Source organism: Schistocerca nitens, chromosome 8 (genome assembly GCF_023898315.1).
Source record: "Schistocerca nitens isolate TAMUIC-IGC-003100 chromosome 8, iqSchNite1.1, whole genome shotgun sequence".
Taxonomy (NCBI): Eukaryota; Metazoa; Arthropoda; class Insecta; order Orthoptera; family Acrididae; genus Schistocerca; species Schistocerca nitens.
The window spans coordinates 385,376,087-385,520,265 of record NC_064621.1 but is presented as its reverse complement, the minus strand read 5'-3'; the positions used below and the strand labels follow the sequence as shown (position 1 = coordinate 385,520,265).

The following is a 144,179-nucleotide window of genomic DNA, read 5'->3' as shown; positions in this document are numbered from 1 at the left end:
AGGTGGTTTTTCAAATTCATCTAATAGTTCCTTTTGGATTCGTCTCCAACTAAAGTGATCAACATCTGTCTTCATTACATTTAGGTCACAGTGTGTAGGGGTTTCCTGAATTACATTTTCCGCTGCCTTTTCCAGTCGGTCTATTAATTTTAAATCGAAACACCGCACGACTTCATTACATTTAGTTTGCTGAACATAACCCAAATTACTGTAGTCTGAGCGATTCTGCGCCTCCAGACCGGGCATAACAGTAGTTACAGCTAAACCATTTTCACCATTATCGTCGGTTTCCTTCTCAAGTGACAACTGGTCACAGCTACTGGGTTCATCGACCCTCAACAGCCTACCCTCTACATTCTCACTTATCTCCTGTCCTAAATCTATTAGTACATTATCAACATCCTGCACAGGCACTTTAGATAAGAGCACATCATTTTCATCGTAAATATAAGCATGAATTTCTTCTGCTTCTTCACCTGTCAATTCAGTATTTTGTAGCTCCTCCCTATCATTACACTGCTGCGCCTTCTCTTTCTCTTCCCACTTAGAAAGCGTCTCTAACACGGTATCTATCAAATACTGTGAGTGATCTAATATTTCTGTTGTATCCTTAGGTGCTACCGACTCTTCATCCACATGTTCGGTTTGAGTATTCTGATCTGTCTTACCAATTCCCTTAACTACTGGCTTAGGAAAAGTAGCCGCCTGGTGAGCGCCAGTGTCCTCATAGACGGGAACTAGTTTTCCTGCCTCGGCCTACTGCTGTTTCCTTTAGTTTCATTATAGTTAGCTGGCATAGCATTGCTTTCCGTACTGTTGTTTACCTGCATATTTCTGTTTGGGACAACATTACTGTCATTTAGATGCCATTGTTGGTTCTGATAATTAGTTCCCCAATTCCTACCTCTCTTAGGATGGCGAACACCTACTGTTCTGATGTTTACATTGCCATTTTGTTCGTTCCTATAATTACTATTATTGTTATTGGCATTTCTGTTATTACGTGCTTGCTCCTCATTGGCAGCAACACGTTCTACACGTTCCAGATACTCAATGAAACGATCCAGATTGTCTCTAGGGGCTGATATAATTCTAGTTTGCCAGTACCATGGCAGTTTGGCTTCAAGACCTAGTATAATCATTTCAGGTTTCAGCTTTTCGTCCAAATGTGACAAACGTGAAATCCATGACCTAGCAAACTCTTTAATGGATTCCTTGCCTGCATTGAAGCGTTTTCCACTCCAAAATTCTCTCAACACTTCATTTTGCTTATTGCTAGACCAATACTCATTAATAAAAGCTGTTTTAAACTCCGCTAATGTTTTACACTTTAACATAACATCAGCTGACCAACGCATGGCGTCACCTGCTAAATGGCTTCTAATAAATGAGATTTTCTCTCGTTCAGACCAAGTTGATGGAATCACATCTTCAAAATCGTTCCAGAAATCTAGCGGGTGGATATTTTTATCTGGATCGAACCGCAAGAACTGCCGACACCCGATAAAAGCGGCGTTTGCAGCTACAACTTGTTGTATACTATCATTACCAGAAGCTACTGAAGCTACTCTCAACCTGAAGCTACTCTCAAGGTTAGCTATGTTAGTACTGATATTTTCTACTTTCATTTCCACATTATCTACTCTTTGTACAATATGAGTAGTATCAGTTTTGATTGCATCTATGTCAGCTTGACATATGTTTACCTTTATATTAACATCTTTAAATCTATCTGAGCACAGTTCAGATTCCACCTCGATCTTTTCTGTTAACTTGCGCTCCAGCTTCGCATCTTCCATTTGGAAGTCTTTGCGAACCTCAGCAACTTCGGATTTAACTGTTTTATACATTTCAGAAAACTGTTGAGCAACCTTTTTCTTAATATCCTCATGATTGTAATCAATTTTATAATTGAAACTATCTAGATCCTCTTTCAACTTATTGCAACCAACCTTGAAGGTATCGTCCATTACCTCCAATCGTTTATTAAAATTTATTTGGCTGGCCACAATTTCATTCTTTAATTCAGCATTACTACTTTTGACCTCAGATATTTCAGACTTTAATTCAGCTGTCAATTTTGCATTACTGGCTGACATTTCTGCATTACTGCTTTTGACCTGTTCACTTATTTCAGACTTTAATTCAGCTGTCATTTTAGCATTACTGGCAGCTATTGCTTGTAATATAACATTTAAATCAACAGCCCCAGCATCTTTGGGTTGCTCACTAGCTGGCTTTTTATCACACTCAGGTGACGAAAAACTAGCTCCAATACCAGAATCATCAAAACTAAATGACACTTCTGATTGATTAGTCATATCTAACTTTTCCTGTTTAAACTCTACTATCTCTGATGACTGTTTCATTTTTAATTCATCAGAGAAGCTATCATCAAATAAATTTACAATTTCTACTTTCTTCTTTATTACAGGGGTCTCTATTATTGAATCATTGCCCCTCCGCACACTACTGTCAGGAGACAATACTTCACATTTCACTTTAACATTACTACTTTCATGCATGTTTGTACTTGAAACGTAGTCTGAATTTACAGTTCCCTCAACAGACATAGGTTCCAATTTAAGTTTAAACTCAGTTTCTTGTGGCGGTTCCATCGCCGACAGTCTTTTAGTGCAGGTTAGTAAAATTTTTAACAGCTTTTCACTTAACTTAGTTCCTTCTGCACGACGTTGTCGGCGCGGCGTACCAGGATTACTGATGCGACGTGGCACGTTGAACTGCAGACGGCACTCCGACGGCTGTTGTGTGTTAGAGTGGCCCGTAACTACAGGCTCGGCTCCGGCTGCTGCGGCTGACGACTGCGGTGCGGCGAAACTGGCTACTCGCGATGCTGGCAGCACCGCTAGACTCAGTGCCAGCTCCGTCAATCCAGAAGCGTTGTTAATCCAATTGCGTCGTCCACATGCACACGTAACACTTCCACTGTTCTATTACTCAGCTGCGTGTCGCATTCCACTCGCGAATCCGAATAGTTACAAATCACTTTCACTTAGTTGTTTCCCGGCCGATGCACCATATGTGGGGCGGCGAGTAGTAAGAAGGGAAATATATATGCTTGCTGTACTAATGTTTGTTTGTTTTGAGTCAGCTTCTGGCTATTAGAATATTGTTAAAGCTGTCTTTCGCCGTTCTCAACACTGGCTCTCTATTTACGTGTTAGCCCCCAGAAAGCGATTTAACAAAACGTGAAGCTTGTAAAAAGAGTCCCTAGTGCCCACTTCACCTGAGAAGAATTTTATAGCTGCAGCTTATAACTCTGAGGAATTAGGAGATTGTCCGGGATTTCTAATCAAAAAACGATTTTCCAAAATAGTTGAGTATATTCTCAAATTCACAAATTAAAAAAAACACAAGTATCCCTGCAACCTAACTAACAGAGCAGTTCAGAGTCTAATGCGCTGATGCAACTATAAATGTCCGAATTAGATGTTAATAAGAATGCTCGCCATAATTTGATGAGAGTATTTCATCAAACGCCATGCTAAATAATTGGTAGAATGTCTGTCCCGCGACGGCACGTGAAAATACGACAATACGCAAACTGAAGCTAGAAAATGAAAATCACTTGAAATGATTTCATGGTTACGCGCATCTCGAGTAACTGAATACGGCACCCGAGGCTGTTAGTAGCAGTGATACCGACGCGGCGCGACTGCCGACACAGATGGCGTGTCATTCAGCGTCTGGAGAGAACTGGGGCCTTGCTTCCTTGCGCAGCGCTCTTATATATAAATCCGCGGTGCGGACGGCTAAGGGAACGCCTGATCAAATCGGCTGTCCCGACTAGCCGCTGTGCTAGTAATGCACCACTTCAAGTCACATAATAAATCATAGCTTCTCTTGCTGATGGCCGATGAAGCTCTTAATTTAACTGTGCATTCAGCACGCAGGTAAGTATTGATAATAAAATTTTGACGTGGCTAACTTAAATATTTTGGGCGAGAGAATTAATTTAATTGCACTGCACGCAGCAGATGAGCTCTGAACTGTCCCTTTTGAGATCCGCTATCGCTATAATTTTATAGGTATTCAAAAGAAACTTCACACATCTTCCTAGTCATAGCGGACCTCCAACCTATTTAAATCTAAACATCCTAACCTTATTCATTAGCCTACTTAATCTATCTTGCTTCCTTCAGTTTTGAGACGAAAACCACAAAATCATGAATTTCCACTAAAATCTTAATCTGTGAAATCCAAAGTACAGTTTTTATTAAATCATTATGAAAGATGAATCTAAATATAAATTTTGAAGCCTCTAGCTCTTTTCTGTTGCGCCAATTTTTTTTACAGAAAAACGTCCAAATTTCGGAAATGGCTTAAGTTATCGAATTGATATTTAACACACATTAATTTATCATTATTCCTGACATGCTATAAAAGTTTTAGGTTATTTGCTTGATTTTTAAGGTATTGCGCAACATTTATGACGTCAGAGCTAGTTACAGCAGACTGACTGGCACACAATGGAAACTGATGTGAATTTACTACAGCGTGAGTAGGCTGCTTCCCTACATCCCCCAACGATTTTTACCCTCCACGCTGCCCTACGATACTAAATTGGTGATCCCTTGATGCCTCAGAACATGTCCTACCAACCGATCCCTTCTTCAGGTCAAGTTGTGCCACAAACTCCTCTTCTCCCCAATCCTATTCAGTACCTCCTCATTAGTTATGTGATCTACCCATCTAATCTTCAGCATTCTTCTGTAGCACCACATTTCGAAAGCTTCTATTCTCTTCTTGTCCAAACTATTTACCGTCCATGTTTCACTTCCATACATGGCTACACTCCATACAAATACTTTCAGAAATGACTTCCTGACTCTTAAATCTATACTCGATGTTAACAAATTTCTCTTCTTCAGAAACGCTTTCCTTGCCATTGCCAGTCTACATTTTATATCCTCTCTACTTCGACCATCATCAGTTATTTTGCTCCCCAAATAGCAAAACTCCTTTACTACTTTAAGTGTCTCATTTCCTAATCTAATACCCTCAACATCACCCGACTTAATTCGACTACATTCCATTATCCTCGTTTTGCTTTTGTTGATGTTCATCTTATATCCTCCCTTCAAGACACCATCCATTCCGTTCAACTGCTCTTCTAAGTCCTTTGCTGTCTCTGACAGAATTACAATGTCATCGGCAAACCTCAAACTTTTTATTTCTTCTCCATGGATTTTAATACCTACACCGAATTTTTCTTTTGTTTCCTTTACTGCTTGCTCAATATACAGATTGAATAACATCAGGGAGAGGCTACAACCCTGTCTTACTCCCTTCCCAACCACTGCTTCCCTTTCATGTCCCTCGACTCTTACTTATAACTGCCATCTGGTTTCTGTACAAATTGTAAATAGCCTTTCGCTCCCTGTATTTTACCACTGCCACCTTTAGAATTTGAAAGAGAGTATTCCAGTCAACATTGTCAAAAGCTTTCTCTAAGTCTACAAATGCTAGAAACGTAGGTTTGCCTTTCCTTAATCTTTCTTCTAAGATAAGTCGTAAGGTCAGTATTGCCTCACGTGTTTCAACATTTCTACGGAATCCAAACTGATCTTCCCTGAGGTCGGCTTCTACTAGTTTTTCCATTCGTCTGTAAAGAATTCGTGTTAGTATTTTGCAGCTGTGGCTTATTAAACTGATAGTTCGGTAATTCTCACATCTGTCAACACCTGCTTTCTTTGGGACTGGAATTATGATATTCTTCTTGAAGTCTGAGGGTATTTCGCCTGTTTCATACATCTTGCTCACCAGATGATAGAGTTTTGTCAGGACTGGCTCTCCCAAGGCCGCCAGTAGTTCCAATGGAATGTTGTCTACTCCGGGGGCCTTGTTTCGACTCAGGTCTTTCAGTGCTCTGTCAAACTCTTCACGCAGTATCGTATCTCCCATTTCATCTTCATCTACATCCTCTTCCATTTCCATAATATTGTCCTCAAGTACATCGCCCTTGTATAGACCCTCTATATACTCCTTCCACCTTTCTGCTTTCCCTTCTTTGCTTATAACTGTGTTTCCATCTGAGCTCTTGATGTTCATACAAGTGGTTCTCTTCTCTCCAAAGGTCTCTTTAATTTTCCTGTAGGCAGTATCTATCTTACCCCTAGTAAGATAAGCCTCTACATCCTTACATTTGTCCTCTAGCCATCCCTGCTTAGCCATTTTGCACTTCCTGTCGATCTCATTTTTGAGACGTTTGTATTCCTTTTTGCCTGCTTCATTTACTGCATTTTTATATTTTCTCCTTTCATCAATTAAATTCAATATTTCTTCTGTTACCCAAGGATTTCTACTAGCCCTCGTCTTTTTATCTACTTGATCCTCTGCTGCCTTCACTACTTCATCCCTCAAAGCTACCCATTCTTCTTCTACTGTATTTCTTTCCCCCATTCCTGTCAATTGTTCCCTCATGCTCTCCCTGAAACTCTGTACAACCTCTGGTTCTTTCAGTTTATCCAGGTCCCATCTCCTTAAATTCCCACCTTTTTGCAGTTTTTTCAGTTTTAATCTACAGGTCATAACCAATAGATTGTGGTCAGAGTCCAAATCTGCCCCTGGAAATGTCTTACAATTTAAAACCTGGTTCCTAAATTTCTGTCTTACGATTATATAATCTATCTGATACCTTTTAGTATCTCCAGGGTTCTTCCATGTATACAACCTTCTATCATGATTCTTAAACCAAGTGTTAAGGTACTATATGGAGTGAATAAAATAAAAATTTATTAAAAAAGACACAGGTTGTTCTTGAATTTTCTATTACTTTTCCCTCATGCAATATGCTTATTTCTTCTGTATTCACATGTGATGGTGCTCTCTTGTATTGAATAATATTTTACTTACATTGTCAGATTTAATGATGCAATCACTGTGAATTCTTTTCATGAAATTCGAAAGCTGTGTCTTAAACATTTTTATGGCTTTGGAACACATTTCCTTGAGAATGATAGTCTCTTTTGGTTTATTAAGTAAGAAGAGGTCATGAACATTCTGTCTGAGCTTAATCAGACTATTGATAGTTTCTGATTTGGATTCTATGTATAATAGCCCTTTAAACATCTTTAACTGGGAGACAATGATCACAATATCTCAAAATTGTTTCATAGAATTCAGCCTATTTATCGTTTCAGTGCTTTACCTTATAAACATGGTTCCAATCCTCCTGGGCTAGTTTATGTTTGAGATGGTTTGTATTATGGCCATTCAGGATTCGTTTCTGTACTGCTGTGTTTATACCTATGTATTCAACAGATTGACAATAGTGGTTCAAGTAGTGAAAATCTATATTGCTGTGCTTAACATTGTTTTATAGCACGTTCACTGATTATGGCGTAATGTATCCTGCTGTAGATGTAACCTGTTACCTTTTACTCTTGTATCAGTGTCCACTATGTGTTCAAGATTGTATGAATTCAATATATCTGTCAATCTTAAGTTAGTCATGTTGTTGGAGTATGCATTAATATTGAGATCCCCAAGCATAGTAAAATTCCTGGGACCACTTACACTGACTATTGAGCTGAGGCTATTTAAAAGAGTGTGATACATCTGTATTTCTTGGGTGATAAATTGCTGTTACTTTGTGCTTTGTATAATTACATCCCTCTCCCTTCAGTTCAAGAGCGATTCCAGTAATTTCTAGATTTTTCACTCCTGTATTTATGCAGATATGACATATCCATAGTGATTAGTGTCTCCTGTACAAAAATAGCCACCGCACCACATTTATTTTACTGCCTACAGTAGCTGATAGCTAATAAATAAACTGCTAATTGACAAAATTTTAATTCCTCAGTTCTAAGACCATGTTTGGTAACCACAATGACATGGGAGGCTTGTTCAGTCCCAAGTACTTGTAGAAAGTGTAGTTTATTGCTGAAGTACTAAATAGTATTGTGCATCTGTTTCAGTAATTGCTTCCTGCCTGATACATTACTGAATTGTTCAGACAAACCCGGCTCTTGCAAAAAACCTTGTTTACTGTAATAGGCATATTAATACTTTTGTTATGCCCTAGTTCTTTGGCTGATGTGTGAGATGCATGATAGTTTAGATCTTCCCTTTTTGTTCATGTGAATACAATGGTAGTAATATTTATAGCCAGTTCTGTTTCCACTCTATTCAAAAATTTAACCAAAAAATGAATCTGAGTAGTGCAAAATGTTATAGGGATTACAAAAAGAATAACCGATTAAAAATCAATATTTTAAAAATCTAATTCTTTGAAGATGTACCAATACTGTTGTATAACATCTATTGCAGTGCATTGAAGTAAGCATGAAGAAGTTCTCGAAAGTGAGGGAATGACTGTTGACAGACAACATGTACTTGTAGGTAAAGAAATCTTTACATATGGAGTGTTAAATTTGATGTTTCCATTCAACTTAAAAAATACTTATCTAAAAATTAGGCATACACATTTCAGTGCATGGTATGTAGTTCCATACTGTACAAATACATCCATAAAAACTCTTGAAAAATTGTTCTTCAGGGTTTCAGAGGGAGTAGGCGCGTAAAAATTAGTTGCACTGTACCTACCAAATGCCACCATGTCAATGTCCAAGTCCCTTTACTTAATTAAAAATGTTTTGCACTCTGAAGATAACATTAATTTATCTCTGAGATATACTTCCCACTGTTACAAAGAAACATAATATCAGTCGATGAAATTAAACTCTTTTTTGTACATCAGTGGCATCTAGACTGTCGAATGTTTAAAATAATACCCAGAGGTTCGAATCAAGACTGCGACAGTATATTGACTTATTTATAAAACAAATCGACAGTACTTTTATATGAAAACCAAATTACATGTACGAAACTTCACTGCACCAGTAAGAAACAGAATATTATTGTGGTATCATTCACATGCACACACATTTGCAATAACTGTTCACACACATTGTGTGCAAAAATATACTACACACTTTTTGTATTGTTAGAAACAACGTTTTTTTATCTTTGTATTGTCCAGCTAGGATCCTTATTGTTGAAACTTTTTAAGTTTCACCATCTTACACAAGATGAAGTTAAGTCTACTTCAGACATTCCTTCAAAAACAACACTGCCTTCACGTTTGTGTTACCTGAATGTTGTACATGTTTATACCTCTCTGCATACAAAACCTCGTCACCTACACCTCATTGTACTGTCGCAGTATGGTAATATCTTCAATACTAGTAGTGCTTTCCAAAAAAGATAACTGTTTGTTGGCGAAGTAGATACATCCTCAGTTGTCCATTTCTCAGACTAACATAAACGTGAAGCTGTATACAATACATCCCACCAACGAAACAACAGCTACAAAAATTTTTTGCTAAGGGAATTTTTACATTACATGTAAAACTTTTAAAAATCTAATGCCTTTTGAACGTGCACTCTTCTTATTGGTATTTACATGCGCTACTCGTTGCCCCACGGAGTTTGTGTTTCCAGTCAGACCTCTGATGAGTATCTTTTATAGCGGAAATCAGCACTAAGATTTGCCAAGAATAACTTTTTTTGTTTGCTTGACTGACAATCTAGATAACATATACAGACCCGTTTGCAAAAGTTCCACAATTCCTTAGGTTTTAGTGGGAGCAGGGAAAAGAATGTCTGTCCTTGCACTCATTGCCGCTATAAATGAGTAGAGCAGAAACACTTCAATTTTCATAAGGTTTCCACTATTCCTTTCCATTGTTACTTAAAAATTGTAAATGCGTTTTCAATTACTAAACAGCTAAATTATATGCAGAAAAAGTACGTAAAAAGCTAGTAACATTGACTGACACTCCTGTAACACACATATGGTTTGTCTTACTCCTAGACTGTGACGTCACCAGAGTGTCAGCGAATAACGGAGCACTTACGAACACGTGACCAAATGCGAATATTTAAGGTTTAATTACATAAAATAAGAGATACTTTGTGAGAATATTGACTGTAAATGCGATTAGAATCTTAATCACTCCAAATCATATTTTTGTATAGGGAAATAGACTATTAGTGATAAAAAGGTGGTAAAAGCTACTTCGTGGTGTTCCGTTCCTAACAGATATGGACATGCACTCTCAATGGTTAAAAGCCATTCCAAAAAAAGACTGTTTACTTTCCAAGAGATTCGTGTTCTGTGCTAAACGTTTCGAAGAGGGATTGTAACAAATTTTGATACATTTAAAAAATGATAGGAAACGAGAAGAAATACCAATAGCTCGACCACATTAAGAGAGGGCCCTATATCAAGCATTTTTGCTGATCTACCGCATTATTTAAGTAAATGTCTAAATCGGATTCTAGAAAAGATCCAGATGACAGAACCCGAAAGTAAGAGGAATATGCTCGTAAGATTAAACGTTTTACAGACTCGTGTGGAAACTAGATAGAATTGTGCGAAGTCAGATAGTGGTGCCACGCTGTGATCAATGATTCTATGTGTTTCTTCAGGATGTCAGTGGAACTTACCGCAAAAATTAAATTCTCTGTAAAGAATAAAAGTTTATATGTGTGTTCAAGTGTGTGTTGGCAACAATATTGTAAATGCAGGCAATCTGAAATGCATAGTGCCTCTAAACTTGAAAATAACTCAGTCGTCAGAGCTAGTGAACTGTTAAAATAAATAAATAGGAACTGTGTGTTTCCTGTCCTCTCCTACAGTGGTGTTTGGTTTCGTGTGGTATGAATTTCTTTGCTCCTAAAAGTTTCTTTTTTTCATGCTTTTACTATATGAAGTTTGTTATTGTTATGTGTCATCTCTTTAGATATTAAAGGAAGAAGATCACTGTTGCCAAGAGTGTTGTGTTCTTGCTATAAAATTATATCCTAAGTTCACCACAACAGGTTATGGACCCAGGTTTGAGCGTTTCAGGTTGTGAGAACTACAGTTCACCAGGGTATTTTTCCATTTACTAGGATACTCGTGAGACTGCAAGATTTGTGGAATGGCAGACACAATGCTTCAGTTGAATGACGACAATAATCATACAAACATTCGCTAGTTGTCAAGTGAATATCAATGGGAAACATGGAAATTACTTTGTGTAAAGCAACAATCTCTTTATTCGATTATGGATGGAACATGTCAGTGTCCGTCATAAGCGGAAGGAGATGAACCGTCCAACGCATATCGGCGCTGGTACCGGGACAATGCTCGGGCAGGTCGTATCATTGGAACGGCGCTTGATAAGGAACATGTTTTTCATGTCAGAACGGAAACTGATAAAAAGAAATTTGGGACACCCTTTCATCAGTATATGAACAATCTTCATAGCAGCGACTCTAAACGTTGTTCGATTGTTTCTTTGAAAGTTCAAAATATGACATCACGTGTATAACAAAACACATGTCTCTACTTGTGAACATTTTCCACGAGTTATTGCAGTGAACTGAACAAAATTAATCCGAATGCAGCTTTGCCCCTTTTGCATCTCCATCAACGTATTTTGAAAACATTAGGACCCCGATATCAGTTTTACAGTTCTACCTGGTATCGTGTTCCTGAAGCTGAGCAGAATACAAAGCTTCTTATTGAAAATTTGCATTCGATTGAGAATGCGCTAGATACACAGGCAGTGGGTGCTTTCTATGCAAAATCACAATCGGATGTGAAACATAAAAACAGAAGCAATTTGCAAAAGAGAGGAGTAAGTGAAAGACTAAGGAAAGTCATACATGTCTTTATTGCAAGAAAGCTGGACATATTATTACAAACTACAGAAAGCACAAGGACGCAGAATAAGCAAAAAAAGACAGCTAACTACAATAATAATTCGAGTTCTAGTTTAAAAGTGAGCAGCAAACCAAGTGTATTTCTAGCCACTAGCTTGTTGTTTCATGTTAGTTTTGATAGTACAGATTCTTGTATTTCGTATACTCTGGCACGGCACATCATATTTCACCAAATGAATGGCATTTCGCTATATTCGAAAAGTTTCCGATTCCACGATGTGTACAGACAGCAGGCAAAGAAGTTATTTTTTCACATGGGACTGGCAGTATTCACACTGAAATATTCATAAACAAAAGGTGGACACCTACTTTGCTTGAAAATGTCTGTCGGACACCAACATATCTCTTTCCGTCAAAATGCACAATGTAGATATAATGTGAGTTATGATAACAAAGGTGTTATCATTTGGTGACGTAGTGATATAGGCACAACAGGAAGACTAGTTGTTTCAGTACACATCATAAACATGCGAGTTTGTCCACCGGGTTCACAAGTAATTATTAACTTTAGCAACTTCAGAAGAACTACTATGTAGGCATGAGAGATTCAGTCATCAAGATAAACGTCATGTGCAAGATGTCCTCTCTCATTTCAGTATATCAATTAAGTGGCCTGATACCACTTCGTTTTGTGATAGGTGTGTTCTTGGCAAATCGCATCGCAAACCATTTAGCCATAGCAGATATTATCCAAAATCGTCGACAAGTTGATCAATGCTGACGTTAATGGAACCATGTCTGTTGACTCCATAAATGTTTCTTTTTTTTTTACTATGTGATTTTCAAAGATGATTATTCTCGTTTAGTTTGGATATATTTCATGCGAAATAAATCTGGAGAGGCTAACAAAATGATAACATTTTTGAAGGAGTGTGATGCTGTTTGTTATCAGCTAAAAGTATTTCGGTCTGACAGTGGAGGAGAGTTTAATAGTAACATGGTAGCTGCAGTGCTACGAGACAGTGGTTGTTGCTGAACAGGCAAATCAGTACATAGTTGAATTAGCTCGCTCAGTGTTATCATCTAGCACGTTAACTAGATCATTTTGGGCTCATGCATGTGACACAACCGATTTTCTACTCAATCGTACTGGGAAGTCAAGTGTTAAAGGTAAAACACCTTTAGAATTGTGGACTGGCAAAATGTTTAACAGTTTTAGCTATCTACACATTTTTGGATCAAAATGCTATGTTTATTTGTCAAAGAAATTTCGTTCTACGTTCGATGGCAAGGCTATACCTGGCATTTTCCTTCGTTATGTCAATGACAAAAATGATTATAAACTGTGGATTCCATCAGAACATCGCATGATGAAATCACACAATGTTGATTTTAAACCAGAAAAGCTACTTACAACTGGAAATTCGATTGATTTGGAATTTAATTGCCTACCTTAAGAAACAGGAGAGAAAAGTTAACCTCCTGTTAATCCGATTAGAACTAGTGTAAAAGAATATTCGAATGAGGTACCGAATCGACATCCAGTTTGTGAAATATGTTCCCCAGTAAAGTATAGTGACTAGGAATTGGGATACCAGCCCCACCACTCTCAAGAAGCAAATGCATTGGTCTGCCCGAGAAAAGCTCTCCATAAAGAGCCTGCACCAACAAACTACAATGAAGCTATGGAAAATAGTAGTTACAATAAATGGTTTAACGCAATGAAAGAAGAAATGGAGGTATTTGAAGAAGATGATTTATGGGATTTGGTAGAACTGCCTAAAGAGAAACGTGTTATCCACAATCGACAGTTACTTTGTATTACATATAATATGGATCGATACTGTGCTCACTTCCTTGTGCGCAATATGTTTCAACCTGGCGGACTTGATTATGATGAGCCTTTCAGTCCAGTTGGACGTTATGACATTATTCGTGCCTTAAGAGCGATTGCAACAGAAGAAAACTTGAAACTTGGTCAATTTGACGTTGGAACTGGATTTTATATGTTGACTTGGTTACAGAAATGTACATGACTCAGTCAGAAGGTTTCGATGACAGGTCAGGTCATATTTGTCGCTTCAAGAAAACATTGCATGGACTTAAGCAATCACCTTGTTGCTGGAATAATAAGTTTCATTCATTCATGAGAAAAATAGCTTTATTAGTTTGACAGGAGATCCTTGCATTTAGTTTCGACAAAGCGAAACAGAACAATTGGTGACTGTTACTTATGTCAATGATGGAATTATCGCAGGGACAACTAAAAGTACAGTGAATTCATTTTTAGATATATTAAAATCAGAATTCAAATTAACAGTGGGATCTTTAGACTCATTTTTAGGCATGCAAAAAGAGCAACGAAAGTCAGGCTTGTTTATTTCACAGTGAGCATACACAGAGAAGATTCTACATCGTTTTAACATAGCTGATTCGAAACCATTAAAAACTCCCTGTGATAATTAACAATTAGACAATGAATATAGCAATATTCTTGACAACAACGTTTCTTATTGTTTGGCTGTGGGGTCATTAATGTACCTGGCATGCCATTTCAAAAGTTGATTGATCTATGGCTAAACCTACTTCTTCTGAATGGAACACTTTAAAACGCATTTTCAGGTATCGTTGTGGTACTTAAGACTTAGGTCTCTTCTGTACTTCATCTAGCAGTAAACTTCGTGCTTATGCTAACGCTGACTTTGCTGGCAACACTAAAACAAGACGATCAAGAAATGGTTCTGTTTCAATTATAGCGATACAGCTGTATCATTGACATGTCAACTGCAGAAATCCACTGCTGAAGCTAAGTTCGTTGTTGCAAGTGAAGGAGGCAAGGAATTAATATCGCTTAATAAGCTGCTGTTGGAGATCAGAGGAAAAAGAAACATGGTTGTATTGTTCATTGAGAATGCGAGTGCCATTAAATTATTGAAAACTGCAAAGTTTGACAAATGCGCTAAGCACATCGAAGTACAACATTATTTTGTGTGAGTACTCTGTCAAATTAGGGAATCAATATGGAATATGTTTGTTCTTAAAATCAACTTGATGATATATTTACAAAGCCCTTAAAATCATACAAAATTAAAAGAATATGTATCAAGATACAACTTTGTAACTAATGTGTTTTGACTTCTTATTGTCATATATTTAGTTTGTACAAATAATTACAGGTTGTAGGAAGGCAGTCGACATGAGAAACCTAGTTCACAGTTTTGTTAATAATGATTCTAGGCTACAGTTTTTGGAATCTTTTAAATGTTGGTTAAGCAGGTGGCAGCCATTAAATATAAAGGGTTCATCACTTTCAAGAGAAACACACCAATAAAGTTCTTCTGAGAATTATTCAGTTACGTTTTAATAATTTTAAAATACAGTATTTTCTGACTGGAAAGTTTCAGACTGATAATTTAGAAGCAAGATTTGGATTGTACAGACAACTGTACACAGCAAATTATCACGTATCATACACTCCAATTTCACAATCTGAAAAAGAAGAGAAAAATTTCATGTCAAGGGTTTATTTGGGCTATGGTCTTCATGATAAGAAAGTATTTCTTTCAACAACCAGATTTTGAATGGTGATTTTGGAATGGTCCAGTCTGATTGTGGTGATGTGGATGACTGCATTTTTCTAGCAAACCCAAAATATGAAGATTCATTTCTCAAAGTAATGAATAAAAATGATAGAACCAATAATAATCCTCCTTTGTTTGTTTGTTTGTGTTTGTGGGTATGCAGCACAGAAGGCTTTACAAAAAAAGGTCTTGTGAAAGTTTTGCTGTAGTCAAATGAATGCTGTAGCCTGTGTTTTCACATTTTCAACAAGGGCAGCTTACTTTGCCATCCTTTGCAGTTTGCAGTTATGAAAGTACGCCACCTGGATTGAAGTATTGTTTGTATAATGATATTAGATTCCTACAAATCACATTTTTAAAAAATGGGTAACGAAAAGCAAGATCTAAAGTTAGTTTTCAAAAAAGTACTTTTGTCAGACACCAATGTAAACTTCGTTCTTCATGATACATGTTTGTGTGGTGGTGCTCTAAGTGACATATTAACATATAGCCAATATATTGTGCAATATTTTGCTGAATAATCATACCATACAAAAAAGACAACATACAGTCAAAAAATAGCAAACAAAAATTCGATGAAGCTTGATGTATTTAAAGAAAATAAAGATTTAGTTACGTAGTGATATCGTTTTATTTGTGCTGCAACCCTTTATCCAAGTAATTTCACGTTTTGCTCTTACATATTGGAGTCTGGTTTTTGCTTGTTGAGTATCCTGATTTACAAAGTGTTGTATAAGGAGAGCAGAAAGGTTATATAAATATTAAGCTATATTATATGAAATTTTTCCTAGCAAAAGTTTACAGGCAGTTACTTAAAGGATAGTTATTTTCACATTGCAACTTTTCCTTGAATTCCCAAATTTGTGAACTTTAGTTGTGAGTAATTGAAAATTGATTTATAGACATGGAGAAATCTGTCAAAATAGCTCATGGAAAATATGCCACTTTCTATCAACAAAATAAAAATGTTAAATACTTCCTACAGTGAACACTGTGGGAAATTTCATTAAAATTCTAATGAATTAAGTGACTGTGTAGTAATGTTACAAACCAATTGATGCACATTTAATTTAATACACAATAGCAAGTTAATATCTTCTTTTATGTGGGAAACTTGTTTTTTTAATATGTAAGTACATATTAATCATGCTGCTCTATAAAGCTGCACAGTATTTTGTTTTCGGAAATCTAATAAGCTCTCTCACATTAAAATTGGACTCCTGGATATTTAAATGGGAAGAGTTATAGTAATTTCTTTGTGCACACTTCTGCCAATCGTAGAATTGCGGTGGTTAATGTGCATACTACACATCATATAGTAGAATTTATTTATGTACTAGTTTCTGTTTTTGTGTATTACATTTTACGACACTTGTTGAAACTGCATTTGTCGTTATTTAAATATGAAGAACATAAGTGATTTGTTGTTGTCTGTTTCCTTTAATAATATAATAATGTGCGACAAGATGTCTGGTTTGGAAAGCCAGCTATCTATTTGACAGCTGTGTGATGTTTCACATTGCAGGTTCCAACTTGTGTAAAGTCCAAAGTGACCTTGCTTATTTTCTCGACCAAAAATACATTGCATTCTAAAGATAAGTCTCAACAGTGCACTCAACCAATTAAAATGTTCGGCACGAATCGACTGGAAATTAAAATCTGATGTTTAAAAAATGTTTATGTGCCAATAAGTGATCAAGGAATAAAATAAATATTCGTTACTAAATGGCTGTGAGTTTCAAAAGCCACAACTCGTGGCAGTTCAGCAAACCATGAAACTGTTTGCGCTGCCTCCTTTTATCCACACAAAATCATCACATTGCAAGACATTAAATGTTTTGTGTTTGCTTGTTGATGTTGTAAGGTGAAATTCATTAAATCTGTGAATATGAAGAAGATGACAGGTGAAAATTAACGGCTGGGGCATCATAAACATTGTGCATCAATGAGAAACGGTACGAGTATTCACACCCTCACAAATCCAACAAAAAATTCCACCTATGTTGACCTAATTTGATTTGGATTCTGGAAGTCAATAAAACCTTGAATAAAGAGTGGCTGCATTACAGAGCATGATTTTTTTGTTTAACTGCTGCAACAGCTATTGGTGGAATTGGTGAATATTCTAAAAAGCTAATGACAAAAAAATCTTGGATTGATACTTCAATTACAAAAACACATCATTCTTGCAATGATTTATTACAATTAATGCTGTAAAAACTTTACCAACTGTTAATGCCTTTATATTAGAGCGCTCTCATAGGAGTCAGTATCGTCAATAATTTACAATTTAAGCAGGAAGGCCAATTCACACTGGCCATCGTGGCACCATCACGTCAATGTGTACTCCTGTCAAGTCACAGATCGTGAAGTAAGTTCAAGTCACATGATCTCAGCTCGCAAGGTTGTTCTCAAATGTATTTTTCGCCGAAATTGTGATCTTTGTAAGATGATTTTCAACTGTTTTTACACGTGGAAGTGTACATACGTAATGCAGTAACTTATTTATGTGTATGCAGGAGTGCACATTTGTACGAAAATGACATTTATTGGACACGTGTTTTTTACCGAGCAGGGATAGCTTGTATACTACACAAGGAAGACAGAAGTGCAAAGCAACACAAAAGTGTGGGTCCAAGGAATGTCATTACATGGTACAGAAGGGGAATTTCACACAGTATGCAAGGAGCTTTAGGAAGAGGACTCTGCATTTTATGTTTTAGAAAGTCGAAGCGTCAGGTTTATTTTCATTTTTTACATCAACTTCCACCCATAATTACTAAAAGAAACACGGTTTTACGAGCTGCCATCACATCTCTTGAAAATTTGGTTTGCTTAAGGTTAGTCACATGTCCCTCGATACCTGTCCTACAGGATTTATAGATTTTCTTTGAAGCTTTCGAAATGTGGTGCTACAGAAGACTGCTGAAGATTAGATGGCTAGATCACATAACCCATGAGGAGGTATTGAATAGAATTGGGGAGAAGAGGAGTTTGTGGCACAACTTGACTAGAAGAAGCGATCGTTTGGTGGGACATTTTCTGAGGCATGAAGGGATAACCAATTTAGAATTGGAGAGCAGTGTGGAGGGTACAAATCGTAGAGGGAGACCAAGAGATGAGTACACTAAGCAGATTCAGTAGGATGTAGGCTGCAGTACGTACTGGGAGATGAAGCAGCTTGCACAGGATGGAGTATCATGGAGAGCTGCATCAAACCAGTCTCAGAACTGAAGACCATGACAACAATATATCTTGTATTTGGCTTTTAATAGTTCGAGTGCCTTTTTTGGGCTGGGTTTACCTAGTGAAACGACATAAATATTGAGCATTAACGCTCCAGAGAACTGCTTAACAGTAAATAAGCCTGCCAGAAAGATATATGTAAATAAGCAACTTGCAGTGTTTGAAGGTTCCACTCCACTTCTTTATGAAAGACTACAAACCTGACATTAAAATAAATTTAGTCTACTAATCAATCTGATTCTACCCACAGTCCTTTTCTCACTTCAAGCTACAACCATATTGCAATCCATTTCACTGTAAAATTTTAAATACGGCACCGGCATGTATAAAAATCCACTTTATGAGGTCTGTTCAAAAAATTCTGGAACTTCGTGCACAAAATTTTTCTGCATTTACCTTTCACTTACTGTGCTAGGTCTCGTTCGAAGTACTCTCTTCCATCATTGTTACACCGTTCCAAACGCCATTTACACTTCCAGAAGCAGCCTTGGTACACCTCTTGCTGGACCACTCAAAACGCCATATGCAAAATTTCTTTTATTTCGTCTATAGTTGCAAATTTTCGACCTTTCAATAGGGTTCTCAACTTTGGAAATTAAAAATAAGTAACATGGGCCAATCTGGAGAGTATGGAGGTTGAGGCAGCATAGTGATTTTTTTTTGTACAACAGTGAAGCACCAACTGGGATGAATATGTGGGTGCATTATCGTGATGCAAGAGCTAAGAATTGCCTCACCACATTTCAGGACATTTCCTTCTCATATTTTACTAGCAGGCTTTGACCGATAGTAGTATTGATTAACAATTTGTCCCTGTGTCACGAATTCATGATGAACTAATCCGTCACACAGCCAAAGAAAACTGTCAACATGGTTTTGACCTTTGACCTGACGAGATTTCTTTTTAGTCTTGGACAACATTTTCTGACCCACTGTGAAGATTGAACCTTGGTCTCAACATCTTAAGTGTAGACCAACATCTCATCACCAGTTGTGATTCTCTTTAGGAACATCTCGTTCTCATTTGTGAGATCCAAAAGCTCTTCACAGATCGTGAGGCGAAGGGCTTCCTGGTCTTGACTCATGAGCTGTGGGACGATCTTGGCTGCAACACGATGCACTCTAAGATGCTGTGTCAGGATTTCATGAGATGATCCAACTGAAATGTTACATTCTTCTGCAATCTCTCTGACAGTCAATCTTCGATTGGCACGCATAATTTCGTTCACGTTCCTGACATAAGCGTGGTCAAAAGATGTCGAAGTGCGTCCTGAACGACGGCCATCTTTAACTTCCATCTGGTCAGTTTTAAATCATGTGAACCATTCGTAGCAAGGAGTACAGCTTAAGCACTCATCGCTGTAGGTTTCCTGCACCATTTTGTGTGTCTCTGTAAAGATTTTCTTGAGTTTCATGCAAAATTTTATTCACACGCGTTGTTTCTCTATCTCTGCCATCTCGAAATTCGCAAACTATGCGACACAATGTTCCACTCAGTGCAGCACTGGCACAATAACTAACAGACATACAACGACACTTCTGGCAGTTACACATTAATCACAGGCGTCTGCAGGGATGCCAACCGCATTTCACTGCAACACACCACTGGCGCAAAATTACAAATGTTCTGGAAACTTAGAGCAGACTTCATATAAATTTTTCAGAGTGCAAGTAATTTAGTACATTCATGTCGTACAATTCAGACTGTAACCTCACTGCTTCAATCAATCTTTCATCATTTATTATAAATTTTAACAAAAGAAATAACGAAATAAAACAATTTATAACAAATAGCTAACAACTAATAACTGATATCACCCACGAAAAGCACGACGATTGTGCTTGGCTATGTATCAGGTGGAAATGAGCTTGATCAATAATGGACAGATGACGTCGACTATCAGAACTTTCTTCCTCGGAAACCTTGACAAATGCCATGAAGTGACACAATGGGGTGGTAGGGCTGGTGTGGATGCTGGCATTTGAAATGTATTTCAGAATGTTTTGACGGCATAGGATGTGACGTGACTGCAAGTGTGAATTGGCCTGGAAAGACGCTTGTTTCACAATTTGCAGTATGCTGTTTCAAGGTAATGGAGCACTAAGAATTTATCACAAACACATCGCCATTATCATTAAATGTCACTTAATAACACAGCAACGATATAAGCCTTGAAGAGGGAGTATGGTAACTAAACCAGGAGCAAATAGCATGCGATTTATTGCTGCTGTAATTAATAAAGTGGTGGTTTCTGCAGTCGAAAGTTGTGGGCTCACACCCTGTTACATGTAATTTTTTTTCATGTTAGCGTTGTTAACAAATTCTGAGACTTTATTATGAAAGTGATGCAAGTATGTTCAGCAATATTCGATGTTCTTTACAACCAGTCTGATTTACAAGAAAAGCTGTAATACATATTTAACGCCTCCTGAGCATGTGGCTACGCAGGAACCTAAGAGGACTGCTTAAATAGCTGAGACTGAATCACGGAGCAATAAAAGGCATTTCACACTGGCCGTCATGGCACCATCACGTCATGGCACCATCACGTCATGGCACCTTCATATCGAGGTGTATCCACACTGTCCGTCACGTCATAGAATGTCAAGCCAATTCAAGTCACGTGATCTCAACTCGTGTTGCTGTCTCAACTGTTTTGTCGCGGGAATTGCTATGTTCACATGATCATTTCCAGCTGTTCTTGTGTGTGAAGTGCAGCTTACAGGAACAGCTAGTATATTAGAGAAGGAACACCGAAGTGCAAAACAACACAAAAAATGTGGATCAAAAATGTCATTATGTGGTACAGTATGGGAATTTTACATACTATACAAGGATTTCAAAGGAAAAGGAATCAGTATTTTGTAAGTATTTTAGGAACTCGAAGCACTAGCTGTTTCTTTTTTTACATTAAATAATACCCAGAATTGTGTTACAAGCTGCGAGCGATTACATCCTGTGGAAAGTTGGGTTGTGTAAGTTGAAGTTTAGTTGCCAGTTTAGTGCAAATTTTTGTGCAGTAATCGTATTCCAAAATATCTTTCCCTTTAAGATTTATAGGTTTTTTGGGTCAATTATAGTGTCCAACACCACTCGTCAACTTTGAGCAATGATGTCATACCTAAGGTAGAGACACTACATAGACTCAGTCTTTGAAAGCAACTTATCATATTCATAAACAAACGAATATAGCATATGATAAAATTACAAATACAGTTCACTTGATTAATTACTTAGCCACAAATTATACTGAAAAGAATTACAGGCAACGAAAATAAATAAGAACAGAAAGAGAGAAGTATACATGTCTGAAATAGATTATCATTGTAATTTATGTAAGAAAAGCACAGAGAACCTTTAAATCCAGGCGAAGTCATAATATTATGAATCAGCATTAACTTTTAATAGTAATTGTGAAATATAATGGGATGAGTCCACAAATAACGAAATTTGACAAAAACTAGGGTCTAACAAATACTGTATCAGTAACTGGAACTTACCTGTAAAGGTTAATTCTAATTACCGGTTCCAACCATTCCACATTTCACTATTTAGATCCTTTTAACAACAAGTATGTGCACGAAAGTGTTAAGGATTTCTACATATTGTATTACTATCTTCATTACCATTAACAAAAAAAAGAAAAAAATGGAAGCTATACCAAAAATATTTATTAGTTTTTTGTAGTAGTTCTGAGATTAATAAGAAATCCAGAAATTCTACAAAAACGTAATCCACAGATTTACTGCAGAAATGTGCAAAATTATGGACCATCGAAAAGCTGGAATCGGTAACTAGAATTGACTTCCTATATATGTCAATTCTAGTTACTGATGCCAGCCATTCGGTGATTCATTAATTAGATTGTATTTTTAGCATGTGTGTGTACTAAAATGTAGGCTAATATGAGTTCTGCATTTCTAATTGCTCCTGAACTACTGCAAAAAAGGTACTAATATTGGAATCGGTAACTAGAATTGATCTATATAGAACGTCAGTCCTAGTTACTGATTCCAATTTTTGCGATGCGCCACAGTGGTTTTACAGAGTCGTTACAAATGTAGAAATTGCATTACTTTTCAGTGCATAAAACTGCAAAAATAATTTACATATAACTCATGGAGCGGTTAGAATCTGTAACTAGAATTTACCTATATAGTTTAATTCTAGTTATCAATTCCAATATTCTTTATTTTTTTGCAGATATTTGTCTGTCGTGTACTGGCTTTTCTTTTATAATTCAGTGCATTGGTTTCTCCACATTTTATGCTATTATTTCGTATTTGTTGTCATTCATTTAATTTTCCCATTTTTCTCACACATTTTAGTTTCTCCCTGCACAGAATGCCCAATTTCCTGTGCTTCTCCAGTATATTCAGTAATTAATATAAAATTAACACCATTTTATAATAGCATGCCTTCACAATGTGCTTTACTGTAATGCAATTTAAAGATTCTCTGTGCTTTTATAGTCGCATAAATTGCGAGACTACTTCTTACCAGACATGAAAATTTGTTTTTAATTCTTCTTCTTAATCATTTTCGTTATCTTAGTTCATTTCGATGTAATTCATGAATAAGTAACTGTGTGAAAGTGATTGTAATTTTATCGTATGCTAAATTCGTTTGTTTACGAGTATGAACCTTTGCTTTCATCGATTGCCAATACATAGCGTCTTTGCCTTTGGTATGACATCATTGCTCAAAGTTGACGAGTGGAATCGGACACTAGAATTTATCCGGTTTTATACATTTTGTATTTGACTTTTAGTAGTTAAAATGTATTATATTTGCTGGGATTAGTTAGTTAAACCACATAAATATTGACCACAGATGCTTGCAAAACTGTTTTGCACACAGTCCAGTGAGCTACTTAACAATAAAGAAGCCTGCATCAAATATATATTTAAACAAGCAACTCTATCCATTACTTGATGCACATTTCACAAGAAAACCATTATTTAACAGTCGCAGTGCCTGAAGGTTTCAGTCCATTCCTTTATGAAATATCACCAATACCTGACACTATACAAGTAAATTCCACTTACTAATAAATCTGATTCTACCCACAGTACTTTTTTCACTTCAAGTTGCAGCCATAATGGAATCCATCTCATTGTGAAATATAAAATACAGTACGAGTGCATACAAAAATGAACTTTATAAATGTAGTAGAGGGCAAGTAATTTATATGTTCATGTTGTAAAGTCACACTGCTGCCTCATGGCTTCAATTAATCTTTCATCATTTATTATAAAATTATATCTTTTAACAAAAGAAATAAAGAAACGAAACAATTTATAACAAACGACTTATATCAACCACGGAAACCATAACGAAACGAAATATGGAGACGTGCGCATGGCTGTGTATTGTGTGGAAATAAACTTCGGGGTCATATGATCAACAACGAGCATATGACATCAGCTGTCAAAACTTTCTTCCCAAGAAACCTGGACAGTGCCATGACGTGACAGGACGGAACAGCCAGTGTGGATGTTGCCATTTGAAATGCATTTCTGGGTGTTTTGCCGGGATGGGTCGTGACGTGACAGACAGTGGGAATTTGACTTAACATTCATATTCATCCTTGTCATAAACTCAACAGCCGATCATGTGGTCGTCGACATTGCGAGCGTCGTCAAAATGATGTCACCTTAGCTGGTAGTTTGCGGGAAGTGTGAAACGAGCGTTACCCCTATCGACTTTCTGACAAGGAAGAATATGAAGACTACTGTTCCTTGATTCACCTGCAGCAATTTCAACTGACTTCCTAGGTTCCCGCCTGACCACACACTCGGCAGTCGCTACATATTCGGAAATAAAGAGCCAAATATCGGTGAAAGGCATAATATGAATTTTATTGCTGCGCGTTTCAGTCGTATAAATTTAAGTTGTCCTCTTAGGTTCCTGCCGAACCACATGCTCGGAAATCACTACACATTTATTTCATGCTCCGTTCTTAGATAAAAGTGAATGTAAATAGCAGCCAATATTGCAGGGCGTACTTGTTTTAAATTCATAAGAAAGCAACAGAACAACTGAACAATGCTAACATGAAGAAAATTACATGCAAGGGGATGCGAACTAAAAGCTTTTGACTTCAAAAAATACGACGTTATCCAATACGCTAGCTATTAACCAGGTGATGTTTAACTCCAGCTTTGGTTATCGTATTCTCTCTTGAAGGCTTGCATCGTTGATGCATTATTATGTGACATTTAATGATAATGGTGATGTATTTGTGACAAATTTTCAACGCTCTGTTACATTGAAGCAGCATATTGCCAATTATAAAACAAAGCTATTTCATCCTTAACTTGTATATTGTTGACGATAACATCTCGCCCCTAACAGAGCATTCTAATATGAAGGCACTAACCGTCGAATAACCATTACGTGACCTTTTATTATAGTAATAATCCTAATAAGTTATTCCAAGATATTTTGGCTATTTCCAGTCCATTGCATCCTATGGGATAGTATTCTGGGGAAAAACAAATTGTCGTCTAAATGAGATTTTCAAATTGCAAAAACGTCCTATTCGGATAATGACCCACAGCCCACCTCAAACACATTGTAGACCCCTTTTTAAAGCATTGAAAATGTTAACAATTCCATCATTATACATACTGAAATGTCTGTTGGTGATCAAAAGAAATCAGGACAAAATGAAAACCAATACAGCCTTCCATAATTACGACACACGGCAATGTAAAGATCTCCACATACAAGCTGTAACAGGGACCCGAAGCCAGAAACATGTATGTAATCAAGGCATCAAACTTTTTAATGCACTACCAAAACATATCAAAGAGCTGGAAAATGAAGATAAATTTAAAACTGTTCTAAGGAACCACATGCTTGACAAATGCTATTACAGCATAAGTGAATATCTCTGCGTAACTGTATAAAATATATGTTTAAGTTAATGTGACAAATGAAATTACATCAGTGCATAATAAATTATGTTATAAAACACTTATTAGTTGTATATTGTATTAAACATAAGATAGATTAATATGAATTCAGCACAGATACAAATTTTGTAAAGATATTAAATAGTTGTTAAAATGTACCCTGACAAATCCTATATCACAAATGTGATCATTGGGATGATAAGAAATAAATAAAAGAATGATCGAATGCTAACCAAAGTCGATCGTGCGGTCGTCGATGACGTCACGTTTGCGGGAATTGTTGGGGGGGGGGGGGGGGAGCAAACCTTACACGTGTATTGATTCCAAGAAATAATTTTTGTTCTCAAAGCTCTCGCCTTCAAAATTTTAATTTACCTTCATCTTAATACGAGTAATTTTCCTTTCATGATTGCATTCGCAATTGTATACTGAAAGTCTAGTCTAAGCTACCCATTAACAAACATGTCATCATTTGAAAGCAAAAGCAGCCCATTCATTGTCGGCAGTGACTGAACGAATATTAAAGCCATGGGAAACCCAATTTCTATTTTTTATCGATGTCACGATAAATCGTGTACATAAAGCCAAAGCTAAATTTGGCAGTATTTATTTCTGAAAAACTCAGCAACCCATTTTACAAACTATATTTTTTGTTTCCTTGAATAGTCGCTCCGTTTATTTAATAAATTCAGTCTGGAATTTCAAAGCGAGAAAGTAGTTATTCACTATCTACAAGAGAAAATACGTGAACTCTAACAGGAAATTCTGTAGCGTTATTTACAACGCGAATATGTCATCAGGTCAAACCTAGGTGAAATAGACCCTGAAAGTCAGCGACATCAATTCAATAACAGTGAACTGTAATTTGGTGTCAAAGTGTACAAGCTCTTAAAACATGCACAAGTGGTCAGACATCCTGCAGATATTGAACAATTCTTCTCATGTTGCAAAAATTCCTACAAAGTTGCAGCTACAGAAGTAAAAAAACGATACAACATGGAGGACCCCGTCTCGTCAAAGTTACCTGTTTTCAAACCAGAATCAGCGCGCTCTCACAATTTCAGGAGCCATTTCCTCAACACCACTGCCTCGGCTGCCAAACGCTCAAGTTCAATATCCTGAAGGATTGAATGAAATTAGTGAGCCAGATAAGTTTTGGGTTCCTTTACTGAAAACTGAAGATTTTTCTGAGCTGGCTCTTTTTGCTCTAACTGCACTTTCCCTACCTCATACAAATGCTGACTGTGAGCGAGTTGTAAGGTTAATTTGATAAAAACATACACAAGAAACTGGCTAACTATGGAAAATGCGAATGGGCCACTTCTTGCAGTAGAGAGCGTAAAAGGACCAACACATACTGGAAATTGTGTCAATTCTGAACCAACAAAAGACATGTATAGCCTTACGACTAGGTAAAAATTATACGGCAACATGAATAGAAATGATGTCATTGAGGCTGAGGACGTACCTGATATTATATTTGGAGACAAAAACTAAGACTAGAAAATAAAACAAAAAAATTCACAGTTGTATGCAAATGTAGGTTAGATGTTGCCACAGTTGAGTGGTCTGTGACTGTGTGTTGAGACCTAAGTAGTACCTCTAATGGCAGACCAGGAACGAAAAATGCTTCAACGTCACCAAACATTTGCCATAGCAACGAAGAGGTTTTTTCCCATCAATGAGAGGGAAACATATTCCAGTCAGCTAACAACACAGTTAACTTAAGTGACTTAAAGATAGTCTAAATAATAATAATAATAATATATCATGTACCAGTGTAACTTTATTAATGAATAAATTATCACCTGATTGTTTATCTCATGGTTAATTTATTTATTGAACTGCATTCTCATTTAACCTCAATGTATAATGTGCTTTTGCGAATCCTCCTTACTTCCGAGAGTGAAATAAAAATATCTCTTAGTCGTTAATCGATATTAAGCATTCACACAATGCAGTACGTCTCATCTTGTTGACTCTTCCCCTTGTTTAATTCAGAATTTTTAAATTAACAAATGCCTGCTAAATTCAAACCCATTTAATATGTCTTATTTTTGGTTTTATAACATTTTAAATGCTTGATAAATGTAAAGATGTAGAGGCTCTTCTCACTAGGGGTAAGATAGACACTGCCTACAGGAAAATTAAAGAGACCTTTGGAGAAAAGAGAACCACTTCTATGAATATCAAGAGCTCAGATGGAAACCCAGTTCTAAGCAAAGAAGGGAAAGCAGAAAGGTGGAAGGAGTATATAGAGGGTCTATACAAGGGCGATGTACTTGAGGACAATATTATGGAAATGGAAGAAGATGTAGATGAAATGGGAGATATGATACTGCGTGAAGAGTTTGACAGAGCAATGAAAGACCTGAGTCGAAACAAGGCCCAGGGAGAAGACAATATTCCATTGGAACTACTGACAGCCTTGGGAGAGCCAGTCCTGACAAAACTTTACCATCTGGTGAGCAAGATGTATGAGACAGGCGAAATACCCTCAGACTTCAAGAAGAATATAATAATTCCAATCCCAAAGAAAGCAGGTGTTGACAGATGTGAAAATTACTGAGCTATCAGTTTAATAAGTCACAGCTGCAAAATACTAACGCGAATTCTTTACAGACGAATTGAAAAAACTGGTAGAAGTCGATCTCAGGTAAGATCAGTTTGGATTTCATAGAAATGTTGGAACACGTGAGGCAATACTGACCCTATGACTTATCTTAGAAGAAAGGCAAACCTATGTTTCAAGCATTTGTAGACTTAGAGAAAGCTTTTGACAATGTTGACTGAAATATTCCCTTTCAAATTCTGATGGTGTCAGGGATAAAATACAGGAAGCGAAAGGCTATCTACAATTTGTACAGAAACCAGGTGGCAGTTACAAGAGCAATGGGCATGAAAGGGAAGCAGTGGTTGGGAAGGGAGTGAGACAGGGTTGTAGCCTCTCCCCGATGCTATTCAATCTGTATATTGAGCAAGCAGTAAAGGAAACAAAAGAAAAGTTTGGAGTAGGTATTAAAATCCATGGGGAAGAAATAAAAACGTTGAGGTTCGCCAATGACCTAATAATTCTGTCAGAGACAGCAAAGGACTTGGAAGAGCAGTTGAACAGAATGGACAGTGTCTTGAAAGGAGAATATAAGATGAACATCAACAAAAGCAAAACGAGGATAATGGAATGTAGTCGAATTAAGTCGGATGATGCTGAGGGAATTAGATTAGGAAATGAGACACTTAAAGTAGTAAAGGAGTTTTGCTATTTGGGGAGCAAAATAACTGATGATGGTCGAAGTAGAGAGGATATAAAATATAGACTGGCAATGGCGAGGAAAGCGTTTCTGAAGAAAAGAAATTTGTTAACATCGAGTATAGATTTAAATGTCAGGAAGTCGTTTCTGAAACTATTTGTTTGGAGTGTAGCCATGTATGGAAGTGAAACATGGACAATGAATAATCTGGACAAGAAGAGAATAGAAGCTTTCGAAATGTGCTATAGAAGAATGCTGGAGATTAGATGGGTAGATCACATAACTAATGAGGAGGTATTGAATAGAATTGGGGAGAAGAGGAGTTTGTGGCACAACTTGACGAGAAGAAGGGATCGGTTGGTAGGACATGTTCTGAGGAATCAAGGGATCACCAATTTAGTATTGGAGGGCAGCGTGGAGGGTAAAAATCGTAGAGGGAGACCAAGAGATGAATACACCAAGCAGATTTAGAAGGATGTAGGCTGCAGTAGGTACTGGGAGATGAAGAACTTGCACAGGATAGAGTAGCATGGAGAGTTGCATCAAACCAGTCTCAGGACTGAAGACCAAAACAACGACAAATATACGAGGCTTGAAAGCCAAAGTACAAGATTTTTAGTTGTTTATGTGCAAGGAAAAAGTTCTATGGCTGATGACCCTGTTCAGTGTAGAGAACTCTATTAACTTTGGATTATGAAAATCTGATTTTTTTCATAAAATTGTCAAATGTAAAGTTCCAAGTTCTTCGTGCCTGGTTCAGTCCGTATAAAGCTCTATTGAGTTTTGTATACAAAACCTTCCTTAATCTTTACACATTGAGGATGGTTCAAATGGCTCTGAGCACTATGGGACTCAACTGCTGTGGTCATCAGTCCCCTAGAACTTAGAACTACTTAAACCTAACTAACCTAAGGACATCACACACATCCATGCCCGAGGCAGGATTCGAACTTGCGACTGTAGCAGTCGCACGGTTCCGGACTGCGCGCCTAGAACCGCGAGACCACCGCGGCCGGCACACATTGAGGAACTAACATTTTAATTTCTCCTGTCATATGTCCATCCAGGAGCTTATTTTGTACATCCATTTGTTCTGTAAGCAAATCATGTTCATTCACCTCACCAAAAAAGTTCTGTGTTGTGAGTTTAGCAGCTGGAGCATGTGTCTGCTCATAGCCGTATCCTTTTTCCTGAACATGACTTTTAATAAGTGAAAGTGCCTCATACCGTTTAGTATTTCCAGATCCATCTCTTTTTACTTCGAACATTCTCTTACTGTCAATGGCGCATCTATTTGTTGGAAGTGGTGTGAAAGTCTAAGTTCCATTAGATGACAGAGTCAGATTTTTCTTTAATTGTTTTTGTACAGCCTTCTTTATCATGTTGACTCTTCACATCTTCAAAATTCTGGGATACATTTTCCACAAACACATCTTCATTCAAGGCGAACACTGCATAATCGTCAAAGAATCTAGGTTTTCTTGTTATTCCATTGCTTTTTCACAGAGGTTCTGCTTTCTCCACTTCTCCCTGAGTTATCTTCAATATTTTGTTCAGTTTCCTCAACATTAGTTTCAGTAAGGTTTCTTTGTCTTATGCTATGTTTTGTGCTGTGTTGTCCATTTGAACAATCTCCTTCAAGATCCTATCATCACTACTTCCACCTTCAACCAGAAACTCTTCTTCTTCAAAAATTACATATCTTACAAATACAATCTTATGTTGTTTGGGAGATCAGTAATTATTTTGACTATATCCAGTAATGAGACATTTTGATGACATGGTGTCAAACTTACCTGCCAGTAGTTCCTTTGGAAGGTATAAGTATGCATCACACCCAAACAAGAACAGCTTCTTCAAATTTGTCTACTTTATATACCATAGTGTTGCTGGAATTTCTTCTAAAGGTGAAGTAGTACTACAATTAATGATAAAAACAACTGCCAGTGCCATTTCTGACCAAAATAGCTTTCCAGGTTTGCTTACAAGAATCATACAATGAACTTTTTCAGTGATAGTACAATTTAATTGTTTTGCCACTCCATCTAGCTGAGATATGTGCCTTATAGTAAACTAGAACTGCACTCCCATTCTTCAGAGAATTTTGTCATTTCATTTTAAATGTATTAACAACCACCATCACCTCTAAATTTGCTGTTTTCATGTTAAAATGAGCAGTAGCCATTCCATAGCATACTTTAAAATAATCAAATACTTTAGACTTTGACTGAAGAGTATAAGCTGCTGTAAAGTGAGTATAATCATCATTGAAAGTCACCATATATTTTTTTCCTCCAAAAGAAAGAGGCATTATAGGGCTGAGCACATTACTATGTGTAAGTTCAAGTGATAATTTGGCTCGAACACTAGACTGAAATATGTGGTACTTGTTTTTGTTTACCCTCTGTGGAGGTCAAACATTTATTTAGAGGTTTAGAAAACTTTACTTTGTCCATTACCTCTGCTAGATAATGAAGTTTCATACTCAAGGTTCAAATGTCCTAAAGTGTTTAGGCCACAACTCTACACCACTGTCTGAAGCACAAGTACTGCACCCAAAACCCTTCATACATTTGAACAAAAGGGGATATGTTTTAACACAAGAACACCGTAATTTATTGTTCAAACAGTACACACACACACACACACACACACAAGACAAGGTACAATACGATTTTCATTTTACAAGTGGCCAGCAGAGAATGCAAAGAACGAAGTGGTACACTCACAAAATTGGTAGTTACGGGGGTACAAATGCCCAAATCTTTTCTGTGAGTTACAGCTTTAACTTTACCACCATTTCAAACTGAACCCACTAGATTTTCAAAAACAATGTAGTATCCTATCATCTCTAGTTATTATTTAGTAAATGTGACACTATACTAACATCTTTTATTTTTATTTGAAATTTCTTTCCAGACACAATGCTTTCAACATGAACTGCTCCAGTTGCTTCTAAGCTCTCTGTTACCTTTTCAATTTTCATTCAGTGACTTTATTCTTGAAACCAGCGTTGTCTACAATTTTTACATCCAGCTTCAAATCTTTCACAGAATCTTTTTGCTGCAGATTTCTCTTATTTATTTATTTTTTAAAAAGTTTCAGAATAGAATATTTATCATTAACATCATTGATCTGGAATACAAAACAAAATTAATATCTTTTCAACAACGAAGGAACCCAGCACGAGACCCCAAATCTAACCAGCCCCATCCCCACCATTCGTACAATACAAAGGTGATAAACTGATGAAATTTAAGTTTTAAAGTAACATTTCTTCTCTGAACAATCAAGACATGTAAATGTTATTCAGTACACGTGTATGATTGTGAAATTGCATAGTAGAATACATTCTGAAGCTGATTGATGAATAGCTTAAAAAACAGTGAAAATATTCATCTGGAATATTCAATGAAATTCATGACCCAGCTCATTGCCCAATACATTTTGCTATATGATTCTTGATGAGACCCAGGCTTGTCATGCTTCTAAAAAGATATTATTGTGTACAAAATAAATTATTCTAGAATATTATCAGAGTCCTAAGATTTCACTTTTTTACATAAAAGCATGTCCCAGTTCTTCCTTCCCACAACTGTTCATAACTAATACTCTACAAAGACTCATACTACCAATTCAACAAATATATCAGAGTTCAACGATGAAAAGAATCAGCAATCTGTTGTTTTACAATAATTCTACATTAACATTGATCAAAAATGTGATATTCAAGATATTAACAATTTTTACAGACATAAAACAGTTTTATATCCTTAAACATAATTTTGTAATGAAGATTTGGTGATGGAATAATGGTAAATGCATAACTAACTGCCAGTTACTGAAATATTTGGAATATTATAAGATAAATTAATATTCTTAAAAGTTAAAAAATTACAGGAATGGATTTCCAAAATATTATAGAAAAAATATAAAAAGTGGAAAGAGATTTCAAACAAAGGTTTCCAAATAACATATTGATCCCGAAAGCACCCTTTAAGAACATAACATGCAATTTTCAAAAAAGATTAAAAATGAATGGAATCAGAGAATGCATTAAATGGAAAATTTACTATGTTGATGCATAAGTTTATAGTGTTTTTGTTTCGTATGCTGGTATTTTGGTTGCTAGAAAATGGAATGCCAAGTCGAGAAATCTGAATACATCCGACAATCTTCTGCTCGAGTTTGGTGGCGGGGCGACAGCAGCAGAGGCAGCCAAAGACATCCCTGCTGTTTATGAGGTTAATGCCATTGACCAGAACACGCCAAGAAAATGGTTTTCTTATAAGGAGGATCGTTTTAACATTAGCACCCCTCCACATTCAGCAAGACCATCGGGATTTGATGAAGATTGTTTAAAGGATCCACATCAGTGTACTTAAAAACCGGCAAATGTGATGAACATTGATTGTTAAACAATGGAAATGCCAGGTAAGAACATCAACAATGTAGTAAAAGATGGAATGCTTCTTACTGTAAAGAAGACACATTAAGTTGCAGACAGGTGTAATTAAAAGATACTTACATAAACTTTTCAGCCATAGTCTTCGTCAGCAAAAGAGAAACACGTAATATTCACTCCACCATCTTGCGAAATTTGCAAGCAGTGGAGAAAGTTAAAAAATCAGGTGTATGGGTACCGCATGCTCTAAGCCAAAATCACAAAAATCAGCTGATGGCCATATGTGCATCTCTGCTTGCTCATCATCAGTTGGCCTTGAAAAGCACCAACCATTCCTATCTAGTATCATTACTCGTGACGAAAGATTGTGCCTTTATGCTAACAAAATGAAAATATAGGAATGGTTGGCTGAAAACAAAGCAACTCCCTATACGAAGACTTGTCTGGATCCACAGAAGATAATGTTATGTATCTGGTGGAACAACGAAGGTGTGGTGTTCTACAAATTGCTTCCTCAGTGCTGACTTTTATTGTAAGCAACTAAGATGTCTTTTCATACACGGTCCAAGTACAATGACCAGGAAGACTGCATGAAGTGATGCTACTCCATGATAATGCCCTCCTGCTTTCCGATAGACTGAGAAGAAACACTATACAGGAGATGAGCTGCAAAGTCATTCCGCACCCACCTTCTTCACCTGATCCTGCACCCTTAGATTTTCACCCTTTCCTCTCTAATTTACAACCTGCAAGAAACTCCCCTTCTGGATGAAAATAAGCTCCGAACATGGCTCGGCGAGTTCATCGCCCTTAAACCACACGATTTCTATAGTCCCAGAATTGAAAAGTTACCCCAGCATCGGTAGACTGTTGTAAAAAGTGAAGAAGAATATATTGTTGATAACTAATATTTCTGTTATGGGTATCTGTTGTGTATATTGAACTTATGGAAAAATGCTACAAACTCATGCACCAACCCAACAATACGAACAGAGATCCCTCTGGCACAGACTCAGTATTTGATACATGTTCTGTGTTGACAGGAGACCAAGTTTCAAAACCTAGATGTCAATGCAGTGTTTGTTGATCTTGCTGACAATGGCATGGAATAGCATGCTGTTGTTGTCCATTGTGTCAGTACGGATTTATCCATTTGTCAAGAATACTGGTCACAGCAAGGCAAAAAATTCTTGATTGGGGTAACCAATGATCCAGGTTACAAAGGTAAGCCAAATAAGTTACGGCATGCATCTTCTAAACATACAAAATTGACTTTTATCTGCCAATGAGAGACGTAATTCACAACACACACACACAAAATACATTACTACCTCAGAATATTTAATGACTTGCTTTGTAATACCCTAATATATTCTGCATTCTGAAGAACCTCCATCCAATATTCTACCATTTATGCTGAAATCGAACATAATAAGTCTATAATTTATATGAGGTATGGTAAGCAGAACAATAACGTGTGTGCCTATTTATAACTTAAACAAAATGAAGTACTTCCAGCTTCAGGAACCATGTGCATGTTTATAATTTAAATAAAATGAACTATGTCCAGCTGGAGGAACAATCACTACCTGTTAAGCAACAATGCCACCAACACAATGCATAAAATTCCACCACTTCTAAAAATCATTCTCTAGAGAGAAACACTCATACTCTGTTTTACAAACATGAAAAACGAATTATCCTGATGTTACCTAAGATTACAAATGACCATTAGAATGAAAAAAAAAATATATAATTGCAACATTTATTGCAGCTGATAATTTTCAGCTGACGGTACAGATGTGTCCTTTTTACAATTTAATAGGCAGACTGACTAAGACAGTGTAACATTTGTTCCCACTCTACCATTTATCTCACTGCCATAATAGTTTGAGATATACACCAGGTGTCCCTTCTGGAGTTTGTTAATACATACCAATAAAACAAATACTGTACTGGACCAATCTGGGACTGTTCCATCACATGGATGTATAAAATTCCGCCTTTAAAAACAAACTTCCACATTCTGTTGATGCTGGGCTTAGCATGGAAGACCTGATGAATGGTATTTGTTTAGGGTGACTCCAGGTACACACTGCAAAAACATAATTGCAAATATCTGCCGAAACATCTGAGGAACATACAGTGAGTGAGTGAGTGTGTGTGTGTGTGTGTGAGGGCGAGACACACACACACACACACACACACACACACAGCCATTATCTAATGTATGTTTTCTGAATTTACCTTGTACTTCTAGTTTTCATGATGAAAACTGCATCAAATATGGCATGGACATGGACATTACACTACACCACAGATCAGTCTATTACCACAACCGTTATTTGGCTTTCATGTTCATTCGCTCTGCCAACTCACAAAAAAATGATCACCTTTCAACTTAATCTAGACCTCCAGGTACACTCCAAATCAGTCTGTCACCACAACCGAGATTTCAGAAGGTGCAAAATCACACTTCATGTCAAAACTTGTCTACAGGGCTGTATTTCTGCTATAATTATACCTTCCTCCTCTTGCACTTCCCTGTTTTGTGGAAGCATGAGCCCATAGTACATTGTCCTGAGAACAATAACTTTTGCTGTTTTGCTTATGAAGATAATTTGCGTGTTTATATGTTTGCACAGCACATCTATATGCCCCCCCCCACCCCCCCAAAAAAACAAAGGTTTATTTATAATAGTTACTAAATGTACAGGGTGTCACTGGAAAAATGGTCAGTATTCAGGGATACAATAGGAACAATCATTTGAAGCCAAAAAAGCAAAATGGGCTCTAAAATGAATTCCTTAAAAGCTACGAGCACATGTTCAGTAGAAGACATTTGTTTCACAGAAGCAAAGATGAACAAGTGCTCATAGCTCTTATGGTGTGCACTTCAGAGCCAATTTTTACTAGACTTTTTTCCTTGTTTTGGCCCGTACCACCACCAAAATACGAGAAGCAAAGAGCTTACAGTAGAAGAGATTTGTTTCACAGAGTCGAAGATGAAGTACTCATAGCTCCTAAGGTAAGGATTCTACAGGCCACGTTTACTAGACTTTTTTGCTTTGAATGGTTGTTCCTGTCATATCCCTGAGTACTGACCAATCCTCCAGGAACTCCCTCTATAGTGCTGTATACTTCTTGTATTCCTCCTATTTATGTTAATATTTAACTTTTCATTCTGATTTGGAATGCTGCTTACATGTTTTAGACTGATTTATAAAAAGGTTGTTTCATATTACATGTTTCTATTTTCAATATTCAGGAGTGTTAAAATTTATTTACAGGATTAAGTTGTCATGGTACTGTGTCTGTCAACAGCCTGCAAAGAATTTGAGGTGGACCTACAAATTCATTACCCATCACAGGCATATGAAATTACCAGTATTCCAAGTACCAATATAGGACAGTATCTTATGAAATTGAAAGAAAGACAAACGAGTGCCAAAAGGTGCAGTACTGCCAAAAAGCCTCAAGTGTACTCAGTGCTGGAGCCATTAGTGAGGACCACAAGAAACTAAAGAAAGAATGCAGACATGACTTTTCTGAAACACAAGTTGCCGCCAAAATGGGAGATCCTTTTCACTGAAAATGTAGACTCTGAGCAGAAAAATTTATAAATGGCACCTTATTTATAGTGGAAATGGCTCAGTTAAAACCCACACATACTGTATGAGACATTAGTGTTGCATTTAGTGTTTTGTACAGCAACTGCTACCAAACAGTTGAACCTGTCAGCAGCAATGACTTACAGGAGTCACTTGTGTTATTCACAGCAAATTTTAGTAATGCTTAATCTGTATATTAATCACCATTTTTTCCCTTTGTGCTGTCATTTACCTATAAATAAGAGTTATTGTAAAAAAGCTTTTGACTTAGGTTAACAGAATCTTCCGTCGGTTCTTGGTAGAACTACATTATAATTAATGAAAAGTGCCAGTTAGCTTTTGTTCTATCACAACATATTGTAGAACAAAAGCAGACTGGTGCTTTTGGCTTATCTTTAAGGAATTATTTTTGAGCACCATTTTGATAGCATGGCAGGTTTTCTGGCACTATGACACTCAATGCCTGTAGCAAAATTTTATATGTGTACTTGAGGTCTTTATAACTCCGTCCGGTCATGAGAAATTTCTAGGTTCCTGGTAGTCATGCGGTGTTACAGCCAACCTCATGACTGTGTCCTGCTTCACAATCAAAGGTATAAGCAGTGACAGAAGGTTCAAATACACTTATTCATTTAGAGGGTGTATACGTGGACAAGGAAAAAAAATTCCCGGATTTCCCGGTTAAAAATACACTTTCTCCCACATGGAAACATAGTTTTTCCCCGTTAATTAACAGTATATTTTCTCTCGGAACTGTATAACTTATCAATCCTTTGAATGGTTATGGTTTTATACATGGGCGTAGAATTTCCCGGCACTTTAGAAGATGAAACACCTTTTGGAAATATGTTTGATGTGCAGTTAACATGTACGCTGCATATTTTCGTATTACGAAAGTATAAATTCGGATTCCACCAAACACCGCATGTTTCTTTCCGAAGCATTGAAATCGAGATTGCGATGCGTATATATACGCCAGTCACAGCTCATATCACGTGATCTCACCAGCCAATGACAGCGGATATTCAGAGCTTCGGACACGTGGTGTAGTCAGCCAATAGCAACATCACTGTTAAGTAGCGCGAACACACGAACAGGAAAAGTTAATGGTTTAAATTAATATATATAATGTTGCTACAAGAAAAACAAAGCTTTCACATATAATATTGGTCTCTAAGGCCAATACGCTGCAAGAGAAGCTAAGCTTTCACATATATTGTTGGTCTTTTATGCACATATTACATTTTAAGATATCACACAAATGTGCCAGTAAATTTTTTAATAACGACATAAAAGTGCGATCTTCTGGGCTATAAATTCTTCTAAGTGGCTCGTCATCAAAGAGCTGATTTTTAAATGAGTCCCAGATTCCCAGTGAAGTAGGCATTGACCTGATATTATGTTTTTTAATGTGATTTCGGGATGTAAATTTCCTTGGGTACCAGTACTTTGTTATCTCATGTCTGGTTCTTTGTTATGGCATAATGCCATACGTGCTACAAGATGAAAACGTACACTTGAAATGCATCGAACAGTTGAAGTTAGCCAATAGTTTGAAATTAAACCCTTTGTTTCAAATATATTGACTGCCTCAGCAGAAAAGATTAATAAAAGAAAATTTCTCCAGCAAACCGATAAAAATAACTTCATTGTTCTGCATGGTTATTAATGCTTGACTGTCAGAAAGGTGGAAATAAAATAAAATCTCAAAATAATAACGTATTTTAGCCTTCCGTAATTATGTGAATGTATTTTAATTCACACGATAGCTTCCGGCCAAAGAAATCAATTTTATATTCATTTGACACGAGTGCAGTAGACAAAGAGGAAACAGCAAAATCACTAAATGTAAACACGGGTCACATGGAGACCACCCGCTTCCCTATTATAACTCAAGACTGCTCTGCGCATCAGACCTATATCTACGATATTTCCGAACTGGGGCAATAGTAGACAGTGGTATCCCTCAAATTTTCAAAAATACGTTCATTTTGTAGCGCACATCTTTCTGAAGACTCTGATACATAAAACATGTGTGTCCGAGGAATTGTAAGACATGTTATCTGATCTTACGTGTGCCAAAGTGCAGCGCCACACCTCTTCACACAGCATTCTTCTATCGCACGTCACTGTATTTCGGTCTGTGGAATTGAAACATGTATATTTTGTACTGGATGCCATCAAACTATATTCAGGACAGCGGAAATTAAAATGTCCTATGGTGCCTCTCCTGCTTCCAGTCAGCCGGTTTGACATACAACTTGCTGCTTTGTGTGACATAAAATTAAGTATAGGATACATAAAGCCAGTAAAGAGAAGAGACAAGCAAGACAGTACACATTTCTTCAATCTTTAGCTCCTAGAAGTTTTTTCTCTCTAACCTTGCTACAGCTTTACATGACGTGCTTTCCTTTCTGCGAAAGGATCTGTTACCTCATCAAAGTTCGTCACATGTTTTGTTACATGAAAAATTGAAATGTCGTTGTCTAATACTGAAAAAGCTGTAATTACAAATAGGCCCAAGACTGGTGTGGTTTCTCGACCTGATTACCTATATTTTGTCACTGTCTGCGAGATAAAATTAAACAGGCCTTAATAATACTGCAGCATTGTAACACAAGCCAAATAAACGAGACTGTTTTGGCAGAAATGGTCATTTTTATAACACGACGGAATATAATTCACAAAGTACCGATATCAAATGCCTAATAGGCCTACCACAAGCAAAAAGCTTTACGATAGGAAATAGTTTTACACTTAATTCATATCCTACAGTTTCTCAAGCATGAGATCGAAAAGAAGTAGTGCGAAGTTTTATATAAATTTGGAATACTCTTATTCTTCCATAATTTGTGTGATGTCCCCGTTTCTTCTCCTTCCACGTACTAACAAACCATGTTGTCATCACTAATTCTGTATCTATTCCTGCCAATGTCAAAGCTTACTCACCGGTTAATTTCACTAACTCTGCCAGAATCACCAGTTTAGCTATCCCACGATTATTCTCCGGTTAGGCATCGTTACATGTTCGTACAACGCGTTTTCCGCCCTACTTCTAGTACAGACCTTAAAGAGGCTGCTAGCTGGAGACTGTACAACTGGCCCTTGCTAGTATAGCGATCTGTCCAAAAATTTTCTGTCAAAATTTTATTTTCTTGGATACACCGAGAAGATAATACGTAATCTTTCTTACTTGTTATTCCTGTTAGGCATTTATTCCCAGTGTGGTAGTCTGAATCTATGGATTTCACTGGTAATCTTAACAACGCTCACCATTCACAAACCAAATCAACCACATAATCAGACAGTGGTTGGCTTTCTTTCGTTTGGCTATACTCTGCTCAGTTCGTATAGCCCCTTTTGTCTGCAGGGGAGTTTATTTCTAGATGTGATGAGGATTCCACTGACAGAGACATCACGTACACTATGCATGCATTCACAAATCAACTTATGATTCATTCAGAAATCAACTTAGAATGTGTTCAACAATGTTCAAAAACCGACAGGGACACGTTTCAAAGTCATACGGATAATCGATAGACCAACGTGCGCTGGATGCTAGATGCTTTGTGAAACAAGGTTTATATGAATGTGCACATTTAAATCACCTGTAAGGTTACTCAAAAAAATATTAAATTTTCTTATGAATATTCATAAAAATTCTAAAAATAAATATTAAAAGAAAAATTCAACAGAGAACTGTTAGATTACAAGGGGACAGAATGGGTGGACAATCTTCACAAGGTGAAATTCCGAACAGCGTCAATGGAAACACACAGAAGTAGAAAAACTATTCCTAATTATTGGATCTTCTATGTTTCTTCTTCAGAAGTTTGATGGGGAAGGTTGGAAAGGAGAAGCACGTTGAGAGGGACCCACATGTTGTGTGGATGACAGGAAACAAAGATGGAACACAGAAGAAAGAGTAAGTAAAGGTGACAGAAACTGTTCATTTACCAAAAGCAGTGCACGAATCAGTGGTTAGTACACTAATCTCATTTCAAATTTGAGAGCTAATGTGGATCACCACCATAGGATAAAATAATACTTGTATGTTAAATGTTGGTGTACTGAAAATTGGGATAGTTGTACCACTATACACTGAAGTCCACAGCACCTATGCTCTGTAATTATTCCTTAGTAAATTATTACTTCAATTATTTAACTTTTTAAAGTTTATATGAACATACTGCAGTTTACAGCCAAACTTAACACATTCTGGACATGTTTACAATGATGCCTACTTTGTGAGAAATTGATCTCTGAGTATGAAGGAGAAAGATGGCTTTAAATGAGCTTCTTGGAAGCATACATACTCAAAGATTTTCCTGTGTTAGGAGCTTTAATTGTTTCACATTCACACTACATCCATTAATATTACACCGAAGAATGGAATCTATCCTAGTGGTACTTTTATTGTTCTACACATTATTTTTCCTCCTGGATGGTGATTCCATATCAGTTGGGAAGGTCATCCAGTATTATATCACCCTCAGCTTCAAATAGATTTAGCTCCATTTCAATTCTGGAATGAGGTACATTAGAGGTCAATGAAGACTGGGCCTTTTCCTATAAATTTAGACTTCCTGATATTACTTTCTGTCATGTAGGTGTGCGAGTGTAGAAGGTTACCAATTAGTGGGGTACTTGGTATTCAGGTTAGCAGTCCTGGGGTTTAATTCCTTATTCAATGAATGTTCGGTGGAACTTTATTATTTACGTAAGCAGTATAGCTGCAAGCTAAAGCTTTTTGCCAGTTTCAGTCAAAGTCATTTGTGTCAAAGCAACGTTCTTGGACAGTGACGAAGCAGAGCTGCAAATATCACAGGCTGTAATGCTTCAAATGCTTTTGTTGATAGTCAGCAGAAGATTCAGTTAGTAAACTTTGGCTCTTGCAAGTTTTTCTCCAGACTGTAATGACAAATCTTTGTATCAGACTGGGTGCTTGCTACGCAGTTCACATATTGCAGTGAAAACCATGTTGAAGCCTCCATACCACAAATTCCATATCACTTTCTGCTTAAAGATTACATTGTATATTCAATCTGTTAGAACTGGAAACAGTGCAAAGGATTTCGTACGTAAGAGCAGACTTTCAAATGGAAGGATATAATATTGATATATTGATCAATACTGTCACATTAAGTGAAAATTTGTGCTGCAGACTTTTTCAGGTTCTTCACTTGCTTCATTACAGACTTGACTTCAAGAAATTTAAGATTACTCTAGCAGTTCTTTCAGCTCAATTGCCAGGTCTCAGTATGCAAGTAATTTGTTGGTAAAATAATGATAGGAGAAAACAATCACCTTCACGCACATTGTTTCTGAGAAAGCAGATGTGGCAGCTACCAAGTATTTCCACTTTAAAAGGGACAAATAGTGTCTAACTGCACAAACATTAAGCTGTTACAATAATGTGAGATAATCTTAAAATCAATTTCCTTTCACTTTAAGACATTTAACTTCAAAATCCTAACTTTTTAACTAATTCCAACACGTATTCATCACTCACAAAAAAAAGCGGACCAGCATTGTGTACATACTCATACAAAGCAGATCATTTTAAGAGTGATTTTAAAGTCTTCCCTGATGAGAGACTAGTAGTGTGTGTTTACGGCCCCTCGACTCAAAATTTACTATGCCAGTTTCAAATGATCTGTTTGCCACTGTATTAACTACTGTATAACACCACCAATCAATATATGAGGTCCATTTGATGTTGCACAGCATCCGTGTGGTTTCGGGCCAAAGAGAAGAGGTTCACACAAGTTATTGTCTACTACCAAACTTGCAGGCGAGTAAGCAGGAACAATGAGTAGTGATTTGATTTTTTGTGGTGGAGGGAGTTGGAGGCCGTGAAATGTATCGATGAATGAAGGCTGTGTATGATGAGTACAGTGAGTTGTTCAAGTGCTGGGGAACGGTGCAATCGATTCCTTGAGGGGCGTGAGTCACTGGAAGATGATGCTCGTCCTGGACAGGCTCATCGTGTCGTCACGCCAGAAATGGTTGCAGAAGTGAATGCTTTAGTCTTGGACAACCACAGAACCACCGTGGACGAGATCCACATCGGTTACTGGGTTTAGCATGGGCACCACCCACAAGATAATGCATCAACACTTGAACGTTTGAAAAATCTGGATGCAGTGGGTTCCTCACCAACTGAGCGCAATACTCGAATGGTGCTGTCTTTGAGTCATCTGCAGTGTTATCTGAGGAGGGATAGGTCTTTCTGTCGTGAATTGTCACAGGTGATGAAACATGGTGTCACCATTTTGAACCGGAAAGCAAGCGTCAGGGCAGGTAGAGGGAACATACGACTTCACCACCTCCAAAGAAATCAAAGGCCAGGCACACCTGTCCTGTTAAGGTTATGATGTCCTTTTTTGACCACAAGGGCGCACTGCTTGTTGAGTTCCTGGAATGGGGAACCACCATCAATGCCCAGCATTATCAAGCCACTTTACCGAACCTTAGACAAGCCGTCACAGCGAAACGCCTAAGTATTTTATCCTCTTGCATGATAATGCCCGCCAACACAGCGCCAATGCGGTGAAGATGACATTGATGCAGTTTCAGGGGGAAACACTGGAGCATCAGCCGTACAGTCGCTTCCTTTCACCGTGTGACTTTCACGTGTTTGAACCTCTAAAACAAGCTATTCACGGACATCAATTCGCAACGGACGACAAAGTGTGTGACTGGGTCCTGGCCTGGATCCGACAGCAACTTCTTCGAGGATGCAATCGACTGGCTAGTAAATGTACCAACAGTTTTGGCAACAATTTTTGAGTTTGTGTACTGTGTACAACTACAGTTTTGAGTTCGTAAAATAGTTACCGTTACTTTACACCAGCAACCGGGTTTCATGTGAATGCCTCTTATATAACACAAAATTAATATCGTAATTGCTGATTAAAACCTGGATATTATTTTTGCAAAAATTAGTGATACATGGGTGGCTTATTGAATTACATTGTGTGAGTTCTTAAACTTAACAGTAAATTTGGACAAATGTTTTATTCAGAATAGTTCTTACAACAGTAAGTGATATCAGGTTCACCTTATTAGACCACCAAATTACTGAATATCTCAGCAACAAAATGGAACTCGTGGGAACCTATGTGCAACAAAATACCTAAGTATGCTAAAACTTGCTTTGTTTTCATGTGACAGACAATAACATTGTAAACAAAGGACAAGAGATTTAGACCAAGCAGGAATGATGTACAAAATTAAACTGTCTTAGTCTCAGGGAGGAGATGAAGATAGTCCCCAGCTGAAGACTAAATTTATTGCTGCCTGCACGTCACCACCTGTGGCTACCAGAGCTTGGCGATTCAGTGCTTCATCTGAGAGTCCCATCTCCTGCATCTGCTGCAGCTGTCTAGACAACCTTCGACGTGAAGGACTTGACTGACCCTCAGTGTCAGATGATTGATCTTCTCCTCCACCGGCCTGTAAGGGAAGTTGATATATGATTTAATGGGTAAAAATCAATAAATATATACTCTAATCTCACTCTGATTAAATGAAGTATCTTATCTTTTCAAAAAAACTAGGTAAATAAATTAGCCATATTTAAACAACATGAGATGTGGTAATAATGCACATAGACTTTTGAAAAAAGTGTCATCTGTTATGAAGTACTAAAGTCAGACACACAGGAGATAAAAAGTGTTTCCACAGAAAGGTGTAAATGAGTGAGGTTGTCTAAGCATGTATGGAAGTTAGATTAATAACCAGACACTCCCAGCAAAACTACTTTAAAGAGACTTGTTAAAATTGGTAAGCATTATATGGACTTACAACACTTTACTCCTTCAGCTGCACTATTTAGAAAACTGACAGTTTTTTTTCAAGCTTCCCCCACCTGTGTTCACTGAGCAGTCCCCTTAAGTGTAATATGCAGAGTATGCATGTAGATGTAGTTGGTTGGCAACATAGTATATGTAATTATAATGAACTATCACAGCACATATTCTTCAATAAAAGCTTTAGTGTGTGTTTTATTATTTGGAAGAAAGAACAGAATCCAATTACAATACCTTTGTTTATTTTAAAACTAGTGGCAGTCTATCTGAGACTCCTTCAATATTTGAATATGGTTTCTATTTTTATGTTTACAATGTAGCATACATCTGCATTTCCGCTTTGTTCTATCTGTCTGTAGTGAAAAATCTAATAAATGATAATACTGGGTGATATCTGGGAATGGATAGAAATTAATCTGAAAATTGATTAAATCTGTCAAGCCATCAAGGAGGAGTTGCTTTACAATTAGTCAGACAGAAATTTTACATGAAAATGGTATTTCACTCTTGTTTTGAGGATACAATGAACCACTGATTAATCTGTGATAAATTGCGTATGATATTCTTCAGTTGTATAAACAGTTTTAAGCTCACTGATGTGAGCTTTGTGGTCAGTAACTGTTGTAAACAAGATTTTTAGGGCCTGGTCCCAAAAGTCAGTTATTTTGTAACCGACTAGGCAAAACTTTTTGAAGCCCCATGTTCACATAAGCATTTAAGTAATTCTAAACCTTTTGTCACCACCCATGTTCTGATGGCAACTTGCCATCTTTTTACACCATGTTGATAACCCAGAAGTAATGCTTTATTGACAACTTACTTGTTGCTCAGTATACGTGGACAAGCCCTTGAGCATCTGAATGAACTAGAGGCATGGCAATATGCAGCACTGAGCACTGCATGTTCACTGTGCAAATTGGAGAGAATACAATCATCCACCTTTTAAGTATGTGACCCAGAGCATTGTGCACAAAACTGAAAAAATGTAAAGTCTTATCCCATGTTTTGGTTCCATTCATCCCATCAGCAAAAATTATCAGACATCCAGAATATCATCTGGAGCTGTCACACCAAGGAATCTGATGGGACACACTTGTCAATCAGTTTTGCAATTGTGAAATAAGTGTTGCCATGGCTGCAGCAGTGTGAGTTTGGGTCTCTCTATGGTTGTGTGTGTCCTTTCTACTAGAAAAAGAGCCGATGCTCAAAAGCTAGTGACTACCATTTTCTGTTATGTGTGTCTATAGACCACACATCAGTCTGCTACAGGTGAGAGGATGCCTTTCTCTTATTTTATTAATCGTTCCCTTTATTGCAATGAAACAACAGAGAAATACTTAAAGCAACACAAGCAACTTTTCACTCATCTGTATACAACATTCTGAAAATAGCATGTCTAAGTAAAGTTATTCCATGAAAGTATTGAGTTCTTTGTTTCCCTCATTTTTCTCTGACGTATGTTTTTTAGTGAGATATACTAGGAAAGTAAATGAATAGTGTATAATTATTTTTTACATTATTAATTTAACTTGTTCAAAGTATGTACAACATAAAAGAACTATGTGTCAGGTTTAATATAATGAAAGGCTGCATTTGTTAAGACACTGTCCACATACTCAGGAGGATGGAGCCCTAGTATCTGTCCAGCCATCCTGATTTAGGTTGCTGGGATGGCTCCTCTAACATGGCTACAGCTGACCACAAGTCCTCCACTCTCCTCATTAAACACTTGTGCAAATTCGAATGTCTGTATATAAATGGCTAATGTTTTCTTTTTTTATGTTGACACATCCTGTATTATTGTGAAACTATCCTTACAAAAATAAATTACCAATACCAAGTTAAAGTGTGTTGAAACAGCCAATGACATGTATCAAATTGTCTGCAAGACATTGAGGTATGTCCTGTTGTTTTCTCTGAACAGTATTCCCATTTTTGTGTGTGTTGATTTGAGTTGTGCAAACTATCACTCTGTATATTATTTTGTAATATTTTACAGTAACTGTTGACAAATAAGAGAATATCTTTGCACTGAGAGTTGTGATAGCACAAAAAGTGTCAATGAACAATGTAACTGAATAGAGCAGATCACTCTGAATAGATGGAGATGGTCCGATCATTTCAATTTATAGGTGTGGGAGAAAGTGAAATGTTGCTTTACTCTTACTGGAACACACAGGTTCTTGAAGTTTTACAAGAAACATCTGTGTGACATGCAACTCATTTCCTATAACACTTCTCACTAGAGTGAAATGACACTCTTGATGGTCTAAGTTCTGCTTGTGGGTAAGTCCCCGGTTCAATTATAATACTGGTCTGATATTTCATAATCCCTTAATTTGTCCACTAGCTGCAGTGCAGAACTGCATCGAGTGCCTCTCGGAAGTCAAAGTACACAGTATCAACCTGGTCATAATTATCTACTTCCTTCTCATTGTCATAGGTAGAGTTTCGCAGGACTATTTGGGTCAATTCCATGTTGATACCCACAGAGATATATAGAAAGAATAGACAAATGTGAAATGGAGGTGGTGTATTTGTCACAGCAGACAAGAAACTCAAATCCACCAAGAAGAAACTGCAGATGCATATGAGATAGTCTTGGCAAGACACAGTATCAGGGCTGTGCATAAAATGATAGTTGGAACCTTCGGTCACTCACCAGACTCATCTACTGATGTAACCAAAAACTTCAGAGAAACATCAGTGCACTTGTACGTAAGCTCCCTAACTGTACGTAATCATCAGTGGCAACTTTAATCATCACCAATCAATTATGAAAATTATAGCTTTGTTAGGGGTGGGCATGATAAGACATCCTGCAAAACATTATTAAATGCCATCTTTGAAAACTACCTGGAACAGATAGAAACCCAATTCGTAGTGAGCAACAAATAAACCTGACTTCTTTGAGGATGTCTACATCGAAATGCCATGATGTGGTTGTATCAACAAAGTACAAGGACAACTGAAACAAATAGAAACATATAATTACATGCTCAGTAAACCAGATAAAAAATCTGGTATTGTCATATCTAAATGAGGAACTTGGAACTTTCAGCACAAGATGGGAGCATATAGCCGAACTATGGCTCAATTATAAAACAATAGTTGAGCATGCACTGGACCACTATGTACACAGTAGAACAGTTCATAATGGGAGGGAACCTCCGTGGTATACAGTCACTGTAAAAATACTTCTAAAGAAACCGAGATTATTGCCTAATAGGTGTAAAACAGAGTGTATGCCTACAGATAGGGAGATGTTGAATGAAACACATCTAGCTGTCAAGAGAGCAATGCGTAATGCCTTTAATGACTACCATAGCAGAATATTTTCAAATAACATTTCACAAAATTCAAAGAAATTCCCGTCGAATGTAAAGGATCTCAGTGGCAGAATAACATTTCACAAAATTCAAAGAAATTTCCGTCGTATGTAAAGGATGTCAGTGGTACCAAAGATAGTGTCCAGTCCCTAGCAAATGAGACAGGAACTGAAATTGAGGGTACCAAAGCAAAAGCTGAAATGCTTAACTCCATTTTCAAATGCTCCTTTAGAAAGGAAAATCCAAGAATTGCCCCAATTTAATTCTCAAACCACAAAAAAATATGAATAAAGTAAGTATTAGTATCAGTGGTATAATAATAAAAAAAATAAATAAATAAAAAAATAAAAAAAAGAAATAATTAAAACTGAACAAAGCCCTAGGGTCCAATGGAATTCCTATCAGCCTACACCTAATTCCAACTGAGTTTGCTTCGCTGTTAGCTATAAGCTATTGTAGAACCCTTGAACAAAAAACTGTGCCCAGTACCTGGAAGGAAGCACAAGAACACCTGTCTGCAAGGAGGTAGCAGAAGTTGGGCATAAAACTACCATCCAATATCCTTGACATTCGTTTGTTATAGATCTTAGAACATATTCTTAGCTCAAAAACAACGAGGTATCTCGAACAGATTGACCTCTGCTATGCCAACCAGCATGGATTTCAAAAACAGACCACGTGAAACACAACTTGACTTTTCTCACTTGACATCCTGATAGTCATAGATCAAGGCAGTCATGTAGATGCAGTATACCTCAATTTCCAAAAAAAAAAACCATTTAATTTAGTACCACACCTATGTCTATTATCAAAGTATGATCATATGGGGTATCAGATGAAATATATGACTGGATTGAGGATTTATTGGTATGGAGGACACAGCATGTCATCTTGGCTGGAGAGCCATCAACAGATGTAGAAGTAATTCCGCGTGTACCTTAGGGAAGCGTTTTGTATCCCTTGCTGGTTCATGTTGTATATTAATGATCTTATGGGCAGTATTAATAGTAACCTCAAACTCTTTGCAGATGTTGCAGCTATCTATGATGAAGTACTGCGTGAAACAAGCTACATAAATATTCAACGAAAATAATCAATTTCTGACAATATAATATCATTGGGTGGATAAAAAAAAAATCTGCTCACCAAGTGCCCCGCGCGCGCGACCACCCACCCACCCACTCACAAGGTTTAATTTATGCAAGCTTTCAGAGCCAGAGGACCCTTCTTCCGGCAGAGCAGTTGGAGGAGGAGGAAAAGTGGTGAAGGAAAAAACACTCACACAAAAGGTTTAATTTATGCAACCTTTCAGAGCAGAGGATCCTTCTTTTGGCAGAGCGGGTGGAGGAGGAGGAAAAGTGGTGAAGGAAAAGGACTGGAGAGGTTTAGGGAAAACAGGTACAGTTTTAGAAACACCATCCAGAACCTCAGGTCAGGGGAGGCTCACCAGATGGAATGAGGAAAGACTGACTGTTGGGGGACTACATCGGAAATGATTTAAAAGCCTGAGAGCTTAAAGGTGGAAGAAAGAGTAATATGGAAGACAAAGATTACTGCTAAAACATTGTGCATGGGTTAATAAGAGTGTAAAGCAACATGTCCTTGGTTCTCACCACCCACCCTGCCTTAAATTATGTTAATTCCTTCTGTCTCGTCATTTCTTCACAGTAACTACTCCTTTCCTCATTCCATTTTAATTTTCTACATCTTTCATTTTCTGACTTTTCTATTTTTTGCTGTTCCCTCTCCCACCTGTTATGTACCAAGCACTTAACTTTTCACTCTTATTAACTTGTGCACAATGTTTCAGCAATAATCTCTGTCTCATATATTACCCTGTCTTCCATCTTTAAAATCTCAGGTTTTCAAAGCTCGTCTGGTGCAGTCTCCAACAATCAATCTTTCCTTCTCATCCTCCCTGACTTGGGGTTCTGGCTGACTTTTCTGAACTGCATCCTTTTTTCTAAATCTCTCCAGTCCATTTCCTTCACCCCTCTTCCTTACCCTTCAACTCTTCTGCTGGAAGGAGGAACCACTGGCTCCACAACCATGCATAAGTTAAATCTGTGAGTGCGCGTTCTCCTGCTGCCGCTTGGTGAGAAGATATTTTTTTTATCTATCCAATTACATTTTAGTATATCTAAAAACAAAGATGATGTGACTTACCAAACGAAAGCGCTGGCAGGTTGATAGACACACAAACAAACACAAACATACAGACAAAATTCAAGCTTTCGCAACCAACGGTTGCTTCATCAGGAAAGAGGGAAGGAGAGGGTACACAAATATTCAGTCGGATCTTGATAAGGTTTTAAAGTGGTGCAGAGACTGGCAATTTGATTTAAATGTTCAGAAATATAAAATAGTGCACTTCACAAAATGAAAAAATGTAGTATACTATGACTATAATATCAATGAATCATTGTTGGAATCGGCCAACACATGCAAATACCTGGGTGTATCACTTTGTAGGGATGAAATGGAATGATCACATAGGCTCAGTTGTGGGTAAAGCAGGCGGTGGACTTCAGTTTATTGGTAGAATGCTGGGAAGTGCAATCAGTACACAAAAGAAATCAAGAACTGGCTTCAAATGATGACTCTATAGAATCTACTACAACCCTCTGCCTATTGGTCACATAGGGACCGTGAGATAAAGATTAGAATAATTATGGGATTCAAACAATCATTCTTCCTGCACTCCATACATAAATGTAATGGGAAGAAACCCTAATAACTGGTGCAATGGGATGTACCCTTAACCATGCAGTTCACATTGGTTTGCAGGGTACAGATGTAGAAGTAGAGTCTAAAGATTCCAGTTGCGACTCCCTAATACTATATTCATAGGATACTATGTTTCTCGTTTTGTGAAGTGCACAATTTTATGTTTTTGAAAATTTAAAGCAAGGTGCCAATCACTGCACCACTGAAATCTTATCAAGATTTGACAATATTTGTACAGCCTCACTCAGGCTGCATTTCATGCGCAAAAAGTCTGAGGTTAGTATTAATATTGTCCACAAGATCATTAATTTATAACGTGAACCAGCAAGGGATCCAAAATGCTACCCTAAGGTACACGCGAAATTACTTCTACATCTGTTGATGACTCTCCAAGCTCAGATAAGATGCTGTGTTCTCCCTACCATGAAATCCTCAATCCAGCCATATATTTCATCTGATATACCATATGACAATACTTTGATAATAGGCATAGGTGTGGTACTGAGTTAAATGCTTTTTGGAAATCAAGGTATACAGCATTTACCTGACTGCCTTGATCTATGACTATCAGGATGTCAAGTGAGAAAAGTCAAGTTGGGTTTCACACGATTTGTTTTCGAAATCCATGCTGGTTGGTGTAGCAGAGGTCAATCTGTTTGGATACCCCATTGTTTTTGAGCTAAGAGTATATTCCAAGATCTATAACAAACAGATGTCAAGGGTACTGAATGGTAGTTTGTGGCTCACTTCTACTACTTTCCTTGCACACAGGTGTTCTTGAGCTTCCTTCTTGTTATTAGGCACAGGTGTTTGTTCAAGGGTTCTATAACAGCTTACAGCTAACAGAGAAGCAAACTCAGCCAGAAATTTGGTGTACGCTGTATGGATTCCACTGGACACTAGGGCTCTGTTCAGTTTTAATTATTTCAGTTGTCTTTTAACGCCACTGACACTGATACTTACTTCATTAATCTTTTTGGTGGCATGAGGATTACATTGGGGCAATTATCCTGGATTTTCCTTTGTAAAGCAACAGGGTTAAGCATTTCAGATTTTACTTTACTACTCTCAACTTCAGTTCCAGTCTCTGCCACTAACAGCCTTCACGTGTCACCACAATTTCTTTTGAATTTATGAAAGATCATTTGGCAATATTAGTCATTAAAGGCTTCACACATTTCTCTGTTGACCACCAAACACGTTTCATCCAGCACCTCTCTAACTATAGCCCTACAATTTGTTTTGTATCTACTATGAAATAGTCTGTTTCTTAAGGAGCTTCTTTACAGAAACTGTATACCATGGGCAATCCCTCCCATTATGAACTGTCCTACTGGGTACATTTCTATCCAGTGCATGGTCAACTATTCTTTTAAACTTGAGCCATAAGTACCTGTCCTTACCTAGGGGTTTCACGATCCTCATTGAGGTATGACACATATTGTTTCTTTGTCTAGTTTGCTGAACATATAAATCTTTCTTCTTGTTTTAGATGCTCTTTGTGTTTTGGTATTTACAGTTTCTGTAACTGCCTCATGGTCACTGATACCAGTTTCGAAGTGGACTTCCTCAAAAAGGTCAAGTGTAACTGTTGCCATTAGTGAGGCATATATAGATAGCCTTTTTTCTTTGCTCTATTTTCGAGTGAAACAGAAAAGAAAATGACTAGTAGTGGTACAGGATATCCTCTACCACACACCATATGGTGCCTTGTGGAGTATGTAGGCACATGATGCTGTAATATATTTTCATCATGGGTGGGGTTCTGAAATATCTGTTCTAAGTAGTTTTCAAGGACAGCATTTAGTAATGTTTCACAAGCTCTTTTGTCACACCCATCACTTATTTTGTTACATGACACTGTTTTTTTTATTTTCATCTGTTATGTTTGATTATTGCCGTTGATTTTAATTAAGATCAACATTTAGTGTCTACTTGTGAGTCATCAATACAACACATGCAACTCATTAATACTGAGTCCATTAGCATTCTCTGAACAATATGTAATACATAACTGCAGCAATATTTATCTACTTACACTCGCTATCGCTTGTTGCATGGCTTGATTGAACAGCTCTGGTGTAATGAGTCCACTTGTTGAGCCAGAACCTGAAGGTTGCGGTGAACTTGACATAAATCCTGAAGGTAAAGAAGTGGAAAAAACATTATTACAAAATACAAAGATGTTTGACAGACTTCTTATGAAATGCTTTTGGTGCAGTTCCTCAGTTTGCTTAATGACACAGCTGATGTATGCTGGTTTAACTTCTGCAAGGATTTTATTTATTCTGATATATTAGCCTACTGGTGTGAGTGACTTCTTACTTTCTCTCAACCCTCCACAACATAATCCACTCCTTTTACCTGTCCTGCTTTTTCCTCTATGTCAATTTGATCTGAATATTTACCTTGCTTTGGACATAATAGATAATAAATGAGTACACATTATCTTCCACAGTTCTGATAGTCACAACTTCATGAGTCTCCAAAAAAAAGCTTTCAGCCAACACAGCCTTTGTCAAAAATAGACAGACAGACATTTCCCTACCCCCCCCCCCCCCCCTCTCTCTCTCTCTCTCTCTCTCTCTCTCTCTCTCTCTCTCTCTCTCTCTCACACACACACACACACACACACACACACACACAAAATGCAGTATCAGGCAGTTGAAGCTACACTGTGAGCAGCAGCAGCAGTGCATGATGGGAGAGATAACTGGTTGTGGGTAGGAGGAGATTGGGGCAGGGTGAGGAAGGGATAGCAAGGTAGGGGTGGGAGTGAAGGACAGTGATGTGCTATTGGGGAGCGTGCAGGGAGGAAGTGGGGGGGGGGGAGGGAGGGAGGGAGGGAGAGGGGGAGAGAGAGAGAGAGAGAGAGAGTAGGGCAGCTACGTGCAATCGGGAGGTTAGACGGAGGGTAAGGGAGAGGCAGGGGGAGGTAGTGAAAAGGACAGAAGTAAAAAGACTGGGTGTGTTGGTGGAATAGAGGGCTGTGTAAGGTGGGAAAGGGAACAGGGAAGGGGCTGGATGAGTGAGGACAATGACTAATGAAGGTTGAGGCCAGGAGGGTTATGGGAACTTAGGATATATATTGCAGGGAGAGTTCCCACCTGTGCAGTTCAGAAAAGCTGGTGTTGGTGAGAAGAATCCATATGGCACTGGCTGTAAAGCAGTCACTGAAATGAATACTGTTGTGATGGGTGGTACCCTCAGCAACAGAATGGTCCAGTTGTTTCTTTGCCACAGTTTGTCGGTGGCCATTCACGCGAACAGACAGCTTGTTGGTTTTCAAGCCCACATAGAATGCAGCACAGTGGTTGCAGCTTAGCTTGTGGGTCACATGACTGGTTTCACAGGTAGCCTTGTCTTTGATGGGATAGTTGATGTTTGTGACTGGACTGGAGTAGGTGGTGGTGGGAGAATGTATGGGACACGTCTTACATCCATGTCTATTACAGGGATATGAGCCATGGGGTAAGGGTTATGAGCAGGGGTTGTGTAGGAATGGACTAGTATACTGTGTAGGTTTGGTGGATGGCGAAATACCACTGTGGGGTGGGGAGGATAGTGGGCAGGACATTTCTCATTTCGGGCCGCAACGAGAGGTAGGTGAAGCCCTGTCGGAGAATGTAATACAGTTGCTCCTGTTCTGGGTGGTACTGAGTTATGAGGGGAATGCTCATCAGTGGCTGGACAGTGAGACTTTGGAAGATGGTGAGAGACTGGAAAGATAAGGCACGGGAGATTTGTTTTTGTACAAGGTTGGGAGGATAATTACAGTCTGTGAAGGCCTCAGTGAGACCCTTGGTATATTTTAAGAGGAACCACTTGTCACAGCAGATGTGGCGCCCATGGGTGGCTACGCTGCATGGAAGGGACTTCTTGGTACAGAACAGGTGGCAGCTGTCAAAGTGGAGGTATTGCTGGTGGTTAGTAGGTTTGAAATGGACAGTGGAACTGATGTAACCATCTTTGAGGTGAAGATCAACATCCAGGAGGTGGCTTGTTGGGTTGAGTAGGACCAGGTGAAGCAAATGGGAGAGAAGTTGTTGAGGTTCTGGAGGAATGTGGATAGGGTGTCCTCACCCTTCCCCCCCACCCCCCCACCCCACCCCCCATTCAGCCCCTTCTCTGTTCCCTTTCCTGCACTATACAGCCCTCTATTCCACCAATGCACCCAGTCTTTTTACTTCTGTCCTTTTCACTACCTCCCCCTCTCCTCTCACCTCTCCCCAGCCCTCCGTCTAACATCCCAATTGCACCTAGCTGCCCTACCCTCTTTCCACCTCCTCCCTGCGCACTCCGTAGCAGCAGTTCAGTTCACTATCCCCCACCCCCAACCCTGCTATCTGTCCCCCTCCTCCCCACAGCCGCCTCCTATTCCCACCCAGCTGCCTCTCCCATCATGCACTGCTGCTGCTCGCAGTGTGACTTCAGCTGCTAGAGACTGCAGGTGTGTGTGTGTGTGTGTGTGTGTGTGTGTGGGGGGGGGGGGTGGGTCTATTCTTGACAAAGGCCTTCTTGGCCGAAAGCTTATTTTGTGACAGTCTTTTTGTTGTGCCTACCTGTAACTCAGCATCTTGTTTTCATAATATTGTTACCTTCCGTCCTGGACTTTTCATTGTTTAATTTTGTGAATCTCCTTTATTTTCTTTACAACCAATTCTAATTCTGTAGTAAGCAGCATCTCCATTACACGGAAAAACAATTAAAAATCTTTTTTACCTTCAACTATAAAGAGAGTGACATGGGAACATTCTTGTATGATGACAATTTGCCCTGTGTTTCAATCCCTGTTCTCTAACGTTTCTTATTTCCTTTGTTTTTCTCTCTGTCAATGAAACATATTATTAATCTGCTGTTTAAACAATTGTTTCTACTGACAACAGTACACTGACTTCAGTATGGAGTTTTCTGTCAACAATCAAACAGTTCAAAAATAAAAATAACATTTACAAATATTAGAAGAAGAAATGAACTTACACTACCCCTCTCTTGATCTTAGTGTGGAACAAGAAGAAATGCAGAACTGGGACACAAAAACCTTGGACCCCCTATACAGTGATGTAAACAATTCAATAGATTTTTTAATTAATTTCAAACACAAACTGAAATAATACCTGCTTCACAACTCCTGCTATTCCACAGAATGTGTATTATTATTATTATTTCTTTACTTTCTCAGACGTTAAGTCTGGTTAAAAATGGAAAGTGACGCGGACCTTGATCAAGCGTCACTTCCTTTTAACTGTATGGTATATGTTATATTGCATTTAGGAACTTTCAGGTAATTGAACATGTATCAATAATTACAGATTTCTGTAGCTGTATATACAAGTTTGGATGTAGCTGTATTGCGTTGATGTACTGGTGGATATTGTGTGGTATGACTCCTGTAGTTGATAGCATAATTGGTATAATGTCAACTTTATCCTGATGCCACATGTCCTTGACTTCCTCAGCAAGTTGGATGTATTTTTCAATTTTTTCTCCTGTTTTCTTTTGTATATTTCTTGTATTGGGTATGGATATTTCGATTAGTTGTGTTAATTTCTTCTTTTTATTGGTGAGTATGATGTCAGGTTTGTTATGTGGTGGTGTTTTATCTGTTATAATGGTTCTGTTCCAGTATAATTTGTATTCATCATTCTCCAGTACATTTTGTGGTGCATACTTGTACACTCCTGGAAATTGAAATAAGAACACCGTGAATTCATTGTCCCAGGAAGGGGAAACTTTATTGACACATTCCTGGGGTCAGATACATCACATGATCACACTGACAGAACCACAGGCACATAGACACAGGCAACAGAGCATGCACAATGTCGGCACTAGTACAGTGTATATCCACCTTTCGCAGCAATGCAGGCTGCTATTCTCCCATGGAGACGATCGTAGAGATGCTGGATGGAGTCCTGTGGAACGGCTTGCCATGCCATTTCCACCTGGCGCCTCAGTTGGACCAGCGTTCGTGCTGGACGTGCAGACCGCGTGAGACGACGCTTCATCCAGTCCCAAACATGCTCAATGGGGGACAGATCCGGAGATCTTGCTGGCCAGGGTAGTTGACTTACACCTTCTAGAGCACGTTGGGTGCTTGTGAGATGTCTGCTTGTGTGTGTATATGTGTGGATGGATATGTGTGTGTGTGCGCGCGCGAGTGTATACCCGTCCTTTTTTCCCCCCTAAGGTAGGTCTTTCCGCTCCCGGGATTGGAATGACTCCTTACCTTCTCCCTTAAAACCCACATCCTTTCGTCTTTCCCTCTCCTTCCCTCTTTCCTGATGAGGCAACAGTTTGTTGCGAAAGCTTGAATTTTGTGTGTATGTTTGTGTTCGTTTGTGTGTCTGTCGACCTGCCAGCACTTTCATTTGGTAAGTCACATCATCTTTGTTTTTAGATATATTTTTCCTACGTGGAATGTTTCCCTCTATTATGTCCATAATGTATGTTTTTTATGTCAATGAATCCCCTTCCTCCTTCCTTTCTGCTTAATGTGAATCTTTCTGTTGCTGAATGTATGTGATGTATTCTATATTTGTGGCATTGTGAACGTGTAAGTGTATTTAGTGCTTCTAGGTCTGTGTTACTCCATTTCACTACTCCAAATGAGTAGGTCAATATTGGTATAGCGTAAGTATTTATAGCTTTTGTCTTGTTTCTTGCTGTCAATTCTGTTTTCAGTATTTTTGTTAGTCTTTGTCTATATTTTTCTTTTAGTTCTTCTTTAATATTTGTATTATCTATTCCTATTTTTTGTCTGTATCCTAGGTATTTATAGGCATCTGTTTTTTCCATCGCTTCTATGGAGTCACTGTGGTTATTCAATATGTAATCTTCTTGTTTAGTGTGTTTTCCCTTGACTATGCTATTTTTCTTACATTTGTCTGTTCCAAAAGCCATATTTATATCATTGCTGAATACTTCTGTTATCTTTAGTAATTGGTTGAGTTGTTGATTGGTTGCTGCCAGTAGTTTTAGATCATCCATGTATAGCAAATGTGTGATTTTGTGTGGGTATGTTCCAGTAATATTATATCCATAATTTGTATTATTTAGCATGTTGGATAGTGGGTTCAGAGCAAGACAGAACCAGAAAGGACTTAATGAGTCTCCCTGGTATATTCCACGCTTAATCTGTATTGGCTGTGACGTGATGATATCTGAATTTGTTTGGATATTAAGTGTGGTTTTCCAGTTTTTCATTACTATGTTTAGGAACTGTATCAATTTAGGATCTACTTTGTATATTTCCAATATCTGTAGTAACCATGAGTGGGGTACACTATCAAAAGCTTTTTGGTAATCAATGTATGCGTAGTGTAGAGACCGTTGTTTAGTTTTAGCTTGATATGTCACCTCTGCATCTATTATCAGTTGCTCTTTACATCCTCGTGCTTCTTTGCAGCAGCCTTTTTGTTCTTCATTTATAATTTTGTTCTGTGTTGTATGTGTCATTAGTTTCTGTGTAATGACTGAAGTTAATATTTTGTAGATTGTTGGTAGGCATGTTATGGGGCGATATTTAGCTGGCTTTGCTGTGTCTGTCTGATCTTTAGGTTTCAGATAAGTTATTCCATGTGTAAGTGTATGAGGGAATATGTATGGGTCTGCAATGTAACTGTTAAATAATTTAGTTAGATGTGAGTGTGTTGAGGTGAGCTTCTTTAGCCAGAAATTTGCTATTTTATCATTTCCAGGGGCTTTCCAATTGTGCGTAGAAATAATTGCTCGGGTGACTTCATGTTGCAAAATTATCACTTCAGGCATTTGTGGTATCATCTTGTATGAGTCTGTTTCTGCTTGTATCCACCGTGCATGCCTGTTATGTTGTACCGGGTTTGACCATATGTTGCTCCAGATGTGTTCCATGTCTGTTATGTTTGGGGGATTGTCTATTTTTATGTGTGTGTTATCTATTGTCTGCTAAAATTTCTTTTGGTTTGTGTTGAATGTTTGGTTTTGTTTCCTTCTATTTTCACTTTTTTTGTATCTTCTAAGTCGTTTGGCCAATGCTTGTAATTTCTGCTTCTTTTCATCTAATTGCTCTATTGCTTCTTGTTGTGAGATTTTACCTAACCTTTTTCGTTTTTTGTCTGATATTTCATTTCTTATAAATTGTGTTAGCTGTCCGATGTCTTTTCTCAGTTTTTCTATTCTGATCTGTAGCCTGTGTTGCCATGCTGGTTTTGTGGGTTTCTTCTGTGTGTTGGTTGGTTCTGATCTCTGCCTAGTGTGTATATTTAGTGTAGTGAGTGCTCCTATATAAACCAGTAGTTGTAACTCTTCCATAGTTGTGTTTTCATTTATTTTGTTGTGTATGATTGTGTTGATAGTTTTTATTGTTGTTTCGACTTGTGGGTTATTTGGTGGTCTATGCAAGAATGGTCTAATGTCTGTATTTGTGTCTTTGTATTGTATATATGTCAACTGAAATTTTTCTTCTATATCTAACATGTGTGTCTCTTCATGTTCTATTTGCACTTCTGCTGGTGGCTGTCTTAAGATTTCGTTTTCCTCTGATTGTTTAATTGATGCTTGTTGTTCTTTGTTTGTTTGCTCTGGGATGTTTGAGTCAATTACTGTATTTTCTTCTTCTTCTAATTGCACATTATTTTGTTCCAGTATTTGTTGTACTTGTTGTTTCATGTTTTCTAATTCTGACTGGGGTATCCTGTTATTTTTTATTATTACACGGATCTCATCAGCTAGTCGTTGTTCTGTTAAAAATTTTAATTCCGGGTATCTGGTAATAAATGTTGTGTATACTTGTGATCTGTATCCAGTTGTGTTGGTTCCTAGGTTTGTTGCTTGGTAATAACAGAACATGAGGTGTCAATTAACATCTGACCATCTCATCCTCTGTCTTTGTTTTCCTTCTAGGGTGGTTGCAGGAAGCATATCCTGCAAAACACCTCTATTTTGATTTAAATCATTTTCCAGTTGGCTAGCAGTGTCATTACCATTGTGTGCGGGCATAGGGTTCAAGCGTCGTCCCCGACCATGACGGCGCTTGTCCGAGGCTTCTTTAGTTCTGTCCTGAACCAAGTAATCACACTAAAAGGGGGGTTAGCCCTATTAGTGGTTTGTTCTTTTCGTCGCCTTTTACGACTGGCAGAACATACCGGAGGCCTATTCTTTTCCCGGGCCTGTTTATTATTTTGCATCTGTGTGCACGCGCGTTTTTGCCAAATACATAATTCTCTGAAGAAATGTATTTTAATTCAGTACACATGTTCCACATTACAGTGAGAGGTTGCAGTTATGACATACGGAACATGCAAAGAATGAAACTAAACTGTATGTGACAAGTTAAAACTATTTATTCAACAGACCTTGATTTGACAAATGATGTTTGCCTTTCATATGTAGTGGATCGGCAGTTAAGCTATAATAAAAGATCTTTTCCCACACCAACTCAAAGCTTCAATGTATCACAAGCCTCCCTCCTTTTACTTCCAAGTTCTGCAGAGATGCTCTAATAACTCTGTTACAAGACACAAGATGTAATCGGGTTTTTTGTTTACCCACAGCCTCTGGGTCATTACAGAGAATTGATTACTTTACTTTATCTGTGACAATTTATGTGACAAGTTAAAACTAGGCACTGAATGGGGATTTGAACCCAGTTACCTCCTTTTTGTGAGCAATGTGCTACCATTTATGTCATAAGAGGAAGAGCTTGTGACAAATTCATGCTTTGAGTTAGTGTTGGCAATGTGTTTAGGTGGCACTATTGGTAGTGCATTGCTTACAGAAGGGAGGGACATGGGTTCAAATTCCAGTCCAGCTCGAAGTTTTAACTTTTCACTTACAACCATTACAACAAATAATTCCTGTAATTTTTACCTGTTTCATCATTATTCTCTTCAGTTTTTAAGCCTCAAATATATTCAAACTGTGAAGGTTTTGCAGTTCCACAAATGTTATGAAGATATGTCTTCCTTAATAATTCTTATCTTCACTATTGTTCTCAACCTTTCAATATTTTCTGGAGCTGGAGGGATAATTGTATAGTAACTTGTTCATTTTACACCTAGTGTGTAGACAGTAAACTTGTCATGAAAACATTATAATGTTTATTTGATGGCCCCTGGCTTGGCACCGATTGGGATAGCTGCCTTTCTTGAAACATAATTTCATATTTATTTCAAGATTTTGACTGATTAACTTTCTAGCTATTAAACTTCTCACCAACTGTAACAGCTCACAAGATAAAAGAGTTATCTCATTTCAGCTCAAATCCTCATCTCTCTCTTCTCTTTGACTGTTTTGCCGCACAGCATAAGTCCTTGGGATAAATGCCAACAATATCTAAGGCCCCCTGAAGGAACTCATTCTGGAAACAATTGCACTAGTGTCACTAGGTATGCAGGAGAACTTCTGTGACGTTTGGAATGTAGAAGAGTGTTACTGGCAGAAGTGAAGGTGAGGGCAGATCATGAGTTGTGCTTACGTAACTCAGTCAATTGAGCACCTGTCCACTAAAGACAATGTTCACAGGTTTGAGTCCCAGTCCAGTACACTCTTTATCTGCCAGGAAGTTTCAGTAACTAAGGAGTTATTTGTAGTGTTCACTTTACAGTTTGGTGGTCCCTACCAGTCAGTTTCTTAGGTTTACCATAGCACTAACTGGGCTCACCACTCCCGTAACATTTTCGCTCTCCAACAACATGACAAAGTAGACCTGGGAATATAAACTACACCAACATAAAACATTCCTAACATGGCAGTGAAAGACTGTTTCATGGGTGAAAATTTACTCTTTAGATTTATGCACTTTGAAAGTTTATCCAGGGAATCAATTCTGTCCATGAAGAGGAAGTCTGCAAGTTCTGCAAAATACACATCTATGGATAACATCAACTGTACAATGGACTCAGGATGTTTTCCTGGCACCAATTTATTTGTAAGTGGGAGTAGGCAGAACTGATGGTACCACCTCTTCCTAAACTCCCAAGACCCACACAAATATACAGATACATTATCTTGATTATTTTTCTTCTTTTAAATTCAAAGACGCATTTGTATCTTTCTATTGAGTTCCAGCAGCTGAAATAAACTTTGCTGGTTTTGGTGAAGGGTCACCAGTCTCCACACTCATTGATTTGATTATTGTGTCACGTGTTCTCCTCTATGTACTGATAGACTGCCTAAGATGAGTGTTTATTTTTACTTGTTCCATGATTTGAAATCCAAGATTTATCAATAATGTTCGTTCCTATCATAGATATAATCATGAGGCCTCTACGAAAAGGAATAACAGATTATTGATAGAAACAAATGTTGCAGATGAAAGTAAGAAATCCAAAACATTGGGATGAAAATTTAATTTGTGTTATTCACCAAATTATGGCACACTAAGTTATGGTGAAACAGATGAAGCACAATCAAAGTCAACTGATAAATTCAATCACTCAGGAAAAATCATTATCAAATGACTCAGTTGCTGGAGCGCTCACAAACTGGATCCATGTTGCAAGAAACATTTACTGAAAAGTTGGAGACCTTCCACAGAATAACAAATCCCCACTAAAATGTAAAGTAACCATATACAAAACATATTATCTGTTACCATCACTTCTGTGAATTACATCCACACAAGACAATTACATAGACATAAAGTAGGTTTGCCAGGCGAAAATCCTTCAGTTCCACTTTAAAAGTTTGTTTATTATCACTGACAGACTTCAGACGTTGGGGATGCTCAACAAAATGTATGTCAGAGAATGCTACATGCTCTTCTGAACAGTAATTAAGGATTTACTTTAAACACACAAATCATTCTTCTACCATGTATTCACAGAATGGATGCTGTTATTCAAGCATGCAAGGAGATGTAGTACAGTGTCAATGTAAGAATTAAATAGAGACCTGCTTGAGCTCTGTGAATTAACACTACATGTGTGTCTGGATTGTTCTGTTTTGAGCTAAAAATGTTCAGACCACCTTAACTGAGCTATGACAGAACATTATTCTGTATAACCTAAATGGCAGAATGATGTGGGGAATGTCTGCATATATTATTTGCAGTTTCAATAAATTTTAATCAGATAATTGGGAGCATTTCACTGGATCACTCCGTATTTTCAGTATTACTGTATAGCTGTAGTTAGAGGAAATGACCAAAGTTTTTATGTTTTTAAGATTCCACATTTTTCAGTTTATCATAAACATGTTTAGCACTTACCTCTATACACATTTAAATTTCTTGCATTATTGTAGTGATCACATTTTAGTCTTAGTTTCCCTTTATCATCTATTACATATTTTAATGAAATATGGTACAGTGTAAACCATCTGGCAGTAACCAAAAGAAAATTCTTTAACCAATAGGTAGCAATGGTTATTTGCATCAAAACAAGTAATATTATTTTACAAAAATCTTAAGAAATTTCATTTTTGAAAAAGAAGGACTTGTAGTCACATTCCTTTCTCACAACAGATGAATAATCAAACAATAAAGTAGGTCAAAGTTCAATACTCTAGGACAGTGAGTTACAGGATTAAAATTACACTACAAAGTACATTCAGACTTCTTACACTCAACAGTAATCACACTGCACACAGCAGTATCACAACGCCAAATGCTACCTAATGGAGATTATGTTGGACATCTGGGATGAAATCACTCTGGCAGAGCTTACAGGTGGGCGACTTAGACAACTGGCAGAGGCCTTCTGTCACACAGTCACTATGACTGATCACGACAGTGGTGGAGCCTTTGTCTGCAATGAGGATCTGTTTTGAGACCGTGTATAGCTATCCTTTCTTCCGCTGAAAGGTTAGTGTTCTTAGGAAGGGACCGGGGAAATATGGTTAGGTGGGAGGGGGGAAATACCACAGGTGATGGACTGGGAGAGGCAGGTTTCTAAATAACCTCCAATCCCTGCTTAAAGCCTTGGGCCCTTCCCCTGAATCCATTTCCCTCCTCACCCCTATGACACCCTGCACACCCACCTTCTAAATGCTCCTCAAAATGCACAAACCCATCAATTCTGGATGCTCCATTGTAGCTGGTTATTGTAGCTCCTCCGAAAGGATTTTGGCCTTCACTAATGGACACCTCCAACAAACTGCAAGTCATCTTGCCTCCCATGTCAAAGATACCAACCACTTCCTTCACCGACCATCCCGAACCTTTTACTTCCTGGTTCCCTAATGGTCACTGCAGACACCACTTCACTATACACCAACATCACTCATACCCACATCTTGCTGCAATTGTTCATTACCTTTCCAATGTTCTTCAGACTCCAAACGCACCCCCTCATTCCTCATACAAATTGCTACCTTTATTCTAACATGTAGCTCCTTTGAAGGGATGTTACACAAACAAATCCACAGCACAGCCCAGGGCACCAGCAAGGCACTCTTCTATGCCAACCTGTTTAAGGGGCCTCTAGAGGAAACCTTCCTAGCCTCCCAAAAACCCACGCCCCTAGTCTGTGTCAGGTTCACTGATGATATCTTCATGATCTGGACTTAGGGTCATGTCACCCTATCTTCATTCCTTCACAGCCACAACACCTTCTCTCCCAAACACCCCCAATTGTCCCACCAACCCCCAGAGCCAGCTACAAAAGAATGCCCCCTTCGTCACCCAATATCACTCTGGACTGGAACAACTGAACCACATCCTTTGTCAGGGCTTTGATTATCTGCCATCTGCCGTGAAATGAGGGACATCCTACTCGGGATCCTAAAGCAGTATTCCACCACCCACCCAACCTCCACAACGTCCAGAACATATTTGTCCATCACTATACCAATCCCAATCTCTTGACACTGTGATCATATCCCTGTGGAAGACCTGAGCAGGACCTGCACCCAGCACTTCCCAATCCCCTCCTGTCAAAGGTTTACCTTACCATTACAACATATTCTCCACTTCCGAAATTATCCCAGGCTCAATCCACAGTTCCTACAGCCTTCACCAAAAAGTTTCCACCCCCTCTGTTCTATCACCTCCACCCTTTTTACATTCCCCACCGCATTGTGTGCCGCCCTCTGCCAATGCACCTGACCGTTCTTTCCCCTTTCCTGCTCCTATCTTTTTCTGCTCCTCAATCCTTCCCCTCTCACCCTGACACTGCACCTGGCACTCTCGTCAGACCGTGATCAAGTCCCTGCATGCTCTGCCACACAGTGCTCTTCTCTGCCCTCGCCTGTACCCTGCTATTACTCCTACTTCCCCATCCCACTCCAGATTGCTATTCACTTGACAGTCACATTCTGGTCAGAGCTGCTGGTTGTAGTTGTCATGTGTGTATGATGAGGGCTTGCTTGTGTAAATGTATGTTTTCTTTGCTCAAGAATGCTTTGGTCAAAAGTTATGAGGTATAAGCATTGAAATCGAGATTGTGATGCGCTTTTGTAAGCAAATCATAGATCATGTCACATGATCTCGCCAGCCAATGACAGCAGATATTCAGAGCATAAGACCCGTGATGTAGTCAGCCAATAGCACCATCATTGTTCAGTAACTTGACACACAGATAGGAAAAGTTAAAGGTTTAAATTAATATACATAGTACAACTGCAAGAAAAGCTAAGCTTTGACATAAAATATTGGTGTTATTGGTGTGTGTTCCACCTTAAAATACTTCAGACAAATGTGTCCGTAAGATTTCAAATACTGACATAAATGTCTAGCCTTCTGGCCTTGGAATTCTTCTAAGTGGCTGGCCCTCAAAATGTTAAGCTTTAAATGGGAATCAAACACACTGTGACTTAAATTCAAAGCATGTTTGCACAAATAACATAATTCATCTTGTTTAAAATGAAATTTACTCTGAAAGTAACGCTTTTCAAACCAACATTGGTAATATTTTCCTGTGACCTGTTAGAATTTGTTTCAGCAGTTGTGACAGCAGAAAATGGCATTACTGTGTGAGTGTGCAGCTAACATGACATAGGAAGCCCATCTGTTCCTACGTACATAGCATTAAGAGATCTTACGTTGTCACAAACAAAACAAGACATCAGAAGAAACTCCAAAAGCACTGGAATTTCGTAAACCAAACTAAAACGCACAATTCAGCTTAAAATGCACCTTTGTTATGTCCAGATTCACAAAGAAGTAGGCCCCAACATGGTATTAAGCTTTTCAGTATGGTTTGTGGGTTGCAAATTTGCTTGGAGTACCAGTACCATATTATCTCATGTTTGGTTCTTTATTACAGCATAATGCCATGCTTGTGATAAGATAAAAACATGCACTTTAAATTCAGCAAACAGTTGACACTACCCAATAGTGTTTCAAATAAATTGACTGCCACTGTGGAAAAGATCAATAAAAGCCATATTTCTTTAGCAAATTTACAAAAATAACTTCATTGATGTGCAAGGCAATTAATACCTGACTGCCAAAAACCTGGAAATAAAATAAAAACAGAAAACTAAAACTAATAACACACTTTACACTTCCATATTTATGTGAATGTATTGTAATTCACTTGGTAGCTCCTGGCCACAGAAACCCATTTTATTTTGATTTGACATAAGAGCTGTAAACAAAGAGGAAACAGCAAAATCACTAAATGTAAACATGGGTCATGTGGAGACTTCCCCCTCCCCACAACTCAAACTGCTCTGCACATGCGCGAATCTGGCAGCTTGAGCGCACCAGAAAAATTTTTCCAGGTAGCTAGCTAGTAGCTGCATTTCAAGTAGCCTGAAGTGGGAGAAGGTATTGCTCATAGGAGACTCAACTGTGCATGTGCGCATGAGGCCACTGGCAACTGCTCAAATGAACCTAATGTAGACCTTTGTGTCATGCTCATCAGAAACAGTTTGTTGTTATGAAGTATTGCATAGTCTTCATCCCAAAGCCCTTGACATTGTTGTAAACGGTGCATTTCCTTTGCAACTTAAGTTTTATTTTGTTGTTTTTTTCCCTTGTTTATGTTTTATTGTTGCAGAATTATTCTGCAGTCATGGGCTAAAGTAAAATTCTTTGTTAGAGTATCAGTTTTTACCAGTCAAAACTACAAAAATTTAACTGAAAACTAAAACAATGAAAAATTCATGGAACTCTAAAAAATCCTCGAGTTTTTCCCAGTTTTCTCCCAGATGAAAACATTCCTGGTTTTTCCCCGAATACCCGTTTGTACCGGGATGCATACACCCTGCTTTAGGAAGCAAAATTCTCTCATTGTTGCTATGCACATTTTATGAGAAAAATGAAACCCTCGTTCTCATAACATCTTATCTGTCCCTCGTTTCCAATCTTTCTCAACTTACCCCTCTTTCCTGCTTGAGGAAGTAATGGATAAGTCTGAAAGCTAGGAATAGCTTTTTCACTGTTAAATTTCTCTACTGGTTACACAAGAATTTTGTCTCCTGAAGAATGGCCAGCTGTTCTGCTTCTCTGTAATGTGAAAATTAAATCATTCAAAATTTGTCAGTGGATGAACATGATATTTGCACTGAATGAAGTGCCCTCCGCATCCAATAACAATGAAATTGTCCATGTCTAATATTCTCTAATATCACAGTCTCTGACAGCTGGAGCCTGCTAGCTCTAGCTCTAATTGCCAAAGACTGTGGTCATATGCGTGCGAGTTGCATTTGCATGAATGTGTGTGTGTGTATGTTGTCTACTTTTGACAAAGGCATTGGAGGACAAACTTTCCAACAGTCTTTTTGTTGTGCCTTTCTGCAACTCAGTATATCCGCTATATAGTGAGTAGCAACTATCCTTTTCATATATTGTTACAATCCATCCTGGATTTTCCATCATTTGATAGACTGTATAAGCATATTTGATAAAATGGGAAAACACAACAAATGAGAAACGAAATTATAACTATTAGTTACATACACTACAACATTAAGAGGAACCATGTTATTACAATGTATTGGTTCATGGAAAAAAAGCACAAAACAGCATAAACTGCTAATGAAACAAAATTAGTACAGTGATAAATAATTTGTATTTTTCTACCTGTTGCTGATGCTAGGGCAGCAGCTAACTGTGCTGAAGTAATTGCTGAATAAGATTGTTGCCTCGATAAGTCGCTACCTCGGGGTTGAGAATCAGAGGACTGAAACAGATAAAGAATTGAAATTGAAATAATTTCATGAAACACACAAACAACATGCCGTAGTCACATAAAATTACTGGAAATTTAAAAACAAAACCTATTTTGTAAGTTGCAGCTTGTTATTGTAACACAAGGCCTAAGGATGGAATGGCTGCTGAAGGAAACGTGCAAAAACCATTGCGCAAAGAATATAGATATTCAAACTATTATTAAAATATACCCCCTTCTTTAAAAAGCTATACAGATTTAATGATGGAATGTGACTGATAATTTCAACTCAATTTGAACCTGTTGGAGGTGTAGGTACTAAATGTAAGTTTACTGGTATTGTTAATGGCAGAGATGTATTACCTAAAATCATTTCAGATCTCGATTACAGTTAATTACAAAGGAACAGGTGCTTTGAAAATAACCAGGATAATCAACATTTCAATGAAATACATTTTTATCATCGTAATCATCAGGGGAACCTAACACTTCTTCAGTGTGTAGTATATCACACCAAAATACTTCAAATCACAACTAAATATCTGTTTGCAGAAATTCAGACTTTTCTGGTAACACTGTGTAATAAATGAAAGATATTAAACTGATTGTGGGCAGATTTAATGTGATATCTAAGTCTCTTATGCAGAATTTGTATAAATTAGAAAGCAGACGTGAGACATGATTACAAATCTGTAAGGAAATACAACTACATTAATTGATCATCTGTCAAAAAAAATTCCACTTTCATGTTTCCCAACAGAAGAGTGTGTAGCACTATAAAAAATATAACCTTCCAGAAACATAATTTGCTTTCTGTTTTTACTGGAATTAATGATTTCAGTTACAGAGAAAAAGGTCACCTAGTCGTGTCCTATCAACTATTATTAAAAATGCCCCAGTGTTTTGTAATTTGTCCATAGATATCATTAGAAATTGTGACTTAAAAGTTGCATGTCCATGCATGGAATGCATGATCCATTAATTTGGAGATAGGTTAGAAAATTTAGACAGAGAAATGGAAACATTTGAAGTTAGATATAGAGGGAATTAGTGAAGTTTGGTGGCAGGAGAAACGTACAGCTATGCATACACAGAAATGCACGCACACATAGCTGTAGTGGGACTGCTGATTATCAATTAGTGAGAGCAGTTGCCTGGGAAATGGAGGTGAGAAGAGGATAGGGAAGGAGGCACAAGGTGATGAGGGATAGTGTGAGGCAACTCTTGACAGATGATGTGCCCCGTCTTTTATATCAATATCAATATCCCATAATAGATTTGATAATATGAAACTACATCTCACATATGATTAAATCTGATGCACCCAATGAGTTAGAAAATAAATAAAGAAATATTCACAAAACATAGTTTTACTTATATGCCAATAACAAGAGATTGACCCAAGAAAATAAAAGAAAATAAAAAAAAAATCTGAAATACATAAAATGTCTGAAAACTTGAGAACAATCCTGTTGACAAAAACAACCAGTATACATGTCACTGATTAATAATGTTCAAAACAGAGACATGTTAAAAATAGCTGTTCAACTTTGATGCCATCTGTTAACACTATTTGTTTACAAAATTTCATGTTAACTCATGTTAATGTGTTTATTGAGTTATTTTCACAAATTCTATATTTTTTAAAAATTGATCAGCATAATTTAAGTTTAATAAACAGGTTTTGGTTGTTTGGGTGAAGTATAACCACCTCAAACTGGCCGGTACAACCAATTCCTAGCAGTTAGGACTTAAATATGGTAGTTCTCATTTTCTCAGTATGATATGCTATTGTGATGGCATGAAACCTGCATTGCTGAATGCATAATTCTTTAACTGCATCTTGAGCTGGCACTTCAAGAAGTCTGAGAAGGTCCCGAATCCTGTAGCAGAGAAACTTTTCTGCTTTGAAACTCTCATTATTTTCTCGCTTCATGTGGAGAAAATGGTATTTTCTCTTTGTGATGAACACATCTCCAGTATTGCAGAACTATGCTTCTTAGAGCCCATTATGATCACTCGGCTATTATAAAACAATAGTATGGTATTGGCAAGCTGTAATAGGTCTTCTTTGACCAGGTATACAGTAAACCACTGTTGTGTTCAAGTTGTGTTACAATAGAAGGGATGTTCTTATGGAAATTGGGGACATGTTGGCCACAAATATTGCAGCCATTTTTATTTTGTTCTGGGAATATTCGCCAGAATACACTTCCCAGCATGGCTATTTCTGTATAAGAAGAGTATGAGGTAGAGGCAGAGAATGTATTGGGGAGTATTCGGGCACGTGTTTCATAAACCTTCACATTTACCTCGACTGCAGTACGGTGCCAAAGCTACTCTGCATGAAGCAAGAGACATAATTCCCCTTCACCAGCCTAACAACCAAACAAACCTAAGTTACACAGCGATTACTAAAGCCACAATTTTACATCGCACTCATCTTAACAATGACAGAGAACCATATCTAGATATCTGTGAGAATTCTGTAAAGAATAAAAAAATCTGTGCCCATGATTCCAGGAGGTGTCAACTGTGTCCCCCACCCCCCATTGTTGATGCCTATGATTTGGAAAAGCACAAATATGAAAAGGATAGATTACTACTCAGCACATACAGGCGGCACTAAGTTGCAGACAGGCACAATAAAAGAGTCTTCTAAACATTTAAGTTTCCAAGCAAAAAAGCCCTCCTTCCGAAATGTCACACACACACACACACACACACACACACACACACACACACACACACACACACACGTGCGCACGCAGAGAGAGAGAGAGAGAGAGAGAGAGAGAGAGAGAGAGAGCCTCTGGGCACTACTGCATGGGAGACAGTGGCCATGTGTGAGTGAGTTGTGTTTTTAGGAAAGTGTGTGAGTGAGTGTGACTGTGTGTGTGTGTGTGTGTTCTGTTTCAGAAGAAGGCTTTGTCCAACAGCTTAATATTTTAGCAGTATTTTTCATTGTGCCTATCTGCAACTCAATGCCTCCTCTATGTGGTGAGTAGCAATCTATCCTTCCCATATCACTGTTATTCTATACAGGACTTTCCATTGTATGATTGGAAAAGTATTCATTTTTCCAAGGAATCATCCTGCCATTTGCCTTTGCCTTAATGGATTCAGGGAAGCAGTGGACTGAACTGTAATCTGACAACTCTCTGGATGAGGGCTCATGTGATGTACAGAATTTTACTTTACAAAATAATTTTAAAAATCTGTCTTGAAATTGAAACAGCAAAGAATTTTCAGAAGTAGTTAGATATCATCAAATACCAGCTTAACAAATGAAAATAATCAGAAATTTAGAAAAGAACACTGTGCTAACACATTTTTAGTTTATTCAAGTGTAGAAGAGGTTTCCGAATACACCAAAAAACGTTTTTCTCCCTCCAATTGTTTTGATCTATCAGTTGCTTAAAATAACGGCATGTTCCACAAAAATGCCAAACACAGCAAAAATGTCCAACAATGTAAGAAAATAAAAACAATGACTACATTATGGACAAAAACAGCAGATGAAATATTATGTTTGAATTATTCCAGCAGATAACAATAAAAGCAAAGCTGACTCACGTCTACGTGAAAACATTTACACACTTTCAATTAGTGTGTGGCAAACTGACACTGACAATAAGACATTCTTCCTGCTTTATGTCAAGGTGTCTAACACTCCTTTGTGCACATCAAACAATCCTCACAACTTCATTAAGAAACTGTGCTCTTTGGTATTCTATTTGGTATTACCCATACCAGTGCTTTCAAGACTGCTGCAGCGTACTCGGAAAATGTCTATGCTGGTTACACAAGTGTTTAAAGATTAATTTGTTTTTCAAAATTACTGTTGATATTTTAAGCACAGAACTGCTTTGAGATATCACAAGCACATTTCACATATGCTCCTGTCCCATGCACACACTCGCAATTAGAAAAAGTGAAGCTCTGGGATTTGATGAAGTGCAGATAGACAAGAAATTCCCAGTGGCATAATATTAATAACGCACCACAGATGAAAGTAGTACCTGCGAGTCGTGTGTCCCATGTGTATCACAGCCATCACTGACTCGATGGAGTGACTCTGAGCTGCCTGAGCTCGGAACTGATGAGTCTGGTGTGACGCTTGAGTCAGAGAAATGACGAGTATTTGTGCCCTGTACCTGAGAGGCACCTAGTTCCTGACCAACATCATCACCATCTTCACTATCACTGCTTCCATGCTGAAGCCAGTAGTAGTAATCCGAAGAATTCAATAAATGGGAGGAGTCCACATCCTCATCTTCGCTGAGCTCGTCGAGTGAGTAGTATGAGTACTCCGAAGTACTCAGTACCTGAGAAGAATCCATTTCGTCATCATCGCTGAGCCCGTCGAGAGAGTACGAATACCCAGAGCTCGAGCCAGGTAGATCTGTAGGATGAGAACTGGTCGCTGCTTCCTCCTGTACAGCAGCTGCAATATGGCCAGCTGCTTCCGCAAGTGCCGGATGAGCTTCTGCAATTCTGATGAAACAATAGACAAATTATTACATCTTAAAAGCTTTTTTTCATGTACACTCAATAAAAAACATTCTACTATAATTACTGCTATTACAGTTCAACTGCAATAACAACTCTACATCCATCTCACACATCTGGCCCCATTAAAAAAATAATAATAATAATAATAATTTACCATATTTACCCGATTACAAGCGTAAGTTTTTTCCCAAATTTGTCATTCGAAAAATACAGGGTCATCTTATATTCACAGCTTAAACTGTTGCTGCTGAGGTTAACATTTGTAAGAGGTTGTCTTGCAGATGAAGCTTCTGATATTGAGGTTACATGCAGTGTTATTTTGAAAATTTTGGAAGGGCAGGACCAAGCAAATGATACTCATGTTTGGACAGGTGCAAAATTTCCTGATACTCTGAAGTACTCGAAACAGTGTCGTTGCTGCTTGAACAGTCACTTCACATTTCACTCACGTGGCACTAGAGCAAGTGAATGTGAGAAACTATGAACAAGTCAATACAACAATCTGTTGCTGTACTTATTTGAAAATTTTTCGAAACACAGAAGGAAACAGCACTAACTTCTTTCCTCTTACAAAGTGTTGTTATATCTGAACAGGTTTGCAGTAAAAGTTCTCACAAATGTATAAATACAGTGTGCAAACATTCAAAAGTGGAAATGTTGTCCTTCGAAAAACATTACTTGATTATGAAGCCAGATCAATATTTTATTTGATTATGAGAGACTGTAATGAACTACTAACTGGGTCACAATTGAGAAATTTGGTCCTTTTCATGTACTGGAATACAGGTAAAAATGTTACCAACTTTTAATCAGCTTTAGAACATGATGGTGACATTCAGATGAAATACAAAGGAAAATTAATTCAGAATGAAATGTCTAACAAATGAAGTAAAATGTATTAAACTGACTGTAATTGTTGCTGTGAGACTACATTAAAGTGGTGAGACCATTGTGGAAATAATACTAACAGATGTTGGTAAATCATGGGACGAGCAAAAGTTTGGAAATAAGAGTGAATTGTGAATGCCATATTTTATTTAGGTTTTAGTTGCTATTGTTGGAATTCATTTCTGCGGAAGATGGTAAAAGTCAGGATGCAGTCAGTAGCATACTTATGTGTTTCATGCTGCAACCTTGTCAATGCTCAACATGATACTGATTGGAACAAAACGGGGTACGTCAGCTGTTGGTTTAATGCAGTCAGTGAGAGGGTGGCAGGCAGATAACGTTTGGAAGCAAGAGACACTGTAACATTCAGATAGGAGTGAAATCTGATATGTATTTGGATAAAAGCAGCTGTGCTCTCAGGTCTCATGGTACCTACAACCTCAGAAATTACAAAATATGCAACAGAAACAGCCAAATATTTGTGACAACAGAGATATAAATTTCACAGGTGTGCTATTAGGATGACTATAATTAAAAATAATGATACCATAGACAACATGGTAAGTAAGTGAAGAAAGTAAAAAAGAAAATGGCCTACAAATTAATGTAAACCATTTCTTTTCATTTCTTTTATTTCTTCTTGTACTATCAAAATGTAGACAATCAACAAATGACAAATTCAGAATAGGTATAATTTTAACATTTTAAGTGTATACTTTACGTCAATAAACAGTTTGTAATTTTGATTATTCAGAATATGTTAAAAATAAATTTTTCTAAGGAGGATCTTAAAAAAAAGGGGGGGCGGTGGGGGTTGTCTTACAATAAGGGTCATCTTATAATCGGGTAAAAACGGTATATTGCCAATTTCTTCAGGCACTCCCCTTGTTACATCAACAAATGCATAATATTACTGAAACAAAGAACACACTACACTTGCTATAATACATGCAAATGTGTTGGCACACGAAATCAACATCTGTCTACATACAGACTCTTCCAAGTGCTTCCGTTTCTTTATCTGGTTGTCTTCTTCCAATTTTTCGACATTCTTCACTCCCTTGCTTTCCAGCTTATGGGTGTAATCCAGTCAACAAAGAAAATTAGGGGGAAAAATTCATGTAGTCACAAATTTTTGTACAGTGGTACGTGGAAGTTCCACGAACAATGTACTAAAAATTGTAACTGGATGGGGTGTGAGGAAGGTGGAGTGGGGATGGGGGAAATTTAAATCTAGTGCTCCCCACTGCACACTCTCTCTCTCTTCCTCTAAGTAACATCAAAAGCTGTGACCTCTAGTAAAAATGGTTCCCAGTACAAAATTAAATTACTTCAATTTCTGACGAGAAAGTGCCCATTAATTTTTTATCCTCTCATGGACTAACAGTTTGTGCGTTGGAGGTGTTGGAAAAATTGCCAGATACTAAAAATATTATTTTAATGCTATATAAACTGCATTATGGGGATGTGATGGGCTGAAAGAGGGGAAGGGGGGAGATGATCGGTATGTGCATGAGGTAAGGCAGGTCGCTAGATTTTGGTCATGCTCTTTCCTCCTTCAAATTTGTGAAATCACTGTGAATACAATGGCTAGGACACATGGGGAGTGCGGCAGAGGATAGAACTGCAAAGAAAAAGTGATGAAAGATGTGATCCATTCAGCTAGGCAAAAAGGGAAACCTAGAAGAAGATGGATTGATGACGTAATATTGGATCTCCCCAGTATCAGAGTCCAGGGGTAGAAAAGAGCAGCAAACAACCGTGAAATGTGGAGGAAGATCACTGAAGAAGCCAAGCCTCACCCAGGGCTGTAGCGATGAAGAACACACAAGGGATGACCTATACTATGTTATGGGGGTTGATTTTGAGAGGCACAATAGCATTGTCAGGTTCATAAGGGACTGAGGAGTATCTTCCTACCAAAGAAGGTGTTTGAACAGTAGCAGTAGTGAATTTTGTTTCCCAATTGTGAAAAATTCTCCAATCTAGTAAACTATAGGGTGATTTACTTTGATTGTGCTGGATAATGATAGAGACCTGTCAATACATGTACAAATGCAAAAGCAGATGTTACAACTTTGTGACTGAAGATATAGGGTTGTGATTACCTCGCAGCACGTAGCTCCGCAGATATGATTAAGCAATGTTCATTTAAATAAACTATAAATGGTCTATGTACAAGGTAGGGTAAATCAGAGCAACTAGTCAGTGATTACCTCATTAAACCTAAAGAGGCAACAAATTTTAATATAATATGGAAAACCAAAACAAATATAATTTAATTTTTCCTATACAGGTACTCATGTATTACAATGTTAGTGATGTAACAATTAACAATTCAAAGTGGTACCAACTGACTGTTTAAATACATGGCAGCAAACTATTCATCTTACTATACACTGCAAAGCGGAGATGTTCTGCAGATAATCAATAACTTATAAGTAAAACTTATAAAAGGAGCACTGAGAAAAAAAAACAGTAAATTAGTAGAAGTTAAAATGAAGTTAACAACGAATACGCATTCTATAGCACCAATCATAGAACTAGAGAGATGAAACGAGATTAGTGAACATTACTAGCAAAAAGGAGAGCTATGATCTAGGTTTTAAGTATATTGTAATAAAAGTTTTTCATTGAAAATATGTTTATGAGAAATGACAAAGTGCTAAAACTTATTTGTTACACCAAATACATATCAAGAATTATAAGATGTTTTAGTTATTTTAAGAATGTGTCTTTCACATCATTCATTTCAGTGAGATGATCAGCTTTGGTTAAACTATAAGCTTTAGGGGTGGGTAAGGAAATACCTATCTGTTATTAATCACAGTGAATGAGAAGTCACAGTTTTCACAATAGCAGCTTTACAGTATCTGACTGTGATTACTGTCACAACTAAACATTGCATTTAACATTAATACTATGTGCTGTATGTTGGCTGTAGTTAATACTTCTTTTTGAGAGCCTAGTGCCACACTATCAAGTCTGGCTGTGTTTTCACTGACCAGTCGCAAGTAGCAATTAAAAGCAGCATTTAAAATTCAAAGCCATGTAACTTCTGTTGACTGATGTTTGTACTTCATTCCAAAAACCTTGCATCTCATGCATGGATGTGTCACTTAACTAGGGTCAAAGAAATTAACTAAGAAGCTAATATGCTATGAGAAAAGGGTAACATTTGGTGTTTTACCTGGTAGCAGGCACTCATATGTTTGGCTAGAGTGTGATACTGGATGCTTCATCCCCCCCTCCCCCTCACAAATATTGGTTGTGTAGCATAGCCCGAGGTCTAGGTTAGGTTGAATGGTGATGATTTGTTTGAGAGTTGGAGAAGCAAATGGACGTGAATGCCAAATAGAGGCTGTGGTTAACTGACTAACCTATAGCGTGGCCTAATGTTTATGTTCATGCCATATTTAAACACACTTTTCCAAATAAAAGCTAAAACTGCAAGGTAAGTTCAAATTGTATTTTAGATAATTGAAAACACAAGAGGGGGGGGGGGGGGGGGCAGGTCCAGTATGTAACTTTTATACCAAATGTTTAACGATAGTTTATTCACAAGACTTATCTTATTTTCAACACGTGTAAACTTCTGTGATTATCTTCAAGTATTGCACTTAAACGATTCCTGATGTCAACTTTTAAGCAAAAGATCTGTACTTGCCTCTCTTTACACTTCCATATCATCAATGTTACATGTATAAACAAGTCTCCATCAACTACTACTTGGCAGAAAATTTAGGGATATGAGCTTTTAAAAAAATGGAGAATGAAATATTCATTATTCACTGAAATGTATTTCATGTATATTTATCGTCCCTTTCAAACTGCATAATGCTTCACCAACACATTTTTGAAATACTCAGTTTGCACACCTTACAGGCAAGAAAATATCATTCCCATTGCACTGACACACTTCACCAAGCCAGAAATAACACTCAGAAAACTTACTTGCCAATATCTATTAGTTGCTACTTGCAACGAATTAAAAGTGTAATGGTTAGGGAGTTAAATCACAGAAACTGCTATAAATGTTGTTGTGAGTTTGTAAACTGTGATTATAATTGTGACAAACTGCAACCAAAAATTGCAGTTACCAAAAAGTAGCCTTCACAGACATCATTGATATCAAGAGGTCACAGTTTAGTCTAGTCCTCGTAAGCTTTCTACATTCGCAGGCCATAATCCCACAAAAGTAAAATGTATAACTTTCAGACTTCAATAAACAGACAACTATCCTATTCTCACTTTGTAGACTCAGTGACTTCAGATTATGTGACCTAAGTCACATATTAGGCAGGGCAGAAATCTATTTCAAATTCGTTCAACACATCTTCTGACATCCCTACAATGGAAGTCGAGTAATTGACTACAACCTAGGAATATGTCAATTGATTGAACTGCTTATCATTTACTGCATCACATGATACAAAGAACGGCCTGTGTGAAGCTGAAAGAAATCTTAAACTCACTCAGACTTGTTACAAATTGTGTAAAAACTGGATTTTTTAATTTGCATAACATTTCCAGTTTATTCCTTAAAAGCTCACCTTTCCTAGAAAGGGGGCTTACTACAAGTGGTGAGGAACAACACGTTCTTATGGGATTTTTGTCAGGACGGACGGATATATTTGTTAAAGCAGGATTTTCTTAAAAGAGAATTCTTTAGTTTGGGGTTTCACTGTAAGTGTTGAAGTGTACCAATCTATCAGCCATGTTTTATGTTTGTTTTGTCATTTGCTATTTACACACTCCTCTTCTGCCACAAATGTTGCATACATTTTACTAATATCTGCTCCACAGACATAGCAACCAGTTTTCACAATCAGTCTCTTTCAAAAAACCTGTCAAACAACGCAAAATACTCATTATAACAAGAGGCGGCTTCTTTACATAAGCTATTTATATCCTTCACATCCCATTTGTTGATAAGCACTCAGCACAAAAATTAATCCATTGAATGTGACAAAATATGTCATACAACTGGAGTAAATTAAGGCAGCGGTTTCTCTTAAAATATTACATACAATGTATTCAAATTTGAGCAGTAAGTTTCGTCTCACCTCCTAACAGTGTCAGCATTCTCAAGATGCACAAGCAACTCTGGTTCCTGTAGAATGGAAATTGCTATAGGATCATCCAGCAATCCAGGTGTGGCCTGTATGATATTCTCTACTACTTCTGCTCGATTCAGTCTCTGTGACAAAATACACAATATCAGAGTTCAGAGTCATGATTTTGTGCAATACACACACATATACACACACACACACACACACACGCGAGAGAGAGAGAGAGAGAGAGAGAGAGAGAGAGAGAGAGAGAGAGAGAGAGAGAGAGAGGGGGGGGGGGGGGTCGAGAAGGCAAATGGAGAATAGAGAGTTTGTGGTAGGAGGAAAGAACAAGAATGGCCAGAGACAGTGAGGGTGGGGTGGGGTGGAGGAATGAGAATAGACAGAGTGAGTGGCAGTGGGAGGGAGGTGAAACGAGAATGGACAATTGAGGGCCAAGAAGAAATGAGAGTGGGTACAGTGTGGGGGGGTGGCGGTTGGGCAGAGTGTAGGGGAGGGGGGAGAAAAATATGAGTGTGGGAAGAGAGGGGAGGGGGCCGGAAAAAAATGAGAGTGGGAAGAGAGGGGAGGGGGGGAGGGCAGAGATAAGGAAAGTGGGCAGAATTTGTAGAGGGTGAGAAGAAACGAGAGTGGGAGTAGTTACTAGAGGGTAAGAAGAAACAAGACTGAGCAAAGTTTGTATGAGCAGTGACCAGAGTTTGTAGGGGGTGAGAAGAAATGAGAGTGAGCACAGTTTGTGGGGAGAGGGTGGGAAATAATGTGAGTGAGATGAATGGGGAGGGGAAAGGAAGAGCGAGTTGGGGGGAGTAGGTTAGTGGTGGAGCTACCTGAGGAAAGTGGATTGGGGGGGAGCTACTGTGGAAGTGTGGTGTGAGGGGGAGCTACTGTGGAAGTGTGGTGTGAGGGGGAGCTACTGTGGAAGTGTGGTGTGAGGGGGAGCTACCGTGGAAGTGTGGGGTAAGAGGAGCTACCAGGTAAGCAGGGAAGTATAGGTTCAGAGAAGGTACTGGGGAAGGATGGGTGAGGGAGGTGGGGCACTACCAGAGGAGAACTGCTTGAAGGGGAGCCACCAGGGAAGGATGGCTGGGCGGGGGGGGACTGGAGCTGCGGAAAATTGGGTTGGGAGGTGGTACTCAGAAAAAATGAGTTGGGGGTGCTACCAGAAGAGTGTGGGATTGAGGGAGCTGCCGGGAAAGGGTGGGATCGGGGCAGCTGCCGGGAAATGGTGGGATTGGGGGAGCCGCCGGGAAAGGGTAGTGGAACCCCACAGAGAACAAAGTGCACTGTATACTTTTGTATTACGAAAGTTGAAATACAAATTCCATCAAGTGCAGCATTCTAGCTTCTGAAGTACTGAATCGAGATTGGAGTGTGTATTATCAGTCAATCATAAATTATGTCGCGTGATCTCATCAGCCAATGACAGCAAATATTCAGAGCATAGGACATGTTATGTAATAGCCTGCACATTTTTACTTGTTCCTCTCTGTGATTAGTGGAAGTCAGCTGTGTTTGTGCCACTCCAGAATATTTACGCTCATTGCTAGTGTTAGCTACTGTACGCAACAGTACTGTGTGCCATTACAATAAGCAGCTGCTGTGAATACTGTGTTGATCTATGTGCACTGTTGGGTGTAGTGATTGTTAATATCATTTACAGAAATCAGCGAAGAGGCTGTACCTGGTCCTTCAAATGACTCACCATAAACGTCTGTGTCAGTTTTGCAACACAACAGTCCATTATATGTTCGTTTCTTATATATGCTATAAACTTACTGCTTTGGGAAAACAAAAGTACATCATCCAATGCGCTAAAAGCCAATCCAGAGGTTCTGCTCCCAGCATTCTCTGCTCAGGGGCCAAGTGTGCGATCAGCCAATAGCATCATCATTGTTAAGTAGCATGAGAACACAATTAGAAAAAAGTTAATGGTTTAGGTTAATATAGACTCAGCAGTGCTACATGTGGTTAGTCAGGATCCTATGGACATAGCTTAAATTGCAGCAGGTAAAAATTGTGGACTAGCAGGATTTTAAATTTCAGTCCTGTGCCTCGAACATTTTGTAGGTTCTACTGAGTACTTTGACTTTTCCATAGAAAATCCAATTACATGTGAAATTGCTCAAGAATTCACCTCAATTTTTTTGTCCCTGCAGCTGGTGTTCACTGCAACAGTAGAAGAGGAGCAGAACGAAATACAAAAATCATCAGCATATAGCAGGGGAGAGACTGACGATCCTACTGCTAATGCAAGACCATTGATAGCAATTAAAAAGAGTAGGACACTCAAAACAGAGCCCTGTGGGACCCCATTCTCTTTTACACGGGGTGCACTACAGCAAGCACCGACGCCAACTCTGAAAGTGCAGTGTGACAAAACGTTCTGTATAAAAATCGGGGGTGGGCCCCAGAGACCCCACTCATGCAGAGTGGCAAGGATGTGGGCCAAGTGGTATCATAGGTCTTCGTGAGATCGAAAAAGACGACAATGAGGTGTTGTCGCCAGCTAAAGGCCGATCAAATGGCAGATTCCAGGTACACCAAGTCGTCAATGGTGGAGGATCCTTGGCGAAAACCGCTCTGGGATGGAGCCAGAAGGTCCAGAGACTCCAGGAGTCAAGACAACCAGACAACCACCAGCTCACCATATATTCCAGCAACTTACACAGAACTTTGGTGAGGCTTATGGGACGATAGCTGTCAACATCTAGTAGGTTCTTCCCGGGCTTTAGCACTTGAATGATGACACTTTCCTGCCACTGTGATGGGAATTCGCCACCACTTCAAATGTGGTTGAAGCTTTACACTTCTCTGGCTCAGAAGTGGAGACTGAAATCCCCAATGGTTGGGGGGGATATTGCTCCCAAAGTAGGTGGTGTGGGAGCATCAGGGAGGGAAGTGCCCCCCACCATCAAGGGGGCAGGTGTAGTCTCCCGGTTGTGAGGGGTGACAGTAATTCGAGGAACTGATGGGGCGAGAACTGTTCTCTTAGTGGTGGCTTACGAGGAGGTCATAGCCACAGGGTGCAGGTGCTCAAATTTCCTCTTAGCCTCAGTGTAGGTCAGTCAGTCCAGGGTCTTATATTCCACGATTTTCCTCTCTTTCTGTAAAATCCTGCAGTCTGGCAAGCAAGGTGAATGGTGCTCTCCACAGTTGACACAAATGGGAGACGGGGCGCATGGAGTATTGGGATGCGATGGACGTCCACAATCTTGACAGGTGGGGCTGGAAGTAGAGGAGTGATATATGGCTTGATGTCACAGCGGTAGACCATCACCTTGACCTTCTCGGGCAATGTGTCACCCTCTAAGGCCAAGATGAAGGCACAGGTGGCAACCTTTTTATCCCTTGGATCCCTATGGATGTGCCAGACAAAATGAACACCTCGCCGCTCTAAACTTGAGCGCAGCTCGTCATCAGACTGCAAAAGAAGGTCCCTGTGGAATATAATACCCTGGACCATATTTAAGCTCTTATGAGTCATGGTGGTAACAGAAACGTCCCCCAACTTGCCACAAGCGAGTAATGCCCCTGACTGGGCAGAGGATGCTGTTTTTAATCAAGACTGACCCAGAGTGCATTTTGGACAAGCCCTCCACCTCCCAAAACTTGTCCTCCAAATGCTCCACAAAAAACTGAGGCTTCATGTACATGAAAGATTCCCCATCAAGTCTCGTACATACGACGTACCGGGCGAATAAGCTTCACTGCCATCCTTAGCCTGGCGTTCCTCCCGTGGTGTGGCCAGGGAGGGGAATGACTTGGGGTCATATTTCGGATATGAGGTACAAAGAATTCCACGGTCATCGTCGGCACAGAAAGTGACACTGCATAGTGCATGATGGAAAATGCACCCAGGAAAGTGTTCTCGCCCAAGAGATGGGAATGGGCAGGACTGCAATGCAGCAAAGAGAAAGTGGGCTAAAGATCTCAATGACATGTAAAGCGCCCTTCCCTAATTGGCTCGCTCTTTGTGAAAATTTTGAAAAATGGATGTCAAATCCTACGGGGGACCATTACACAAAGGCCGAAATGTGTGAGACTCCTTTTAGTCTCCTCTTACGACAATCAGGAATACCTTGGGCCTATTCTACCCCTGGACCCACAGGGGTAGGTGGGGGGGGGGGGGGGGGCAAATATCCCGACAGTGCAGTTATTTATCTGTATTAATTTGATAAAATCAATTCACACAAAGACTAATCTGAGACAGAGCTCTCACGCAGCTGAAAGAGCGAATCATATTTCAAGAACTTTGTTCTACTGTATTGTTTTTGGAGAATTCAGTTGAATGAGAGAGAGCGAGAGCCACATAACGGAAAACATGGAGAAAAGACTATTCACAAGCTTATGAACAGTCCACTGTGACGATCAGTCTTCTGTAATTCTACCAACAGGGAAGTCTTATTTCGCACGACATGCACTGGCTGTAAATATTTGTCAAGCTTTAATGATGAGATTTTGTGTGTGGTGTTAATTCCAACACATGCAATCATTTCTTGTTTTCACTAAATACTGTTGCATCAAGTAATATAAAATAAGAAAAACACAGAAGACCCATAAAACTGCAGTTAGGATGTGCTGTGCTTTGATAAATAGTATTCAGCAGTGGCACTCTTAAAATAAGTTTGAGACATGGTTAGACTAATGTGAATACAAAAAAATCTGGGCTTCATGGATATGCTTCTGTTTCATGTATTCAGTGCACCCCTAACAATTTTGAACCATAAGGTTACAGACAGGTGATAAGCAGAAATTGCTATCTTGAGCCCAATAACATACTGAACACTATATCTGACTCAACAGTGTGGTCAAATGTGCTACACATTGATTTAAATGTGATTCAATGACATTCAGTTTTAAGTTGACTTCTTGATTTCTGAAGAGGCTCTTAAAGGTCATGCTAGGACACACTGGTTCAAAGTTGTGTTATTCTCATCATTCAAAGTTCTGTTTAGTTTGAAAACCAGGTATTTGACTCTGAACTACTCAGAATCATATTGTAACACATGGCATGTAGATGACATTTGTTGAGTGAAGTATTGGTTTTGTATTAATGACAGAGTGCAGTTCTTGATGGTAGGACCATCTGCTGTCCTTATTTGATGCACTAATCCAGAGCACTGATGAGCTTTATACACACAGTATATCAACTGATTCTGCATAAACTATTGATAATTCATTCATATAACTGAACTAGGCATTAACTATACAACTATAATATATTAATTTAAATGACATGCATAATTAGGAATGTGTTCTTAGACAAAGTACACACACCAAAGAACGTGAGAATTGGAGGAGGGGAGATCTAGAATAGACACATTGAGTGTTACAAATAAAATATCTTCCCATTGCACTACACATATAAAAAAGGTATATATTTCTATACTTAAAACAAATACAAAAGTAAAAAAAAGTTTTGCATCACCTCTGTTCGAAGAGTTGTGGAACCTGTACAGAAAATTGGAATAGAGATCAATGTAAGCATTTCTGCCCTTTATATTGCTCATGAAAACCACACATTGTATGTTGTACGACCATACAGCAAGACCTTCAGAGGTGGTGGTCCAGATTGCTGTACACGCGGCAGCTCTAATACCCAGTAGCACATCCTCTTGCATTGACGCGTGCTCGTGTTCGTTGTGGCATACTATCCATAAGTTCATCAAGGCACTGTTGCTGATTGACCCACTCCTCAACAGAAATTCGGTGTATATCCCCCAAGTCATCCACAAAGAGCCCTTTTCAATGTATCCCAGGCATGTTCGATAGGGTTCATGTCTGAAAAACATGCTGGCCACTCTAGTCGAGCGATGTCGTCATCCTGAAGGAAGTCATTCACAAGATGTGCACAATGGGGGCGCGAATTGTCGTCCATGAAGACGAATGCCTCAGCAATATGTTGCCAATATAGTTGCACTATCAGCTGGAGGATGGCATTCACATATCATACAGCCATTATGGTTGCCTTCCAAGACCACCAGGGCGTATGTCGGCCCCACATAATGCCACCCCAAAACAGCAGGAAACCTCCACCTTGCTCCACTCACTGGACAGTGTGTCTAAGGCGTTCAGCCTGACCAGGTTGCCTCCAAACGCGTCTCCAACAATTGTCTGGTTGAAGGCATATGTGACACTCATTGGTGAAGAGAATGTGATGTCGATCCTGAGCGGTCCATTCAGCATGTTGTTGGGCCCATCTGTACTGCACTGCATGGTGTCATGGTTGCAAAGATAGACCTCGCCATTGACAATGGGAGTGAAGTTGCGCATCATGCAGCCTGTTGCACACAGTTTGAGTTGTAACACAATGTCCTGTGGTTGCACGAAAAGCATTATTCAACATGGTGGCATTCCTGTCAGGGTTCCTCCAACGCATAATCCATAGTTAGGGGTCATCCACTGCAGTAGTAGCTCTTGGGCGGTCTGAGCGAGGCATGTCATCAACAGTTCCTGTCTCTCTGAATCTCTTCCATGTCCGAACAACATCGCTTTGGTTCACTCCAAGATGCCTGGACACTTCCCTTGTTGAGAGCCCTTCCTGGCACAAAGTAACAATGCGGACGCGATCGAACTGCAGTACTGATCGTCTAGGCAGGGTTGAACTACAGACAACACGAGCCGTGAACCTCCTTCCTGGTGGAATGACTGCAACTGATCGGCTGTTAGACCCCTCTGTCTAATAGGTGCTGCTCATGCATGGTTGTTTACATCTTTGGATGGGTTTAGTGACATCTCTGAACAGTCAAAGGGGCCGTGTCTGTGATACAATATCCACAGCCAACGTCTATCTTCAGGAGCTCCGGGAACTGGGATGATGCAAAACTTTTTTTGATGTGTGTAAATTTACTGAGTTATAATTGACATTGTATTTTGTTTTATATTTCATGACACATTATGCCTGCTTTCATTCTATAAATTTTATTAAACATCACTACACAGTGAATGGTGGTCTAGCTCACTTGACAAACAACACAATTAAATTCCATTTACTAAAATGCATACTAAACACACTGGAGCAATTGAGAGTCGTGTAGCTAGATGTGTTACCAGTAAGTTCGATCAACACTTATCACAGAAATGCTCCATGAATTGAAATGAAAATTCCTGGAGGGAAAAGTTTAGAAAGCTGGTGTTCGCAACAGATGGCAGATCTACCTTATTGCTGCCAACATAAATCTTTCATATGTACTGCAAAGACAAGTTAAGAGAAATCAGGGCTCATATGGAAGCTTTTAGACAGTTATTTTTCCCTTGCTACAATTATGAGAGGAGCAGGAAAGGGAATGACCTCCACCATGCACTGTGTATGGTGGCTTGTGTAGTATTTATGTATGTAAATGTAGAAAACTATACTGGAAAAACAAACAAAACTAATTAAAATATACATACATGTAGGGCACTACGGTAGCTTGGATGCTTAAGAAATGTCTTGAACGCCATCACCAACTCCTGAATGTCCATTTCAGACAGGGGTCTTGATGGAACAGGTGCTTCTGTAGAAGAGAATGCCCTAACACTGTAAGATTGTTATTCCATCCTCAAATATATTGGCTGTTGTTACAATACCATATTTTACTCCAAGAGGTATACATCTTACAAACAATTTTAGACTGTGACTAATTTCAATCTCATACTTGAGATTTAAGAATTACAAGCTTTATATTATTGTGTATTTAACTGAGGCCTTCAGTTCCAATAACTAGGCGACATATTTATTCTGTGAACATCTCCCTTCACATGTTAAGCTGTACTGTATTGAGTAGCTGTTTAATTTAAGTGCAGGTAGCTGTGTACACAAGTTGGTTTGAGTTTGTAATTTAGTTCCCTAGCAGTTTCTCTTTTTTCTTTGTTTCAACAATTCATCTCGGTACAACTTCCAAGAAGTCAAATAGGGTCATGGTATTGTTTGTGTAACTTAAGGTTGAAAAACACAATAAAAGATATTTATTTATAAGACAGACACACACACACACACACACACACACACACACAAATTGGTAAATCTTGTGCAAAACCATGAAGAAGAAAAACAAAAAGATATATTTTCATGAAAAATGTCATATTACCAACTTGAACTGCAGGTAAAATACTTTATCTACACAACTAGTTTCATCATCTGATCATCAACAGGTTCAGAAAAGTATTAACAGAATCAAGTTAAGTGTTCATAAAATCACTGTCATCAGGTGATACAAATGTAAATTACATTGACAATCTATAAAAAGTGTAATAGGTAGTGTGCTCATTCACATTAAACTATAATTTCACTATACTATGATATACCATATGATAACAGTGTGTAGCTCATGGTTTCATCACATGATGATAAAGATTTTATAATTCACATAAGATGATGTGAATACTTTTGTGAACCTGAGGTCAAATGACAAACTGGTTGTCTAAATAAAGTACTTTACCAGCAGCTCAAGGGAATAACACCATGTGTTTTTCAAATATAGAAGAGCTGTGCGGCACCACATCCTGAAAATATATTCGGATATTTTCATGTTTACTGCTACGCAAAAGAAGGACCACAGTATATCAAGTACATCAGAACAGCAGCAGTTCACTTCGAAAAACTGGATTTTCGTTTTGCCAGAAGCCAGAAAGGTGGAAATCAACTGACTGGCATATAAGCACAAGAAAATAACTTTGTCTTCTATAAGCAAATAACCAGACTGCTGATTTTACAGATGTACATAGTGGGAATAGCATCTTTTCATCACTATATTTTGGCGGTGTATATAGTAAACTGGTGTTTGACATACTGACTGTGGCCTTTAGAGCCTATACAGGGTGTTACAAAAAGGTACGGCCAAACTTTCAGGAAACATTCCTCACACACAAAGAAAGAAAATATGTTATGTGGACATGTGTCCGGAAACGCTTACTTTCCATGTTAGAGCTCATTTTATTACTTCTCTTCAAATCACATTAATCATGGAATGGATACACACAGCAACACAATGTACCAGCGTGACTTCAAACACTTTGTAACAGAAAATGATCAAAATGTCCTCCGTTAGCGAGGATACATGCATCCACCCTCCGTCGCATGGAATCCCTGATGCGCTGATGCAGCCCCGGAGGATGGTGTATTGTATCACAGCCGTCCACAATACGAGCACGAAGAGTCTCTACATTTGGTACCGGAGTTGCGTAGACAAGAGCTTTCAAATGCCCCCATAAATGAAAGTCAAGAGGGTTGAGGTCAGGAGACCGTGGAGGCCACGGAATTGGTCCGCCTCTACCAATCCATTAGTCACTGAATCTGCTGTTGAGAAGCGTACGAACACTTCGACTGAAATGTGCAGAAGCTCTATCGTGCATGAACCACATGTTTTGTCGTACTTGTAAAGGCACATGTTCTAGCAGCAAAGGTAGAGTATCCCATATGAAATCATGATAACGTGCTCCATTGAGCGTAGGTGGAAGAACATGGGGCCCAATCAAGACATCACCAACAATGCCTGCCCAAACGTTCACAGAAAATCTGTGTTGATGACGTGATTGCACAATTGCGTGCGGATTCTCGTCAGCCCACACATGTTGATTGTGAAAATTTACAATTTTATCACACTGGAATGAAGCCTCATCCGTAAAGAAAACATTTGCACTGAAATGAGGATTGACACATTGTTGGATGAACCATTCGCAGAAGTGTACCCATGGATGCCAAGCAGCTGCTGATAGTGCCTGCACACGCTGTACATGGTATGGAAACAACTGGTTCTCCCGTAGCACTCTCCATACAGTGACGTGGTCAATGTTACCTTGTACAGCAGCAACTTCTCTGATGCTGACATTAGGGTTATCGTCAACTCTAAGAATTGCCTCGTCCATTGCAGGTGTCCTCGTCATTCTAGGTCTTCCCCAGTCGCAAGTCATAGGCTGGAATGTTCTGTGCTCCCTAAGACGCCGATCAATTGCTTCGAACGTCTTCCTGTCGGGACACCTTCGTTCTGGAAATCTGTCTCGATACAAACGTACCGCGCCACGGCTATTGCCCCGTGCTAATCCATACATCAAATGGGCATCTGCCAACTCCGCATTTGTAAACATTGCGCTGACTGCAAAACCACGTTCATGATGAACACTAACCTGTTGATGCTACGTACTGATGTGCTTGATGCTAGTACTATAGAGCAATGAGTCACATGTCAACACAAGCACCGAAGTCAACATTACCTTCCTTCAATTGGGCCAACTGGCAGTGAATCGAGGAAGTACAGTACATACTGACGAAACTAAAATGAGCTCTAACATAGAAATTAAGCATTTCCGGACACATGTCCACATAACATCTTTTCTTTATTTGTGTGTGAGGAATGTTTCCTGAAAGTTTGACCGTACCTTTTTGTAACACCCTGTATATTTCCATTACCTTATAACAGTTTGGAGAAGAGTAACATTCTATTATATACTAAGATGAAGATGTTCAATACATTTTCCTTTTGCTCAGATCACAGTACGTGGCTTCATGCACAGTATTCTACCTATTTTCCATGTCCCCAGAGTATACCTCTGCATCTTGCACACTGTATTACATCTCTTCTTGCTTTTTAGGAGCCTATCAGTATTCTATTTGCAGCCCAAAACTTCAAGAGAGGCAACAAAGTTGGGCCTCTTGTTGTTTGTTTGATCCTACAGCACTGAATTTCTAACACTACCTAAAATACTGTACTACTTCAAACCCCATTTCTCCTGTCAACAGTACTCATGTAGAGGCATAAGTACTCTTTCAACAACTTCAAGGCCAGACCACAAGCTGTGTTAAAATGGTAACCTATACACAGATATTACAATGTCCATTGCTTCCATTTGAACTGACTCTTACATGGGTACAATACCCTTTTTAATTTCACAGTAACATCTGAACTGTCATTTTAAAGCAGTGAATCACACATCTGCACCATTTACAGAGGTCAGAAATGAAAGAACCAGATTGTCTGGTACTGGTGTTCCATATAGTGAACCTCCACCATCTTTATAATTTGGCTATCTGTGTGACACTCCAAGCTAACATGGAATTCTGCAAAAACTCAAGACTGTCTTTGTCACTACCCTAAGGGCCTCTAGCATGGGCAACAGGCAAACCATACACTTGATCCTACAATGCTGTAGGCTTCTGTCAATTTTCATACAGACTATGCAGTGAAATAAAATGTGTTAACTGCAAAGCAATTTCTATACTAATGACCCATATTGGGTGAGCTCATGAATGCAAACAGAACTGTCCATCTTGGGGACAACAAGAATTCAGTTTCTGAACACATTCTGAGGCACGTCTCTAAGGACTTGAGTATGTGCTACACTCCAAAGCTATTTGGATCCTCACACTCACAAAGAGAGGTTCCCAGCGGTGGGATCAACTTTAAGAAACCATCTATATGGTTATGGAGGTTAAGAGCCCAGGTATCACACACTGCAGCCATTCACTCTGGTGGGCCCTCATTTGCAACTAAGTGATGAAAAAATATTTCAGAATCTTGTGCGACACTCAGTAGCGTTAAAAAATTTGGATGACATAGTCGTGTTGCATGGTATAATAGATAGGATAATAGCTTCACATGCAAGTGGTTGTGGGTTCAAACCTCGTCAGGGGCAGTAATTTTTTTGTTTTGCTTTTAAATCATTATTGAAATGACTTATCACTATTTTTATTCTATTAATTGGTTTAAATGTAATTTTTTTGTTCCAATTCCTCTGTCATTTTAACACAATAACTTCCTCATTTTTCTTCCTATCATTCTTTTTCCACTTGAAATCTTTGTTCATGTGTTTTTAATTAAGTTTATGTATTAATTTTGATTTAATTTCTTTTGTTTTACCCCCCCCCCCCCCCCACACGTTACCGCGGTTTTCTCATTCTGCTTTAATTTCATTTCACTTATAAACCATTATTTCATTTAAATCTTCACCTGCGTTACTTTGTCCATACTGATATAGGTTTTTAGGTTAAGTTTTATATGTTTTTATGACAATTACCATGGGAAAAAAATCGCGCATCTGGTAAACATTTTTCACAGCATTGCACAGTCAATATGAATAGATAATTTCATCTTTCATTTGGAAAAGGAATAAAATGAAGAAAAAATGAAACAAAGAAGAAGTTCATACAGAACTAGGAGGAAATGAGAAATAACCAAAAAGATGAGGAGGGGTGCACATCTGGTAAACATTTTTAACAGCATTGCACAGTCAATACGAATAGATCATTTCATCTTTCATTTGGAAAAAGAATAATATGAAGAAAAAATGAAACAAAGAAAAAGTTCATACAGTGATTAAAATGTGACAAAGGAATAGAAATAAAAAATTACATTTACCAATTGCTTGAATAAAAATAATAATCAAAGTCATTTTGACAAAGATTTAAAAATAATGAAAAATTTACTGAGATTCAAACTCACAATCTCATGCATGCATAGCTATTATCTTATCCATTACACCATACAACCCGTCTGTGTAGTTTTGTTTTTTTTAACATTACTGAGTATCAAGCAAAATTCCGAAATTTATTTTTGTCAATTATTTGCAAACAAGACCCCATCAGGGTGCATGGTTGCAGGGTGGGACCTGAACCTGCATCACCGTATATCGGGTTTCAAAAATATCTAATGCACCACCCGGGAACTCTCCTTGTCAGTCACTAGTTTCTCTGAATGCCAGAATGGGGATTTGCTCTCCAAAATATTGTCCCAGCCTACAACCCTCCTGGATTTACCTTCTGTTATTATACAACCGCCCCATTTACTTATTTCCTCAATTATATTCTTTGTTTTTTTTTTATCTTCATTCCACATCTTTTTGGTTGTTCCTCATTTCCTCCTAGTTCTTAATCGCAATTGTTCATTTCATTTGCCATTTTTGATCCTCTTAATCCATTCATACTTCTTACACTGTCCTATCTTCTCTACACTGAAGCTGTCAAGAGGGCTTAACAATTTACAATCTTTGAACTCTGACACCTCCCCCTACACCTTTGTCTCCTCCAAACATGTGAGCCCCTTTCACAATGTGGGCTTGAATGGCCTGTAACTTCTTCCTAATCTTCCCAGCTATCCGTCTTCCCTCCCTGCACAAGGAATGGATTGTTCTAAAAGCTTGGTTAGTTTAATATTTATTATTATTATTATTATTATTATTATTTAATATTCTGAACTTCACCTCCTGAAGGTAAGTATTAGCCGGAAATTGTGTCTCCTTGCAATGTAACAGCCTTCTCAAGTGAATTTTCCTTTTGATACAGTACATATCTGACTGGACCATTATCTCCAATACACTATTCTTCTGTGTCGTATGACAACAGATTTCTAAATTTGTCACAAAGCACTGGCTGCCGATGTGTGCAGTCACCCATTCACCCCTCACTTGACAACAGTATCTTGAAATTGTATATTCCCACCTTTTGCAAATTCCATGGTGAGTTTTATATTACGGTAGGATGAGCTGATTTAGTGCAAGATCACTCTGTGTGTCACATGGACCACAAATGGGACACTATGACTACACAGGAGTTAATTTAAAAATTAGAACACAATTTATAACACAACATGCTATGGGAGCAGAATAAAATTCACATACAAACTGTTAGCAGTGTAACAGGACATGGATTAATTATACATCCTCAACACTAGTGTTTTGACAAGGGCAGCGGCAACTGACCGAACCAGAGCAGCCTCAGGGAAGTAAACGATTTTGTGACTTTTATGAGTTCCTAACCAGGAACGAATTGTACAATTTTATCTGTGTGCTTTGATAGTTTAGGTCCCTGAGTTTCTGCATGTTAACTTAATATCTAATCGATGCAGTCCTTGTGTTTTCATTTGCTTTGGAAAGTAAACCAATTCTGTGACATATTACAAGTTCTAAATCAGGAGCGAATTATTCAGTCTTGTTTCGGTAGTTTGGTTTACAAATCTCTGTTTATTAATCTAATTTATTAGACACAGTCCTTCCGTTTTCGTCAGCGTCTACAATAGAGTTCTGCAGCACATGTCAATAGTCCAGCTATCTCAGTAGAGCAGTTTTCTGTGGTCTTTAGCATGGATAGGGACTGTGATTGATTGTTGCATGCGAATGTGAGCCAAGTTGGTAACACTTTACTCTCAGCTCCAGACTGTGATGGCTTCTGTTACACAGCTTGAAGCTGCAGTGGATGACCATCACTGTTGTGGGCCGGCTATGAGGATCCAATGAATGTCCAGCAAGTCTGAGTCCTCCAATCAGTCATCACCTGTGGCCAGCTCAGTTACTGCTCGAACTGAGTTTGACTCCTCACCCGTGGTCGAGTGGGAGGTCGCTTGGGATGTGGCAGGCGGTGAAAGACTTCCCTGAGAGCTGTAAGTAAGGCATCCCCAGTTAGTCTGACAAACATGTTCCAGGCACTATCTATGGCTGACACTGTTGCTCAGCTAGATGCAACAGCTTGTCCTGTTTCAGAGGAAACCTCTCAGTCTGCAAGATCCAGGGAATTACAGAGGGTGGGATTATTGGTACTTGGGAGCTCCAACATTAGGCGCGTTCTGTGGCCCCTTAGGGACATGGTTGCCAAGAAGGGAAAGAAAGCCAATGTGCACTCCGTGAGGAGTCATTCCAGATGTGGAACGAGTCCTTCTGGATGCTATGAAGAGCACAGGGTGCAGCCAACAGCAGGCGGTGGTTCATGTCAGTACCAATGATGTGTGTCACTTTGGATTGGAAGAGATTCTCTCTGGTTTTGAGTGGCTAACAGAAGTGATAAAGGCTGCAAGACTTCCTTGTGAGATGAAAGCAGAGCTCACCATTTGCAGCAGTCGACAGGGCCGATTGCATACCTCGAGTACAGAGCCGAGTGGAGGGTCTGAATCAGAGGCTCAGATGGTTCTGCAACAGTGTAGGCTGCAGATTCCTCGACTTGAACCACAGAGTGGATTCCGCTGAATGGGTCAGGAGTCCACTACATGCAGGAAGTGGCTACATGGATAGCAGGTGTTGTGTGGTGTGGCGTGTGCAGTTTTTTTAGGTTAGGGGCTCTTGAGGAAATTCAAAAAGGGCTTCAGTCTCAACGGGTGCATGCAGAACACAGGAAGAACACAGATACAGAAGCCACTGGTATAACAGCTGTAAACTGCCATAGCTGTGTTGGGAAAGTACCAGAGCTCCAAGATCTAATAGAAAGCACTGATGCCCAAATCGTTACATGCACTGAAAGACGGCTAAAGCTGGAGATAAGTTCAACCGAAATTTTTGTGAAGAAGTTAACGGCGTTCCGAAAGGGCAGGCTAAACACAGTTGGCAGTGGCAGGTTTGTTGCTGTTAGAAGAAGTCTACCTTGTCACGAAATTGAAGCAGATAGTTCCTGTGAGTTAGTATGGGCAGAGGTCATTCCTGGCAACCGGAATAAAATAATAATTGCATCATTTACCAACTACTCAATTCAGATGATACAGTGGGTGAAAGGTTCAAAGAAAACTTGAGTTTAATTTCAAACACGTACCCGAGTCATTTAGTTGGTGGTGACTTTAATGTACCCTCGATATGTCGGCAAAAATACATGTTTAAATATGGAGGTATGCACAAAATATCATTCAAAATTGTGCTAAATGCAGTCTCTGAAAATTATTTCAAGTAGTTTATTCATGAGCACATGCGAATAGTAAACGTCTGAAAACACACTTGACATCATAGCAAAAAATAACCATGAGCTAATTACAAGCATCAAATCAGATACAGGGTTTATGAAACACAGGGTTGTCATAGTGAGATTGAATATTGTAACCCCCAAATCCTCTAAATATATACCTATTCAAAAAAGCAGATAAAAATTCACTTAAGATCTTCCTGACTATCTCCACTCCTTCCAAATTAACAATATAAGTGTAATCAAAATATCCACGGGTGTACTGCTGGTCTACCGTGTCCAACGGGCACAATATTTCGGCGATCATACATGTCGCCATCATCAGGTGAACTGACGGACTGAGCTCCTGTGAACGTGCCGGCACGGAGATCTGTACGCTATGGCTGCTCAGGGGGAACTGGGTTCGGTCGCGGCGGCAGCAGATTTAAATACCCTCCGCCCGCGGCGCGCTCACTCCGCCGTCCGCGCCCCGTGCCATGGTCGCGCGGTGGAACAGATTGCGACGGCGTCCGAAATGACGTCGGTGTGATGGCTCTGTCCGCCGTGGTCGTCAAAATTATACATTTGCTCGATTTACTCTTGATTAACCCAATCGCTGGTTCCCAAGCCTTGCTAAGATTATAGCCACAGTCACGGTTTATGAGGTCATCATTGGTGCGAATTTCGATGGCCTCTCTAACAATGCTGTCCCAGTATCTCGACGTCTGTGCTAGAATCCTCGTGTGTTCATACTCCATAGCGTGATTTTCCGACAAACAATATTCAGCGACCGCCGACTTGCTCGGATACATCAGTCGAGTGTGCCTCTGGTGTTCACGGCATCGATCCTCGACGGTACGCATCGTCTGACCAATATACGACTTGCCACATTGACACGGAATCTGGTACACGCCGGCATTCCTCAAACCGAGGTCATCTTTGGCGCTCCCCACCAGTGCACGAGTTTTATTCGGAGGACAAAACACAGTTCCGACCCGGTGTTTCTTCAAAATGCGGGCGATTTTCCCTGAGAGTGTGCCTGTATATGGGATAAACGCAGTTCCTCCCTCGTGATTTCATCCATCTCCACAGGTTGTGCTGTAGTGGTTGGGCGGAGAGCACGTTGAATCTGCCACTCTGAGTACCCATTTTTTCGAAATACAGTTCTCAGATGTTCCAATTCCTGGGGTAGACTCTCTGCGTCACAGATAGTGCGCGCCCTATGTACTAGGCGATCATACATGTCGCCATCATCAGGTGAACTGACGGACTGTTTAAATACCCTCCGCGCGCGGCGCGCTCACTCGTCAGAAGTTTGATGAGAAGACCACTGAACTTTTTAGGCATGTCTTGACTTCCACGTATTTTCTTTTTAATGGAGAATACTACAAACGAACGGAGGGAGTCGCCATGGGTAGCCCACTCTCACCGGTGGTAGCGAATTTGTACATGGAGAACTTCGAGGAGGAAGCCCTGTCTCATCATCCGAATGGAAACCTACTTGCTTTTTCCGTTACGTGGACGACACGTTCGTCATCTGGCCACATGGTATGGATAAACTCCTTGACTTCCTTACACATCTAAACTCCATACACCCCAACATCAAATTCACTATGGAGACTGAAATGGAGGGTAAACTACCTTTCCTTGACGTCTTGGTCAAGAGAAGGCCTGACGGCACCCTAGGTCATGGGGTGTATCGGAAGACAACGCACACTGATCTGTATTTGCACGCAGACAGCTGCCACCACCCTTCACAGAGGAATGGGGTACTTAAAACTCTAGTACATAGGGCATGCACTATCTCTGACGCAGAGAGTCTACCCTAGGAATTGGAACATCTGAGAACTGTATTTCGAAAAATGGGTACTCAGAGTGGAAGATTCAATGTGCTCTCCACCCAACCACTACAGCACAACCTGTGGAGATGGATGAAATCACGAGGGAGGAACTGCGTCTATCCCATATACAGGCGCACTCTCGGGGAAAATCGCCCGCATTTTGAAGAAACACCGGGTCGGAACTGTGTTTTGTCCTCCAAATAAAACTCATGCACTGGTGGGGAGCGCAAAAGATGACCTCGGTTTGAGGAAGGCCGGCGTGTACCAGATTCCGTGTCAATGTGGCAAGTCGTATATTGGTCAGACGATGTGTACCGTCGAGGATCGATGCCGTGAACACCAGAGGCACACTCGACTGATGTATCCGAGCAAGTCGGCGGTCACTGAACATTGTTTGTCGGAAAATCACGCTATGGAGTATGAACGCACGAGGATTCTGGCACAGACGTTGAGATACTGGGACAGCGTTGTTAGAGAGGCCATCGAAATTCGCACCAATGATGACCTCATAAACCGTGACTGTGGCTATAATCTTAGCAAGGCTTTGGAACCAGCGATTGGGTTAATCAAGAGTAAATCGAGCAAATGTATAGTTGTGACGACCATGGCGGACAGAGCCATCACACCGACGTCATCTCGGACGCCGTCGCAATCTGTTCCACCACGCGACCATGGCGCGGGGCGCGGACGGCGGAGTGAGCGCGCCGCGGGTATTTAAATCTGCCGCCACCGCGACCGAACCCAGTTCCCCCTGAGCAGCCATAGTGTACGGAGCACCGTGCCGGCACGTTCACAGGAGCTCAGTCCGTCAGTTCACCTGCTGATGGCGACATGTATGATCGCCGAAATATTGTGCCCGTTGGACACGGTAGACCGGCAGTACACCCGTGGATATTTTGATTATCAAATACGCCGGGAAAAACTCAAGAATCACAATATAAGTGTAGACCAGATGTGGCTTGAATTCAAAGATGAAACTTTGTCCCAAAACCTAGCAGAAAATCCACAGAGATTCTCGTCATATGTGACGAATGCTAGCGGCAAGACATAATCAATGCCTTCTCTGCACGACAGCAATGGAAATACTATCGATGACAGTGCTGCCAAAGAAGAAGTACTAAACACGGAATTCTGAAATTTCTACATCAAAGAAGACAAAGTAAATATTCCTGAATCTGAATCAAGAACAACTGCCAACATGAGTACAGTTGAGGTAGTTACACTCCGAGTAGTGAACCAACTTAAATCACTTAGCAAAAGCAAGTCTTCCTGTCCAGGCTGTACACAGTTAGGTTCCTTTCAGAGTATGCTGATGCAATAACTCCATATTTCAAAATTGTTGAGGCTTTCGTGGCCACTTGCTGACAAACTGCCTATTGGCTTCTGTCTCGGGTTCTTCGGCCGACGTTCATCTAATGATTTTTCTGACGTTTCGCCAGCACGAGTGGCTGGCATTGTCAAAGCTTCACCCTCCATTGCCGGTGGTGAACTGGAGCCGAGCTCGCGGGCGCAGACTATATGTACCTGGCGCGCCAACGTCCGAGGGCTTCTCCGCGGTCATTTCCGGTGCGGTTCTCCTCTTGCTACCTGCGACGGTCGTTCGCTGCAGTACGGGAAGCCAGGATCCGTTTACCTTAAGGCTTTCCTCTTTCTTGTTCAAACTGTTCGCGTGTTTTTGTATTTCTACAGCTTCTCTGAACAAGCGCGTGTGATAGTGGTTCTCTACAGCCAGAACTTCCGTGTCGGCGAATTTTATTACGTGGTCGGTCTCATTCAGTGCGTGTTCTGCCACGGCCGATTTCTCCACCTGCCCCAACCTGCAATGTCGCTTATGCTCCTTGATCCTGGTGTTAATGGATCGTCCAGTCATCCCGACATAAACTTTTCCGCATGTGCATGGTATGCGGTATATTCCCGACATTGCAAGTGGGTCTCGTCGGCCGAAGAACCCGAGACAGAAGCCAATAGGCAGTTTGTCAACTCCATATTTAACAATCCTTTCAGAGTATGCTGGTGCAATAACTCCATATTTCACGATCATATACAGTCATTCGTTTGACGAAAGCTCCATACCGAAAGACTAGAAAGCTGCACAGGTCACACATGTATTCAAGAAAGGTAGAAGGAGTAATCCACTAAATTACAGGCCTGTATCATTAATGTTGATATGCAGTAGGATTTTGGAACATATATTGTGTTCGAACATTATGAATTACCTCAAAGAGAACGGTCTATTGGCACACAGCAAACACGGATTTAGAAAACATCATTAACTAGCTCTTGACACACACGAAGTGTTAAGTGCTACTGACATGAGATTTGAAACTGATTCTGTATTTCTAGATTTCCAGAAGGATTTTGGCACAGTACCACACAAGTGGCTCATAGTGAAATTGCGTGCTTATGGAATATCGTCTCAGTTATGTCACAGCTCGTAGTAATTCACAGAAACCCATCGAGTAAAACAGAAGTGATTTCTGGCGTTCTCCAAGATAGTGTTACCAGCCCTTTGCTGTTCCTTATCTATATAAACGATGTAGGAGACAATCTGAGCAGCCGTCTTAGACTGTTTGCACATGATGCTGTTGTTTATCAATTAATGAAGTCATCAGATGATCAAAATAAATTGCAAAACAATTTAGAAAAGATACCTGTATGGTGCAAAAATTGGCAACTGAACCTAAATAAGGAAAACTGTGAGGTCATCCACACGAGTGTTCAACGGAATCAAAATCAATGAACAACTTAAATTGGAATGAACACAAAGAAAATGTTGTGGGGAAGGCAAACCAAAGACAGCATTTTATTGGCAGGACACTTAGAAACTGTAACAGATCTACTAAAGAGACTGCTTTCACTACAGTTGTCCGTCCTCTGTTTTAGAATACTGCTGCATGGTGTGGGATCCTTACCACATAGGACTGACAGAGTATATCAAAAAAGTTCAAAGAAAGGCAGCACGTTTTATATTATCGCAAAATAGTGGAGAGTGTGTCACTGAAATGACACAGAATTTGGGATGGACATCATTAAAACAAAGGCATTTTTCGTTGTGGTGGAATCTTCTCACAAAATTTCAGTCAGCAATTTTCTCCTCCAGAAGCGAAAATATTTCATTGACACCAAACTACATAGGGAGAAATAATCATCATAATAAAATAAGAGAAACCAGAGCTCACACGAAAAGATGAAGTTGTTCATTTTTTCTGGGTGCTGTACGAGATTGGAATAACAAAATTATTGTGAAGGTGGTTTGATGTAATTTGCAGAGTATCCATGTAGATATAGATGGGCAATGGATTAGAAAAACAGCCCTGGGGGTGGTGAGAGGGGTCCCAGGTAACAATCAGCAATTTTGACAGCATTTTGTGATGGAAACATATGCTTCTGAAATATCGTGTCAGTCAGACACTATTATCCAGATACCAAATAAGGAATTGCATACCAGAAAAATTTCAGAAATTAGAGGAAGTAATAACTCATACTGCTACAGTGGTCCAACCAAAGTTTGTGGTACCAACTGTCTGCTTTGACCCATGAAGTAACTTTGTGGTGGTAGGTGATATTATGGTGACAACGTATTTGAAACAGATCATTTTTGCAGAGGGCTTGTTGGCGTATGCGGTGATTGTTTCTAGTGAGGGACGCTTATGTTTCTAAATTGTTTGTGAGTGATGTTAGTGATTTACTGAACTTCTTTAGTGCTGCTTCTAAGAATAATATTGGAAATGTTTGTGGCTGTTAGTGAGTTATTTTGATGTCAGTAATGGGCAATACATTTGCTTTCCCTTTCAATATTACTAATGTGGTTTTTAGTTTATAGTTGGTGATTTAATTTTGTGTTTCATTTTTTGTTAGTTATAGATACGACAACAAAGTTTATGAGATGACTGCTGCATGTCACAAGGGGGGGATGACATGTTGACTATGATTAACTTTCTTCAATTGTTCAGTGTAATTGTCATGTATGAGAAGTGTCATATTTGTGGAGAAGGTATGAGGTGGTCAAAGTTGTTTCATCTCAGGCCAAGAACTAGTATTTACTATCTACATCTACGTGATTACTCTGCTATTCGCAATAAAGTGCCTGGCAGAGGGTTCAATGAACTACCTTCATGCTGTCTCTCTACCGTTCCACTCTCAAACGGCACATGGGAAAAACGAGCACTTAAATTTTCCTTGTGAGCCCTGATTTCTCTATTTGATCATGATGATCATTTCCCCCTAAGTAGGTGGGTGCCAACAGAATGTTTACGAAACTGGAGGAGAAAACTGGTGATTGAAATTTCATGAGAAGATCCTGTCACAACGAAAAATGCCTTTGTTTTAACGATTGCCACACCAATTCGTGTATCATGTCTGTGACACTATTTCCCCTATTTCGTGTTAATACAAAACAAGCTGCCCTTCTTTGTACTTTTTCAATGTCATCCATCAGTCCCACCTGATGCGGATCCCACACCGCACAGCAATACTCCAGAATAGGGTGGACAAGTGTAGTGTAAGCAGTCTCTTTGGTAGACCTGTTGCACCTTCTAAGTGTTCTGTCAATGAATCTCAGTCTTTGGTTTGCTCTACCCACAATATTATCTATGTGATCGTTCCAATTTAGGTCATTTGTAATTGTAATCCCTAAGTATTTAGTTGAATTTACAGCCTTCAGATTTGTGTGACTTATCGCGTAATCGAAATCTAGCCGATTTCTTTTAGTACTCATGTGACTAACTTCACACTTTTCTTTATTCAGGGTCAATTGCCACTTTTCGCACCATACAATTATATTATCTAAATAATTTTGCAAGTCGTTTTGATCATCTGATGACTTTACAAGACGGTAAATGACAGCATCATCTGCAAACATTCTAAGACGGCTACTCAGATTGTCTCCTATGTTGTTAATATAGATCAGGAACAGTAGGGGGCCTATAACACTTCCTTGGGGAACGCCGGATATGTCTTCTGTTTTACTCTATTACTTTCCATCTATTACTACAAAATGTGACCTTTCTGGCAGGAAATCACGAATCCAGTCGCACAACTGAGGCGATATTCCGTAGGCAAGCAGTTTGGTTAGAAGACGCTTGTGAGGAATGGTGTCGAAAGCCTTCTGGTAATCTAAAAATATGGAATCAATTTGACATCCCCTGTTGATAGCACTTATTACTTCATGATTATAAAAAGCTAGTTGTGTTTCACAAGAACAATATTTTCTGAATCCATGCTGACTATATGTCAATCAATCATTTTCTTTGAGGTACTTCATAATGTTTGAATACAGTATACGTTCTAAAACCCTACTGCAAATCAACGTTAGTGATATAGGCCTGTAATTCTGCGGATTACTCCTACTTCCCTTTCGAACTTCTGTAAAACTTTGCCCTTCTTGGGGATTTTGGATTCTTTTAAAATGGACATGCTTTTTTTCTTTGCTTCTGCAACAATGATCTGACCTGTTTTGTGTACCAGGGGGGATCAGTACCATTACTTATTAATTTATGTGGTATTTATCTCTCAATTGCTGTTGATACTATTTCTTTGAAAACATTCCACAACTTTTCTACACTTACATGATCAGATCGGAAGGAGTGAAGACTGTCTATTAAAAAGGCGTTAAGAGCATTTTTATCAGCTTTTTTAAATAGATATACTTTGTGTTTCTTTTTGATGGTTGTAGGTGTTACGGTATTCAGCCTAGCAGCAACTGCCTTGTGGTCGCTAATCCCTGTATTCGTCACAGCACTCACTATTTGTCCAGGATTATTTGTTGCTAAAAGGTCAAGTATGCTTCCGCAACCATTTACGCCTCGAGTGGGCTCGTGAACTAATTGTTCAAAATAATTTTCTGAGAAAGCATTCAATACAATTTCAGATGACGTTTTATGCCTGCCACTGGCTTTAAACACATAATTTTTACAGCATATCAGGGTAGATTGAAGTCATCACCGACTATAATTGTATGAGCGGGGTACTTATTTGAAATGAGACTCAAGTTTTCTTTGAACTGTTCAGCAACTATATCTTCTGAGTCGGGGATCGGTAAAACGATCGAATTAATAGTTTACTCTGATTGTCAGGTATAACCTCTACCCATACTATTTCACATGAACTATCTACTTCAATTTCGCTACAAGGCAAACTACCTCTGACAGCAATAAATACTCCACCACCAACTGTATTTAATCTATCCTTTCTGAACACTGTTAGAAAGTTTGAAAAAATTTCGGCTGAACTTATTTCCAGCTTTAGCCAGCTCTCTGTACCTACAACTATTTTAGCTTCTGTGATTTCTATTAGGACTTGGAGCTCTGGTTCTTTCCCAACACAGCTACGACAATTTACAGCTATGACAATTTACAACTACAATACCAATCGTTTCTACAACTACCTTACTGTGTTTTACCTGTCCGCTTTCTGACGGACGCCTGTTCTGTGGTTCCCTGAGACCCTCTAACCTAAAAAACCGCCCAGTCCCTTCCACACAGACCCCGCTACACGTGTAGCCGCCTCCTATTTACAGTGGACTCCTGACCTATTAAGCTGAACACGGAAACCCACCACCCGAGGGTGCAAGTTAAGGAATTGCAGCCTACACGGTCACAGAACCGCCTCAGCCTCTGATTCAGACCTTCCACTCGGCACTGCACCAAAGGACCACAGTCAGTTCTATCGACAATGCTGCAGATGGTGAGCTCCGCCTTAATCTCGGAAGCAAGACTGGCAGTCTTTACCATTTCTGCTAGCCGCCCAAAACCAGACAAAATCTGCTCCGATCCAAAGTGACACACATCACTGGTACTGACATGAGCCACCACCTGCAGTTGGCTGCACCCTGTACTCTTCATGGCATCCGGAAGTCACCCTTTCCACATCCGGAATGACTCCCCCCCCCAAGAATGCACACTGAGTGCACACTGGCTTCCTTCCCCTCCTTGGCAGCCATGTTCCTACGGGGCGGGCCCCATTACGTGCCTAACGTTGGAGTTACCAACTACCAGCAAACCCACCTTCTGTGAATGCCCAGACCTTGTGGGCCGAGAAGCTTCCTCTGGATCAGGGTGGACGACAGAACTCTGGCTCAGAGACATCATCATCAAACGAACCGGGGAAGCCCTACGATCGGCCCCTCGGAAAGTTTTCCGCTGCCTGCCAGACTTTGGAATGATCTCCCACTCGACCACAGGTGAGGGGTCAACCTCAGTGCAGGCAGTACACGGGGAGGTCACAGCAGTGGACCGATTGGAGGACACGTGGGACGTGTTCGACGTTCCTCGCATCCCCGCGTCCGATCCCCCCAGTGACGCCCCTTGGCAGCAGCCTCAAGCTGTGTGACGGAATCCAACGCAGTCTGAAGCTGTGAGCGAAGGGTCGCCAGCTCAGCTCGCATCTGTACACAACAATCACAGTTTCTATCCATTACTGCAGTCGCTCCTGTTTGAAGCTCATAAAAATATGTAACAAGCGAATGGTGTACTCGCCTTAGTAGCAGGAACTAGCGGTTTGCTCTCGCTGACAGTCTGACAGACATGCGTTATTTGTATTTCGAAATTAGTGTTTATGCAGTTTTTTTTATGAATTGTTGGGTTGCGATGTTAGTTGTAGGTAATTATATTGGCTTGTGGTTGGCTGGTATCATGGAGCTTATTTCACCTACATTGGTGAGGTTAGGTTTTAAACATTAGACATGTGTACAAGTTTTGGTGCTGTAGTACTGTGGACTTCAGTTTGGCTATACAGATGAAGTGAAGTGTTTAATACTGGATTTGTTGAGCTGTGTGTGGTTTCATGATGCTGTAGATTTCACCTGAGCTATATAGGTCAACTGAAATTTCTGGTACCAGTTTTAGGAGCTATGTATGGGTTCGTAGTATGGCAATGAGCTATCTAGGTTAAGTAATACTTCCAATACCAGATTCCCCCCCCCCCCTTTTTGTTGATGATTTCATTCATATGATTTTTGTGTAAGTGTTGTTTTCGGTATGTGTTCATTATTGGGATTGTCACATATAGTTTGTCCCCACCCAAAAACCCGTAATTCCCACATTTGTCCTGTTCGTTTCCTGTTATTTCACCAATCAAATGTTTTTCATATTATTTGTGCCTGTTTGCATTCCTTATGTGTGACAGTCACAATATTGTATGACCCGAAATAGGCATGTGTGTCATCTTGATGACATCATGGATCACAGCCGACAGGTGGTGTGGCACATACAAAAGTTGTACAAGGATTCCTTCTGTATTGTGAATCCCGTACTAATCAGAAACTTGAATATAGTGACTTTTTTCACTAATGATAATACATATTCAACTGAAAAACAAAGAGAAAACTCCTGAGAAGACCTAGTAGCAACATACCTTTTTCTCTCTTCTTCAGAACATGGACTGTACTATCAGATTTAAGTCCAGAAGCTCGAAGGGTGGCTTCATCTTCAAGGATATTCCCACAGTAAACAAGTTCTGGAACAGCACGCAGTTATATTACAGTAAATTCTAACATAAAACTGCAAAATTACAACTCATATCATCATCTGTTGAAAGCAATTAAGTAAATCAATACATAACTAATATTTTCAAACCTATTCCACAGAAACACTGATACTGAATTCCCCCCACCAAATCTGAGGCTTCATTTAGTCTCATCAGGGCAATTTATTTACATTTCTTTAGTGGTCATCAGCCACTAGATAGCCTGCAAATGTGATGGGATTGCCCTCTCAATGCATCCGAAACCTTAACGGTTTTTTGTGGATGGTCTTCCTTTACGATAAAGGCTGATTTTAGGTACCTGAGCTTCCCAGAAAACCTAGTGTAAGTTTAAAAGCCTATACAAATACACCACTAATTTCTTCAACAATTCCAAATGGTGTATTTCTAAGACCTATAATAACTAATCAAAGATTTAGATAAGGTTGTTGCCTGTTCTCATTGTTATTCATCCTGTACTATAATACCCTGCAGCCAGACACACAGGACAGCCACCCCTGGGCACAGTGAGACCCACCAAAGGCCAGCTCTGAAAGGGGTGTCTCGCTTAAAGACTGATTGACACTTGATTAAGGGGAGTACGTATGGCGGAACTGGTCAAAAAGTGACATTTTCGGATTATTATCTCTTATTAATATTTGATCTCTCCTGAATAATTTGATGCATTATTTGTCAAAAAATTACAATTGCATGTGTAGTTTTTATCATTTCAAAGTTAATAGTGTGTGTGTAAAATTATCCAGTTGTTCTGCACTGACTTGCCTAAGTATCTCTATCTCTTGAACTATCCAAACTAGAAGGCTGTGGTTTTCAGCTATTTATTCCTTGAAATCATGTTAATGTTAAGAGGTTGGATGCATTGTGTAAACAGAAATGGCAGAGTAGCACATGCATTTTGTTTATTTACTTTGTGGTGGTTGTGTTTCATAAGTTTTGAACTGAAAACATAGTGGTTTGGTGTGTTATTATATGCTCTTATACCTCTTTTCAACATGACGAAAAGAAAGGGTTGTTCTAAGAAGTGATATTTCCATAGAAATCAGCATATCACAAAATCTGAATCCAGTGTTGATCCTGAAATACATTTTTCATAGACCCGTGATAAGGACACGCCTACTAGTGCTTTGAAGAGGAAACTTGGAGACCATGAGGATTTATTTATTGGCAAAGATCAAAATAGTTTAGGTTATGTTCTTTTAGATTTGAGTGTGTTAGGACAGGTTTTGCAAGATGCTGTGACATGTAAGCTTTGTGGTGGGCAAATTAGCTGAGGACTCATCTGCAAGGACTGGACTGGCTAACAAACTTGATATTCAGTGCGAAGTTTGCGGGCTCTCGACATCATTTTGGACTTCTGAAAAGTGCAAGTGGAATGAGGTGCATTGGGAAAGGATTGACTGCAGCTGAAGTATTATGTGCAACGCTGAACTTGCCAAACCCACAAACCAGATCAAGTGAGTACACAGAAGTAATTGGTGAATGTGGCAAATCTGCTGCTGTTGCTTCTATGAAAGCTGCTGCTAAATAAGCAGCAGAATTAAATAACACAACAGACTTATCTGTGGCAGTTGATGGCACATGGCAGAAGAGAGGTCACATATCAAAAAATGCAGTTGCAACTGTCGAACTAGTGTTGACACAGGTAAAGTTTTAGACATTGAAGTGCTAACTAAATACTGTCATCAATGTAAATCAGTTGATGAAACAAGTGAAACCATAAAACAAATTGTGCTAAGAATTATGAGGGAACTAGTGGGGGTGTGGAGGCTACTGCAGTTGTTTCTATGTTCAGACGTTCACAACAGGAGAGAGGTGTGCGTTACACTGAGTACTTGGGGGATGGTGATTCAAAAGCTTACAAATCAGTAGTGGAAAGCCAACCTTATGGTAATAAGCACATTGTTAAGATTGAATGTGTGGGCCACATTCAAAAACAGAAAGGAACACGTCTCTGAAAACTGAAGCAGACAAAAGGAAAAGAGAAGTTATCAGATGGAAAGACTCTAAATGGTAAAGGAAGACTTACAGGCCAAAACATTGATGAACTCCAGCATTGTTATGGAATGGCAATAAGAAATAATACATATGACCTACAAGGGATGAAACGAGTAGTGTGGGCTACTTTCTTACACTGATGATACACTTATACATGGTCTTTGTCCACTGGTGCTGATTCATGGTACAAGTACCGCAAAGTTCAGGCAGCGGGTAGCGAGGAACAATTTAGGCACAAAAATAGCATACCATCTGCAGTGATGGAAGCTATTAAACCAATATATAGAGAATTAGCTCATCCTGACCTTCTTTCCAAATGTCTCCATGGTCGAACACAAAACCTGAATGAGTCTTTCAATAATGTAATTTGGACCCGCATACCAAAAAATGTCTTTGTAGGAAGGAAAACTCTATGCTTGGGTGTTTGTGATGCTGCGATAACATTTAATGATGGTATAAAGGGAAGAATTGGTGTACTAGATGAACTTGGTATCACTCCAGGTGCCATCACACTTCAAGCCTTTCAGCAAATGGATTGACTTAGGATCATGAAAGCCCAGCGTGCAGCAGAGGAAAAGACTAAAGAAGCAAGCTTCTAGGTTTGCAGGATAGTCAAGAACAGGATCCAGATAAAGCTAATTATGGGCCTGGCTGTTTCTAGAAGCTGGCATGCCTCCATGTGTAAGTTAATATCAAATAAAATGTTTGAACTTGATTTGCCGGAAATGACATTTTTAAAATTATTTGACCCATTATCTCAGGAACTATTACAGATACATATCTCTAATTTTACACTATATTACCACTTAGTATACTGCAGCTACTGAACCTCCCAAAACATCTCTACCTCTAACCGTTTTTTACTGACAGAAGAAAAAGTGGACTTTTAAAAGAAAATATTGAACAATATTTTTAAAAAATCATAACTAGCTAATTATTTCTCTGTACATTTTGATTCTGGTTCAGTAATCAGAAAAGGAGTGATACTATACATGCCAAAAATTTCAAATCTCTATCTGTCACAGGCTCCAAGATAATGCGTCATCAATATTGCAAATTTGACACTGTGGGTATAGGACATACGTGCTCCCCTTAAGGGCTTAAAATCATTTCCATTGAAAGCAAAAAGTTTCCTTCTCAATGCTCAGGAATAAAGAAAAATACCTGCTGGAATTTTAAGTAGTCTTCACAACAAAATCAAGCACGTAAGCTGGTAGGAAATCTGCAGCCAATGAAGGCAGGTGCCACAATGGGACACAGGATAGGAAGGATGTTGAAGTTCTCAAGGTTTTGAGCTAGCTGCTGCCCAAGGACTTCCCACTACAATGTTGTGAAGTTGGGACCCTGTATGGAGACTGGCAAGAGAGGTTACCCAGCAGCAATTGTTGTTTATGTGACATTGCAAATTGAGCCTATTAATGACAAAGACAACATGATGGAAAACTCAGTGCCCTGAAGGACAGAGTGGGGGAAAATGAACAAAACCACCAAGGAGCGGAAACCTAGAGATCAATTATTGACTCAGATCCATCAGTCAGTTGTAGAGCAATCAGATCTATCTGGGACTCTTTTGAATAAAAAGTCAAAGATGACTCTCACACTGCTACTCATAAAGAGTAGGGACTTTACCTTGTGTCAGAATTTTTTCTACTCCGCTTTTAGATGTGTCTGATCATAACATTCATTCTAATATCTAATGGCAATTAGCGATATCCTTATTTTCCACTCCATGTTGGACCGTCTTTCTTGCAGTCTAATACTTGAATTCTTAAAATCTGATTGTGTTTTCGTTGTCCTAAATAAGCTTTAACATATGAAATGGCCGCGGCCTCTGTGAGCCAGTTACTGCTGGCATTAAATGCTAGAAGCATGATGGGTCTAGCAAGTGACCTCTCAGTTGTTCAAGGACAATAGCACCACATTGGTCTTCTACCTGTAGAGTCATTACACAAGAAGTGCAGATGGAGTTAAGTTGCTTAGGGTGGTGCAACCAAAGTTGTGGCACATGAAGATGAAAGCTGCTGGCTCTCAACCAATGGTCACATGACACTGCAAGAAATCCAGTAGGAGACTGACACATGGTGCCAAGATCACACAAATGGGCTGCAGAAGCATATAACAATGTCTGTAATGTGTTGAGATAAAGTGGTTAGTTCTCCCCTCCCTCCCCCCCCCCCCTTCCTACAAGCAAAATTACAGAGTTACGCCCATTTCTTCCTAAATTGCCAACTTTTATTTTTGTATTGATGTTTTAAGAGAGATTATAAGAATAAATGTAAATGTTTCCTTACTTTGTCATTAATTTGAATTTTTACTACATGTTTGGCACCCAATGAGGGGCAAATTCATTTCAGTTCTTTAACTTATTTCATTTTAGTGCTCAACAAGAAAGCATGCCAATAATAAATTCCATTTAATTATATTTTAGAGTCCAGCATGAAACCGCCTTATTAATTTGAAGTTTATGACATTTTGCCTCTCAATGTGGGGCCATGTCATTATTAATTTTGAATTTCTTTACAGTACATAGGAAATACAGGGTGAGCACAAAGTCTTGCCCTGATTATAAAAATTTATAACAGAACAACCATTTGACATAATAAGTTACTTTTTATGCCACTACATAGGTTAGTGTTACTAGTTTTCTTTTTGAGACCACTTATGTTAGTAAACCTTAATGTGTGCTCCCTTGGTAACTCTGAGAATGTCGAGGTGGTATTCCAGTTCCTGCCAGGTGTTTTGTAACATGTGTTCTGTCACAGTACCCACAGCAGCTTGTATCGTAGCCTTCAGTTCATCGACATCAGCAACTGGGGTGACGAAGACTCTTTGATACAGCTCCAGAAAAAAAGGTCAAGGGGCGTAATGTCTGGAGCATGGGGTGGCCACGCTGTTAGACTGTTCCTTCCAATCCACCGATCCGGACATTACTCCCCTCTACAGACATTATGCCCCTTGACTTCTTTTTCTGGGGCTATATCAAGGACAGAGTATCTGTCACACCAGTTGCTGACATCGACAAACTGAAGGCTGGGATACAAACTGCTGTGGTTACTGTGACAGAACACGTTACGAAACATCTGGCAGGGACTGGAATACTGCCTCGACATTCTCCAAGCTACCAAGGGAGCACACGTTGAGGTTTACTGACTTAAGTTGCCTTAAAAAAAAATCTAGTAACACTAACCTATGTAGCCTAATGGTATCAAATGCAAATTATTATGTCAAACGATTATTTTGTAATAAACTGTTACAATCAGGGCAAGGCTTTGTGCTCACTCTGTATTATGGTACAATGAAACATAGTATTACCAGTGGTTGTTAAGGTACAAAAACGGAAAACTTTTAACATATTACTCTTTGCGTATGACCAGAATGCTGTCCATCTAGTACACAACATAGCCAAAACAAACAGCTTTGTAATCCCAGACAATATGCTTGCATGTCATCTACCTTGAACTAATAGCAAATATTAATTAAAAAAAAAAAAACACACACACACACACACACACACACACACACACACACACACAGGTGTACTAAACTACTGTATTAAGAAAAACAGTCTAGACCCAAATCATATGTATTGGTGACTGGTTTTAGTCCAAAAGCAAACCATCTTCAGACAATGCTCTGAAAGTGCAGATGGATCCAAGGAGCAGGAATCGCAAACATCTCCAGATTCTGTCAACTGTTGACAGCATCTAGAGACTTCTGCATCTCCTGCTCCGTGGACCAGTCTGCACAAATTAGGCTTTGGAGTACAGTTGAAGCTTGTCCACCACTGGACTGGAACCGGTCACTAATAATTATGTGATTTGTGCAATCTAGACTGCTTTCCTAAGTACAAAAGTATAACTAATTACCGTTTCTCGCAAAATGTTTTCGAAAATATGTACTAAACTACGACACACATTGGCAGTAAAATGTAGATCTATTATGCTAACAGTAAGACCAATATTCAAGCCACAGAAATAGGGGTTTGGGGCGTCAAGGCTTTTAACACACTGGAAGACAATGTAAAAAGATCAGAAAATTCACGAATGTCTCAATAGTAGAAAAAATTACTTAATCGCCTTCTTAAAACGGGAAATGCCTGCCTATTTTACTAATACTTGCTATTGAGTACCAACAGGCAAAACATGTTTGTGAACCCCAAGGAAGGCGTGCTACATGACAAACATTTACTGATACCTACAAAGCTTCTACACAAATTTGTCAATCTTCAAGATTCTTGTTTCAGATGTAACACAGTACATTCAGTGTCAATACACGCCACATCCCAAAGTTTATATTATCGCATATGTAGGCCTATTTAGAGATACGAAAAGTCATCTTTTTAATCATTTTTTCCGTGCAAATCTAAATTACCTTAACAACGGATGCTGCAACGTCATGATAAGTAACAGTAGTTTCTGTTTGGACATAACGCTGAAGCTCACTTCTGATAACTAGACGTCTGGCATACATCAGAACAGAGAGATATGAGAAACATTCCCTCCCTAATGTGACAATTTAACAATCCTGACTTTGTTGTTATTTCTGCCAGTCTTTTAACACAATGCTGAACAGTCCAGTGCAAATTTCTGCATTCCATAATGACAGATTGATCTATGGGTACCGTTTTTGAGCGCCGAATTAACAAGTTACTCACATAAAAGACAATGAACCACCATCTCCAGTATGACTACATTACGACGGCATTACCCATAACTGACAATTAATATTAAAATACTTTACTGCCTCAATACAAACACTTACCTAGAAAGCTTTTCGGCAAATTTGTCACTCTTGAAGCTTCTTGTTTCAAGTGGTCCACAGTACACTCCAAATCAATCCCTTCAATTTTAACGCGCTGATATGTATTGGGTGAAAGTCTGATACCAAACACTATTCTTGACATTTCTAGAAATTGCTGTAGTATTCAGTACGAGAACTATCGTTGTAGCACCTCAATTTGGATATTCAATCTATACCTCTCATACACAAACATTAAACTGCTACACTTCCTGTCATCTTCCAATCTATGAAGTATGAATCTGAAGTTCAGTAGTCTGTTTGTGTTTATGACGATTCCAAAGATCTTATTACTGACGCCACTAAACTGGCGTCAACCTTCATGTATTTTAAAATAAAAAATATTTTGATACTTATTCGACTTGGAAACTCTTTTGTTACTCCAGTTGACCAATTCGTAGCGAATCTAGCAAGACACAAGAAACCGCGTTGGAGTAACGAGTTTCTCTGCGCGGTCGTCCTCCACAGAAAGCGCAAAAATATTTGTTTTGTAAATAAAAACGCATTCTCTTGCTGCACAGTGTTTTATTTTACCAGCTGCCTTTTGCCTTTTTTCACTAAAAGGCATCATCAGTGCGATCTATAATGCTACAGTTATGATACACTTTTGCTGTGACATGTGTTATTTGTAGATTATAAAACAGTTCATTGCTTGCTTTTATGTAAATATTACAAGGAAAAGAGAGTCATATCAGATAACAAAATAAAGACAACATGGGATATAGTGAAGGAGGAGACTGGTAGAACCTGAAGAGGGACAAATAGCATTAAGAGTTAATGATACATTGGTGACAGATGTGTATAGTGTTGCAGAACATTTTAACAAACATTTTATAACTGTTACTGAAAAGATGGGGTTGTCAGGTTCTGTAGATGCTGCTATGGAATACCTCAGACCAGATATTTCAAATAACTTCCATAATATGAATATGACCCTCACCACCCCAACAGAAATAATTTCCATAATAAAATCTTTAAAATCAAAAACATCTAGTGGGTATGATGTAATATCAACAAAGTTAATTAAAGAATGTGTTAATGAGGTAAGTAACATATTAAGCTATCTGTGTAACCAGTCGTTTATCAGTGGAATATTTCCTGAATGTTTGAAATATGCTGGACCTAAGTCACTGTTTAAGAAGGGAGATAAAGAAATAGCATCAAATTTCCGTCCAATTTCACTTTTTCCAGCATTCTCAAAAATTTTAGAAAAAGTAATGTACAATCGGCTTTATAACCATCTTATCTCAAATAACATACTGTCAAAGTCGCAGTTCGGATTTCTAAAGGGTTCCTATATTGGAAAGGCTATCTACACAAAATGTGCTTAATTCATTAGCCAAAAACTTCAGGCAACTGGTATATTTTGTGATCTGTCAAAGGCATTTGACTGTGTAAATCACAATATACTTTAAAGTAAATTAGAATATTATAGTGTAACAGGAAATGCTGCAAAATGGTTCAAATCTTATATCTCTGGCGGGAAACAAAGAGTGTTATTAGGAAAGAGACGTGTATTAAGCTATCAGGCCTCATCCAACTGGGAACTAATTACATGTGGGGTCCCACAAGGTTCTATTTTAGGGCCTTTACTTTTTCTTGTGTACATCAGCGATCTTTCATCAGTAACATTACCAGATGCCAAGTTCGTTTTGTTTGGCGATGATACAAACATTGCAATAAATAGCAAATAAAGTGTAGTCTTAGAAAGATCGGCTAATAAAATATTTGTGGACATTAATCACTGGTTCCTAGACAATTCTTTGTTACTAAACTTTGAAAAAACACATTACATGCGGTTCAGAACTTGCAAGGGGTGTCCCACGTGTATATGCCTAACATACGATGACAAGCAGATAGAAGAAGTGGACAGTGTTAAATTCTTGGGATTACAGTTTGATAATAAATTCTACTGGGAGGAGCACACTACAGAACTGCTGAAGCATCTTAACAAATCTCTGTTTGCAATGCGAATTGTGTCAGACATAGGGGATATAAAAATGAAAAAGCTGGAATACTATGCTTACTTTCATTCCATAATGTCACATGTCACATGTCACATGGGATTCATCAAGCCAAGCAAAAGTTTTCTGGGCACAAAAACGTGCAGTAACAGTTATATGTTGTGTGAACTCAAGAACATCCTGCAGAAACCTGTTTAGGGAACTAGGGATACTAACTACTGCTTCCCAATATATTTATTCCTTAATGAAATTTGTCCTAAAAATATATCACTTTTTCAAACCATCAGCTCAGATCATGGAATCAATACTAGAAATAAGAATAATCTTCTACATCTACATCCATACTCCGCAAGCCACCTGACGGTGTGTGGTGGAGGGTACCCTGAGTACCTCTATCGGTTCTCCCTTCTATTCCAGTCTCGTATTGTTTGTGGAAAGAAGGATTGTCTGTATGCTTCTGTGTGGGCTCTAATCTCTCTGATTTTATCCTCATGGTCTCTTCGCGAGATATACATAGGAGAGAGCACTATACTGCTGGACACATCGGTGAACGTATGTTCTAGAAACTTTAACAAAAGGCCGTACCGAGCTACTGAGCGTCTCTCCTGCAGAGTCTTCCACTGGAGTTTATCTATCATCTCCGTAACGCTTTCGCGATTAATAAATGATCCTGTAACGAAGCGCGCTGCTCTCCGTTGGATCTTCTCTATCTGTTCTATCAACCATATGTGGTACGGATCCCACACTGCTGAGCAGTATTCAAGCAGTGGGCGAACAAGCGTACTGTAACCTACTTCCTTTGTTTTCGGATTGCATTTCCTTAGGATTCTTCCAATGAATCTCAGTCTGGCATCTGCTTTACCGACGATCAACTTTATATGATCATTTCATTTTAAATCACTCCTAATGCTTACTCCCAGATAATTTATGGAATTAACTGCTTCCAGTTGCTGACCTGCTATTTTGTAGCTAAATGATAAGGAATCTATCTTTCTATGTATTCACAGCACATTACACTTGCCTACATTGAGATTCAATTGCCATTACCTGCACCATGCGTCAATTCGCTGCAGATCCTCCTGCATTTCAGTACAATTTTCCATTGTTACAACCTCTCGATACACAACAGCATCATCTGCAAAAAGCCTCAGTGAGCTTCCGATGTCATCCACCAGGTCATTTATGTATATTGTGAACAGCAACGGTCCCATGACACTCCCCTGTGGCACACCTGAAATCACTCTTACTTCAGAAGACTTATCTCCATTGAGAATGACATGCTGCGTTCTGTTATCTAGGAACTCCTCAATCCAATCACACAATTGGTCTGATAGTCCATATGCTCTTACTTTGTTCATTAAACGACTGTGGGGAACTGTATCAAATGCCTTGCGGAAGTCAAGAAACACGGCTTCCACCTGGGAACCCGTGTCTATGGCCCTCTGAGTCTCGTGGACGAATAGCGCGAGCTGGGTTTCACACGATCGTCTTTTTCGAAACCCATGCTGATTCCTACGGAGTAGATTTCTAGTCTCCAGGAAAGTCATTATACTTGAACATAATACGTGTTCCAAAATTCTACAACTGATCGACGTTAGAGATATAGGTCTATAGTTCTGCACATCTGTTCGAGGTCCCTTTTGAAAACGGGGATGACCTGTGCCCTTTTCCAATCCTTTGGAACGTTACGCTCTTCTAGAGACCTACGGTACACCGCTGTAAGAAGGGGGGAAGTTCCTTCGCGTACTCTGTGTAAAATAGAACTGGTATCCCGTCAGGTCCACCGGCCTTTCCTCTTTTGAGCGATTTTAATTGTTTCTCTATCCCTCTGTCGTCTATTTCGATATCTACCATTTTCTCATCTGTGCAACAATCTAGAGAAGGAACTACAGTGCAGTCTTCCTCTGTGAAACAGCTTTGGAAAAAGACATTTAGTATTTCGGCCTTTAGTCTGTCATCCTCTGTTTCAGTACCATTTTGGTCACAGAGGGTCTGGACATTTTGTTTTGATCACCCTACCACTTTGACATAAGACCAGAATTTCTTAGGATTTTCTGCCAAGTCAGTACATAGAACTTTACTTTCGAATTCATTGAACGCCTCTCGCATAGCCCTGCTCACACTACATTTCGCTTCGCGTAATTTTTGTTTGTCTGCAAGGCTTTGGCTATGTTTATGTTTGCTGTGAAGTTCCCTTTGCTTCCGCAGCAGTTTTCTAACTCGGTTGTTGTACCACGGTGGCTCTTTTCCATCTCTTACGATCTTGCTTGGCACATACTCATCTAACGCATATTGTACGATGGTTTTGAACTTTGTCCACTGATCCTCAACACTATCTGTACTTGAGACAAAACTTTTGTGTTGAGCCATCAGGTACTCTGTAATCTGCTTTTTGTCACTTTTGCTAAACAGAAAAATTTTCCTACCTTTTTTAATATTTCTATTTACGACTGAAATCATTGATGCCATAACCGCTTTATGATCGCTGATTCCCTGTTCTGCATTAACTGTTTCAAATAGTTCGGGTCTGTTTGTCACCAGAAGGTCTAATATGTTATCGCCACGAGTCGGTTCTCTGTTTAACTGCTCAAGGTAGTTTTCAGATAAAGCACTTAAAAAAATTTCACTGGATTCTTTGTCCCTGCCACCCGTTATGAACGTTTGAGTCTCACAGTCTATATCCGGCAAATTAAAATCTCCACCCAGAACTATAACATGGTGGGGAAATCTTCACAAGGATTTAAAGTCACTTACGGTTGTACAAAAAGTTGTGCGTTATTCAGGAACACACATTTTCAATAACTTGCCAGCAGCCATAAAAAGCTTAACAACCAATGAAATTCAGGTTAAGAGCAGCCTAAAGGATTTATTGAAGCCCAACTCCTATCACTCCATTGATGAATTTCTCAGTAAAACCAACGTGTATATATATATATATATATATATATATATATATATATATATATATATTGTACCACAATTTCAGTACAGTAATGTGTTCATTGTAAATAAGTGTGTGTGTAAGTAGTAAGTACAATCTAACTTCCGCACCATTTCAGTGCAGTAATGTGTTCATTGTAAATAAGTATTATAGTAGTTCTATTACATGTTTATTACCTTATAAATAAAAAAAAACTTTTTTAATTTTAAATTCATTGCATTAGTGTTTGTAAAATGATTCATATAGTGTTCATTAAAACTATGACAATCATTCCACTTGGGACCTGTGGAAGGTACATTAGCTTATTTGTTTCAGTTGTAAATATTTGTGATGTATTATTGTTTTTCTGACATGTTCTACATCCTGGAGGTCCTCCTCACTACTGATCAATTGGAATGAAAGTTATTCTAATCTAGTGATAACTTACGGTTCACCCTGTTTTCAGTTGATATTGGTGTCTCCTATTGTTGCTCACATGGATGTCATAATATCGCTCTGTTTATGAAACAAAAGCATGTTTTTTGTGTTAGAAACATTTTTCTTCCCACTTATTGTTTGCACTTGTTTTTTGATGCATTCTCAGTCTTCTGCCGCAAGTACAGATATATTACTAATATAGACATAACTACTTGATGTCCATACTAGTGGCAGAAGACAGAGAATACATCAAAACAACAAGTGCAAGCAAAATGATAAGTGGTAATGAAAATATTAGAAATGCAAAAACCATTCACATGGTTCGTAAATAGAGCAGTAGTGCGACCACCATATGACCAGATAAGAGGAAACACCGGTGCCAACTAAAAACATAAAAAAAACACATTACATTAATACTTATTCCATACATCAAGAATACAAGATTCTGTAATGATGTGAATTTTTCTTTTTTTTACAGTTACTACATCATCCCTGAAAGTTCATCTACTGAGTAGAAGAAACTGTCATTCAGAAATTCTTTTAGATTTTTTAAAATGTTAGTTAGCAATGCTAATTGGCAAATGACAAAAGATTCTTGTAGCAACATAATTCACCCTTTTTTGTGCCAAAGTCAGATTTAACCAGTAATAGTGAGGATCATCCTTTCTTCTAGTGCTGTAGCAATGCACTTTGCTATTATTTTGGAATTGGGATGGGTTATTAATAACAGATTTCATAAATAAATATTTTTATTGTGAAGGTACTGTGAATATCCTGAATTTCTTAAATATATGTCTGCAAAGTGATCTTAGGTGGGCTCCAGTTATTATTCTGATTACATGCTTTTGTGCACTGGATACTTTTTCTATTAATGATCAATTACCCCAAAATTTGATGCCATATGAAAGCAGTGAATAAAAATAGGCCGAGTAGGCTGATTTACTGACATATTTATCATCAAAATTTGCAATAACCCTCATAGCATAAGTAGCTAAACCTAACCATTTCAGCAGATCATCAGTGCATTTCTTCCAATTCAATTTCTCATCAAAGCACACACACAGCAGTTTTGAATATTCTGCCTTGGCCACAGACTTCTGTTCGAAGTCTATATTTATCATTGGTGTTATGCCATTTACTATACAGAACTGAAATACTGTGTTTTTTTAAAATTTTGTAAGAGTCCATTTGCAGAGAACCACTTAGTAAATTTCTGAAAGGCATTATTTACAATTTCCTCAGCTAATTCTTGTTCATTGGATGTGGTTACTACACTTGTATCATCAGCGAAAAGAACTAGCTTTGTTTCTTTATGATTACAATGTGGCAAGCCATTAATATTAAGAAGAATAAGTAACCGAAGACTGAACCCTATGGGACATAATTCTTCATACCTCCCCAGTCAGAGGACTCCACTGATTATTGCAGACTATCTGCACTGTTAATTTCAACTTTATGCATTCTTTCAGTTAAATATGTATGAATTAAACCATTCGTGCACTGACCAAATACTTAAGTTTATCTAGAAGAATTTCATGACTCACACAGTCAAAAGCCATTGAGAGATCACAAAATATCTCAATGGGTGATGTTCAGTTGTTCAGAGCATTTAATATTAGATTAGTGAAAGTACATACAGCATTTTCTGTTGAAAAGCCTCTCCAAAAACCTAACTGACATTTCGATAGTGCTTAATTTTTACAAATATGTGACGCTATTCTTGAATGTATTACTTTTTCAAGAATTTTGGATAAAGCTGTCAGAAGTGAGATTGGGCAGTAGTTGTTAGCATTAGACCTATCCCCTTTTTTATGCAGTCGTTTAACAATGGCATATTTCAGTCTATCTGAGAAAATGCACTGTTTCAGTGAGCTACTACATTTGAGACTGAGAATCTTACTTTTCCATTGGGAACAAGATTTTAGTAATGTGTTGGAAACGCTGTCAATTCCATGTGAGATTTTACTTTTTAGTGAATTTATTATTTTCCTAATTTCAGTAGGAGAGGTGGGCTGAACTTCAGTTTTATCAAATTGCATAGTTTTTGCCAATTCCATATACAACCTTGTATTTTCTAACTAATACATTTTCCTACAACACTTAAAAATGATTATTAAAAATATTTCCTACTTCTGACATTTTGTTAACAAGCTTTTCCTTGAGTCTGATAGAAACACACTCTTCCTATGCTCTCACTTGCCCTGTTTCCCTTTTAATAATATTTTCCCTTTAAACAGTTATTTGGTTTGAACAGCCAGTGTCAATAAGACAGTTGAATAAGCCGGCGCCTCCGGCTCCAGCAACATCATAGAGCCTGGCACACACTGAGCTTGAAACATGTTTTCGAAACATATTTGCAGGTACTTGATGTGGACGCCATTTGTAAATATTTTTCGAAACACAGAAGACATTTCCAAGATGGAGCCGGATTTAGAGTGCAGAGTCACATCGCTCCTGAAAAAGAATAAAAAAACAGTGCATTGCGAAAGAGACGCCGAAAACGTGTAGTTAAAAGAACTCTGTGTGTTGCAGTGGTCATATTCTGACTGTTTATAACAAGAAAACGCTCGTTTAGCATCAGCAGTGAAGTCGAAAGACGAAATTATAGAAGAGCTGTTAAGTGATAAAGACGTTTTGAAAACTGAGATATGATTATTGATGGAAGAAAATAAAGACCTGAAGCGTCAAGAGAACTGTAGTTGTGTGCAAACATCAGCTGTTGAGGACAATAAACATGAAAATGAGAAAAACATTAATATCGGTCAAATACGCGAAAAACGCTAGAGTGATACAATATGTCGTTCCTCAGAAGAATGTGTAACAGTTTTGGAATCAACTGAAGACTGTAAATCCGTGAATAAATGTAATTGGACAAAAGTTCCATACAACAAAAGAGTAAATAAGCAGCACAGTAGTGAAATTATATTGTCAAAGACAACTTCCTCTTTGTTGGCTACAGTATAATGAAAAAATCGAAGTGCCAAATGCAAAAATAGATGTATGCCCAGGAATCAACTCTCGACAAATGAGTAAACGTCTCAATCACATATTTTGGTCGAAAGAAACTTCAAGAGACGAATCCAGCAGGAACTACAAAGCTGTATTCTTATAGATGGGGACAAATTCTCTTCACAGTAGCAGCAAGGAAGAAATCGTCAGTGAGACAAGAAACATAATTCGAACGTCAAGACACCTCTACAAAGCTTCTAGGATTGTAATAAGAGGAAGATCAGTGAGCTAAATGTGCAAACGAGAATAAAATCTATTATCAAGCAGCACTGCAACAACTTAGGAGGTGTATTTATTGTTGCTAATAAAGTCTTAAACAACAAATGTCTGGAGTAAGATGATTTATATTTTAATAGATTGGGTTCCAAAACAATTAGTAAAATATTCACTGATACTTGTTATACATAAGAAATGAGGGAAACATGTAAGTGCTGAAGGGGATGTTAAAGAATCTAAACGCTTTACAATAGTAAATAAAAAATTATAAATAAAACTGAAAATACGAATGTCATACACTGGTATGTAAATGGATTAAATGCTGAATACTCATGTGACAAAATCTCTAAAAGAGACGAGCTTCAACTTTCTTGTCTGATTTTAAAAATATTAAAGTAATTCGTTTACATGAATGTTGACTTGGTGAAGGTACAATAAATATCTTCAACGAAATTGGATCTTTAAGTCTGCTACCAGGTTTTGTAGCAAATGCAAGTCTTGAGGAGGTTCATGCATACTTATTCTTTCAGATTTAGGTTGTGTAATATTATTGGATTTCAGATACTTTGTATATGAGGTATTTGTCATAAACGAAAAGGACAGCCAATGAGCTGTAGTTCGTAAAGATGCCGAGCATGACAAAGCGACAGTAAAGAGATGTAGTTTTTTTTATAAAGTGCGCCTATTTCAAGACGTGCGTCCAGCATTTAAATACTCTAAATAAACACTATGACACGCTGGGCACAGATATTTAAAATCATTGCCGCAGCGCTTGATAGCAAGAAGCTGTGAAACAGTAAAAAGAACAACCTATTATTTGTTAAGAAATATGCTAAAGATTTTATTATCCCTTGTACTTTCGGTCGCCGACATGTTAAGAGGTATTACATAGCTTTGCCACAATTTGTATTTTTTATTTTATGTAAAAATTGTGTGAAACGACGTACAAACGTTTCCATAACTCGGGTGAGGATATAATCAATCCGTATGTCTCCTGAACACAATCGAGAACTGATGCTTTGGTGATCAATTAATAATCTCTCTCTACTGAAAAATGGCCACACAGGATAGCCGTAAGTACGCAATCTAGTGTTAGGTTGCACTTTTCCAGTAAATATTACCAACCAACAGTGACAGCATCACTATTATTATTTACTATTATTTTTTATACAGAATAAGCAAGTTCCTAACGCCAGATGTGGTGCCCGAACTAAAAGCTAATCTGTTCTTTTTATTTTTCATGCTACCATCTGGAAGAAATTTGGAAGCACACGGCAAAAGAACCAGTAAAAAAGGACGTATGTGCAGAAAACCACAGTACAAATCCACAACAGCAGTAAATAGCAGCGCACAACACAACTAAAGTGAGTACGACTTTTCATTACGTTTGAGCTTTACACACCTAGCATTCAATCGGCTAGTGAACATTCACTCTCTATGCTTCATTCCTTTTTCTCTCTACGCTCCTTTCTTTTCCTCACGCTATTTAATTTCCAAATTTCTGCTTCCTTTTGTTATTAGATCGGCCGTTTTTCATCATTTCGCTTAAAATAGTAGAAATAATTAGCCAAAATTTCCATTGTTGTAAACTTTAATGAGTCAAAATGACCGCTATATGCACCGGTTTCAGTGCTGTATAAGTATTTTTCATTTATTTTATCTCTCCAGTTGCCATATTGGCATCTTCGTGTGCTAGAATTTCAGTTGTTCATAATGTGCAAGCAATATCTGAGAAATCAGGACGCGAAATCATTGGCGCGCCTAACAAGTGAAAATCAGAATTATAAATTATCTTTTCTGACTCATGTGGTGTAACTAAGCTAAATTTAAGATGGCAGATGAGCAACCCAGACAACGTAGACCGCGCGCAGGTGTAAACAAACTTGAATTTCGTAGTGAAGGAACAACAGACGACGTAGCGACACGCAAGGTGTTGGCGCCGCAGTCCGCGTCGCAACCGCGTGAATGCTCGTTGTGAGATGTACTAAATTTTTTTGCTGATATGAAAACCAGTTTTGGAGCACACATGAGACAGTTAGCAAACAAAAGTGACAACATCGAAGTTCACATGGATAATCTTAGAAGCCAAATAGCGGATGTTGATGCCAGATTACAGGATGTTGATGCCAGATTACAGTAACAGAACAAAGCTGTAGACAGCAGGTTCAACAGTTTAGAACTGAGGCTAGAAGACACTCAAGTGCGAATGACCAATATAAATTCTGTTATTACCGACATTCAAACAGAAATCAGAAGTTCGAACGACACCATGGAGGAAAAAATATAAGCTATTACCACTGCTTATGCAAACGAGCTAAACGCAAGCGTACATACGAGAATAGACAGTGTTCTTTCCATGGTGGCATCCGCCGATGCCAACATTGGTAGGAAGTTTACAGATTTGCAGACCCAAGTCGATGTGTCTAAATCAACAGTGAGTGACTCTTTGAAACATTACAATGATGTTTCAAAAAGAGTAGACCAATTGACAGAAGGTGTCAGCCACATTGGCGAGCGAGTAGAAAATCTTGCTCAGCGAATATCCGATGTCAATATTGACAAAAGGATCGAAGATGTCACCGCAGGAATAAGCACTACTCTTAATAGGGAATTTGAAGAATGGATACAATTCAAGGGACAGTACATTGAGAGTAAGTTAAACTCTGATCTAAATGGTGCAGTTAAATCCGCCACAGTAGAAATTATAACCGATCCCGTTACTTCAGGTGACACTTTAACCAGGGAATTAGGCGAAATTAGACGAGCCTTCAGCCACGATCTTCCGGAATGGAAGCAATGGCTGACCAATGACATAGAACAGCTGAAAAGGCAAGTTATAGAATTGCAAGGTGACAATCAAAGCGATTATTCACTACCGCCAGAAAAAGATACTCACCAATCTCCCGAGTATCACGTACAATTCTCACCAACTGTAAATAAAACGTGAGACAAAGCCTCAACGTCACGTAGTCATACCGATCAACTGACAGTCGTTGAAATAATGCACGATGAGAGTCTGGTGAAACACAGAGTTTTCCAGCCTCTTATGCCTGAAAAAAGAAATATACATCCCACAGTATTTCTAAAATCATTCACAGGTGCTTTTCCAGAATCATGGAACGACAGGCAGCGAATGCAGTTCATATTAGGATATGTACACAGTGAAGGATCAACTTGGGGTACTGAAATAATAGACAAATGTCACACCTATGCAGATTTCGAAAGGCATTTTTTGAATAAATTCTGAAGTTCTGGTATACAAGAAAGACTCTGAAAGGAGGTCTACAACGTCGAACCTTTCAACACCATAGGAGGAGGTTTGAGGCGTTATTTCGAAAAATATCTACGTAAAATTCAGAATTGGGACACGCCCATTTCAACCAAAGATGCCACCATGATCTTAAAGTCAAAACTTCCTGTGTCAGTAAGGGAAAAATTAGTTAATGTGTGTGAAGAGGACCAAGAAGCCTTTCTTTCCACTCTTGACCATTTGGATATAATCTATAAGGACGTGCGTGCGAGTGCGCGGAATAATTACAATAATGGACGGCCTGCTTTGCAACAGCACATAGCAAACTGTGTCAACGGAATGTCGTACCAACACAACATGGAACAACAAAATGCTCAGCCTTACAGAAATTATAATTATTTCAAAGACCACAATGGAAAACCATATAGTAAATATCCAAGCCAGAGTAGATACAACCTGATTTATCAAAACACACAACGATAATTGGAAACTCACCAATAAATCACAACAGTAATTACCAGTATCCGAATAACAGGAAATATAATGGAAATCGTCACAAGGGAAAGAAATGGAACAATTATAATGGGCCACAAGAGTACAGTCAGCCAAGTCACTTCACTCCCTCACGCCAAACGAATTCTTTACAGCCTCAATATGCGACATTTTCTCACTAACTCAACCAACAGTTCAGGAATAATAATCAGGATAAAACGTTGCATGCTTTTCTTAACACTGCCAGTCATAATAGCCAAGGAAACCTGAGCATTTTTTACACACAGGCGAACCACACATCAAACACAATGTGAAATAACACACAGTTAAGTGAGGCACAGTTCTTATTGGATACGAACACAAGTTTTCAGCCTGGTATGACACAAAATACTAATCAAGTAAAAATAACTGACATTTCAACTCCACTCAAGTCGGGAAACCATTAGAAGCTTCTTTATGCCTCCACAGGGAAGCTGCAGAACAAAATTACATCACTCTGAAGTAACTTTAAACGACAAATTAAGACAAGCTCTCATTTCTTTAACCACTCATGCCAACCTAAGAAAAAAGGCACATGACAAACACATTAGAGAAGTCTTATCGTATCTGGGGTCAGGGATTTTCTCTGCCTCGTGATGGCTGGGTGTTGTGTAATGTCCTTAGGTTAGTTAGGTTTAAGTAGTTCTAAGTTCTAGGGGACTGATGACCATAGATGTTAAGTCCCATAGTGCTCAGAGCCATTTGAACCATTTTCTTATCGTATCGTATAAATGAATGAGTGCTATTAAAGACCCACTTCAAACCATCTTTGATTCATCATAAGAATAGAAAGTGGCAGCACTTGTATGAAAGACCGTTTATTATACTAAGAAAACCGAACATTGGTTGCTATCTATTAGTTGACCCTGAATTTGGACGAATAAAAGGATTGTTTCATCACACAGAATTAAAGAAATACCGAGTTAACCATTGAAGATATCTGCCTATATATATATATATATATATATATATATATATATATATATATATATATATACAAGTTGTCATACTATGTGTGATGTACAAGTGTACATAGGACTAATACCCTGTCGACCTGCCCAACAAGAGAAGTAATTTATGTGAGCACCTGAAATAAAATACATTTATTGTAGGAGAGCAAGATTTGCCTTAGATGTAAGTTAGTTTTAAGTTAATTGAGCCATGAATGGCCACAGCCAAAGAGCTGACAAATAAATAATATATTAGGGGCGTGCTAAGTGCCACCTGCTACCACTAGTTTTAAGTATAGCAAAGCTCTCTCCTCTTGAATGAAATAAATTAAAATGATCATTCGGACCAGAATGATTGCTCATAAATAAAAGTTGATTAAGGTCACTTACTATTATGAGGTAAATATTATGTATAAAGAGTGTTTGACAACAATTTTTATGAGACCACCCTTGAAAAGCAGCGGACAAAGGCAGCAGCTTAGCATATAAGAATCAAGTAAATCAATAATGATCCAGGTACCAGGAAAGATGTGTGCCACTCATTTATTTTTATTACAACATGGAGAAAACGGTATCCGTTCATAAGAATTCTATGGCACAGTGCAGCTGAAATACTTACAAAGATCATTTATGAGTAAACTAATCAAGTACCAGAAGTATCTATTACAGGTCCTCAAGATAAGAATACTGTTTCTTTTTTTTGGGAAAACAAATTTTACGATACCCAGAACAGAAGATAGCTAACAGACTCTCTTCACTGCTAATGCATGGTATAAGTAATTTTAGATATGCATAGAGAAATGCTTGGAGAGCTGGATCAGACGATACTGAGACTACTGTATCGATTTAATTACGCTAACTACTTGTCATGAAAAACTAGGGTAATAATGCACAAGTTATGTTAGGCTCATCATTTCATATGTCATTAACATTGTGTCTTCAGATCTCTTCACTCCATAAAAGTGTATTGTGTTTTCCTCTAATCAGTATGCTTACCTTCCTACCTTACCCAGTAGAGAAGTGAATTTTACAGACTGACTGCATGCTTGAAACCTACAGACTGTGCATATGGAGGGTCGTGACACATTGGTTGTTGACAGGCTATGCGTATTATCCGCGAACCGCGAGTTCAATTAAGGTTTGTTATGTGCAACTGCACGACAGAGAACGCCAAGCTTCCCAATTTCCCTAATGGAAACTTGAACATTAACTGTTCATCAAGTAAACGAAACCACATTTTCTATGTCTTCAAACTAATGACGTAACTAACAGAGAGAAGATAAAAGAGCTGAACTTGAGAAAAGTGTAATTATTGTTAAAAGAAAAGAATAACAAGATTTTGAACAAGGTGTAAATCTAAAGTGCATTGGAAGCAAAAACTATGAATAAGAGACACGTTTTTTCGTCAGGCCTTGTAGTCACAGAGACTAATTTTTCTTTGTAAATAATTTTTAGACGCAGTATGTTTACCGAATGTTAACTGTACTTTGTAGTAACAATGCAGTCATCAATTTATGGACACGCATATGCTGCTACATGTGAACCAACTATAGACAAGCAATAAACGGACACATATAATAGTGGTGTTTGTGAACTTTAACATGACGACCAAATACATGTGGACACGAAATAGTAATAACGTGTGAACTGAAGAGGTGATAACTCCATGGATTGGTGCGAAATTCCGTGTGTGAACTAATGTTATAAGTATTTGTACCACGAAACCACAGTGTATAAAGCCGAACTGTGCAAGTGAATAAGTGTTGTACTTACTGCAACCCGTACTGTACACCTTTCCATGGACACATTCTTCGACACAGCTGCGGAAGTTGCCGCGTCTGGCTGCTTCCATAATTCTGAGTCGATGAAAAACTTTAAAACCTCACAACACGGCTAGTAGACACAAAACGTTCTGCCTCTCGTAGAACACTGCTGCTAGCGTTGTGAAGCCGTCAAGTTACTTTCACGTGTCTATGACAAATGGACGTAACATGCAGTATGCTGTGTGCTTAACAATCTAGTTTCCTTTGCACAACGAGCGTGGGCGCCAAATGTATTTGAAATACTTTCAATATGAAATCTGATAAAACCATGAGTTAAGCGCTTATGCACCTTATAAAATAACCAAGGCACTACTCTGAAATGTCTTAAACTCGACTTTGACAATTGCTACCAAATTTATAGACGAGGCCAAATAATGACGAAAACATGTTGACCCAAATAAAACCACAAAAATAAATAAATATGAGACCTAAGCACTCGTAAGAGAATGAGACCTTATGTACATAAACAATTGTTATCCTTACCTAATCCAATTTTCTTTTAGACTAAGTTATTAGTAAGTAAGCACATTCTAATACAGATTTTCTCTGTATTTTTCATGTACGAGTACATGGATGGAAGCTCGAACGTGTGTCAAGTGAGATAGAGACCGCCACCAAATGGCTCAACACGTCACACAACCAGTCTTCCATTTCCTGATCCATGACCTATTCCCAACGGGCCATCACATCCAGACAACCACTTCAACTTTCACAGTGAAAGTGATGCCCTACTTTCCTCCACTTGTGAAAGTGCACTCATGTGCAGTGCTACCATTTATAACCAAAGTTCCAGCACTCTCAGTGCAAGTCATACCTACGCAAGTATAGCGAAACATTTTTCTTGAGTAGGTCATTAAAGCTATAAATCGGTAAAGTGCTATGTGTTTACCGCAAGAAATCTTCGTCGAGACCATGACAAAAATGTTCCTGTAAATGTCACTGTAGAACAAGAATGTTCATTCTTTGTAATATATTTTTCCAAGAGTGCACAATGCACCAGGACTTCCTGTGAATCAATATATTTCCTTATTATTTTTTTATATTTATTATGCCATGTATAATGTATCTATGTACGTGTATCTTTACCCTAATTTTATTGTCTCTTACAGAGAAATGAACATTTGTTATCTTTGTGTAATACATTAGAAAGAGTACGGCTCAATTGTCATGTAATTACCCTATGAACAAGTTATCATCAATTTCAGTTGTACGAATATATTTACCTGTTGTTCTTTATGTCATCCACTTTGTCTAATGTCATATATGAAATCTATTGTAAAGAATTTTAGCAAATAACACCAACTTTATTCACAAAAGCAATAATATTACGACTACGAGTGAGTCCCGATGATCCTGATGGAGTCAGTGCTCCTCATGCGGGAAGCAATGTAATATTATTGGATTTCAGATACTTTGAATATGAGGTATTTGTCATAAAAGAAAAGGACAACCAATGAGCTGTAGTTCGTAAAGATGCTAAGCATCACAGTGCGAGAGTAAAGAGGAAAAATGTTTTTTTTTTAATGTGTGCCTATACCAAGACGCACGTCCAGTGTTTAAGTACTTTAAATAGACACTATGACCCGCTGGGCGCAGATATTTAAAATCATTGCCGCAGTGCTTGATAGCAAGAAGCTGTGAAACAGAAGAAAGAACAATCTATCTTTTGTTAAGAAATATACTAGAGACTTCATTATCCCTTGTACTTTTGGTCACCGACGTGTAAAGACGTACTACATAGCATTGCTACAAGTTGTATTTTTATTTTGTGTAAAACTATGTGAACAAACGCTTCGGTAACTTGGGTGAAGATATAATGTACTTACGTGCATGCAAGGACATTTAATTTTTAGAAGGAATGGACTGACCAAGCAGCGATTATTGGACTGCGCCATGTGCAAAAGAAATATCAGATCTAAGTGATGTATTTATTATGTATTTGTCAATGTCTAGAAGTTTAAAGCCATTTTATTCAAAATATATTAATATTTTAGGATGCAATAATTTTCTTCTTATTTTTTTCTTTTACTAACCAAAAATGATCTTCAAATGTCTATGAGCTTTGTTACAGTGAAGGCAATGTGGGTCAAAAGGTTAATTAAGAAAACCCCTTCGTGTAATCAATCTGTACCCCTCCTGAAGACAATCGAGAACTGATGCATCAGTGATCAATTAACAATCTCTCTCTTTTCAAGTTGTACTGAAAAACAGCCACACAGAATAGTAGTAAGTACGCAATCTAGGGTTAGGTTGCATTTTGCCAGTAAATATTACCAACCAACTGTGACTGAATCACTATTATTATTTACGACTATTTTTTATACAGAATTAGCAAGTCCCTAACGCCAGAGTTGCCATGTAAGAAGTGACTGATCGTTTAAATGAAGAGTGCCTTTTTATGGGTTGCTGTGCGAAATTAAGGAACCTAAATATTGGTATAATGTCAATTTATAGAATCCCAGGGAAGGTCACAACTGAGTATAACCTACATAAATTTCAATTTTTTCTAGAACACCTCAGTAAAGAGAAAAAGGAAAAACGTAATTGCTGTTGATTTCAACAAAATGGTTCAAATGGCTCTGAGCACTATGGGACTTAACTTCTGAGGTCATCAGTCCCCTTGATTTCAACATTAATGTTTCGAAAGAAAAGGGTGAAGCATCAAAATTCGTGCAGTTAGTGAAAAAAATATGGTTTCAATTAAAATTTTTTGAATCAGTGAGAGAAAATACTCAGTCATCTGCATGTACTGACAATATTTTAACTAATTATATTTTTTAAGATAAATTTGGTTTTGATTTAGGAGTTCCTGATAATGCAACATTATTTATTGATCTGAGATCAAGTAAGGAAGTCTATTGTAAAAATGTCTACATGAAAATGAACTTTGGTCAGGAAGACATGATTTCATTGCATGATAAGAAGAATGAGACTGAATAGCACTTTGACCAAAATATTTCAAGCAGTGTAAATTTTGGAGCATTCTTAAGTAGTTTTTAAAATGTTTTCAGTGAAACGTTTCCCACCTAAAACTGATTTGAATAATATGGCAAAAAACTGAAATGGACCAATAAAGATATAAAAATCTCTAGCTCAAAGAGAAAATAGCTACATAATCAAATAAGAAATAATAAAAATGCTGACTTTGTCGAACATCTTAGACAATACAAAATGACGTTTCATAAGATGTCAATGCAGCAAAGCAAATGGTAAATAATAGTTTAATTTTAAGACATGAGAATAAATGAAAGGCGGAGTGGTCATTTGCGAAATCTGAATAAGGTATTAAAGCCTCTAATCATGAAATTTGTTAATCAGCTTGAAGACAAGTTTATTGTTAAACCAGCCCAAATTTCGGAGCACTTCAATGAATTCTTGATTAATGTAGCATAGTCAGATATCAGTGTTGTAGATTATGACAACAAAGTATGTCCCTCCAGACTAGTTCAAATGCCTGAATACCTCACAAAATTTCAAATGGTGTCAACAACAGAAGTATAAAATATTATATTTACACTGAAAAGCAAACATTCTGTAGGTTGGGATGGGGTGCACATGAAAGTTCTCAAATTTGTGGGTAAAATAATAGGACACTCATTATCCACAATAACAAACCAATCTTTTGAACATGGATGTTTCTTAGAGCTGGTAAAGTATGCAAAAGTAAAACCGCTATTCAAAACATGCTCAAGAGAGGACATTTCTTCTTCTAGTCCTTTCTAAAGTATCCGAAAAAGCCACTGCCATCCAGATTCAAAATTTCATTGAAAAATATGAGATTATGTTGAAAAATCACTTTGGTTTCCAGTGTGGAAAAAGTACTACAGATCTAATTAATAAGTTTGTTGACAAGATTAGCACATAATTAGACAATAAAAATAAAATTGCAGGGATCTTTTGTGATCTCACAAAATCCTAACTTGACAGTTATGGAATTAAGGTTAATGTTCTACATTGACTTACTTCATACCTGTGCAATAGGAAATAAAGAGCGGTTGTCTCTATAAATGCAGCAAATTATTCTTCCAGATGGAAGACAATATCACAAGGTGTCCCTCAAGTTTATATCCTAGGATATATTTTGTTTCTGTTCTACATTAAAGACCTATCAATCAACATAAACGTCCCATCTGTTTCATTTACAGATGACATATCTCTTTTAATTGAAGAGCACGAACCAGAAACTATCCCTGTTTACATCATCAATACAATAGATCATTTAGAAACATAGTTTCATCTCAATAGATTACCCCTGAACGTTCCAAAAAAACCCATGTCATCCAGTTGAGAACAAAATAGTCCACATGCCAAGAAATTAAAGTAAATAAAAAAATCAAAATCTAGAGGAGCAGATTCTATGAAATTTTTAGGATTAAACCCAGACAAGAATTTATATTTGAACAAATATGTGGAATATCTAGCAAAACAACTATATAGCTTTACGTTTGCATTACAAATATTGGTAATATTCGTAAATAGCTACTTCCAATTAGTTACAAGTTACAGGTTATAGTTTTGGGGAATTTCTAGCAACTTAATGTGCATACTGAAATTACAGAAAAGAATTATTAGAAAGATGTGTACTGTGCATCAAAGTATGTTATATTGCTCGTTATTGAAAAACTTGAAATTATTAACAGGACCTTACCTATATGTCTTTAATATTACCATTTTTTGCGTAGCAATTTAGAATTATGCAAGGAGAACACTTTGATCGCAGTTATAACAAAAAATAAAAAATTATGATCACTGTCATCATTTAAAGTTGAGTGCTCAGACTCCTCAGTTTATGGGGATGAAAATTTACAATAAACTAAAAGCCAAGAACATACAGAGTATGAACTCAGATTCACTGAAAATAAACCTATATGATATTGAAGATTTCATGAATGATGAACTGAATATTTGAGTAGGATGTAGTTGTTCAGAAGTCTTGTTATAGAAATATGTAAAGGTATTGGATCATAAAAAAGTTACATTAACTTTTTAATACAGCTCCACCTTATTAATTGTGGTGTAGTTTTATATAGTGAAACTGTATTACCCATATTTTGATCTGTGTCCTGATTAGCATTTGTATGTTATGAGATGAATAAATCACAATTCATCTGTTGGTAGAAGTGTCAGTACATATAAAAGGAAACAATATTTCAGGCTAGCTACCACATGTTACTGATGCATGGCGCTGGTGTATTTTTAGATGTCGCATTGTGTCGTCTGTTGTGTAGAGTAAGGGATTTTGTTTTCCCTTACTGTATCATTTTTTTCCGAAAAAAAATGCAGTGGTCAAGGAAGCACAGTGTCGAGTTGCTATCGTTGCACAAGCCAGAGGGCTGCTTGAGGAATATCTGAAGCAAGCAGTAAAAGAATAGCAATAAAACAAAACGCTCTGCAGTGAACTGGCGCTGCATTTGGTAGGATACTGACAAACACTGCATTGAAAAGAAACTAAGGTAGTTTGTCGTAGGTTGCTTCGAAACGTGAAATAAATACTCAAGGTTCTGGAACGAATCTCCCTTTACCAAAAAGCTAAGTCTAATAACATGGCTGACTGTAATTGCTTTACAGAAATTTCTGTGTTTTTTTAGAAAATGGTGTTCCGTATTCACTAGAAGCTCAATATCATTAAATGATGTCCGAGTGAAATTACAGAAACTAGAGCTGTCTTCCACGTTCAGTTCTCATAGCAAGTTACTCCCACCAGTTCTTCTATAGTGTTTTCGTTCACCAACGACAACGGCTGTATGGAGACCAGAAGATCAGTCACAAAACAACTAATCAATTTTATCAACCATTACCAACTGCTATACAAACTGTACTTCATCAAGATAATACAGTAGTTTCAAAACAAGTCATGAAAGCCTTTTATAAGCGCAACCTTCTTCTGTAAAACTGAGTGATAGCTGTATGGCCTTCAGGCCAAAAGTCACGATAAATAAGAAAAGAAAAAACGTCGACGATGAGCCTTTCATTTTGTTTGCATGAACCTTCGAGTGTTAATAATGCTGCAGGTAGCATAAATTAAGAAAACAATAGAACAAATAGCTTACGAATGAACATGAACAGTGACAAATGCGAGAAACTTCTTCTTTTATGAGGTTATCTGTTTCGGTCTGTTTTAGACCATGATGGTAGATGGTGGCGGTGAAAGGATCAGGCACTATGTCTCCACAAACGCTAGAGCAGTTAGTGTACGTGGAGGCATAGCGCCTGTTCGTTTCACCGCCACTGTGCATCATGGTGGTAGGTCTGAAGAGGATCTAAAACAGACCAAAGCCGGTAACCTCATAAAAAAGGAGTTTCTTGCGGTTGTGAATGTTCGTGTTCATTCTTAAGTAATAAAAAAACCGCTGGTCTCCAAGAGGCATGTTCCCAAAAATTACAACAAATAGTGTTGTAGGCGATGTGAATAAGTTGAGAAACGTTTGCTGCCAATGTGGACAAAAACTAAGACAATGTCGGAAACATAGGCGGAACACTGCAGGAAACAATGTTTCCAATTGAAACATGTTTCCAGTGGCAGTGTGAACTAGTCTTAAGAGAGTGCAGCGTTATTTTGTGAATTATTTTTACGAGCTTCTAACTAGAAGCGATTAATTTTGAATTACTTTTGTGCTTAGTAGTTTTAATGTTTAAATTTCTTACATGTTTATGTGCTTACTAGGCACAGGCTCACGTTTTAATAGCTGTGTAGTGCATATTTGCCAATGGCCTTGTTGCAATAGTAACACCGCTTCCTATCTATCACTGAAGTTAAGCACATTCAGGCTTGACTGGTATGTGGATGGGTGACTGTCCGGGTCTGTCCCCTGTTGACAAGTAGGATGCACTCAGCCCTTGTGAGGCCAGCTGAGGAATTAATTGATGGAGAAGTAGTGGTTCAAATAATAAAAACTGACAATGTCTGGGAGAGTTGTTTGCTGAAAACATGCCTCTCCATATACACATCCAATGATGCCTATCAGCTGAGGATGACACAGTGGCCTGTCAGTATTATTTGACCTTCTGTCGCCTGTTCACATGATGTTTGTGTTTGAGAGCAATGTACCTTGCTTGAACTGTCAGTGTTGGTCAGACAGCCCAATAAGACGGCAGTTCCAGCTCCACCATCACAACAAGAGAGTTAGCCTCTATTTGTGAACTGTTTTTCAAACTTCTAACTAGAAGAAAATTATTTCCATTTACCTACATGGTTAGTAGATTAATTCTTCAATTTATTGTATGTTTATGTACCTACTAGACACAGTCTCACATCTTAGTAGCTGTGTGGAGTTTTGCCGTCTTCAGTATGGACAGGGCCACTACTGTGGCTGCTCCAGTTACTGCCCACAATAAGGTTCACCCTTCACCCTTGGTCGATTGAGAGCTCGTTTCAAGGTATGGCAGGCAACAAAAGGCTTTGTAGGGGGTCGATCAAAAGGCCTACTCGGTTTGTCTGACAAACAGGCTTCAGATGCTCTCTGTGGCTAATATAGATTCTGAGCCAGATGCACTTGCTTTTCATGTTTCTGGGGAAGCCTTTCAGCCTACAAGACCCGGGCATTCACAGAGGGTAGGATTACTAGTAACTGGAGCTCCAATATTAGGTGCCTTTACGATATGGCCCCAAAAAAGGTGTGATACTGAAGGAGTCATCTGCGATGTTGTTCTCAATGGAGAGACGTCTATGGATGTTAAAGTAACCTATGGCGTGCCACAGGGGAGTGTTATGGGACCATTGCTTTTCACAATATATATAGATGACCTAGTAGATAGTGTCGGAAGTTCCATGCGGCTTTTCGCGGATGATGCTGCAGTATACAGAGAAGTTGCAGCATTAGAAAATTGCAGCGAAATGCAGGAAGATCTGCAGCGGATAGGCACTTGTTGCAGGGAGTGGCAACTGACCCTTAACATAGATAAATGTAATGTACTGCGAATACATGGTAAGAAGGATCCTTTATTGTATGATTACACGATAGTGGAACAAACACTGGTAGCAGTTACTTTTGTAAAATATCTGGGAGTATGCATATGGAACGATTTGAAGTGGAATGATATATAAAATTAATTGTTGGTAAGGTGGGTGCCAGATTGAGATTCATTGGGAGAGTCCTTAGAAAATGTAGTCCATCAACAAAGCAGGTGGCTTACAAAACTCTCGTTCGACCTATACTTGAGTATTGCTCATCAGTGTGGGATCTGTACCAGGTCGGGTTGACAGAGGAGATAGAGAAGATCGAAAGATGAGCAGTGCGTTTCGTCACAGGGTTATTTGGTAAGCGTGATAGCGTTACGGAGATGTTTAGCAAACTCAAGTGGCAGACTCTGCAAGAGAGACGCTCTGCATCGCGGTGTAGCTTGCTGTCCAGGTTTCGAGAGGGTGCGTTTCTGGATGAGGTATCGAACATATTGCTTCCCCCTACTTATACCTCCCGAGGAGATCACGAATGTAAAATTAGAGAGATTCGAGCGCACACGGAGGCTTTCTGGCAGTCGTTCTTCCCGCGAACCATACGCGACTGGAACAGGAAAGGGAGGCAATGACAGTGGCATGTAAAGTGCCCTCCGCCACACACCGTTGGGTGGCTTGCGGAGTATAAATGTAGATGTGGAACAGGTCCTTCGAGAAGAGGACGAGGTGCGTCCGACTGCAGGTGGCGGATCCTGTCTGTACTAGCGATGTGTGTCGTTTTGGATCAGAAGAGACTCTGTCTGGCTTCAGGTGACTAGCTGAAGTGGTAAAGACTACCAGTCTTGCTTGAGAGATAAAGGCTCGCCATCTGTAGCATTATTGACAGGAACGACTGCTGACCTTCGGTACAGAGCTGAGTGGAGGGTCTGAATTAGAGGCTCAGACGGTCTTGCGACTGGGTATTCTGCAGATTCCTTGAATTGCAACATTGGTTGATGGGGTATCGGGTTCTGCTTAATAGGTCAGGATGTAGCTGCATGGGTAGTGGGGGCTGTATGGAGTGGACTGGGCGGTTTTTTAAGCTGACGGTCTTGGGAAAAAACAAAAAGGGCATTCATTCTCAAAGGGTGCTGTTCAAACTCAGGATGAGGGTAGAACTAGGAACCATAGTACATTGGAAAAGAACCATAGCTCGAAGCGCTAATAGGAAACACTAAAGCTAAAATCATTACAGACACCGAAAGATGGCTAAAGGTGGAGATAAGTTCATCTGAAATTTTTATAAACGACCTATCAGTGTTCAGAAAGGATAAATTAAATACATTTGTTAGTGGCATTTTTGTTACTATTAGAAGTAGTTCATCTTGTAGCGAAATTGAAGTAGAGAGTTCCTGTGAATTATGATGGATACAGGTTATACTTTACAACTAGATGATAATTAATAATTGGTTCCTTTTACCGACACTCTGACACAGATGGCAGAGATGCTGAAAGGTCCAAAGTAAACATCAACAACATTTCAAATAAGTACCCTATCCACAGAGTTAAAGTTGGTCAAGACTTCAATCTACACTCAATATGTTAGCTAAAATATATATTCAAAGCCTGTGGTAGGCATAACATGTTGCTTGAAATTATTCCTTCCCCTAAAGCTACTTTGAACAATTAGTTCAAGGGCCTCTTGAAGTGTAAATGGTTGCAAAAACATACTTGACCTCTTTGCAACAAATAAGTCCAAGCAAAAAGGGGAGCATCATGGCAGATACAGGAATTAGTGACAGCAAGATCTTTGTAGCGAGACTAAATACAATGACATCCAAACCAACCAAAAATATTTTGAAAAGGCGTATTTGTGTAATCAGCTGTACAACTGTATGTTTATTCTCTATCGGTTTCGATTAATAGGATCATCTTCACAGGAGAAAAACAGAATACACCAATCGATCAAAGATACACTTTGGTCATATATAAGCTAATAAAACATAGAACATATACAAAGTGAACATTAATGAAACAGACGAACTACAGGGGTGGATTCCTGGCTGGAAATGGAGGAAAAGAGGTCCTATGAACATGTGTCTAGAAATGTATCATTGCCATGATGAATGGCACTGACGAATGAGAGTTCCTCTGACCATATGCTGTGTGTTCCTTGAGTGTTGCAGGTTGTATGATTGAAGCAACCTGCTGTAAGCAGTAGACTCGTCCAGGATGCATGTCAGGAACAAGCCGATATGGTGTTTATGTATGGCCAAGATGAAAACAGTCGAGAGGCAGCACGGCTATACAGAAACAAGTACCATCAGAGACACCAATCACATCATACAACATTTCACGCCATTATGGGCGCTTGTGTGATTGTGGGTTCTTTCAAACAGAAAAATATGTAGGGAGGTAGTGGACTGTGCTTACACCATATTTGGAGGACCACCCTCTACAGGATATTGTAGAACCTAAGAACCTAACATGAATGCTAGACCAATTCTGTTGGTTAAAGTAGGCTGCTTCAATCACACAGCCTGCAACACACAAGGAATACATGGCACATTGAGGAACTTTCATTCGTCAGCACCATCTACCATGCAATGATGCATTTGTGGACACATAGTCATAGGATCTTTTTTCCTCCATTTCCAGTCAGGAGTCCCTGCAATTTGTAGGTTTTATCAGTGTTCACCCTGTATAATTATCATACTCTGTCGTAACATAGACCATATAAATGCGCTGTGCTCTGGCAATATTACCATACTGCACACATTTGTGATCATCAATATGTACCCTGTTTTTCGCTTGTGAAGATGTTTGTAATTATCGAAACAAGTAGAGAATAAACATAGGATTGTACTGCTGATGGCACAAAAACGCTTTTTTTTAAATTATCTAACAGCTGCAGACTGTAACCTACCAAAGGTCTAACAACCAAAAATAAACACAAAAATATATATTTAAAAAAGCAGATAGAAATTCGTTTGACGTCTTCCTAATAGACAGTGTTCCTTTCAAACCAATTATCTAAGCGTAGATCATGTGTGGCTTAAATGCAAAGAAATAGTATCAACAGTAATTGAGAGATTTGTACCGAACAGATTAATAAAAGAGGGTACTGATCCCTATGGTCCACAAATCAGGTCACGACACTGCAACGAAAAATGAGCTATAATTTTTAAAAGAATGCAAAATTTCCAAGCCTAGCAAAGTTTAACTAAAGCTTGACATTTAGTGTGGACTTCTATTCGAGATGCTCTTAATAATTTCCACAACTAAATTCTGTCCCAAAATCTGCCAGAAAACTCAAAGAGATTCTGGTCGTATGTAAAGTATACCAACAGCAAGGCACAATCAGTACCTTCACTGCATAGTAGGAATGATAATGTTATTGATAACAGTGTCACTGAATTGGAATTACTAAATTTAGTTTCTGAAATTCCTTCACCAAATAAGCCAAAGTACATATTCCAAAATTCGAATCAAGAAATGCTGCCAACATGAGTAACTTAGAAGCAGATATCCCCATCATAGTGATGCAACTCAAACCACTTAATAAAGAAAAGTCTTCCAGTTCAGATTGTGTATCAAGTAGAATCCCATAAGAGTATGCTGATAAAATACCCCTATACTTAGCAGTCATATGCAACTGGTCACTTGATAAAAGATCTGTACCTAAAGACTGGCAAGTTGCACAGGTTACATCATTGCTCAAGAACGGAAATAGTAGTAATATATTGAACTATAGATCCATATCATGGATGTGGATTTGCAGCAGGATTTTGGAACTTGTACTGTCTTCAAACATTATGAATTACCTTAAAGAAAACGATCTTTTGAAACATAGTCACCATGGATTCAACATACACAACTGGCCATTAAAATTGCTACACCAAGAAGAAATGCAGATGATAAACGGGTATCCATTGGACAAATATATTATACTAGAACTGACATGTGATTCGCAGTTTGGGTGCATAGATCCTGAGAAATCAGTACCCAGAACAACCACCTCTAGCCGTAATAACGGCCTTGATACGCCTGGGAATTGAGTCAAACAAAGCTTGGATGGCGTGTACAGGTACAGCTGCCCGTGCAGCTTCAACACAATACCACAGTTCATCAAGAGTACTGACTGGCGTATTGTGACGAGCCAGTTGCTCAGCCATCATTGACCAGACGTTTTCAATTGCTGAGAGGTCTGGAGAATGCGCTGGCCAGGGCAGCAGTCGAACATTTTCTGTATCCAGAAAGGCCTGTACAGGACCTGCAACATGCGGTCGTGCATTATCCTACTGAAATGTAGAGTTTAGTGGGGATCGAATGAAGGGTAGAGCCAATGGTCGTAACACATCTGAAATGTAACGTCCACTGTTCAAAGTGCCGTCAATGCGAACAAGAGGTGACCGAGATGTGTAACCAATGTCACCCCATACCATCACGCCGGGTCATACACCAGTATGGTGATGACGAATACACGTTTCAAATGTGCGTTCACCGCTATGTCGCCAAACAGGAATGCGACTATCATGATGCTATAAACAGAACCTGGATCCATCCGAAAAAATTACGTTTTGCCGTTCGTGCACCCAAGATCGTCATTGAGTACATCATCGCAGGCGCTCCTGTCTGTGATGCAGCATCAAGGGTAACCGCAGCCATGGTCTCCGAGCTGATAGTCCATGCTGCTGCAAACGTAGTCGAACTTTTCGTGCAGATGGTTGTTGTCTTGCAAACGACCCCATCTGTTGACTCAGGGATCGAGACGTGGCTGCACGATCCGCTACAGCCATGCGGATAAGAAGCCTGTAATCTCGACTGCTAGTGATACGAGGCCATTGGTATCCAGCACGGCGTTCCGTATTACCCTACTGAACCCACCGATTCCATATTCTGCTAAAAGTCACTGTTTCTCTACCAACGCGAGCAGCAATGTCACGATACGATAAACTGCAATCGCGATAGGCTACAATTCGACCTTTATCAAAGACGGAAACGTGATAGTACGCATTTCTCCTCCTTACACGAGGCATCACAACAACGTTTCACCAGGCAACGCTGGTCAACAGCTATTTTTGTGTGATAAATCGATTGGCAAATTTCCTCATGTCAGCACGTTGTAGGTGTCGCCACCGGCGCCAACCTTGTGTGAATGCTCTGAAAAACTAATGATTTGCATATCACAGCATCTTCTTCCTGCTGGTTAATTTTCGCGTCTGTAGCACGTCATCTTCATGGTGTAGCAATTTTAATGGCCAGTTGTGTATATCACTCTTGAGCAACACAATTAGCTGTTTAGTCTCATGAAGTAATGAGTGCTATAGTCAGCACAGATTCAAAATATATCGCTCTTGTGCAACTCAATTAGCTCTCTATTCACATGAAGTTATGAGTGCTATTGACTGGGGATCTCAAATTGATTCCATACTTTTGAACCCATCCTTATAAGCAGCTTCTAATCAAATAGCCTGCCTGTGAAGTTCATAGTGATCAATGGGAAGTTATCAGCCAAAACAGATGTGATATCTGGCCTTCACCAGGGAAGTGTTGTAGGCCCTCATCTGTTCCTAATCTATTTAAAAGATTTAAGAGATACTCTGAGCAGTCATCATGGGTTATCTGCACTTGTTGCTGTCATTTACTATCTAGTAAAATCATCAGAGGATCAAAACCAACTGCAAAATGATGTATAGACAAGATATTTGTATGGTGCAAAAAGTGGTAATTGATTCTAAGGAATGAAAAGTAAGACTCATATAAAAGTTTCTATCACTTGATAAATCATACATTCTAAAAGCTGTCAAGCCAAAAACATACCTAGGGATAACAATTATGAACAACATAAATTGGGATGATCACATAGATGATGTAGTGGGGGAAAGTGAACCAAAGACTGTGTTTTATTATCAGAACACACAGAGGATACAATAGGTCTATTAAAGAGACTGCCTACGCTACACCTGTCTGTTCTCTGCTGGGATACTGATTTGGGCTACAGGATCTTTGCCAGATAAGATGGAGAGAAGATATCAAAAAAGTTCAAAGAAGGGCTGCTCATTTTGTATTATTGTGAAATAGGGGAGGAAGTGTCATGTGATATGTGACTTAGGTTGGTGATCATTGAAACAATGGCATTCCTCATTGCAGTGAAATCGTTTCACAAAATTTTAGTCTCTTTCTATTATATTTGGAAAAATATTTTGTTGACGCCCACCTACACAGGGAGAAACCATCATTGAACTAAAATAAGAGAAATCAGAGCTTGCACAGAAAGATCAAAGTTTTTGTTTTCGAATCAACTGTTTGAGAGGGAACAGTAGAAAGTTAGTGTGAAAATTGTTTGATGAACCTCTGCCAGGCACTTAAATGTGAATTGGTGAATTGCAGAGTAGTTATATAGATGTAGAGATTGACTGAATTCTTAATGCTAAAAGATAGATTTTGAACATATAAATTCCAAATGCTTTCAAGCTGCTTTAATCTATATTTGGCCACCAGTAAATATTTGCAACTATTATCAGTGTTGCAGACTAGTGTATTAAGAAGGGAATAATGAGATTAGAGCTAGTTGTCTCCAGTGCAGTGTTTTGACTGTAGTTAATCAGATTCCTTGGGACCAAGTGAGTCAAAGCTACATGGTTTTGTAAAGAGTTACTACATAAGCCCTTTTTACAGTTTTTTGTTTAGTCTTCAAATAAAGACAGTTACAAACATCATCTTATATACAATGTTAATACATATCATATTTTGTGTGCAAGGTTTCATATTTTCATGTTTTCATATTATTCATATTTATTATCAACCACTGATCATGTGTATGATGTGGTTTTAATCAGTTAATATAGCAACATGTGTGTAAATAAATAACACAATCAACAATATTAGTAACGAGGTAGAGGAATCAAGGGAATAAATATATGTGAAACAACATATTACCTATATTACATTTAGTTAATTAAAAAAGTTAGTTAGCTAAAAAAGTTGTCAGTTATTTATTTTGTACATTTTATTAATTACTAGCTTAGTTAAATTTCATTCAAATAATCTTTAAGATTGTAAATTTTTTTGAGGGGCTACTTTAATAGATTTCTTTGAAGCTGCTTATTTAAGATTTTTCTGTGATGTCTTGAAGTAGTTAATTATATAATTTTAACCCCTGGTGTACAGTTTCGAGTTCTTGCTTTTTGTTTTCCTTTCAAATGTCGGAATTCACTAGTTTTTGTGTTGTGTTTGTTTATACAGCTGCATATGGCATATTTGACGTGCATTTTTCCTAACATACCATAATGTTTGGAAAAGATATTCACAGGGAAAAGTCAAGATTCCTAGCTCTTTAAATAATTCCAGGCAGTGAGCCAATTCATTCTTTTTCTTATTATTCTTAGAGTCCTCTTTTGAAATTTGAATTTTTTCTTATCTTCTGTCTACAGAACCCTGCAAACTATACTGCATCTAGTGACTGAGTGATCATATGCATGGTAAGTTTCTTTGATACAATTAATGTTACAAGCAGATGTCAGTACCCTTAGAGAAGAGCATATAGATGAAATTCTTTTTTCCTGCATTTTCGGATATTCTCTACACTTCAGTTAGTTATCTACATCCATCCCTAAAACTGTATGTTAGTTACACATATTACTGAGTCACCATATAAATTTAATTTAATATTGTCAATATTTTCGTATATAGAAATTTGTACTGAAATTGCTTGTGGAATTATGCAATAACTATTTAAAACAGAATAATATTTAAAAAATATACAAGAAAACGAAGATAATTGCTATCGAGAAACCAGGAAATGGCGCTTCCAACACTCAGCGCTAATAATCTATCCAGTTATTATATAATTGAAATGATGATTTTGAAATATCTGTCACGAAAGATTGATGGATTACTTACACCTGAACAAACCAATTTTAGCCGAAAAATAAAACTTACAGCATAAATAACTCATTTAACACAACAGAGAATAGGTTTGAAAAGGAGGTCACTGGATTCATGCTTATCGACCTTTAATCAGTTTACAGTGCAATCTGACACCACATAATGCTTCACAAGATCTCTGTTCTGCTCTAGAACCATGATTTTACCAGAATAATTGAGTCAGAATCTGGCCATGTATGCCTTAAAGTCATACAGTAACGTGTGTTGTCAAAAACTTGATGAGGCTATATGAGTCGATTTAAATGCACCAAAGATAGCTGTTCAATAGCTGAAATCTACATCTGCAGTAAAAATGCAGATTCGATTAGCGACTGATAGCTGAATTTCATTCCCTTTGTTAAATATATCACAATCAGTGTGCACAATAGTTATAATGGTATAAAACTTGGTTACAAATCGATGATTTTGAAACAGCACAGCAGATGCTGACAAGAGCTCTGTGAATGTTTTCTGATTACTATATAAAGAACCACTTTGAAGCTAAATCCACACAAAACTCAGGTCTGTGATCTCCACCTAAAAAACAGACAGGCAGGAAGAAAATGGAAAGTGATTTAGGAAGGCACAGAGCTGGAGAATTGTTTTACATGATAATTCGGCAGTAAATACAATGTCTTGAAGTAGTTAATTATATAATTTTAACCCCTGGTGTATAGTTTCGAGTTCTTGCTTTTTGTTTTCCTTTCAGATGTAGGAATTCACTAGTTTTTGTGTTGTGTTTGTTTATACAGCTGCATATGGCATTGTGACGTGCATTTTTCCTAACATACCATAATGTTTGGAAAAGATATTCATAGGGAAAAGTCAAGATTCCTAGCTCTTTAAATAATTCCAGGCAGTGAGCCAATTCATTCTTTTTCTTATTATTCTTAGAGTCCTCTTTTGAAATTTGAATTTCTTCTTATCTTCTGTCTATAGACCCCTGCAAATTATAGTGCATCTAGTGACTGAGTGATCATATGCACAGTAAGTTTCTTTGATACAATTAATGTTACAAGCAGATGCCAGTACCCTTAGAGATCAGTACTCAGTTCAAATGAAAGATTACAGGAACGGCAGCAAATCACAGATTCTTTAAAGAATCGAATTCAAACAAATGAAGCAGATTCAGACATCTGATTACTTTACTAATGAGTTAACAAGTTAAATGTTGTTGTTGTTGTTGTGGTCCTCAGTCCTGAGACTGGTTTAATGCAGCTCTCCATGCTACTCCATCCTGTGCAAGATGATTCATCTCCCAGTACGTACTGCAGCCTATATCCTTCTGAATTTGCTTAGTCTATTCATCTCTTGGTCTCCGTCTACCAGTTTTACCCTCCACGCTTAAATATATGACGTTAATCATGTGAGATAGAAAGAATTTAGAAACGCATTGAAATTGCATTTAAGGTCGCTAAGTGCTCTTAATATGAAGCACTGGATGAATGTAATTTGCGCTCTGTTTTCAGAAAAAGTTGGGTTTCCACACACCCCAATATGTTTGCTCCCATATTTTCTAAACTGTGTGTCGTAAAATGATTTAGGCCTAATTTTGCAGTTACAGTCAGTGGCATATTTAGGTACTGTCTGCAAAATATCTTCTGAATAGAGTTAGTAACAAAGAAGTAATCAACCGCCAGGTCTGATGAGGAGTTTTTACTGCATGAACAGCGAAAATGTAGCAGAAGATTATCATTGTTCATTTCATCATTTTATGTGGGTGTCAGCGAGAAAAAGTTTCGTAATGATTGGACATTATGTGTCAAGTCTGTTGAAATCACTAAGTGCCCTGTTCTCACATACTTGAAGAACATAATCTGCTTTGTTGCACATGGTGAGTTACATGCCACAAGTAATAAACACAGTTTCCATCCATTTTATTTGTATTAAACGTTTAATGTAAGATTATAAATTTTAATGTATAGATTATGAGAGCACTTTAAATTCTTAAAATCAATCAATAACTACCCAAAATATTTTTTTGCCGTTAAAGTCGTTAAATAGGCACCCTGCAACTGAGATAGTGATTCACGAACAAAGAACTGGGTTAGGCATTTAGTAAAGTAGATTTATTACAGTCTCCAAATCGGTTTAAAAAACGAAGTTACAAAACCGCTGACAAAAGTGTGGAGTGTGTGGAAAGTGATTCTACCAGACAAATACACGAAATTCATGAGCAAATCAATGACATGAGGTCTTACAACCAAAATGTAAACAGTAAAGCAGAAGCAAAGGGAACTTCACAGCAAACATAAATATAGCCGAAGCCTTGCAGACAAACAAAAATTACGCGAAGCGAAATGTAGTGTGAGGAGGCCTATGTGAGACACGTTCAATGAATTCGAAAGTAAAGTTCTGTGTACTGACTTGTCAGAAAATCCTAAGAAATTTTGGTCTTATGCCAAAGCTGTAGGTGGATCAAAACAAAATGTCCAGACACTTTGTGACCAAAATGGTACTGAAACAGAGGATGACAG

The 144,179-nt window shown here is 38.5% G+C and overlaps 1 protein-coding gene across 1 annotated transcript; it reads right to left on the bottom strand.

Annotated features, from left to right (window-relative positions):
- Positions 1-43,695: 43,695 nt before the first annotated feature.
- LOC126198917 (ubiquitin-like protein 7) lies at positions 43,696-111,067 on the bottom strand. Its single transcript, XM_049935544.1, has 8 exons — positions 110,764-111,067; positions 103,879-103,980; positions 85,471-85,574; positions 78,070-78,203; positions 71,929-72,097; positions 67,513-67,612; positions 52,603-52,703; positions 43,696-44,152 (listed from the first exon to the last, which is right to left on the bottom strand). The coding sequence occupies exons 1-8, from the start codon at positions 110,903-110,905 to the stop codon at positions 43,946-43,948; spliced, it is 1,059 nt and encodes a 352-aa protein (XP_049791501.1). The 5' UTR covers positions 110,906-111,067; the 3' UTR covers positions 43,696-43,945.
- Positions 111,068-144,179: the final 33,112 nt, after the last annotated feature.

Excerpts from the sequence above, each read along its gene's own strand:
- LOC126198917 (XM_049935544.1), bottom strand. The coding sequence starts at position 110,905 with ATGTCAAGAATAGTGTTTGGTATCAGACTTTCACCCAATACATATCAG. Across the intron at positions 85,575-103,878 it reads TCTGAAGAAGAGAGAAAAAG|AAGCACCTGTTCCATCAAGA; the intron begins GTATGTTGCTAC and ends TCTCTTCTACAG. Across the intron at positions 78,204-85,470 it reads GCTACCGTAGTGCCCTACAT|AGACTGAATCGAGCAGAAGT; the intron begins GTATGTATATTT and ends ATTTTGTCACAG.